At 38.8% G+C, this 135898-nt stretch overlaps 3 protein-coding genes across 3 annotated transcripts; all 3 read right to left on the reverse strand.

Annotated features, from left to right (window-relative positions):
• Positions 1–1099: 1099 nt before the first annotated feature.
• Positions 1100–20834, reverse strand: LOC118800342 (the record flags this gene model as incomplete). Its single annotated transcript, XM_036560542.1, has 6 exons — positions 20284–20834; positions 5485–5563; positions 3838–4137; positions 3638–3682; positions 1511–1804; positions 1100–1390 (listed from the first exon to the last, which is right to left on the reverse strand). Coding segments are annotated over exons 2-6 (988 nt in total), but the record flags the coding sequence as incomplete, so codon positions are not given.
• Positions 20835–28270: 7436 nt separating this feature from the next.
• On the reverse strand, positions 28271–57860 carry LOC118800343. Its single transcript, XM_036560544.1, has 16 exons — positions 57742–57860; positions 52921–53005; positions 51797–52093; positions 51606–51656; positions 47887–48034; positions 46907–46981; positions 43844–43918; positions 43245–43319; positions 41271–41345; positions 39220–39294; positions 37241–37315; positions 32419–32493; positions 31084–31155; positions 30393–30467; positions 28920–28991; positions 28271–28340 (listed from the first exon to the last, which is right to left on the reverse strand). The coding sequence occupies exons 2-16, from the start codon at positions 52979–52981 to the stop codon at positions 28310–28312; spliced, it is 1332 nt and encodes a 443-aa protein (XP_036416437.1). The 5' UTR covers positions 52982–53005; positions 57742–57860; the 3' UTR covers positions 28271–28309.
• Positions 57861–78695: 20835 nt separating this feature from the next.
• On the reverse strand, positions 78696–135585 carry LOC118800341 (putative GPI-anchored protein pfl2; the record flags this gene model as incomplete). The annotated part of the gene is made up of 30 exons (XM_036560541.1): positions 78696–81070; positions 82266–82337; positions 85433–85504; positions 91249–91369; positions 95945–96001; positions 97904–97960; positions 99315–99371; positions 100826–100882; positions 102182–102238; positions 103655–103711; positions 105321–105377; positions 106719–106775; positions 108073–108129; positions 109665–109721; positions 111037–111093; positions 112234–112290; positions 113916–113972; positions 115267–115323; positions 116729–116785; positions 118455–118511; positions 119853–119909; positions 121206–121262; positions 123704–123760; positions 125114–125170; positions 127187–127243; positions 129683–129739; positions 131093–131149; positions 132822–132878; positions 134220–134276; positions 135529–135585. Coding segments are annotated over 30 exons (1769 nt in total), but the record flags the coding sequence as incomplete, so codon positions are not given.
• Positions 135586–135898: the final 313 nt, after the last annotated feature.

A 135898-nucleotide genomic window follows, 5' to 3' on the forward strand; every position in this document is an offset into this window, starting at 1 on the left:
CAAATACAGCAAGTCTGGCGATCGTTGATTTCAACAGCTGTGTTTGCTCACCTCGACAGAGCCAGCCCCATATAAAGAGCCGTCAGAGGATCAGTCGGGTGAGTGGCTCCCATTCCGATGCCTGTGGCTGAACTAACGCCTCTTTTGTTTCTTTCTTCTCTCTCTCTCTCTCTCTCTCTCTCTCTTTCTCTCTCTCTCTCTACTTTTACAGGAAACTAAGCCTGCCTTATTCCCTGGGCCAACTTGCCTCTAAGCTGAACCGCCACTCCCATCAACAGTCAAGAGAGAGACAACGCTTCTTAAATGCTTTTAAAGAGACTATGTGTCCTCTTTTGAGAAATTATTTATTTCTTTTGTTGACTGTTTACGTCGTTAGACTTAATAAAAGTCCTGAACTGAACTTTCTTCTGCTCGTGCTGTCCCGCTCAGCAAATGCCCCACAGTACAAATAAGTATACAAGTATGAACCTGGGTATAACATACAACACTAAAGACTCACAAACACAAAAAACAGCTGAATAGCATCAATAGGAATAACAGTACAATCAAAACAAAGGAATTTCAATTCTCGCGTTTTGCGTGACGTCACACAGTATAGTTGCCACCATTTTGAGGACCGAATCAGAGAGTGACTGTGCGATGCCTTTAATTTAGTTTTGTGAATGATTCACCTGCAAGACGCGACAGATGCAATAGCGAGAGACTACACAGACCTTTAATTGAGTGTTTTCAAAGTCCAGGCTTGGAGCCCCTGCTCTGTATAGTTTAGTGTTTTTCTCTGCTGTTCGCACCTCGTTCGGCTCAAGAAGGGATTAATTAGCTAATAATCTCAGGTATTTTAACCAGGAAAACCACAATTATGCAGTGCAGAGGTTGCAGGACTGGACCTGAACTCTCTATTATCTACACTAGCAAACTTACAGAATTACATCTGTCGAAACAGGATGGAGTTTTCCAATCCATGACGTTCAAAATATGCAACTTTATTAACTTCATTTATTTCACTTGTGAAAGATAACAGTCACTACTTAAACAACCCTGAACCCAAATTCATAAGGAATACACTTCCAGAAATACAGAAATCACAGAAAATTCATACCTTGGACGATCACTGTGTAGATATGAATGTCCTCTTTATTCTTGGCATCTCGGATGGTGTAAAATCCACTATCAGACGGCTTCATTTCTCTCAGCACCAGATCAGATGTTAGTGACACTCTGTGCTTATATTCTGTTTTACACCGTAGTGAGCGTCCATTCACTGTACAGAACTGACCACCGAGTCCTCCAGATGTTCTTTTGCTGTTATAAATCACTTCCACTGGATCTGATATGTCCAAATTCAGCACTAGAGATTCTCCTGCTTTTATCTGAACTAGAGTATTCACAGCTGAGGAGAAAAACAATCAAGAACTTCATCAATTGACTACAATTCTGATACTAAACCTAGAATAATAATCACTGGAGTTCAGGCAGTAATGCTCAGCGAAGGAAACAGATGATCACTTACCCTCAATCTTTAGGGCCACATCACAGAGATCTTTACCATCACAGTCACACGTGTACGAAGTCCTCTTACTGTAATCAGCGTCAGTAATGGTGAGAGAGAGATTCCCCTTCAGGTACTGATCATGGATCATCTGATATTCCTCCTTTGATCTGCATGAAGTCTGATCACACTCAGCCAGAACATCACTGGGTGTACTGAACACAGTCCATCTGACCAAACCAGAGCATCTCTCATAGCAGCGCAGAGTAGCGGAGTCATGAAGCTTCACCTTCACTGAAGAATGTGAATCAGGCACTGAAAGACAGAATACGAAAAGGTAAGTTAAGAGTCAGTTTAGTAACAAAATAAGTTAAAATGCTGGTTAAATTGTTACTATTTGTTGAAAAAAATAAATATATACTGGTTTGATTACATTTAGTTGAGTATTAACATCTTAAATGGTAATACATTTCTACTATGTACATTCTACTTATTTATTTCTTCATTAAATCAAATAAACAGCAGAAAACCGAAACTTTAAACAGAATAAATATTGTGAAATATAAATATTAATTATAAATATTGTAGAACTGGAACCATGATGGTGCTTTGTGTTCAAATTCTCCAGTTCAGCCTGGCTAACACAAACAGGCCAGCAATTCCATCACTCTTTCTGGCCAATGTTTGCTCACTGGCTAACAAAATGGATCTGGATTGAGTGAGACTGAGCGTTCATTAGGAGATGAGGCACTGTTGTGTTTTTTGCACAAACTGTTAATGAGCCCCCCAAATGCTAATGATCTGCTCAGGGAATTTTATGATAACATCTGCTCAGTTCAAAACAAGCAGTCGGAGGCACTCTCCCTGATTGTGGGAGACTTCAATCTTGCCATTCTGATAGACATTTTACCAAAGTTTCATCGCTAAAGACTATCATTTTGTGGTCCAGTGACACTGCAACACACACTGCAGAGGTGGACCTGGAGGAGTTTGCATAATCTGTCTTTGATTACATAGGCAAATGTACCACCACCAAAAATAATTACCATTCACCCAGAATCCCCGGCTATATGCAGAGGTCTGTTCTCTGCTTAAAACCCTGGACTCCACATTAAGGTCTGGTGATGCATCAGCCTTCAGAGCAGGCGTTAGGGTTAGCAGCACTGCTGCAGTTTGCACTCTTGCCCACTTTGTTTACATTTAGATTCTCATAGTTTAATTTCTATTCATACCACTTACTTTACAATTATACATATATTTTTATGTTCATTTACCTATTTAATTTAAATGTTGTTTTGTGCATTTTCCTCTTAATTTATTATTGCTGCTACATAGCTGGGACCTAAGTACCTCATTTAATTTCCTTCTTGTTTTAGAACGACAAATTAATCTGAATCTGAACATTAGATTCCCTACCTAATGTTGATCCTAAGTGAGCTTTTCGAAACAACTAAACATACTAGAATTAGCTAGAAACTGTCACGCCTTCCTCTGCTCAGGCTGAGCCTACAGCCAACCCTGCCCCTCAGGACTATGTTTCCCAGAACCCCTCGCTGCATCACATGACAAGGACTCTAATAATTATACACACCTGTTCCTCATTTCATGTGTTTGTTAGTTTAGTACATAGGCCTGGGCTTTAGTCCAGTTTCTTTGCAAAGTATCGTCACATGAATGTGCATACCGAGCATTTCTATTGTTTTTTTCTGCTACTCTGTGTACGACACGTTTTCTCTTTATGACTGTGATTCTAGTGTTGACCTTTTGTCCTGTTCTGATTCTCTTGTTTTAAACCTTCTGCTTGTGTGTACCGACTTTGAGTTTGGATTGCTAGAAAAGGCTAGAAGTGGCCCTATTAGGCTACGTTTACACAGCAGGTAAAAGTGGCCCGATTTTTTTCCTCAAATGTGACACAGATGTGTGTCAGCGTGTCAGTGTGAACAGCAAAAAACACATTGAATCTGACATTTTCAATTCCGATTTGAGACGCTTTCATATGTGGTACAGAAATCCGATACATATCCGATCTGCGGCAATGCGACTCGGTCTGAACAACCAGATCGGAATTCATGCAATCAGATTCGGGCCACTTTTACCTGCTGTGTAAATGTAGCCTTAGTGAGTCGCACTTTACTGAACAGATCTTACCATGGGATGTTTCATCAGTATCTCTGCTGTTATTTGTCCCTTCCACTGGATCCAAAATGTCCAAATTCAGGAACAGTAAGGATGAGAAAAATAAATAAACAAACAAGAACTTTATTGAGCACAGATTTGAAATAAAGCACTGCATCTAAATCACTGGAGTTCTGTTAATAACAGTCAGTGAAGAAAACAGAAACACCTACCTTCAACCTGAAGGTGCACATCACAGATCTCTGAATTACCACACTCACATGTGTATGTGTTGGTCTTACTGAGATCAGCTTCAGTGATAATGAGGGAGAAATTTCCCTTCAGGTACTGATCATGGATCATCTGATATCCCTCCCTCACTGATCTGCATGAAGTCTGATCACACTCAGCCAGAACATCACTGGGTTTATGGGATACAGTCCATCTGACCAAACCAGAGCATCTCTCAGAGCAGGACAGAGTAGCCGTCTCATTGAGCTTCACCTTCACTAGAGGAACAGCTGATACAGACACTGAAAAAGAGAATAAGAAAAGGAGAGTTAAGGATTGGTTTATTAACAGTTTAAGAAATGGTTAAGTTAAATTATTGGATAATTATTGTTACCATTTGTAGAAGAAACAGATTTATAATATATAAATTTAATAGTATAACAGTGTGGACCAGATGCTTGTGGCAAAAACCAGAGTTAGAGACTTTAATGAACAAAGTGGAATAAAATCACTGATCGGTGAGTCTGAATGGACAGGTAGTCTGTGATTGGTTGATGATGTGTTGTCAGAGTCACGCGTTCCCCAGAGGGAATCTGGGAGTTGAAGTCTTGGTTGTGATTGGTAAGTGGAGAGTTGTGGACTACAGGTGTGACAATTCACTTTTCACTCCCTTGACATACATGTATTTGTTTAACATGGGTCTCATAATCCAGAGAATATATCAGAATATCATCGATGTAAGAGACAATGAATTCATCAGTCATGGCTCGCAAAGTGTCATTAATGAAAGCCTGGAAGATGGAGGGGCCATTAGAGAGCTTGAATGGCATGACTAAATACTCATAGTGCCCCCTAGTGGTGACGAAGGCAGTCTTCCATTTGTCATACTCGCTTAAACCTAGCCAGGTTGCAGGAGCTTCTGAGGTAAAGTTTTGTGAAAAACTTGGCTCCTCTGAGTTGTTCCAATGCGATGGGAATGAGAGGTAAAAGGTATTTTCTATAATCTATGTACTTTTGACAAAGAAGAAGCCAGCTGCAGCAGGACAGATAAAACTTTGGTTAAGGGCTTCTTGGATATACTCCTCCATAGCCCTCTCCTCGAGTGAAAGGATTGACTTGTGATTTTGAAAAAGCAACACTCTCAGTGAGGTCAATAGTGCCGGAATAGGGGTGATGAGGAGGAAACGATGCGTTTTTGAGTTAAGGTCTTGGTATTTGGGGGTAAAATGAATAGGGGTATCAGAGTTTCTATGGTAGTGTAACGTAGGAATGTAGGATAGTAGAAAGTAAGATAATGCAAATAACTATCCTGACAACATGCTGACCAAATGCTGACAAAAACTCTTGGTCAGACCAAAAAAATGAGGGGATTGTTTCTCTAACCATGGTAACCCAAAAATCATTGAAAACTCTGAAGAGTCCAACATGAGAAATTATAATGCATTAGTAGGTTGTATGATATGGGTTATGGATCCTCATCTGACTGGCTCTCCAGAAGAACTTCTATAAAATAATATTTGAGCTGCAGCCTATTTGTATAGATACTGGAGAAAAGACTGACCACAGGAGTACATCAAATTCTGAACCTGTCATTGATCCAAAGTGACCTTTCAGAACAACTAAACAAACAGGAATCAGCCAGAACTTACCAGTAGTGAGTGTGATCAGTAAGATCAGGACACAGTGTGCAGAGCTACAGGACTGCATCACTCAACTACAACAGGAATCCTAAAAAGACACATAAAGATCAATAAATAAGAAATCACCTACATCTAAACAACAGATGTTCTGACAATAAAATAAAAGTTCAACATCTGCACTACTGTCAGCATTATTCAGTAAACCCTCTCATTGCTAATGTTTTTGTTGTTTTTTGTATTGTAAGAGGTTCTCACTTTCGGAAAATGAGTCAATACTAGTAGTTGTTCTTGTTTTAGTTTTCTAAAGTTCTCCCTCTAAACCTCCCACTGTTGTTCATGCAACATAAAGAAATGTGTATAAAAAAAGAGATTGTGAACAAGTTATGATTACACCCGGAACGAATGGTAAAAAAGTCAAAGTAAAATGTTTCCTTTTTTGTATTTGTATTCTTGTTTTTCTGCATGACACACCCACACTGTACAGAACACACAACCAAACTGTGATTTATCCTTGTGCATTTGCAGTGGTTGAATATAGTAACTGGCTAACTGGAGTTACTCACACTTGAACATAAATAGTAGAGCTTTCACGTTTGAGCCAGATCCTTTGAACTTGTGATTTTGATGTTTGAAAATGGAAGTCATGGAGTTGAAGCATGTAAAAGTTCTAAATGCAGTTTAAGTCAGTGGGCTCACACACACTGAGGCAGACAACAAAGTCTTTGAAGCAATTTGTATTGTTTTAAGCAATTTGGATCTGTAGAGAGATTGATTGAAGTACCTACCTCTAACAAAGAAGAAAAGGTCATTGCTGAATTTCAGTATGATGCTACAGTTAGAGAACTCGAGATTAAGTACTTATCTTACTCCAGATCTTGCAATGCAGACCCAGAAATCATTTCTCAAATCCACCGACTTGTAAGTGTTTATATAAGTGACATTGGCACCTCTGCCACTACCACTTACTTAACAGAACTCAAAGACTTGGCAAAAAGAAGTGGCAGACCATTTGAAAAAGTTTTGACAGAGAAGTTAGCCTGGCTTAAGGATTCATTTGAACATGGGGCACAAGCTGAAGACCAAGAAAGCCATCTAGACTGCAAAATACTTCCCTTAAAAACTGAACATCAACCTATGCCATTCACTGCAACCCAACCCTGTGTTCAGATGGTGTAGAGTCTCAACTAAAATGTCCCAAAATCTCCCTTTGTTAACCTGGAGAAAATCCTTACCTGCAAGCCAAATCAGACCTCCAGAGGTTCAGCGTGTTAACGTGGAGTACATTTTTAAATGTGGTGAGGTCATGAATTAAACCAGTTCCATTGAAAAGTTGAAGCCTTTCTCTGGAAGTGTTTCTCGTTCTGTATTTGAAGTTGACTGTGATGCATGGTACAGCCGTGTGGAATTTTGCCTGAATGATCCCTCACAATCTGAGTCAGGGCTGTTAACAGGCAGGAGACTGCGTGCCTGGAGGCTGCCTCTATTGTCACTGGGCACTTTAACAAAGCAAACTTTAGGGAAGTCGCTCCAAAGTACTTCCAACACATCTCATGCAGCACACGAAAATCATGCACGCTGGATCACTGGAGAGGTCCGCTGCTGGTCAGACCAATCAGATTCTGCACTCCAGGATCGTTTTGATGACGTAAACTGGGAGATGTTCTGCAAGGCGTCAAACAATAAGATTGACGAATATGCAGACTGTGTTATGTTGTGCCCACAAAAACAGTTTGTGTTTACCCCAATGAGAAACCATGGCTCAACTGTGAGGTCAGGGCAGCCCTGAACCTGCGTACCGCTGCTTTAAATCAGGAACCACGGATGAGCATAAAAAAGCCAGCTATGCTCTCCGTAAAAAAACATAAGAGCAGCCAAACGCAAGTACAGGGCTAAAGTGGAGTCACAGTTCAACACCACCAACACAAGAAGCCTGTGGGAGGGGCTAAATACAATAACAGACCTGACTGCATTCCTGCATGTGCTCTCAAAGCCTGTGCACATCAGCTGGCAGGAGTGTTTATAGGCATTTTAACCTCTCACTCTCAGCTGTTCCCGCGTGCTTCAAACTGGCCACCACTGTGCCAGTTCCAAAGTCAGTCAGGGTTAATACTCTACATGACTGGCGCCTGGTTGCTCTGACCTCCATCATAAGCAAGTGCTTTGAGACGCTGGTCAGAAACTTTGTCTGCTTCTCACTACCGGCCACTCTGGACCCACTACAGTTACAACAGACAGAACAGATCCACTGACTGATAGCCCTGACTCTACACACTGCCCTCTCCCATCTGGACAAAAAGAACCCATATGTGAGAATGCTGTTTGTGGACCACAGCTCAGCATTCAACACCATCGTGCCCTCACGGCTCGACATTAAGCTTCAGGATCTGGGTCTGAACAGTTCTCTGTGCTGCTGGGTCCTGAACTTCCTGACGGGCCGACGCCAGGTGGTAAGGATGGGCAACATCACCTCCTCCTCACTGACCCTTAACACCAGAGCTCCTCAGGGCTGTGTGCTCAGCCCTCTCTTGTACTCTCTGTACACCCTCTGTACTCTCTGTTCAGCCAGACACAGCTCCAATGTCATCATCACACTTGTAGATGACACCACGATTGCGGGTCTGATCTCCAGTGACAATGAGGAGGGCTACAGAGAGGAGGTCAGCTTCCTGACACTCTGTTGCCAGGAGAACAACCTCTCTCTCATTATCGACAAGACCAAGAAGCCCATAGTGGACTTCAGGAAGCAAGAGAGAGTGCACACCCCCATCACCATTAATGGAGCCACTGTAGAGGGTCAGTGTATATATATATATATATACACATTATAATTTATTCTGTCTATATTAAGTTTTAAAAAATTGCTATACAACCAGTTAACAATGCTGGACAGACATGTTACGAGTTTGTCTAGTGTAGTGACATCATCTGGAGTTACAGATATATATAGTTGTGTATCATCGGCATAATTATGAATATTGATGCCATGTTTCTTAATCATCTGACCCAGTGGCAGTATATACAAAGAAAATAGAAGTGGATCAAGTACAGAGCCTTGTGGTACACCACAGAGCATATCATGCTTATTTCAAACATGTTCACCTATACTTACAAATACTATCTTCCAGTTAAATATGTACAGAACCAGTTTAACACACTTCCAGAAAAAAACAACTAAATCCTCAAGCTAATATAGGGGTATGCTCCGGTCTATAGTAGTAAATGCAGCAGTTAAATCCAGAAGCGCAAGTACAGAGTCATGACCTGCATCATCATTTATTCTCAGATCACTCACTAATTTCACTAACGCTGTTTCAGTGCTGTGATTTACTCTGAAGCCAGACCGGAATTTTTCATGGATATTGTGCTCATTTAAGAAATCATGAAGCTGTGAGAAGACTATGTTTTCAGTTATTTTACTCAAAAATGGAAGGTTAAAGAATGGCCAAACAAGGGTATGTTTCTTCAATAACGGCCTTTCAACTGCTATTTGTGTGTCTGGAAAAGTACAATTTACAATGTTCAACACATTTAGACAAAGTCTGTCAAATACTTCTTTAAAATGCTGTTGGAATAATATCTAAAACACAGGTGAAGAAATGTAGCTACGTGACAACTTTCCAAGTTCTCTCTCATTAATCCTTTAAAAACTAAAGTGTTCCACTGTTGAATAAAACTAGAGTCTATTATTGGTACTTTTGGAGTTGTAAAACGTGACTTAATATTAATTACTAAATATGAATGCCAAATCATTACATTTGGTTAACATTGGTTAATTTAGAATTTAAAGGGCGATCAGTTATTAAAAATAAATCTCTTGGTTTGAGTCTGTTGTCATTAATATGTTAATAGTGTGTCATCACTCTGTTTGTACTGTGTTGTTAATGCGGTTTTTAAGTATTTCATAGTGAATAGTTAGTTTACTTTTCCCGCATTTCCTTTCTGCTTTCAACAATCCCTTTTCAGTTCGTTCATCTGTTCATTTTTCCACGGCACTTTTGTGGTCAAGGACTTCTCTTTAGGTTTTTTTTTTGGTGCAACACTATCTAGATCTTAGCTAACAGTGAAAATTGCTGACCATATCGAGGCCTGTCGAGTTAACATGTAGATGAGGTTTGTACTGTTTCTTCTTTTTGTTAATATGTATTTCATGTCAACAGAAGCAGACAAACTAAAAAACACAAAGTAATAATCTGAGATAGTGATGTCCAAAATTTCATTTATGTTAATAAACAATGACAACAACAACAACAATAATAATAATAACAAATATAGCTGCAAGCGGTGACTTGCGGGGGTCCAAGCTTGCTTTGCAAGTTTTCCCAACATTGCTATTTTGGCCACGACCCTCCACGGGTACATGTAAGTAAATATTAGTATATGTAAATAAACTTTAACCAGGAATGTAAATAAAAATAGAATGCAATCATATATACAAATCATGTTAACCATATTTTTTAAAGGAAAATACTACAAAGACAACATATCAAATGTTGAAACTGAGAAATTTTATTGTTTTTTGAAAAATGTATGCCCATTTTGAATTTAATGCCAACAACACGTTCCACAAAAAGTTGGAACGGGGGCCTGTTTACCACTGTGTTTCATCACCTCTTCTTTTAACAGCATTCTGTAAGTGGTTCTGAACTGAGGAGACACTGCTGTAGTTTTGAAAGTGAATTTTTTTCCCATTCTTGTTTAATGTAAGATTTCAGCTGCTCATCAGTTCAGGGGCTCCTTTATCATATTGTTTTATTTCATAATGCACCAATGTTATCAGTGGTGACAAGTCTGGATTGCAGGCAGGTCAATTTAGTACCCAGACTCTTTTAATACAGAGATATGCTGCTGTATTACATGCAGAATGTGGTTTGACATTGTCTTGCTGAAATAATCAAGGCCTTCCCTAAAAAAGACGTCGTCTGGATGGCAGCATATGTTGCCAAAACATGTATATATCATTCAGCATTAATGGTGCCTTCACAGATGTGCACGTCACCCATGCCATGTGCGCTAATGCCCCCCTATACCATCATGAATACTGGCTTTTGAACTGTGCACTGATAACAAGCTGAGTGTTTTTTAGCCTGGAGGACACAGTGTCCCTGATTTCCAAAAATAATATCAAATGTTGATTCGTTGGACCACAGGACACTTTTCCCTTCGGTCCCTTTTAAATGAGCTCGGCCCAGAGAAGGTGGCAGCATTTCTGGATCCTGTTCATATACGGTTTTCTTCTTTGCATTTTAGAGTTTTAACTTGCATTTGTGGATGCAGCGACGAACTGTTTTCACAGACAGTGTTTTTCAGAGTGTTTCTGAGCTCATGTAGTGATTTCCACTACAGAATCATGGCTGTTTTTCATGCAGTGCTGCCTGAGGGCCCAAAGATCACGGCCAGCAAATACTGGTTTTTGGCCTTGTCCCTTGCATACAGAGATATTTCCAGATTCTGTGAATCTTTTAATGTTATTATGTACTGTTTTTTACACCCAATCATGTTACTGACCTGTTAGTAATTCACCACCAGGTGATTTTTTTAGCTTTACTCAACTTTACCAGCCTTTTGTTGCCCTCGTCCCAACTTTTTTGTAACATGTTGTTGTCATCAAATTCAAAATGGGCATATATTTGAAAAAAAAAAGTTTCAACATTCAATATGTTGTTTTTGTACTATTTTCAATGAAATATAGGGTTTAAATAAATAAAGGTTGCTGTTTTCATGGTCTACTTATCAGTAATGCTCATTTAATAAATAGTTCAAATTAACTTATGAGTCAGTTAGACGGGCTGCAAATATACCAACTTAATGAACCGATTTGGCAACTTTGGCCGTAAATGACTTTTACATGCTACAGTAGAATGATGACTTCTTCGATTAGTGCATAATATGACAGACACTGAAGTAATATCTGTTGTGTTTTTTGGAATACATACATGAAATTATTGTTTTATAATGTCATAAAATTGCATATATGTTGCAACATATGATATGATTGTTTTAGTGCCCCCTATTATCATATGCCCACTAAACTTTGCAACATGTTGCAATGTTAGGCATTGAGCAGGTGTACCAAGTTCCATGTCAATCAGACAATGCCTTATTGTCATAGCGCTGCTGTCATATATATAAATCACAATCTTCGATTACCGGTACAATTTAGTCAAACACGTCTAAGGGCAAAGTGGTTGAGTCTGAAGACTTGAGTATTTTATCAACATCTGCTTTTCTTTAATGTAAACTGAGTGAGAGACATGCTCATTTTACATCTTTTATATACTATTACATATTGTAGCCCCCCTGGAGGTCAGTTTGGACTACAATTGGTGTGCTTCCTCAGAATATGATTTTGTGTGTCTGTACCAATTTTGGTCTCATTCAGACGATGTATGTTTGAATTATAGATAATGGAGTCATAAACACTCCGCCCAGATGGATTCATTGACCTTTTGCAGACACAGTTTGTGGAAATGTCAAGATTTATTTGATAATTATTAACTTTCAGGCTCCTGAAAGTTTCTGACCAGACTTGAGATAAGTTGTAAATTGTAGGACTAGTTCAATATAGATCATATTCAAACAATGTGCATTTGTAGAAAAATGATAAGAATTAGTAAATTACTTGCAAAGTTATCATGCTCACTTCAGAGCATTCTTTGATGCCAAATTTATCTTTATAATATGAAGGAAATAAGACCTTTTTATAAGAGTTTTATAAGAGAGACCTTTTTAATAAGAGTTTTATAACATGAGTTGCGCTCCCTAGTGGTAGATACCTGTCATACTTCACCTGGTAGTAGAGAGTCCATACCTGGAGATATGTACCAAGTTTCATGGTGATTGGCCAATTCTAAGGCTTTTAAATACTTGCTGAGCGGGAGGGACTACTACCTACTGACAACTGTTAAGTTTCATGTCTGTATAACTTATGGTTTGGTCTGCACAATTTGTTTTAGCGAAGAAGAAGAAGAAGAAGAAGAAGAAGAAGAAGAAAAAGAAGAAGAAAAGTCCTAACAATTACAATAGGGTTCCAGCACTTCCTGAACCCCTAACAAAAACAGTGAGGTATTAGAGTGTAAGTAGAGCCCAGCTAACATTTTTTTGGTTCCCAGATTGTTTTACAGAAATAGAACTTTTCCATTTGGTTGTGCGTTATGGTTCCAAAACTATTTCCATGATGTAACCATAAAATTATTGTAACCTTTACGGAACCTTGCAGTAATATTGCATGATAGTTTCGTATACATTCCTTAACCTTTTAAATCTTCTTTTAAAATCCCAGCCACACCATTCTGACAACATTCCGACAAGCTGTTGTTTTGGAATATTTTCGTAACACTTCACATGAAAGTGGATGTCCTAATCCCATTATGTTAAGTCCAGGTGTCAAGGAGGCATGACACAGGAAGATATTTAAAACAAGCTTTAATGTGGTGGTAATACAGAATTTAAAACAGAATCATTCATTGTATGGTCTGTATTTGCTGATATCACTTCAGAAGAACACCTAGAAAAAAACCACACAATAATAATGCAAATAACAAATGAATGTCTGTTAATCCTCTGCCTGTTGACCCACAGCAATGAAGTCTCAGGTATCTAATTTAATTCATTAGCTGATTATCAAGCCCTTCATGAGTTAAATAGGTGTGGTGTGGCAGGTAATAGCTGAAGCTCTGCAGTGCTGTTGGTCACCAGTACAGGATTATACTGATATAATCAGTTCTAGTTATCGGTTTTTAATAATTAAATAAACCTCTATGAGGAAAAAAATCTATCACCAGCAGTCACTAATAACTAAGAGTCTTCTATATTTAAAGTAAACAAAATACACCACAATAATTTTCACAAAGTTGTTCAATCTATCAGTACAACATGTAAAAACTGGTCAGTAATTTTGAAGTACTTTACCACCTACATTACTACCTACAATCTGGGCATTTGGAATGTCTTCAACCAAAAATGTTTAAAAAAATTAACAGTCTGAAAATGAAAGCATAGAAACAAAATGTAAATAAAACGTACCTTTGAAAAGTGAGGCATAGTTCCGTGGTGCAAGTATTTAGAGATATTTAATATAAAACAACAAACTTGATATTAAAACTCAAAACAAAAGCAGCTGCATAAATTAAAACAATGCTGTGTGTTGTCTGAAATGAACCTCTCTTGCCTCAGTACTGCAGTTTCCCTTGTTTGACACAGTCATTCACCAGTTAATGAATTACTTGAATTAGGTATATGATAAAAACTGAAACATTAGGACCCTGCTTTACTTTTCATCACCGGCTAAAAGCAATATTAATGCACAATGTGTCAAAAAGCGTTACTGCAGTTTTGTACTTTTTCTCATGTACTTATCCAACTCAACTAATAATTCAACACAATAAAGTTTGATCCAGCAGAGAAAAAAAAAAAACACAATTCTGTGGTGCTGTGAATCTCTAGTTTACCCCCCTTGAATTTATGGATATGCCTCAAATGTCCCAGACTAATACCCACATTGCCACAAAGCATCCTGAAAACAGCTTCTACAAGAGTATTTGGATAATGTGGTAAAATTGCCCTTTTTGGGAAAAGTTCCTGGGTTGTGATCTTTTAAAAACATGATGTAGGACCAAACCTTCTTTGAAAAGATTAGACTTTATTCAGATCTGCTTCACTTCCTTTAATGTGAATGTAGCCATAGAGCATTAAAGAGAACAATGACTCCTTTAGATCTGCTGTACAGTAAGGGTTTTGAATCCCAGTCCTTGAGTGCCCACACTATGCACATTTTATTCCTTCACTCATCTAGCACAACTGATTCAACAACTCATTAACTAATTAACTGTCACGTATCCTCCGAGTACCTCGTTGGATTCAGACTCAATCGCCCAGAATCCTCTGGGAGATCACATGACCTCCACACAGCCAACCAATGCCGACACTAACCTGGACTCAACATCCCAGAATTCTACGGGAGATCACCTGACTCCTCACATGACTTCTATCAGCGTTCTCGTTAACCTGAATTCTAAAGGGTGTCACCTGTGTTCTTGATCATATGAAACTCTAGTTTAGTTTATAGCCCGGGCTTTAGCATAGGGACATTGCGAGGTATTGTATCCACTGCGTGATCTACTAAGCGTTCTTTCCATTGTATGTTTTCCCGTGTATGACCTTTGCCTTTTGTTTCTCGACTTTGCCCTTTTAGCTCTGCCCTTTGGATTATTTGTGTACAATCTCTGATTTTTGACCTTTTGCCTGTATTCCTGACAACATTTTTGCCTCTCCCTTTTTGGACATTCCACCTGGTGTTATGATTGAGTGTTTGCTTCTTTTGTGCTTCCTGGAATTGACCCATGATTGTTTTGTGACGACGACTTTGGATTGTGATTCTATCAGTAAAGCCTCCTTGGAGTTTTACATCTGCGAGCATTTGAATCTGCTTGGCGCATTACATTAACAGTTTTCTCACACACTGGGTGAGCATTTGAGTGCCCAGGACTGACTTTGGAAACCTACTGTACAGACAATATACAGAGGAAAATTACATTTAATAAAATAGAAAATTCTGGTTCTAAAATCTGATTGGCTGAGCCACATTGGAAGCCATGGTAAAATTCTTAAAAAAATGGACGTCTGTAAAAGCATCATAACAACTGGATTCACTGTATCACTTTGCCACATTATGAAAAATCCTTGTGTTGTTAATGAATTATCTTTGACTCTAATGCTGCTCACATGGAGCACCGAGTGAACTAATGAAGTAGGAACCCGGTCCTGTTTAAATTGAGGGGCTGACCGCTTATTTTCTTATGTAGAACTAGACTGGTCAGCTAGCTAACAAGCTACAAGATAGCAAACATGCTAAACAACTCCATCATTAATATAACGGGCTTTAATTAAAGTAGTTATGAGATATCATTCACTGTAAAACTGCAATATAAAAGATTTTAAAATATCATTTGAATGTCTTACATACTTCAAATGTCAGAGTTTCGGTTAGAAGTCACTTCAAACCCAGACTGCATCCCAAACGACTCTGTACTCTCTAAATAGTGCACTAGGAAACCTTTCTCGCCTCTACAGCCAAATGGTGCACTTGAGAAGAGGAGCGACATTAGACTGGTGCTAAATAAGACTTGCGGTGGTGCTTTGGTGACCAAAAAGAACTTATAAAGCAAAGGTTTCTGCATTGAACAGTGCTGTGTTATCATATGTTCATTACTATATGACAAAAAGTTGAAAAGATCATGAAATGACCACGATATACAGCGATGGATCTGCCCTTCATTCAGCAGTTCATGTTTGTTTGGCAATGATACCATACTCTAAAGGAACTACATTTCTTGGAGAAATACTGGTTTATGTTGATGATTAGTAAAAATTACTTAAATTATTTACTGAAAGTTTTTATATTTTATCGTATTTTATGTTGGCCACCAGCAGTAAGCCACTTGTGATTATATCATGGAAATGGGGATTTTGAGTGCCTAAGAAAGTCCTTCCCCATGACAAAATTGCAGTTACGCCCAGCCTCGAGTGGCTTATAGCTTAATTTTACATGTGTATTTAAACTTTATCCTTTAATACAAGTAGGTTTCTGTAGTAATAGAGTATAAAAAAAAGTCTGTGCATTCTTTGTCTTGTCTGCATATTTACATCGTTAATAACATTAAATTCTAGAGTCAATTCTAGAGGCTACCTTACACTTCTTTTTCACAGATCAGGAAAAATGCTTTGAATTATGAACAAAAGCTTAACAGATGGACTGACGGATGAACAACATTGCTACCCTAACAGTGATCAATGGCAGTGTACCTTACATCAGTGGTTCTCTCCCCCAGGTCCAGGAGGCTCCTTGTGCTGCATGTTTTATTATTATATCTGCTCCATCACATCCAGTTCAACTAACCATGGTATTAAGAAGCCCTTCCTGAGCAGCAAAACACTAAAAAACTTTTGGACAAAGCTTGAGAGCCGATGCCTTATATAATCATGTATACTATTTAACGGTGTATCGTAAAAGGTTTTCCAGAACCAGTTTTCCAGAACCAGCTTCTTATATTATGAAACAAATATTAGACATTATTTAACCAACAGAAGAACTCTGATATCTCTAATAACTCAACATTAGTTTTATGTATGAATGTATGAAAGTAATGAATGAAAGTAATGTATGACTACAATACTTACTGAATGACCCTACCTTAGACTGACCCAGTGACTTGCTGTTGCTTCAGAAATCTCTGGCTGCCTACAAAAGAAGTCACAGCATTGAGTTTCTGAGCAGGCCTATGAAATGATGTTTTAAGGGGAGGGGCCAACTGAATGTAAAATGAGTGACATCATTGTTTATTTATTTATTTATTTATTTTTTTACTGTATAGTGCATCACACATTGCAGCCACTCACTAGGTGTGTAACAATCACCTTGACTTATTATAAGTTTAGGGGTTACATTTATAGTCCGAGGATACACAGCTTATGATTAAGAGCTAATGTAGTAAAAACCAACAAAGTCAAGCCCACAAAAAACCCAAAATAGACCCTGTTTAACCTGGCACCCAGAAATGCTTTATACATTTAAAGGTATCTGCCAAAACATACACAATTTATAATGCACAAACAGAACCCTCACACCATCAAATTTTAACAACATTCCATGCCCCTCTCCCAGTTTCTCCACAGTCCAACAAGTCCAAAATGCAAAAAATCAAAAAATGCTTAATCAAAAATTCAAGTCCTTAGCAATGCATTGCAAAAAACGAACAAAAAACGTAAACCAGCTGGATCTCACCGGCAGTGGCAGGCCTATCCCCAAGCTTCTTTCAGATCCCTGAGGATTAATCCACTTTTTAATCCTTTTTTGAACATGCTTGGTCCACCGGTCTGCCAGTCCATAAGTAGAGGAATAAGAGGAAATGTTGGTGGCTTTTGTTTGTTAATCCCTTCAGTACTCACAAAACACACCAAACTTTCCTCTTTCTTACACCGCCATCTTGTCTCTCTCCTTCCTCCTCTCTCTCTTTTTAACCAGGAAATGCTCCTCCTGTTTTTTTTTTCTCCCAGGAGCTCCACCCCTAGCATTTCCAGGAAGGTTCTTAAAGGAACAGTGCTATGATGGTTCAGCAAACAATTTTATTCTGGTCCCCTTTTTACCTGCCGTCGAATAGCAAAACTCAACAAATTTTAAATGTTAGCACACAGGAAGTTTATCCTTGCAAGACATTTAAGTTTTAAACACTTTCTTTGAAGTAATGTGCTACATATATATTTCCTATAAAAGACCTTTCATGTGGCAGTGTCACAGGTGCATACAAACAAAGCATGAAGTAGTTTTATTAAATGCAAATTTAGTACAGTAATTTACCGCCTGACAAGAGAAGACACCAGCAAAACTAGTTTGAGCGCTGTCCTTGGTGCTGAAGATGCCCCCAAGTCTGTTATGACTAGTGTGAAGATGCCCCCCTAGTCTGTTATGACTAGTTTCAAGATGTCCCCCTAGTCTGTTATGACTAGTTTGAAGATGTCCCCTACACTGTTATGACTAGTTTGAAGATGTCTCCCTAGTTTGTATGATGTATTTGAAGATGTCCCCCTAGTCTGTTATTACTAGTTTGAAGATGTCCCTCTACTCGTGTTATGACTACTTTGAAGATGCCCCCTACTCTAGATGTCCCCTACTCTGTTATGACTAGTTTGAAGATGTCCACCTACTCTGTTATGACAAGTTTGAAGATGTCCCCCAAGTTTGTTATGACCAGTTTGAAGATGGCCCCCTAGTCTGTTATGACTAGTTTGAAGATGACCCCCTAGTCTGTTATGACTAGTGTGAAGATGTCCCCTAGTTTGTTATGACTAGTTTGAAGATGACCCCCTAGTCTGTTATGACTAGTGTGAAGATGTCCCCTAGTTTGTTATGACTAGTTTGAAAATGACCCCCTACTCTGTTATGACTAGTGTGAAGATGTCCCCTAGTTTGTTATGACTAGTTTGAAAATGACCCCCTACTCTGTTATGATGAGTTTCAAGATGTTCCCCTAGTCTGTTATGACCAGTGTGAAGATGTCCCCCTACTCTGTTATGACTATTTTGAAGATGTCCCCCTACTCTGTTATGTCTAGTTTCAAGATGTCCCCCTAGTTTGTTATGACTAGTTTGAAGATGTCCCCCTACTCTGTAATGACTAGTTTGAAGATGCCCCCCTCGTCTGTTTTGACTAGTTTGAAGATATTCCCTACACTATATATTCCCTATGACTAATCTAAGTGCTGTCCTTGGTGCTGAAGATGTCCCCCAAGATGAAACTGAAAAAGATAATTAACCACAAATATTTATAATAAAACTCTAATTTGTTTGTAATATGCTCCACAACCTATTTTTTTAATCTGGGTTGTGGGGTGGAAGGTGCGACAGAGAAAGTGAGAGGTGAAAAACAGTACATTAACACACTCGAGAACACCAACTGATGATTGTCCAACTAAAAACACAAACCCATTCCCCATTACTCTAAGCCATTTGTGACTTTGTTAGTTAATCAACTAGACTAAGCTAGCTAGGTTTAACTTAAAAGGGAGGCGGCAGTGAATCATGATTAAAAGATAAGCTTTAAAAACCATGATACACTTGATACACATTATGCAGCACTGCTTAAAAAGCAAGTATGTACTTATTATAAATGAAAACACAAGTAATACTCAGCAGAAATGGCTGAACACCACCAAAAGCAGAGTGCCAGACGGTTAAAACGACTAAAGAATTTCAATTAAAATTTTAAACGCGGCAGCTCATCTTCACAGCACCCCGTGCTCAGACAAATTAAGGTACCTTGTGGAAATGTCCTACTGTAGTGTGTATTAATAGATACCCCAACATAAAACAATAGATATTTTGATAATGTAATTATCCTTATCAGAAAACACTACCGGCATTAAAACTATAGGAGGATATTCTGATGATGTAAATCTGTGTATCTGAAAACACTACCGGCGTTAAAACTACAGGAAGGATATTTTGATGATGTAAATCAATGTATCAGAATCTGTTACCAGCATTAAAAGATTAATTATATTTTCATAGCCTAAATCACTTTATCAGGGAGTAAATAGTGATATTGAGTTGAATCTGTACTAAATTTACACAATTACACAGTAAAACACATTAAAACGTCTGAAACACTGAATCACTGTGCTGTAATGATCTGCGCATGCTCTGTAGGACCGCTGGTGGGAGGGTAAATTGTTAGAGCTCACCAGGCTGAGGTTGGCTTCTTATCGGAATTTTCCATTCCACCTTAAATGGTGCAGGTGTTGCATCCTGGCGCCTGTACAAGCACCACGATGTTGCTGCTCCATTTAAGGTGGAACGGAAAATTCAGGTAAGAAAATCAGCTCAAACTCAGATTTTACTGAACTGACGGACTAAACGGACAATCTGGGAGTGGAAAGGTGGAAAAACTCTCTCTCTCTCTCTCTCTCTCTCTCTCTCTCTCTCACACACACACACACACACACACACACACTCACTCTCCCGCTTTCTCTCTCTCTCTCTCTCTCTCTCTCTACACACTCCTATTATATGGGATCGTATAGAAAACCTTAGAAAACCTTTTTAGTTCACACATCTGAAAAATAATCCCTTTTATCTGAAGTTCCCTGTCAGTCCTCATAAAGCCATAAGAGAACATTCTGTGGGTCTTCGCTGCGCGCGCCGTTACAGCCGCGTCATCATAGCGGACATACCGGTTCATCACGAGCTGAGGTAAACAAAGCGCTCTGCTTTAAAATCAGCGCTAGTGCTGAGTATCAGTGCCTGCAGGTCACTCACCCTGTAGGAGACTGAAGACTGAGATTCACTGAGAGTTTATCCTCTGTCTCTCTCCGTCACAGCGCAGCTCCTAAAAGAGTTACTTTCGGTTTCACTTCAGTGACGCACAGAGTGACGCACAGCTGGGCGGATCCTTCACAGATTAAACCCTCATATTTAAAAGCTTTTGTTTAAAAGAATTTGTTCTTGTTCTGGTATCCGGTGTCGACCAGAGCAGGATGGGTTCCCCTACTGAGTCTTGGTTCCTCTAAAGGTTTCCTCCTCTTGCTCTTAGGGAGTTTGTCTTGCCACTGTCGCCATTGGTGATCACGAATAAACACAAGATGCAGCTTTTGATCATTTCATTTATTGAAGATAAAGATTTATTCAAAACATATTTCACCCATGTGAAAAAGTAATTGCCCCTATCCTAATAAATGGTTCTGCCGCCCTCAGCAGTAACAACTGCAATCAAATGTTTGCCAATACCTTGCAATGAGTCTTTTACATCACTGAGGAGGAATTCTGGCCCCACTCTTCTTTACAGAAACCCGACATGCTCTTCTGCTGTTGTAGCCCATCCACCTCAAGGTTCGACGTGTTGTGTATTCTAAGATGCTTTTCTCACCACAATAGTACAGAGTGGTTATCTGAGATACTGTAGCCTTTCTGTTAGCTCCAACCAGTCCAGCCATTCTCCGCTGACCTCTCTCATCAATGAGGCATTTCTGTCTGCAAAACCGCCGCTCACTGGATGTTTTTTCTTTATTGCTCCATTCTGAGTAAAATATAGAGACTGTTGGGCGTGAAAATCTCAGGAGATCAGTAACTATAGAAATACCCAAACCAGCCCATCTGCCACCAACAATCATACCACAGTCAAATCACTGAGATCAGATTTTGTTCCCTACTCTGATGGCTGATGTGCTGCCTCAATTCTGTCTCTGTTTAGTTGACTTGCACAAAAAGAGCATGGGGTCCACAGGACTGACTTTGGGACCCCCTGATGTAAAGTGTCTGGTGTTGTTTTTGTTGTTCTTTCTAATTTATTGTATGGCTTCTCAAATTTGTCACAGGAGCATAATGTGACTGTATATTTAGGAACTGCAGTGTCGGGATAACAAGGATGTGTTTCAGTCCCAGACTTCTAACCATGAAGGAGGATGGAAAGGTAGAAGCACTACAGCTGTCACAGAGGAGGAGAGGATCGCCATTTTTAAAATAGAGTAAAATTGCACACAATCTGTAAACTGAAAGTGTGTCTATAGTGCTTTATTGGTGATTATAACTTTGTATGACTTTATTAACAATTTTATTTCATGGTGAATTTACTTTCCTTACATCATCTTGTACCACAAAACTCTCTAAAACTATCTATACTCAGTTACAGAAGCTTTCAATTAGCCCGTTTAATCACACAATAACTGTAGTGCATCGTTCACCCAGGTGCTCTGCTTAGGCTAATTTAACATTGTTAACATTGTGTTTCTGTGTTGACAGTTTAGTTCAGTTATACCACAGAAGTCTCACAAACTTGAGTCTAAAATATGACACTAATTATTTTACTGCTGCTGTTTGTTTGCTTAATTGAACAGACACTGGCTCTGCTCAGATGTCCAGTTGCAGTTGATGAACATCCTTATTTTTATTTAATAACTATCTATCACTGAAACAATACACACAAACTACATGAGCATCACTTACAGCTGCTAGCTAGCGTGAGGGCATATATGAACTATCTGGTATATAATTTCACTCAATCATAATCACACAACACACTATTGACTGAAAACTCAGATCACAAATCAGAAGCATTCAAGTTCTGCACATGCGTGTCATCAGATGTAAATGTCAAATGCGCAAGTGGTGTTCTGGTATGGCCACGCCCCAAATCTGTTTCATTGACCAATGACGGTTTGAGGCTAGAGAGTGCATTTCTGGAGCTTAGTGATTCATTACCACACACATAGACTGCTGTGGAGACCTACTGCAACCAGACCCTTTCTAATCTAAACCCTGACATAAATAAAATAAATATACTAACTAACTCCCTCTCTCTCTCTCTCTCTCTCTCTCTCTCTCTCTCTATATATATATATATATATATATATATATATATATATATAGTTAGTTAGTTAATATATTTATTTTATATATCTCATGTAAACAGCTAATAGACAAAGGAACAGGGTAATATTCCCCAAACTTCACCCCTGAAACAGAGCAGACGAGTCTCACAATGTCTGCCTACCTTCACCACGTGCTACATACAGTGATGGGCTTTATAGAAACTGTGATTTGAAACATGTTGAAGCTTTTGCACCCTCTCGGTCAGTGATATCAGATGTAGAGGAGACCACCTAGAGTGGTCCCACCTGTCCCACCAATACATGTTATAAACACATAAATAAATATATTAAAGCCTCTAAAAGCCTCGAGCTGTACAAACCCTCAGCAACATTCAATTCAATACACAGTTTACCTGCGTAAACTTTGATTTCATGCAGAACATAAATATTAATGACTTATACTGACAAAAAAATTTATTCTGTACGCAAAATGTGAGATTAACATTATTCAAATATATAAACCCATCATTAATACTTTTAACAGTAAAAGTATTAATGATGAAAATTCATGGTGATAAATTCAGGTTTTTTGATGGTTGTACATTAATCTGACCAGCAGGTGGAGCCAGCGGGCTGTGATTCGAATATGGGTAGTGGTGTCCACCTTAAATAGTGCAGAAGTTCCATTCAGGCGCTGAGGCTGGCCGCCAGCATCAGAACGGAACTGCTGCACTATTTAAGGTGAACCGTGAAATTCAGAGAAGAAGCTAATTTCAGCTTCGTGTAGAAAGATTTAAAGGGGGCTGAACTGCATATATTAGACACCAGACAGCTAAATAACTCTCTACAGGTTATAATTATCAGTACAGTTTATTAGTGAGGTAAAAATACAGTTAACAGACGTTATTTTCTTTACTGTTAAGTAGTACTGTTCCTTGTCCACCAGCTTCATCCTGGGCCTGGCTCTCAGCCTAGAGAGCTCAGAGCTCTTCATAGCAGACAGATTTATAAATACATTGTCTGTTATAATAATAATAATAATAATAATAATAATAATAATTGATAGAGTCAGTAGATCAGTGTTAGAGCTCTTAATAGCAGTCATGTCTATATAATAACGGTCCAGATCAGGATCTGTACAGTAAACAAAGCGCTGTGTAGATAAACAGAGTTTACCTGCTTTAAACTCAGCGCTAGTGCTGAGTATCAGTGCTGACTGTAGATCACTCACCCTGTTGAAGTGTGAAGTCTGGGATCTGCTGTTCTCCTTTATGCTGTTGTTGCCCTCTGCTAATGTGCCCCGCCTAGGAGTTACTTTCACTTTCACTCACAGAAAGGTCTGCGGTAGAGGCTCCACAGTACATGTGTGATGTAATTGCATCACCAAGCCCTGCAAATGCACTCTCAAGCCCTTCACTGTAGCAATGACAACAGTACACAACCTACACAGTTAGGGGTTTGGTAACTTCTTTCTAGACACACACACACACATCTTCTAAGCCGCTTGTCCTTCTGGGTCGCGGGGGGTGCTGTAGCTCTTTCTAGACACGTCAAAGTTGATTAATATACCGCTTATTACAGCCGTTGTTGCAAAGCAGCTTTACAGAAGAATCTGGATCCAAGCCCCCATGAGCGTCACCAATGGCAACAGTGGCAGGGAAAAAAAAAACTCCCTAAGAGCGAAAGGGAGAAACTTTGAGAGGAACCAAGACTCAAAAGGGGAACCCATTGACCTGCAGATACTGATGCACATTTTACATGTTCATACTGATCTCTTACAGTGAGAAACAAAACCTGATGGACACTCTGATTTGTCAGTGTCTTTAATGCTTCTTTAAAGCCTTTGAATTTATCTTTTCCCAGAAAAATTTTGTTGAGAAATATTCCACTTACCTTGATTGATTAGGTGCATTTGTGTTGTTCAGCCATTTTACTCAACCAAGCATCAAAATATTCATTATATAAGTAATTGAGGAATAGAAGATTAGAAAATGAGTTTAACCTTATTCAAATATATAAACACACAGGATTTTTGTATATGAAGGTCACAGCATGTAGACTAATTCAATATAATAACAGTAAAAGTATTAATGATGAAGATTTATGGTGATAAATTCAGGTTTTGTGATGCATGTACATTAATCTGACCAGCAGGTGGCGCCAGCGGGCTGTGATTCGAATATGGGTGCTGTTGTCTCTACAGTAAATCTACTGATGACACAAAATTTGAAGATTTTAGTTTAGTTTATATGGCTTTAATGAAAAAGACGAATATATTTCATGGACCGAAATGCATTTTAATGATTTAGATTATTTGATCAAAGCCAACACAGTTTTATGTCCTGTCGACTTGTTTTCAGTTGGCATGTCAACCAGTCACGGCTCGCGCTGCGTGTCCTAAACTCGACAGGACAGATTACAACAAAAGAGACATCAAAGGCTTCATCAGTAAAGGCTTCTTTACTGACCGTTTGTTGAAGTTTAAGATGAGTAATTTAACTTTAGTTCATCTCATTTCTTCAGAAATAACGCTAGAAAAGTTACTATTTAGCGTTAAACTGGGAACTAAACAAAACTCAAACTGGTAAAACTGGTGCTGGGTCAAACTCGCACTGTGTGAAAGTCCAGCTTATAAGAGTTTATAAAGAAGCTTATTAATAAATCACTATTTTATTAAAGTATGAAAAAATGATATAAATATATTAGAGCTGCTGTTGACCGTTAAATCTGTTGGTTCAGATTAGCTGAATATGTCAGGCGGGAAATAATGGACTGGACTAACCGGGACCCCCTGAATGGGGGGCCTCCAAAAGCCTCAAAAATACATTGAATTTGGTTTCTAGTTTTTAAACTTTGTATTATTATGCAAATAAATAACACAAGACTATATTTCCATGATAATCTTTCACGTTCTGTTTATACTGCTGTTTCTATTCTCCCCCCCTCAGAAGTAAAAGTGGTTTGATCCACATCTATCGTCTCCTGTCGTTGTTGACTGTTTAGGGCAGTTAGCGCTGTTGACCAGTTCTGACCTGCTGAAAATGAAGCCCAGACCAGGATTTCTCAGATGAGAGGAGCAGAGAGAGTCAGAGAGAAGGCAAAAAGAGGGCAGGAACAATTCTGACCCCTTTACTCCTGAAAACAGGTGAGCCTGAAGGGCCAAACGGTAAATATGTCGTAGTAGCCTGAGCTAAAGTTAGCTAGGTTAGCTAGCTAGCGATTAGGTTCAATTGCAGTCCTTTTTAACGAGCCCGAGCTGATAAAGAAGCTCAGGATTTGATTTAATGCAGCAAATAAAACATTTTAAAACGTCTAAAGGAGCAGACAGTGTTTCTGAAGTTAGCATTAGCCCTGCAGCTAACCTGTAAAACCCACACTGTTAGTTCTAGAAGCAGCTGCAGTCGCTGAGGAGAGAGAGCAGCACCTCCTCCTTCACTGATCCAGCTGAACACATGGAGCAAGGTGAGCTCACCAAGGTAGGGAGATAGAAGACAACTTACAAACAGACATTTGCTGAGCAGTTTCAGTGAAAATGAAAGTATATTTTCATATTTATTATTTATGTTAAGCTTTTCTTTTTTGATTTTCCTTCTAATTACATTCAAGTGTAATTAATCAATCAATCAACCTTTATTTAATCTCAGAGAATATTGAGGGTGACCCTCATTTACAATGTTGCCGAGTTGATACAGAACAAGGGATTGATAATGTTCAGAACGTATCAAATAATAAAAGTACATTTAATAAATAAAGACTCAAATCAGGTAAGTATAAAAGATCTAATAATAAAAATACATAAAAACACAATTAAAAATATAAAACAAAATTTAGCTAAATTGTAAAAGTTAATAAAATGAAAAGCAGTAATAAAGATCTTAAACAGTTTCGTCCTTTAAACAGCCTTTATTGTTAACACACACAAGAGTATAACAACCTTGCATTCGTAACAGGTACTTTTAGCAAATTAGGAATCTACAAGGTGTTAACATGCAGAATCAGTGATTACAGTTCTCTTTACATTCACAACAATAAACCTTCAAACATGCTACACAAATACAATACAAAAACACATCAGTGATCAGTGCTATGAATCAGTGATCAATACTGTAAACCAGTGATCAATACTGTGAACCAGTGATCAATACTACGATTCAGTGATCAATACTGTGAACCGGTGATCAATACTGTGAACCAGTGATCAATACTGTAAACCAATGATCAATACTGTGAACCAGTGATCATCACTTCATAATTCTGTGTGAGTGAAGACGAGCAGGTGTTTCTTCTGTTTCCCTCCTGAGTTCCTGAAAAGAACCTCAGCCAGACTGAACTAAAGCTGCTACTTTTAAATAAACATAATTTAACACTCATTAATATTCATATTACCAACTGTCTCATTGGCCTGTTCACACATTTTGAGTGACATTTGTGATGTTCACACTAAGACAGGAAATATTTGACATATATTGATTTAACTCTTATTTGTAGTAATAGAGAAGGTGTGCAGGCAATAGAAGGTACAATACTACTATGACCAATACGATCACTGCTACTACTAATAACAATAATAACAATAATGTTAATAAAAGTCACACATGCTGTGAGAGGTTGTAGTTATTAAGAGCTTTTTGTTAGTTAGCTGCAGTAATATGGGTTCTATACACACAGAAAGTAATAACAGTATCAGTAAGTGTGTAACACTTTAAAAGGACTCAGACTGATTAGACATTTAGGCCTCAGTATGGTGTACATGTCCAATACTATTAACAGGGATGCAAACAGGTAAAGGGTAAAAAAAGGTGAGAACATTGTGTGAAAACCTGCCACTACTAGCGGGGCCTGGGGGCAGCGCCCTCCCCCCGGAAAAAAGATTTCAAAGATATTAGCTTTATGTGCTCATTTATTTTCATTCCAACTAATTCTAACAGCCATTATATATAACTGATCACACTGAGTGAGATTTTTGGAGGGTGAACATTATTCTATTTGTTGGTGTGGAGCTGCACCTCCAGAAGCAGCTCAGACTGAGTTCTGGAGATCTGATCTTTCAGCTCCTGAATGAGGTGGTGAAGCTCTCCGCTCTCCTTTAGCTTTTACAGAGTGGAGAGTGAGGAGCGCAGGATATTCTACACAGACCTTCTGACCGTTTGTTCATTTTACAGTTTAGATGTGAAAAAACTGTGTCTGAATGTTTCATGTTTGTGTTTATTTTTATATCTGGATCGGTGTGTAAAGGCATTTAGATCTACAGCTCAGTGATCCATCTACAGCCAACTCAGAGTTCTATCACACAATCAATAACTGATCACTTTTAAACAGTCAGAGCTGCTGCTGGCTGATCATCATTGGTTCACTCCTACAAGTCCACTTCTGTACGAACTCTGCACTGAGTGTGTGTTAGTGAGCTGTGAGCTCTGTGAGAAACTCATCCACACTTCTATCAGGAGCTGAAGGGTGAACATGCTGCCTTATAGCTGCTGCAGACTCTCTGAAATCAGATGAAGATGAAATCAGACACAGCTGAGCTGCTGCTAGTCGGGGTGTCAGTGTGTCGGGGTCTTTACGGTGTTTCTACACTGACTGTGTGTGTGTTGTGTGTGAGAGACTGAGATCTACCAGACAGTCTCTGTTCTTTACAGTGGAACACCATGAAAAGGGGATTCACTAAAGGAAACATTTACAGATATAATCAATATCATCAATATCAATATCACACAGTCAGAAACCTGTTAGCTGATGCTGACACAATACTTCAACAATACTTCAGATTTTAGTCCTGACTGGACTACAAAATGATGCAATCCTAAATCCGGGATCTGTATTTATAGAAACAAGAAGAAGAGACAACTTGTTACAATATTGACAGATAACCAAACACAGTTTTACATATGAGAAACATTTTTGTGATAATGTTCAGAATTCCATGTGCAAGTTTCCTCTGTTCAGCCCGACATCCAGCTCTCTGTAGTTATTAAACATCATCTACGAGTTGTAAAAGGTTGGGGACCCCTGTAACAGACCATAAAGGGAATTATCTAAACATTTCCAGATCAAACAACATTATAAACTCAGAAAACCTGTTATCTGATGCTGATCACACACTGCAGATCATTCATCCAGATATTAGTCCTGATTTTAGTCCTGTGCTAATGTTTAAGCTCATGTTGAGCTCTGTCTGTATGTGTATTACAGAATTTGGGGTGGTGATGATTTGATTGTAGTTGTGGTGATGAAGCTCCTCATACAAGTTCTAGAACGTTATGTCAAAGATAGAAGACGTTCTGTAAAATGGGTTCCTTCAGGCTCTCAGCTCTGCAGAGATCAGTGTTCTCCATCTTCTAGCTCTCTGAATTCAGCTGATGAAGATCTTGTTAATGAGCTGATCAGGTGAATCAGGTGTGTTTAATAAGGAGGAACACTAAACTCTGCAGAGCTGTGGTCTGGAAGGAACCCAGTTTGATTCCTCTGTTCTGAACCACTGAACCTTTATGAGTCATGTAGCCTGAACTCAGTTCAGCTCAGATCAGGATTCACTCTGAATGTTCAGTACAGCATTGAAGAGGCTGTTCATGTGTTCAGTTTACTCACCCAAGTTTCTGCACAGAATCAAGTTGTGTTTTAGTCGTCTCTATGCCCTTAGTCTGCCCACTAATCTGGCCACTGTAATGATAGAAAGAAGAGAACTTCAGTTTTGAGAATTTAACTTCAGTTTCGGTCTCCTTGTAGAGTGTGGGGGGTGTCAGTAAAATATCTCTGAGACTGGACGCTGTATCTCGGCTCCAAAGTGTCCAACATAGCGCGAAAGCCTTGGTTCTCAACGACTGAGTACGGATGCAAATCCTTGGCAATAAAAGTTGTGATTGAGTTTGTAGTTCACTTCGTCCTTTCAGAGTTGGGTGAAAGCTTTGACATCGCTTGATCGATGGTCCTCTGGTTGGCAGCAACTACAACCGGGCGGAAAATGGTGGAAACATGTAATAGGCTCCACAGAAGCCAAAGCGCTTCCATACGCTAGCTCAGGGGTCAGCAACCTGTGGCTCTTTCACTGGCCTGGTGTGGCTCCACATCAGAGTTAGATTTCTAGGTAGAATAAAATAATCCTCATTTGCAGTAAAATAAAGCTCTGCTGATCGTTCAAACACAGTTTAACAATGAATGATCTTAAACGCCTGAATTAATGTAGCATATAACTGCTAGTTCACCTAGCTAGTAGCTAACGAAAAGGCAAAGAGAAAGATTTAAAATGAACATCCATAATTTGGAGATGAATGGACTTATTTGCATTTATAATCCCTCCAGCTGGTTTCCTGATACGTTTAATCTGCAAAGAGAAACTGTCAAACAGTAAAAAACATGTAACTGAAGTCAGTTTCTCGTTCTCCAGCTTCTCGTTCGAATTGTCCCGTTCCACCTTAAATGGTGCAGCAGTTACACTCTGGCGCCTCAGGCACCATTTAAGGTGGAACGGAAAAATTTGAACGAGAAGCTGAAGAACGAGAAACTGACTTCAGCCTCGCAAAAAGTAGAACATTGAGAGACATTTTACAAGAAACTGTTCTCCTTTCCAAGGTCAACATATCTTTGCCTTGTTTAAATTGGGTGTTCTCCTATCTTTCACATGGTGACGAATGAAGGGAATTTGACCTCTGTGTGACCTCATATACCCCAGTGACACAGGAAGTTGAAGATGACTGTGTGGAAGTTCCTAGACACTCTGATTATCTTTAAAATGTAAAATACAAAGGGAAGAAGTGTTTCATTTACATTTTGTTCATAAGAATTTTCACGGGTGCCAGTAATCGTGTCACATGTGGTTTTGTTAAAATAATTTTCTTGATGGATTTTTTTCTCAGAATAAATTTACTTCAGTTAAAGATTTTCATTTTTGTCAGTATGAGATTAAGCTAATTCAGCAAAAGGAAGGATCCCAGTTTGATTCCTCTGTTCTGAACCATTGAATCTTTGTGAATCATCTAGCCTGAAATCACTGAAGCTCAACTCAGGATTCACTCTGAACGTTCAAAGCAGTAATAAAGACGCTGTGTGTGTTGGTGTACTCACACAGTCCTCTCCAAAGAATCCAGTCTCTCTTTGAGGGTCTCTTCTGTGCTCTTAATCTGGTCACTATTCTTCTCACTGTAATTAAAGGAACGAGAGAAAGAGGTTAGGAAATGAATTTCACATTTTCAAACACTTGATATTTCTTAGTATAAAGTGTAAAATTTGAATTTACTAAAGAATCAACAGTTAAACTTAATCAACATCACACAGTCAGAACCCTGTTATCTGATGCTGATCACACACTGCAGAACATTCATCCAGATTTCAGTCCTGATTTTAGTCCTGTGCTAATGTTTAAGCTCATGTTGAGCTCAGTCTTTATCTGTACTACAGAATTTGGGGTGTTGAGGATTTGATTGTAGTTGTGATGAAGAAACTCTTTATACTAGAATGTTACATCAAAGAGAGAAGATGTTCTGTAAACTAGGTTCCTTCAGGCTTCTACCTCTCTGAATTCAGCTGATGAAGATCTTGTTAATGAGCTGATCAGGTGAATCAGGTGTGTTTAATAAGGAGGAACACTAAACTCTGCAGAGCTGTGGTCTGGAAGGAACCCAGTTTGATTCCTCTGTTCTGAACCACTGAACCTTTATGAGTCATGTAGCCTGAACTCAGTTCAGCTCAGATCAGGATTCACTCTGAATGTTCAGTACAGCATTGAAGAGGCTGTTCATGTGTTCAGTTTACTCACCCAAGTTTCTGCACAGAATCAAGTTGTGTGTTAGTTGTCTCTATGCCCTTAGTCTGCCCACTAATCTGGCCACTGTAATGACAGAAAGAAGAGAAAGAGATTGAGAATTTCTTTCATTTGTTTTCTAGGATTTGTTTGTGGTTGCAGTGATAAAACTTCTCATACACTCCTCTCCACAACTACTGGCAGTCTGGGAAAAAATGATCACAAAGGGCTATAAGAAGTTCACCTTTTGATGTTTACGCTTGACCTCACACTGAAAAAAATGAGAAAAATCCAAACTTTAACTGAAGTGAGTTTATTCTGAGAAAAAATCCATCAAGAAACATTTTTAACAAACTACATGTGCCACAATTATTGGCAGCCCTGCATTCAATGCTTTGCTAATGAAACAGCACTTATTCTTCTCCTACATCATCTTCTAAGGTGGGAGAACACAGAGCAGGGAATGTGAGACCAGTCCTCATTACAGAATCTCTCCAGATCTTCCAGGGTCCTAGCTCCTCTCTCTCTTTAGCTCAGCCCACAGGTTTTCTATGGGGTTTAGATCAGGGGACTGAGATGTTCAGAGCAGAAGCTTGATTTTGAGTTCAGAAAACCTTTTTTGTGTTGGACATATGTTTTTGATCATTGTCCTGCTGGAGGATCCAATGATGACCTATTTATTAGGTTCTTGATCCAGGCAGATAGAGTGTGATTTAGAATCTGCTGGTATTTAATGGAGTCCATGATGCCATGTTCCCTAACAGGGTTCCCAAGGGCTCTTGAGGAAAAACAGCCCCTCAAGATCACAGACCCTCCACCATACTTAACAGTGGGCATCAAGTTTTTTCGGTGTAGTCAACATTTCTTTGCCTTGTTTAAATTGTGTGTTCTCCTATCTTTCACATGGTGACGAATGAAGGGAATTTGACCTCTGTGTGACCTCATATACCCCAGTGACACAGGAAGTTGAAGATGACTGTGTGGAAGTTCCTAGACACTCTGATTATCTTTAAAATGTAAAATACAAAGGGAAGAAGTGTTTCATTTACATTTTGTTCATAAGAATTTTCACGGGTGCCAGTAATCGTGTCACATGTGGTTTTGTTAAAAATAATTTTCTTGATGAGGATTTTTTTCTCAGAATAAATTTACTTCAGTTAAAGATTTTCATTTTTGTCAGTATGAGATTAAGCTAATTCAGCAAAAGGAAGGATCCCAGTTTGATTCCTCTGTTCTGAACCATTGAATCTTTGTGAATCGTCTAGCCTGAAATCACTGAAGCTCAACTCAGGATTCACTCTGAACGTTCAAAGCAGTAATAAAGACGCTGTGTGTGCTCAGTGTACTCACACAGTCCTCTCCAAAGAATCTAGTCTCTTTCTGAAGGTCTCTTCTATGCTCTTAATCTGGTCACTATTCTTCTCACTGTAATTAAAGGAACGAGAGAAAGAGGTTAGGAAATGAATTTCACGTTTTCAAACACTTGATATTTCTTAGTATAAAGTGTAAAATTTGAATTTACTAAAGAATCAACAGTTAAACTTAATCAACATCACACAGTCAGAACCCTGTTATCAGATGCTGATCACACACTGCAGAACATTCATCCAGATTTCAGTCCTGATTTTAGTCCTGTGCTGATGTTTAAGCTCATGTTGAGCTCAGTCTTTATCTGTACTACAGAATTTGGGGTGTTGAGGATTTGATTGTAGTTGTGGTGATGAAGCTCCTCATACGAGTTCTAGTACATTCAGTACAGCATTGAAGAGGCTGTTCATGTGTTCAGTTTACTCACCCAAGTTTCTGCAAAGAACCAAGTTGTGTGTTGGTCTTCTCTATGCCCTTAGTCTGCCCACTAATCTGGCCACTGTAATGACAGAAAGAAGAGAAAGAGATTGAGAATTTCTTTCATTTGTTTTCTAGGATTTGTTTGTGGTTGTAGTGATAAAACTCTTCATACACTCCTCTCCACAACTACTGGCAGACTGGGAAAAAATGATGACTATGGGTTCTAACTAGGGGTGGGAATCTATAGGCGCCTCATGATTTGATTCGATTATGATTCAGAGGCTGAGATGCGATTCTAAAACTATTATCGCTGCATCTTGATGCATCTTTTTTCCTATACAGGATTTCTTTTTTCTCACTGTGTGAGGACTTGGAACTTTTAAAGCAAAGTATTTGTGATGATCCATAATGAGTTTACTTCCAATATCTTTTATTAATAAAACAAATGGAAGCCATGTCAACTGGAAGGCTCTCATTCACTGCTCTTGTTTGGAGCCCATGAGACGCTGCTGCCACTCATCTGTGATAAAATGCACTGTTATGGTGAAATAAGATCCTGTGGTAATGAGTGTCCACTCAGCAGATTACAGCTATTCTACCTGTTTATTCAGTGATTTAACTTCAGTTTTGGTCTCCTTGTAGAGTGTGGGGGGTGTCAGTAAAATATCTCTGAGACTGGACGCTGTATCTCAGCTCCAAAGTGTGCAACATAGCACGAAAGCCTTGGTTCTCAACGACTGAGGACAGATGCAAATCATTGGCAATAAAAGTTGTGATAGAGTTTGTAGTTCACTTCGTCCTTTCAGAGTTGGGTGAAAGCTTTGACATCGCTTGATCGATGGTCCTCTGGTTGGCAGCAACTACAACCGGGCGGAAAATGGTGGAAACATGTAATATGCTCCACAGAAGCCAAAGCGCTTCCATACGCTAGCTCAGGGGTCAGCAACCTGTGGCTCTTTCACTGGCCTGGTGTGGCTCCACATCAGAGTTAGATTTCTAGGTAGAATAAAATAATCCTCATTTGCAGTAAAATAAAGCTCTGCTGATCGTTCAAACACAGTTTAACAATGAATGATCTTAAACGCCTGAATTAATGTAGCATATAACTGCTAGTTCACCTAGCTAGTAGCTAACGAACAGGCAAAGAGAAGGATTTAAAATGAACATCCATAATTTGGAGATGAATGGACTTATTTGCATTTATAGTCACTCCAGCTGGTTTCCTGATACGTTTAATCTGCAACTGTCAAACAGTAAAAGACATGTCAAACTGAAGTCAGTTTCTCGTTCTCCAGCTTCTCATTCAAATTGTCCCGTTCCACCTTAAATGGTGCAGCAGTTACACTCTGGCGCCTCAGGCACCATTTAAGGTGGAACGGAAAAATTTGAACGAGAAGCTGAAGAACGAGAAACTGACTTCAGCCTCGTAAAAAGTAGAACACTGAGAGACATTTTACAAGAAACTGTTCTCCTTTCCAAGGTCAACATATCTTTGCCTTGTTTAAATTGTGTGTTCTCCTATCTTTCACATGGTGACGAATGAAGGGAATTTGACCTCTGTGTGACCTCATATACCCCAGTGACACAGGAAGTTGAAGATGACTGTGTGGAAGTTCCTAGACACTCTGACTATCTTTAAAATGTAAAATACAAAGGGAAGAAGTGTTTCATTTACATTTTGTTTATAAGAATTTTGACGGGTGCCAGTAATCGTGTCACATGTGGTTTTGTTAAAATAATTTTCTTGATGAGGATTTTTTTCTCAGAATAAATTTACTTCAGTTAAAGATTTTCATTTTTGTCAGTATGAGATTAAGCTAATTCAGCAAAAGGAAGGATCCCAGTTTGATTCCTCTGTTCTGAACCATTGAATCTTTGTGAATCGTCTAGCCTGAAATCACTGAAGCTCAACTCAGGATTCACTCTGAACGTTTAAAGCAGTAATAAAGACGCTGTGTGTGTCGGTGTACTCACACAGTCCTCTCCAAAGAACCCAATCTCTCTTTGAGGGTCTCTTCTGTGCGCTTAATCTGCTCACTATTCTGCTTACTGTAATTAAAGGAACGAGAGAAAGAGGTTAGGAAATGAATTTCACATTTTCAAACACTTGATATTTCTTAGTATGAAGTGTAAAATTTGAATTTACTGAAGAATCAACAGTTAAACTTAATCAACATCACACAGTCAGAACCCTGTTATCAGATGCTGATCACACACTGCAGAACATTCATCCAGATTTCAGTCCTGATTTTAGTCCTGTGCTAATGTTTAAGCTCATGTTGAGCTCTGTCTTTATCTGTACTACAGAATTTGGGGTGTTGAGGATTTGATTGTAGTCGTGGTGATGAAGCTCCTCATACTAGTTCTAGAACGTTACGTCAAAGAGAGAAGATGTTCTATAAACTATAAGGAGGAGAACTAAACTCTGCAGAGTTGTGGTCTGGAAGGAACCCAGTTTGATTCCTCTGTTCTGAACCATTGAACCTTTATGAGTCGTGTAGCCTGAACTCAGTTCAGCTCAGATCAGGATTCACTCTGAGCAGGGTCCTAGCTCCTCTCTCTCTTTAGCTCAGCCCACAGGTTTTCTATGGGGTTTAGATCAGGGTACTGAGATGTTCAGAGCAGAAGCTTGATTTTGAGTTCAGTAAACCTTTTTTATATTTGACATATGTTTTTGATCATTGTTCTGCTGGAGGATCAAATGACGACCTATTTGTTAGGTTCTTGATCCAGGCAGATAGAGTGTAATTCAGAATCTGCTGGTATTTCGTGGAGTCCATGATGCCATGTACCCTAACAGGGTTCCCAAGGGCTCTGGAGGAAAAACAGCCCGATAACATCACAGACCCTCCACCATACTTTACAGTGGGCATCAGGTTCTGTCAGTGTAGTCATCCTTCTTATTATGCCAAACCCACCTTGAGTGTTTGTTGCCTAAAAGCTCAATTTTCCTTTCATCTGACCGTAGAACACGGTTCCAATCACAGACGTAGTAGCGTTTATCAAACTCCAGGGTCTTATGTTTGTGATTAGATGACAGAAAAGGCTTTTTCCTGGCTTGCCTTCCAGATAATCTGTTGGCATGGAGGTGGTGTCTGATGGTAGTTTTGGAGACTTAGTGACCCCAAGATGCTCCTGTTTTTCTGTAACTCTCCTTGGGGCTTCTTTGGCCTCTCTTACCATCCACCTCACTGTGTGTGGGGACAGAATACACTTGGGTTCTCATTCAGTCAAGTCTGCAGCTATTTTTCTACATCCATTCTCTGATTTATGAAGGTCAACATATCTTTGCCTTGTTTAAATTGTGTGTTCTCCTATCTTTCACATGGTGACGAATGAAGGGAATTTGACCTCTGTGTGACCTCATATACCCCAGTGACACAGGAAGTTGAAGATGACTGTGTGGAAGTTCCTAGACACTCTGATTATCTTTAAAATGTAAAATACAAAGGGAAGAAGTGTTTCATTTACATTTTGATTATAAGAATTTTGACGGGTGCCAGTAATCGTGTCACATGTGGTTTTGTTAAAATAATTTTCTTGATGAGGATTTTTTTCTCAGAATAAATTTACTTCAGTTAAAGATTTTCATTTTTGTCAGTATGAGATTAAGCTAATTCAGCAAAAGGAAGGATCCCAGTTTGATTCCTCTGTTCTGAACCATTGAATCTTTGTGAATCGTCTAGCCTGAAATCACTGAAGCTCAACTCAGGATTCACTCTGAACGTTTAAAGCAGTAATAAAGACGCTGTGTGTGTCGGTGTACTCACACAGTCCTCTCCAAAGAACCCAATCTCTCTTTGAGGGTCTCTTCTGTGCGCTTAATCTGCTCACTATTCTGCTTACTGTAATTAAAGGAACGAGAGAAAGAGGTTAGGAAATGAATTTCACATTTTCAAACACTTGATATTTCTTAGTATGAAGTGTAAAATTTGAATTTACTGAAGAATCAACAGTTAAACTTAATCAACATCACACAGTCAGAACCCTGTTATCTGATGCTGATCACACACTGCAGAACATTCATCCAGATTTCAGTCCTGATTTTAGTCCTGTGCTAATGTTTAAGCTCATGTTGAGCTCTGTCTTTATCTGTACTACAGAATTTGGGGTGTTGAGGATTTGATTGTAGTCGTGGTGATGAAGCTCCTCATACTAGTTCTAGAACGTTACGTCAAAGAGAGAAGATGTTCTATAAACTATAAGGAGGAGAACTAAACTCTGCAGAGTTGTGGTCTGGAAGGAACCCAGTTTGATTCCTCTGTTCTGAACCATTGAACCTTTATGAGTCGTGTAGCCTGAACTCAGTTCAGCTCAGATCAGGATTCACTCTGAATGTTCAGTACAGCATTGAAGAGGCTGTTCATGTGTTCAGTTTACTCACCCAAGTTTCTGCACAGAATCAAGTGTTTGTGTGAGGGTCTTCCCTGTGTCCTTAGTCTGCCCACTAATCTGGCCACTGTAATGATAGAAAGAAGAGAAAGAGATTGAGAATTTCTTTCATTTGTTTTCTAGGATTTGTTTGTGGTTGTAGTGATAAAACTCTTCATACACTCCTCTCCACAACTACTGGCAGACTGGGAAAAAATGATGACTATGGGTTTTAACTAGGGGTGGGAATCTTTAGGCGCCTCACGATTCGATTCGATTACGATTCAGAGGCTGAGATGCGATTCTAAAACTATTATCGCTGCATCTTGATGCATCTTTTTTCCTATACAGGATTTCTTTTTTCTCACTGTGTGAGGACTTGGAACTTTTAAAGCAAAGTATTTGTGATGGTCCATAATGAATTTACTTCCAATATCTTTTATTAATAAAACAAATGGAAGCCATGTCAACTGGAAGGCTCTCATTCACTGCTCTTGTTTGGAGCCCATGAGACGCTGCTGCCACTCATCTGTGATAAAATGCACTGTTATGGTGAAATAAGATCCTGTGGTAATGAGTGTCCACTCAGCAGATTACAGCTACTCTACCTGTTTATTCAGTGATTTAACTTCAGTTTCGGTCTCCTTGTAGAGTGTGGGGGGTGTCAGTAAAATATCTCTGAGACTGGACGCTGTATCTCGGCTCCAAAGTGTGCAACATAGCGCGAAAGCCTTGGTTCTCAACGACTGAGGACAGATGCAAATCCTTGGCAATAAAAGTTGTGATAGAGTTTGTAGTTCACTTCGTCCTTTCAGAGTTGGGTGAAAGCTTTGACATCGCTTGATCGATGGTCTTCTGGTTGGCAGCAACTACAACCGGGCGGAAAATGGTGGAAACATGTAATATGCTCCACAGAAGCCAAAGCGCTTCCATACGCTAGCTCAGGGGTCGGCAACCTGTGGCTCTTTCACTGGCCTGGTGTGGCTCCACATCAGAGTTAGATTTCTAGGTAGAATAAAATAATCCTCATTTGCAGTAAAATAAAGCTCTGCTGATCGTTCAAACACAGTTTAACAATGAATGATCTTAAACGCCTGAATTAATGTAGCATATAACTGCTAGTTCACCTAGCTAGTAGCTAACGAACAGGCAAAAAGAAGGATTTAAAATGAACATCCATAATTTGGAGATGAATGGACTTATTTGCATTTATAGTCACTCCAGCTGGTTTCCTGATACGTTTAATCTGCAAAGAGAAACTGTCAAACAGTAAAAAAACATGTGAAACTGAAGTCAGTTTCTCGTTCTCCAACTTCTTGTTTGAATTGTCCCGTTCCACCTTAAATGGTGCAGCAGTTACACTCTGGCGCGTCAGGCACCATTTAAGGTGGAATGGAAAAATTTGATCGAGAAGCTGGAGAACGAGAAACTGACTTCAGCCTCGTAAAAAGTAGAACACTGAGAGACATTTTACAAGAAACTGTTCTCCTTTCCAAGGTCAACATATCTTTGCCTTGTTTAAATTGTGTGTTCTCCTATCTTTCACATGGTGACGAATGAAGGGAATTTGACCTCTGTGTGACCTCATATACCCCAGTGACACAGGAAGTTGAAGATGACTGTGTGGAAGTTCCTAGACACTCTGATTATCTTTAAAATGTAAAATACAAAGGGAAGAAGTGTTTCATTTACATTTTGATTATAAGAATTTTCACGGGTGCCAGTAATCGTGTCACATGTGGTTTTGTTAAAAATAATTTTCTTGATGAGGATTTTTTTCTCAGAATAAATTTACTTTAGTTAAAGATTTTCATTTTTGTCAGTATGAGATTAAGCTAATTCAGCAAAAGGAAGGATCCCAGTTTGATTCCTCTGTTCTGAACCATTGAATCTTTGTGAATCGTCTAGCCTGAAATCACTGAAGCTCAACTCAGGATTCACTCTGAACGTTCAAAGCAATATTAAAGACGCTGTGTGTGTTGGTGTACTCACACAGTCCTCTCCAAAGAATCAAATCTCTTTTTGAAGGTCTCTTCTATGCGCCCAGTCTGGTCACTGTTCTGGATACTGTAATTAAAGGAACGAGAGAAAGAGGTTAGGAAATGTCTTTCACATTTTCAAACACTTGATATTTCTTAGTATAAAGTGTAAAATTTGAGTTTACTAAAGAATCAACAGTTAAACTTAATCAACATCACACAGTCAGAACCCTGTTATCTGATGCTGATCACACACTGCAGAACATTCATCCAGATTTCAGTCCTGATTTTAGTCCTGTGCTAATGTTTAAGCTCATGTTGAGCTCTGTCTTTATCTGTATTACAGAATTTGGGGTGTTGAGGATTTGATTGTAGTTGTGGTGATGAAGCTCCTCATACAAGTTCTACAACGTTACGTCAAAGAGAGAAGACGTTCTGTAAACGACGTGTTGCATGGCATGTGCTGCCCCGGGCTCAAGGAAGACGCTGAAGGCAGGATTAATTTCTCTGCATACTTTGTTAGCCCCCTTTTACCCTGTTATTCAGTGGTCAGGACCCCCATGGACCCTCACAGAGCAGGTACTATTTGGGTGGTGGATCATTCTCAGCACTGCAGTAACACTGACGTGGTGGTGGTGTGTTAGTGTGTGTTGTGCTGGTCTGAGTGGATCAGACACAGCAGTGCTGTTGGAGTTTTTAAACACCTCAGTGTCACTGCTGGACTGAGAATAGTCCACCAGCCAAAAATATCCAGCCAACAGCGTCCTGTGGGCAGCGTCCTGTGACCACTGATGAAGGACTAGAGGATGACCAACACAAACTGTGCAGCAGCAGATGAGCTATCGTCTCTTTACATCTACAAGGTGGACCAACAAGGTAGGAGTGTCTAATAAAGTGGACAGTGAGTGGACACAGTGTTAAAAACTCCAGCAGCACTGCTGTGTCTGATCCACTCAGACCAGCACAGCACACACTAACACACCACCACCACGTCAGTGTTACTGCAGTGCTGAGAATGATCCACCACCCAAATAGTACCTGCTCTGTGGGGGTCCATGGGGGTCCTGACCACTGAAGAACAGGGTAAAAGGGGGCTAACAAAGTATGCAGAGAAACAGATGGACTACAGTCTGTAACTGTAGAACTACAAAGTGCACCTATATAGTAAGTGGAGCTGATAAAATGGACAATGAGCGTAGAAACAAGGAGGTGCTCATAATGTTACGCCTGATCGACGTCCCTTAAAATGAACTACTATTAACTGTCCACAAGTGTAGACCCCACACATGAAAGGGCTTTATGAGTTTATTTGTTAAGTATTAATAATTTTTTGTCTTTGTAAAAATGTCTGTAAACTGCCTGGTTTTTAGTTTCAGTGCACAGTGTGGCACAATGTAGCTAGCAGAGCTGCTGTAGCACAGTTTGTTAATGGTTGAATCTCAAACGGTCCCCTTCTTCCTATGTAGTGCACTATGTAGGTTCTGTCTTCAGCAGCACAATAGTGCTCTAGATGAGTAGATAGAGCTGTGTTTAGCGGCTGTGTTTCACGTGCGGTGTGAGCACCTATGTTGCGTCATGTCAGTCAGACCGAGCGTTTTCGTAGTGTGAGCAGATAAATCACAGGCTTTTTCTGTACATGATGGGGGATTCAAACACACAGTGTGTGGAGTCAGCAAAGAACAAGATTACTGAAATCACACAGTGTACGCCTGGCTTTATACGGGTTCCAGAGAGTTCTGACATAGAGAGAAGACGTTCTATAAAGTGGGTTCCTTCAGGCTCTCAGCTCTGCAGAGATCAGTGTTCTCCATCTTCTAGCTCTCTGAATTCAGCTGATGAAGATCTTGTTAATGAGCTGATCAGGTGAATCAGGTGTGTTTAATAAGGAGGAACACTAAACTCTGCAGAGTTGTGGTCTGGAAGGAACCCAGTTTGATTCCTCTGTTCTGAACCATTGAACCTTTATGAGTCGTGTAGCCTGAACTCAGTTCAGCTCAGATCAGGATTCACTCTGAATGTTCAGTACAGCATTAAAGAGGCTGTTCATGTGTTCAGTTTACTCACCCAAGTTTCTGCACAGAATCAAGTGTTTGTGTGAGGGTCTTCCCTGTGTCCTTAGTCTGCCCACTAATCTGGCCACTGTAATGATAGAAAGAAGAGAAAGAGATTGAGAATTTCTTTCATTTGTTTTCTAGGATTTGTTTGTGGTTGTAGTGATAAAACTCTTCATACACTCCTCTCCACAACTACTGGCAGACTGGGAAAAATTTTTACAAAGGGTTTTAACTAGGGGTGGGAATCTTTAGGCGCCTCACGATTCGATTCGATTACGATTCAGAGGCTGAGATGCGATTCTAAAACTATTATCGCTGCATCTTGATGCATCTTTTTTCCTATACAGGATTTCTTTTTTCTCACTGTGTGAGGACTTGGAACTTTTAAAGCAAAGTATTTGTGATGATCCATAATGAATTTACTTCCAATATCTTTTATTAATAAATCAAATGGAAGCCATGTCAACTGGAAGGCTCTCATTCACTGCTCTTGTTTGGAGCCCATGAGACGCTGCTGCCACTCATCTGTGATAAAATGCACTGTTATGGTGAAATAAGATCCTGTGGTAATGAGTGTCCACTCAGCAGTTTACAGCTACTCTACCTGTTTATTCAGTGATTTAACTTCAGTTTTGGTCTCCTTGTAGAGTGTGGGGGGTGTCAGTAAAATATCTCTGAGACTGGACGCTGTATCTCAGCTCCAAAGTGTGCAACATAGCACGAAAGCCTTGGTTCTCAACGACTGAGGACAGATGCAAATCATTGGCAATAAAAGTTGTGATAGAGTTTGTAGTTCACTTCGTCCTTTCAGAGTTGGGTGAAAGCTTTGACATCGCTTGATCGATGGTCCTCTGGTTGGCAGCAACTACAACCGGGCGGAAAATGGTGGAAACATGTAATATGCTCCACAGAAGCCAAAGTGCTTCCATACGCTAGCTCAGGGGTCGGCAACCTGTGGCTCTTTCACTGGCCTGGTGTGGCTCCACATCAGAGTTAGATTTCTAGGTAGAATAAAATAATCCTCATTTGCAGTAAAATAAAGCTCTGCTGATCGTTCAAACACAGTTTAACAATGAATGATCTTAAACGCCTGAATTAATGTAGCATATAACTGCTAGTTCACCTAGCTAGTAGCTAACGAACAGGCAAAGAGAAGGATTTAAAATGAACATCCATAATTTGGAGATGAATGGACTTATTTGCATTTATAATCCCTCCAGCTGGTTTCCTGATACGTTTAATCTGCAAAGAGAAACTGTCAAACAGTAAAAAACATGTAACTGAAGTCAGTTTCTCGTTCTCCAGCTTCTCGTTCGAATTGTCCCATTCCACCTTAAATGGTGCCTGAGGCGCCAGAGTGTAACTGCTGCAGCATTTAAGGTGGAACGGAAAAATTTGAACGAGAAGCTGAAGAACGAGAAACTGACTTCAGCCTCGTAAAAAGTAGAACACTGAGAGACATTTTACAAGAAACTGTTCTCCTTTCCAAGGTCAACATATCTTTGCCTTGTTTAAATTGTGTGTTCTCCTATCTTTCACATGGTGACGAATGAAGGGAATTTGACCTCTGTGTGACCTCATATACCCCAGTGACACAGGAAGTTGAAGATGACTGTGTGGAAGTTCCTAGACACTCTGATTATCTTTAAAATGTAAAATACAAAGGGAAGAAGTGTTTCATTTACATTTTGATTATAAGAATTTTCACGGGTGCCAGTAATCGTGGCACATGTGGTTTTGTTAAAATAATTTTCTTGATGAGGATTTTTTTCTCAGAATAAATTTACTTCAGTTAAAGATTTTCATTTTTGTCAGTATGAGATTAAGCTAATTCAGCAAAAGGAAGGATCCCAGTTTGATTCCTCTGTTCTGAACCATTGAATCTTTGTGAATCGTCTAGCCTGAAATCACTGAAGCTCAACTCAGGATTCACTCTGAACGTTTAAAGCAGCAATAAAGACGCTGTGTGTGTTGGTGTACTCACACAGTCCTCTCCAAAGAATCCAGTCTCTCTTTGAGGGTCTTCTCTATGCACTTAATCTGCTCACTATTCTTCTCACTGTAATTAAAGGAACGAGAGAAAGAGGTTAGGAAATGAATTTCACGTTTTCAAACACTTGATATTTCTTAGTATAAAGTGTAAAATTTGAATTTACTAAAGAATCAACAGTTAAACTTAATCAACATCACACAGTCAGAACCCTGTTATCTGATGCTGATCACACACTGCAGAACATTCATCCAGATTTCAGTCCTGATTTTAGTCCTGTGCTAATGTTTAAGCTCATGTTGAGCTCAGTCTTTATCTGTACTACAGAATTTGGGGTGTTGAGGATTTGATTGTAGTTGTGATGAAGAAACTCTTTCATACTAGTTACTCAAAAGAGAGTTCTGTAAACTATAAGGAGGAACACTAAACTCTGCAGAGCTGTGGTCTGGAAGGAACCCAGTTTGATTCCTCTGTTCTGAACCATTGAACCTTTATGAGTCGTGTAGCCTGAACTCAGTTCAGCTCAGATCAGGATTCACTCTGAATGTTCAGTACAGCATTGAAGAGGCTGTTCATGTGTTCAGTTTACTCACCCAAGTTTCTGCACAGAATCAAGTGTTTGTGTGAGGGTCTTCTCTATGCCCTTAGTCTGCCCACTAATCTGGCCACTGTAATGATAGAAAGAAGAGAAAGAGATTGAGAATTTCTTTCATTTGTTTTCTAGGATTTGTTTGTGGTTGCAGTGATAAAACTCTTCATACACTCCTCTCCACAACTACTGGCAGACTGGGAAAAAATGTTTTACATGGGTTTTAACTAGGGGTGGGAATCTTTAGGCGCCTCACGATTCGATTCGATTACGATTCAGAGGCTGAGATGCGATTCTAAAACTATTATCGCTGCATCTTGATGCATCTTTTTTCCTATACAGGATTTCTTTTTTCTCACTGTGTGAGGACTTGGAACTTTTAAAGCAAAGTATTTGTGATGATCCATAATGAATTTACTTCCAATATCTTTTATTAATAAATCAAATGGAAGCCATGTCAACTGGAAGGCTCTCATTCACTGCTCTTGTTTGGAGCCCATGAGACGCTGCTGCCACTCATCTGTGATAAAATGCGCTGTTACAGAGAAATAAGATCCTGTGGTAATGAGTGTCCACTCAGCAGATTACAGCTACTCTACCTGTTTATTCAGTGATTTAACTTCAGTTTTGGTCTCCTTGTAGAGTGTGGGGGGTGTCAGTAAAATATCTCTGAGACTGGACGCTGTATCTCGGCTCCAAAGTGTGCAACATAGCGCGAAAGCCTTGGTTCTCAACGACTGAGGACAGATGCAAATCCTTGGCAATAAAAGTTGTGATAGAGTTTGTAGTTCACTTCGTCCTTTCAGAGTTGGGTGAAAGCTTTGACATCGCTTGATCGATGGTCTTCTGGTTGGCAGCAACTACAACCGGGCGGAAAATGGTGGAAACATGTAATATGCTCCACAGAAGCCAAAGCGCTTCCATACGCTAGCTCAGGGGTCGGCAACCTGTGGCTCTTTCACTGGCCTGGTGTGGCTCCACATCAGAGTTAGATTTCTAGGTAGAATAAAATAATCCTCATTTGCAGTAAAATAAAGCTCTGCTGATCGTTCAAACACAGTTTAACAATGAATGATCTTAAACGCCTGAATTAATGTAGCATATAACTGCTAGTTCACCTAGCTAGTAGCTAAAGAAAAGGCAAAGAGAAGGATTTAAAATGAACATCCATAATTTGGAGATGAATGGACTTATTTGCATTTATAGTCACTCCAGCTGGTTTCCTGATACGTTTAATCTGCAACTGTCAAACAGTAAAAGACATGTCAAACTGAAGTCAGTTTCTCGTTCTCCAGCTTCTCATTCAAATTGTCCCGTTCCACCTTAAATGGTGCAGCAGTTACACTCTGGCGCGTCAGGCACCATTTAAGGTGGAATGGAAAAATTTGATCGAGAAGCTGGAGAACGAGAAACTGACTTCAGCCTCGTAAAAAGTAGAACACTGAGAGACATTTTACAAGAAACTGTTCTACTTTTGTGAAAAGTTTCCAGGTGGTGATGAAAGAAAAGCAGCTACAGCTGAGCTAAAGCTTAAAGCAGAGCAAAGTGAGTCTGTGTTTTTGTTTGTATTATATTTTTTATCCTACAGTAGGACTTTAGCACGTACTGAGACACACGTACAGCCAAGATAGTGAAATGAACTCAAGATGTTGTGGTTCACAAGGTGGTTTGATTTTTGCTGAAAGGACAAAATGACCCTTATTAACGTTTGGGATGCGACCCCTGCACTAGCTTTTAATTTAGTGTGCCGCCACAGACTGTCCGGGCGCCGCACTTCCACACTTTGCAAAGTTCCACCTTTTGTGTTCCGTCAACATCACGTTATAAAATAAGATTTGGAAAATCGATTTTTGACATTTATGAATCGATTCAGAATCGTCCACGTCCGCATCGCAATACATCTAATAATCGATTTCCCGACCCCTAGATATAAGCAATTCACCTTTTGATGATTAAGCTTCACCTCACACTGAACAAAAATGAGAAAAATCCAAACTTTAACTGAAGCAGGTAAATCCATCAAGAAACAGTTTTCCAAACAAACTACATGTGTCACAATTATTGGCAGCCCTGCATTCAATGCTTTGCTAATGAAACAGCACTTATTCTTCTCCTACATCATCTTCTAAGGTGGGAGAACACAGAGCAGGGAATGTGAGACCAGTCCTCATTACAGAATCTCTCCAGATCTTCCAGGGTCCTAGCTCCTCTCTCTCTTTAGCTCAGCCCACAGGTTTTCTATGGGGTTTAGATCAGGGGACTGAGATGTTCAGAGCAGAAGCTTGATTTTGAGTTCAGTAAACCTTTTTTTGTGTTGGACATATGTTTTTGATCATTGTTCTGCTGGAGGATCAAATGATGACCTATTTGTTAGGTTCTTGATCCAGGCAGACAGAGTTTGATTCAGAATCTGCTGGTATTTCATCGTATTTTCCTTTTTCTGTAACTCTCCTTGGGGCTTCTTTGTCCTCTCTTACCATCCACCTCACTGTGTGTGGGGACAGAATACACTTGGGTTCTCATTCAGTCAAGTCTGCAGCTATTTTTCTACATCCATTCTCTGATTTATGAAGGTCAACATATCTTTGCCTTGTTTAAATTGTGTGTTCTCCTATCTTTCACATGGTGACGAATGAAGGGAATTTGACCTCTGTGTGACCTCATATACCCCAGTGACACAGGAAGTTGAAGATGACTGTGTGGAAGTTCCTAGACACTCTGATTATCTTTAAAATGTAAAATACAAAGGGAAGAAGTGTTTCATTTACATTTTGTTCATAAGAATTTTGACGGGTGCCAGTAATCGTGTCACATGTGGTTTTGTTAAAATAATTTTCTTGATGAGGATTTTTTTCTCAGAATAAATTTTCTTCAGTTAAAGATTTTCATTTTTGTCAGTATGAGATTAAGCTAATTCAGCAAAAGGAAGGATCCCAGTTTGATTCCTCTGTTCTGAACCATTGAATCTTTGTGAATCGTCTAGCCTGAAATCACTGAAGCTCAACTCAGGATTCACTCTGAACGTTTAAAGCAGCAATAAAGACGCTGTGTGTGTTGGTGTACTCACACAGTCCTCTCCAAAACATCAAATCTCTCTTTGAGGGTCTCTTCTATGCGCCCAGTCTGGTCACTGTTCTGGATACTGTAATTAAAGGAACGAGAGAAAGAGGTTAGGAAATGAATTTCACATTTTCAAACACTTGATATTTCTTAGTATGAAGTGTAAAATTTGAATTTACTGAAGAATCAACAGTTAAACTTAATCAACATCACACAGTCAGAACCCTGTTATCTGATGCTGATCACACACTGCAGAACATTCATCCAGATTTCAGTCCTGATTTTAGTCCTGTGCTAATGTTTAAGCTCATGTTGAGCTCTGTCTTTATCTGTACTACAGAATTTGGGGTGTTGAGGATTTGATTGTAGTCGTGGTGATGAAGCTCCTCATACTAGTTCTAGAACGTTATGTCAAAGAGAGAAGATGTTCTATAAACTATAAGGAGGAGAACTAAACTCTGCAGAGCTGTGGTCTGGAAGGAACCCAGTTTGATTCCTCTGTTCTGAACCATTGAACCTTTATGAGTCGTGTAGCCTGAACTCAGTTCAGTTCAGCTCAGGATTCACTCTGAATGTTCAGTACAGCATTAAAGACACTGTGAACACGCTCAGTGTGAACACACAGAATTCTGCAACAAATCAAGTTTCTCTTGGAGGCTATTCTCAATCCACCCAGTCTTTTCAGTAATCATGTCACTGTAACTATAGGAACAACTTTTACATTTTTACATACATCTTTTACATTTTCAAATACTTGCTATTTTTTAGTGTACAGTGTGGAAACTGAATTCACTAAACAATCCCATTAGACTTAATCAACATCACACAGTCAGAAACCCGTTATCTGATGCTGATCACACACTGCAGAACATTCATCCAGATTTTAGGAGAGAGAAAGAGAGAGAGAGACATGCGTAGAGAGGGAAAGAGAATAATGGATGTTTATCTCTCAGCGATTAATGGTGGATTTCAACCATCTGCACAAACCTCTTGTGGAGTTGTTCTTGCATTGTCCTTTCGAATCCCTGATTGTGCCTCCTCAATATAAGCAACACCAACACCAACACCAACACCACCAACACTGTGAGAAGTAGCATTGCAGTCGCCCACCCTGGCACAGACGCCTGTTCTCCATCTGAAAAACACACACAGACATTTTAAACCATGTGGTGTTGATCTGTACAGTGTAGATCCAGAGAATCACTTAATCACCTCATTATTATTTACTGTGTATTACAGTACAGAACTGCTCCACACTAATGACATTAAACCTGATTAATCATCATTTATTACACACAGTCTGCTGTGGAGCTCCTACACAACACACCACAAAGAGCTTTAATCACCTCATTATTATTTACAGTGTATTACAGTACAGAACACGCTACAAAGTGAGTATTTAATGTAGAGAGAAAAACACACAGTCATGTTTAATCCTGCATTTTCATTTCATATCATTAGAATCAGAAAAGTGGCTGAAAATGTGTTTAGCTGAGACAATGACATCCAATATTTGACATACTCTGTTCACAAATAGATTTTCTCCTGAAATAATATAGCTAGTGGACATCAGGCCACTTTATTAGTGTTATTATTTTGCTAAGCCAGCTGTTTATTTTTAATAAACACAAAGTAAGAATCAAAATATTGAACATTTATTTCACTTAGCCATGCTTTGCTGCAGACAGCGTAGAGTAAATGGTCTCACATCTCACATAATGGTATAAACATACACCTATATATAAAAAGATGCACTAGGATATGTTAACCTGATAATTATGAATAAAGATGCACCCTATAAGCTTACTCTATTTACTAGAATAGTTAAATATGAAAATGCAGCATATTTAACAAATAATTATTAATAAAGCAGTATATTTCACAAATATGTAGCCTATAAATAAAAGCTCACAAATTAATACTGAATGCTTAGATTTTTTTCCATGAAAGAAAAGTGGATGTCGTAACTGAAATTGCAGTCACTTACTAATTTAATCATCATGAAAATTCCTAGATGATGAGCTAAATTAGCTTCAGATTTCCATGAAGGAAAAGGAAGGATGCCAGTGATGGAAGAGGTCTTTAATATGCTGCGTCTGTCCTCGAGGATCCCCCCAAACCCGTAAGACTCATAGTGATGATGCGTTAAATGCCAGTTTGCAGAGTCCATGATGGACAAGTTTATTAAGTGATGGAAACTCAAACATGTGACTTTTCCACCACTGAAAAACATGATGTGGTCCTGATGTCTCATATATGTCCAGTTTTACTCTTAAATAGTCTTTTATCTTTGAATCCAAAGTTGTTACGTCACTTCACATGGAACTCCCATTCTTCAAAATCACTTATATGTGCTTTCTTAGTGGGCGGTTCAGGTTTGGCATCAAACTGCAAGTCCACGATCAGCTTTTTCACAGCATTCACTGTATCTTGTTGTGCATAATCATATTGATTATTCTCCAGCAGTATTTCTGAAATTTGTTCATTTTGTTGTGGGACAGAGTCTAGCATATCAAAAACTGAATTACCCTATGCCTCCACTGCCTGTTTCAGAGGTTACATCAGCTTACCTTGTTGTATGGAATGTTTGAAACAGGTGACCAACTTTCAGAAGCTGAGAGATCTCACACATTTTCCATCACTGTAGTTGCAAAAGCACTTGATAAAATCACGTTGAGTAGGTGTGCACTGCAGTTGATCCTGGTGAAGCCATTGCAGGCTAGCATCCATATTTACTCATCTGTCAGTTCCAAAGAGGATCTTATTTGCCATCCTTGTGCATGTGCAGTCAATTCCAAAAAACACAGCTGAACCAAGATCAAATGTTGTCATCTGTATTTCTGGTTCTTGGCTCAAACTGACTTGCAAAAAAGAACCCTTGACACAAGATTGTAGCTTTCGTCTATGTAATGGTTAATGGCTAAAATGAAAGACGTCTTCCTATAGTTTTCAGTCCAAATATCTGTAGTGACAGCACACCCGTATTTGCTGATGGTCTCTGTCATGCTGTCTACTAGAGATCTTTTCAGTTTTAGTGCTTCTTTGTCAGTGTGCTGTGAAATGGCTGTGGGATGGGGCAACATCTCTCTGACAGCAAATTCACCAATCATGGCTGCAGAATTAACCAAGTACTGCGCTAGATTGAAAAAGCCCTGACCAGAGACTGTGTTAAATGGTCGTATGTTCATCCAGACAAATTCATCACATTTCTCTGTCGTTTATTTCTTTAACCCTTAAAATCCCAGGCTTATTACGTAATAAATCTTATTTTTAATCTTATTATTATGTAGTAACTATAGGGACTTCTGTGTAAACTAGTTGAGTTATTCTTTGAATATAGAGGTATATAATAAAACTTGGCCACTTAAGGGGTTAAATCATTCATTACTTTAGTAATCTTGGGGGTGAATGACAGTTTGGTTTGCTCCTTTTGAACTGTGTACACATAACATATTAAACCAGAAGTACCCGATGTGTAACTACTGTACACTAACACTTCCTGACATTTATCACAGCAAGCAAATGGTAGCTGATTTCTATCTGTGTCAGTCACGACTGAAAATAACTGCCATATGTCAGACTTGAATTTAGTTATCTTAATTGTGGTGTATTCACCTTTCTTTAGAGCGATTTCCACAGCTGAGGCCGACTCTCTAAATGCTCCACCATTTCTGTAGCACAGTAATGCAGTTCATGTGTTGGCTGGATATTTTTGGTTGCTGGTCTATTCTCAGTGCAGTAGTGACATTGAGGTGTTTAAAACCTCCAGCAGTGCTGCAGTGAAACAGAACGAGACTCATACTGGGCTCCCAGTGGGACAAACATCTAGTGCTGTTTTCCTGGACATGGATTAAACCTAAACATGGGCTAAGTTTCAGGGTCAACGGAGAATCACCACTGGAAATTCTTTTCAATCTAGACTTGGGATTAATCTGGGTCTGGGAACCTGGTCTATAAGGTCTGTAAATCCTGATGCATTACTGGTAATATTTTAACCAATAGTGATTAAATTGTGGGTCGACAATGTTGGCTCATCTTATCAATGAGCCCGTATTGCACTCTAATTTTGATACATTATTACATATAAAACAGTCATGTCCGACAACACCACCTGATTGGTTGAGAAGTGTTCTATCACAATACCTGTATCACTTCGCTGAGCACCAGTTGCTACAAGTTGCTGTCTTTACGCTGCAGCTAACTATTAACTAAGTTTCTACTTTAGCACAATCAAAAACATAAAATATAACTTCTATGAGATAGTATTTGAAATGCAGCCCATTTGGTGAGATTCTGAAGAAGAGAGTGACCACAGAACCACACCAGATTCCCAACCTGCTGTATTGATCCTGAGCAAGTGGACAACTAAATGATTAGAATACAGTTCAGCAAACAAGATGGGCTGTGAAACTCTTTACAGACTGAGAATTACTGGATCAAAAAGGTTTAGAAGGTTAGCTGTAATTTAAATGGTAACATATCAGAACCAAAACTAGCATCCAATAATCAGAAATACATAATTAGCAAGTTACAAATGTACATAATTTACACAGCTGGTGGTAATCATTGTTATTAGTTAGCCCCATTGTTATTAATTTTACAGTACATCAGCTAACAAGAAGGAACCCCTCCAAAAAATCCTGCCTAGGTCCCCCAAAAATGCTAGAACTGGCCCTGCTAGTATTTCTTTATTGAACAGATCTTACCATGGGGTGTTCCTTTAGTATGACTGCTGCCAGAAATATTCATCCCTGGATCTGATATGCCCAAATTCAGGAACAGTGAGGATGAAGAAAAAAAAGAACTTCATTAAGTGCAGATCTGATATAAATCACTGCATCTAAATCACTGGAGCTCTGTTATTAACAGTCAGTGAAGAAAACAGATGAAGACCTACCTTCAACCTGAAGCCGCACATCACAGAGTTCTGAATTACCGCACTCACACGTGTACAAGCCCCTCATACTGTAATCAGCATTAGTGATGATGAGAGAGAGATCTCCCTTCAGGTACCGATTATGGATCATCTGATATCCCTTCTTTGATCTACATGAAGTCTGATCACACTCAGCCAGAACATCAGTGGGATTACTGAACACAGTCCATCTGACCACACCAGAGCATCTCTCAGAGCAGGGCAGAGTAGCAGAGTCATGAAGATTCACCTTCACTGTAGGATCAGCTGATTCAGACACTGAAAGAAAGAATAAGAAAAGGAAAGTTAAAACGTGGTTTAGTAACAGTTAAAGAAATTGTTAAGTTAAAATATTAGTTAATTATTGCTACTATTTGTAGAAAAAACATTCATAATATATAGAATGGATAATCTAAAATTAATAATTTGATTAAACTTACAATCTAAAATACACAGTACTGTATTTTCCATTCACTCTGCAGTTGCCAGTTTATATACTAATATTTGTTTTTTACTTCCACCTCTTTTTAAGTGTTCAGACTCTCCAGTTCAGCCTGGATTGTTGTTAAACAGGGAGAGCCTCATGCTGGGCTCCCAGTGGGACAAACATCTAGTGCTGGTTCCTGGATATAGATTAACCTGAAATGTGGGCTAGTTGTAGTGTTAATGGAGAATCACCACTGGAAATTCTTTTCAGTCTAGTTTTACGATTAATCTGGGTTTGGAAAACTAATCAATATTATCTCTCCCCAAACTTGGCAGATCCCAAGTTTGAATCCCAGCAGTGCTGGAAAAAAAGCCATTGATGCATCATCAGCAGTATTTCACCTATAGCCAATACATTGTGGGTCCATTGACAGAATCTGATTGGTTGAGAAGTGTTCTGTCACAAATGCCAACACTTCTGTACAATAATTCTGCTGAGCACAAAAACAGAGAACGGACACTTTAGATAACTTCTGTAAGATATTAGTTGAGCTGCAGCCCGTTTGGCCAGATCCTGAAGAAGAGAGTGACCGCAGGACTACATCAGATTCTGAACATGATGTTGATCATAATTGAGCTTTTCAGAACAACTTAACCAACTGGAATCATCCAGTTCTTACCAGCAGTGAATGTGATGATCAGTAAGGTCAGGACACAGTAAGCAGAGCTGCAGGACTGCATCGCTCAACTACATCAACAGGAACCCTAAAAAAGACACATAATGATCAATAAATAAGAAATCACATACATCTAAACAGCAACTGTTCTGAACTGCTGCAAAAATAAAAATTCAACATCTGCTCTACAATCAGCATCATTCAGCAATCTCTTTCCCTGCTAATGCACCTTTTTGTTTTTAGTTGTTGCTTTTGCACAGTAAAAAGTTCTCGCTTTTAGGAAATGTGTCAGTGTTAATGGTTCTCCTTTATTTAGTTTTTTAAAGCCCTTTTAGATCAATAGCAGCTGCTGTTCACGCACACTTATTTATGAATTATAAACATAAGTGTTTGCCATTGATTTAAAATGAATAGAACTGCATTAAGGCTCATCAGAAGGTTCAGTGGAGTCTTACATTAATGTTACTTTTGTACAGAGTCTGAGAGCCTGAAAGGAAATGTGTATAAAAGTATAGATAGTGGACAAGTTATGAAAGTTACATCTGGAGCAAAAGGTCACTCACGTAAAATGTTTCTTTTTTTGGATATTCTTGTTTTTCTGTGAGTGTATGACACACCCATGACATTATGTGTACAGAACACACAATTCTCAAGCCTGTCTCTAGAAATGTGAAAAACCAATTTAATGTATGAATGTAATAAAAGTAAAGAAATTCCAGAGGCCTACAAAGACACGCAGCAGTTTGAAAGAGTCTATAAACCTAAGACAGTCTGGATTATAAATCTGAGGGGTATAACAGTAAGTTAGTTTACTAAGAGCTCAACCAGGGGTAGGCTCCAGCACCCCCACCACCCAGGGGGATAAGTGGCTTAGAAGATGAGTGAGTGTGTCTAATAATAATAATATTAATAATAATTTGTTTTTAGACGGTATCTTACATGTTCCTTTTGCCTTGTAGTGCACAACATTCAGCACACGGATCCACTCACAAACTCCATCTCCCAGAATGTGACACTTACCCCACAGTCATCTGCCAATCATGAACCGTTCTCAAGATGATCATCACCTAAATGCTGAATTGTCACACCTGAATCCTATTACACATTCCCCATATGGACTGTTTGTTTTCACTCTTTCTTTGCAAAGTATTGCCCCTATTTCACCAGAGTCTGCTGTTTGTTTTATCCTGTTTTGTATTTTCCCGTGTTTGTAGCACAATTTATATTTTTGATTTTGTTTTTGGCTTTTCCTTCCTATTGATTTTGTTTGCTGTGCTCTTTGGTTTATGATTTTAGCTTTAGCCTTTACTACTCTCTTGATGCCTCTTTTTTGGATCAGTTGGATCAACACTAGCAAATTTCTGAAAGCTTTATTCAGTCTCTGAGAACTGTGATTCAGCAGCAGGACAAACAGCAGAAGCAACTGTCCTAGCTTGTCACTAAAGGATCTCACTACCCAAATACAGTTGATTGGATTAGCTACTCCAGTCACTACTCCCCCTAGTTCACCTGCACCTCTTGTAGTTAATACCACTTTTCCAGTTAAGAAGCTGGACAAATTTGATGGATCCCCTCTTAAATCCTGCAGATTTCTATGGCAATGTTCAGTGTACTTCAGTAACTCCCCATCAAAGCTCTGATCACATCAAGATCTTGTTTATGGTATCTTGCCTTACTGATAAGGTTTTGAGGTTGGCCCCTGCTGTTTGGTCTAATATTCACACCCTCTCATATGATCGGTTTGTAACAGACTTTGAAGCAATGTTTGATCACCCTCATGAGGGCAGAGTTTGCAGCAAATTGTTGTTGAAGCTCCGTCAGGCCAATTCTTCAGTTGCTGAATATGCTCTGGAATATCATGTGTTAACTCCTGGTAACAGTTGGAATGAATTGGCACTTTCAGTCATTTTCAGAAATGGACTTAATGATGATGTAGTCACCGAACTGGCTTGTAAAGATTTTTTGTTGATCAACTTTCTAACTGACAGTTCATTTAGGCCAACTCTTGAACAATCATAAGCCCAGGAGGACCAGCATGATACATCACTGCCAAGCTTCCAATGATCATAAGCAACGTCTGTTTCCAAGCCCTAGCACCAGGAAGCCCCATGATGCTTGTGATGACAAACAAACTAAGCCAATTCAGTGTGATTCATCTTGCCTATCACCACAGGAGAGGCTTTGTTGGTTAAAAGAAGTCTGTGCAACAGCACGAGGTGGTGCTGTTCGTGTTTTGCATGACTGTCAGACTTGTCTGCACAGATCTCAGGTGCCAACACCTGTACAGTGAAGTGGTGAGTATTTCCACAAAGGGTATCAATGTTTTTTCATTTACCTGTCACCTTGTACTGCCATTAAACTTTCTCTTCAAATTCTGGTTAAACCTCTAAAAATTCCCCTGAAAGTACCAGCTTTACATGGGGAACTAGTTAGAGTGGGTTCCATTTTTCATCATCATTCCTGTTAAGCTAGCTGCCAGCACCCTACATATGGATCATAACACATTTTTGTACTAGAACTATGAATGTTGCCTTAAACTTTCCATGGCTAGAGAAACATGACCCCCTTAATTCTTGGTCAGACCAAGAGCTGTTGTCATGGTCATCATTCTGTCATGAGATTTGTTTCCAGTTACCATTCCTGGCTGTTAGATTCACCTCCATAGAAAGCCCTGATACTGCTGTTAAATTTCACATATTTCCTGTTTAAATTCAGGAGGTGTTTAGCAAAGGGAATGCTCCCAAGCTTCACTGTACTAACTATTGTATTATCGATCTTGTTAAAGGAGCCACACTTCCCAAGTCACACATTTATCCCCTTACACTGGAGGAGGAAAGAACCATGGAGGAATACATCCCGTTTATTCAATTATGTGGATCAAGGATTTGTAAAAATTAGACCTCAGGAGTGCTTAAATTATGTTCATGTTAGGGATGGGTGACAAATGGAAGACAGTTTTCATTACCACTAGTGGCACTATGAGTATATGGTCATGCCGTTTGGGATCTGCAATGCACCCTCTGTCTTCCAGGTATTTCTTAACAATGTATTGAGGGACATGATTAGTCAGTTCATAATGGCATACAATGACGACATCCTAGTCTTTTCCCCTGATCCCACCACACATGTTAAACGTCACTAGGTTCTCAGTGGACTCTTAGCAAATCATTTGTACATTACGGGCAAGAAAGGTGAGTTCAACCTTCAGTCTACCTCTTTTCTGGGTTATATTATCACTGCTAATGGGACGGTCATGGATGACCACAAGGTCGAGGCTGTAGTGAACTGGTTGGTACCAACTTCCAACAAAGAGTTGCAAAAGTTCTTAGAATTTGCAAATTTCTATCATCATTTCATAAGAAATTGCTGCATCTTAGCAGCACCTCTTACTGCTCTCCTGAAAAGAGCAACTAAGAGATTGGTTTATTCCCTTCAAGCTGATGCTGCATTTTACATGCTTAAGGAGTTATTTCTCCTTAAACATCCAGTTCTGGCTGAACCATTTGTGATCGAGGTGGACGCCTCTGAGACAGGCATTGGTTTATAGGAGGTTGTGATCTCCTGGCTGTTAAGTTAGCCTTATAAGAATGGACACATTGGTTAGAAGGTGCTAATCACCTCTTTTTAGTTCTCACTGATCATAAAATGTGTATTTGTAAACTGCAAAATGATTAACCCCTGTTTAGTTCTGTTTAGTTAGTTTTGTCTGTTCTGGGTCTCATAACATGAAAGCAGATGCTTTGTCTTGTGTCTTCCATGAGGCAGAAAGAAGAGTCCTAGTCAGGAACCAAAAAACATCATTCCTTCCAGTGTTAAATTCACTTTTATTCATTGGGAGATAGATGAGGAGATTTAGAGGACCTTCGACCAGATTACTGTGCCCAATCAGTGTCTCCAGGTAAAGCCTTATGTCACTGAACAGTCTTGTGATAACCTTGTTATGTGGTCTCACTCTTCACTCAATTCAGGTCACCCAGGGAAAGTGTATACGCAACAATTCCTAACTTTTATTGTTGGGACTCATGGAGTAGCGATGCACATACATTTGTTTCTTCTTGCTCCCAGTGTAAGACCCCTAAAATGATATCCACAGGCAAACTCACACCCTTACCTGTGCTTGTCTGTCTCTGGTCCCACATTGTTATTAATTTACTGACTGATCTTCCTTCTTCCCAGGTTTATACGACCATCTTCTCTGTAGTTGACAGATTTTCATGTAGTGTACACTTTATACATTTTGTCTTTACATATTACCTTTCAGACCACAGAGACTGTATTTAAACAGATTTTTAGAAATTTTGGGATTACCGAGGACATATTGGCTGTTCAGGGACTTTCTCAAGTGTGGGCAGCTGGACTTCAGAGTATGACCCCCAATCCAATGGACAATGTGAAAGGATAAATCAAGAACTTGGGATTTTTTTTTTAACACAAGTTTTGTCACAACAACCCTTCGGACTGGTCACATTTCCCTCTGTGGGTGGAAACTGCTCAAACCTCCTTGGTCAGTTCGCCATGGAGCTAATTCTATTCCAGTGTGCTCTAGGTCATCAGTGCCCAGTAGCCCCATGGACTCCAATGATGTTGGATGTTTCAGCTATTGATGAATGGATGTGGCACAGTTAGGATGTCTGGGAGGAGGGTGTATTACAGTGGAACAAAGCTCTGGCTGATCACCCTTAGGGGAGACACCTTTCTACCAGCCTGGGGACCGAGTGTGGTTGTCAACAATGGACTTCAGGTTTGCAGAAGCTTGATCCTAAATACATTGTCCCATTTGAAATCCTGAAAGAGTTAAACATGTTACTTACCAATTAGACTTACCTTCTCATTACTGTGTCTCTTGCTCATTCCATGTGTCCCTTCTCAAGCCTGTGGTTTGAGGTTCGCTGTACAATGTCATGCTCGTTGAAATGCCACCCCCTCTGGAAGTTGCAGAGGTGTGCTCCAGTGTCTCATGGACTGGGAGGGATCTCGCCCAGAGAAACAAAGCTGGGTTCTTGCCTGTGATGTCCTGGATCAGGCATTGGTGGCCTGTTTCTACAATTGGTACTCAGATGAACATGCTCCTTGTTCTACAGGATGTCCTAAAAGGCAGAACTCCAGTCCACGCCCTGGTCGTGTTAGTCGTCCCTATGGTCATCCTAAAATGTCCAGCACTCCTGCAGCTCTGGATTCTGTTGTGTGAGTAGCAGTTGTTGCAGTCGTCCTCATTCCTCTGCAGTCCCAGACTCCTTGGGGCGGTACTGTCATGCCTCCTTTTGGCCCTGTAGTTCACAACACTTAGCACACTGATCCACTCATAATTCCAACTCTCAGAATCCACATCTGCCAATCATTGACTGTTCTGAAGATCATTGTCACCCGAATACCGAATTGTCACACCAATTTGTTTTTTTTTGTTTTTTTTACCTGAATCATTCACTATATAGACTGCTTGTTCTCGCTTTTTCTTCACAAAGTATTGCACCTGTTTCACCAAAGCGTACTGAACATTTTTTTCCTGCTTTTTCCCATGTTTTATGACACAGTTTGTATTTTTGCCTTTTGTCTTTTCCTTTTTTTGGCTTTTTTGCTATGCTTTATGCTCTTTGGTTTATGATCTTAACTTTGGCCTTGTCTACTCTTTTCATGTCCATGTTGTTAGGTTATCATCTTGTTCTGGTATTGTTCTAGCCTTTTTTTTACTTGCATTTGGGTCACCCTTTTCCTATTAAAGCCTCAAACTTTTTTGATCTGCAAGCCTTCAACTCATTCTGTCTTGTGGTGCAATAGTACTTTATTCTGTACTTAGAGGTCAGAGCTCTTCATTCTGTAATAATGATAATAATAATAATAATAATAATAATAATAATAATAAATATAGCCACAAGCAACAATTTGCGGGGTCCAAGCTTGCTTTGCATGTTTGCCTAACATTGCTATTTTTGCCACAACCCTCCTTGGGTTCATGTCAGTAAAGATTCATGCATATATATGAACTTTTATCATCATTGAAAAATTTTTAGGCTTTCAAAGGCAACCTTTTATGTCACTTTGTGCTTGGATCCCTAATAATAATGGTAACACTTTCTTTGAAGGGTGTCTACATAACACATTCATATCACCTTACATAAACACTTCATAACATGTTCATGAATGCTTAAATCAACATTCATAAACTATACATGTTTTACATGATATTAATATGGACTACTATGTCATTTTACCAAAAGATGTTTTTCAAAATAAAAGTCCTCATTTTATTTATTATTTTCAGTGAAACTCCTCATTTCTGGACTGTCAGCATAAAATGACCTGGCTTTATCCCTTTGAACAGAAAGTGTTTTGACACTTTTTGCCTAGAATTTCAACTTTTTTTATTTTTTTTCCTCAAGCATTTGTATTTTGCAATATGCTATTCTTTCTGCTTTTTGCACTAATTATTCATATATAAATTATACTGTTCATTTAACACTCTATACATTATAGTGGAAAATGTTACTTAAACTAAGTTTAACTTTCTTGGGGTAAATGCTAACACTGTTATCCCAATTACTTTGGAGGTTTTATTTTTAGTGATGTTCTTCCTCACTTACGGTTTTGGAGAAGGCACAAGTATAACTGTGCATTAGTTATCCTATGTAACTGAGGTTAAATGTGACAAGCACTGTTATCACAAGGAATGATTTCTTTTTTGGCATTACGTCAAAGTACAATCGAGTGGTGCCTCTTTGACTTTTCTCACTCAGGGTGCTGATAAATTTGTAAGAAATGTCCTTTATAAATTTGCCTTGCTTTGCCTTCATAAAAGTGATGGAAGTCACTTTATCCTCACTAAAGTGCATGTTACATGAATGGATGGATCTTGAACGGAATGGATAAGTATTATGGACCTGTCCCACCACCACACAACGTTTGAGACTTTAAGATGATTGACTGTTCATAGCATATTTATGAGTAATTTGCTGTCCATATAGTAAAGCGACATGCAAGACAACATTCATAAGTGATTCATAGCATTTTAAGGAGCTGTTAATATACCATATAGTAAAGTGACATGCAAAGCATTATTCATAAGTGATTCATAGCATTTTTAAGAGATGTTTACAGACCATGTGTATAAATAATATAAAAAATAGTGATTCACAATTAAATATCTACAAAACAAAACAAAAAAGCGAAGGGAAAGATTTAAGACAAACATCGGTAATTTGGATACGAATGGAATTCATTATCACTCCAGTTGGTTTCCCGATATATTTAATCTGTAATGAGAAACTATCAAATACTGAAAAGTCGCGAGGCTGAAATCAGCTTCTCGTTTGCCAGCTTGTTTTTCGAATTTAACCGTTCCACCTTAAATGCTGCAGCAGTTACATTCTGCCACCTCAGGCGCCATTTAAGGTGGAACGGGTAAATTCGAATGAGAAGCGACTTCAGCCTCGTAAAAAACGAACTTTGAGAGACATTTTACAAGAATTATTTTACTTTTTTACAAGATTATTTTACTTTTCGGCAAAGTTTCGTGGTGGAGATGCGAGACGCGGCTATAGCTGAGCTAAAGCTTAAAACGGAGCAAAGTAAGTATTTTGTTTATATACTTTTAGCCCATACTACCACATTAGCACATACTGAGACCCATTACAGCCAGGATGGTAAAATGATGTTTGTTGACACTTTGCCGACCCCTGGGATAGACCACGTCACTAGCCAAACGTTGCGAGTGTTTTAAGTGCACCTTGCATTTGGGACTAGCTTGTTTAACGTATCACTCTGTATCGCACTGCTGTGCGTCATCAGTAATGCTCATTTAGGCCCACTAACTACTTCAGCTCGACTGGCTTAGCATTTACCTCAAGAAAGGTAAACTTAGTTTAAGTAATATTTTCTACTATAATGTATAGTGTTGAATGAACAGTATAATTTATATATGAATAATTAGTGTAAAAAGCAGAAAGAATAGCATATTGCAAAATACAAATGCTTGAGGAAAAAAATAGAAGTTGAAATTCTAGGCAAAAAGTGCCAAAACACTCTCTGTCCAAAGGGATAAAGCCAGGTCATTTTATGCTGACAGTCCAGAAATGAGGAGTTTCACTGAAAATAATAAATAAAATGAGGACTTTTATTTTGAAAAACATCTTTCGGTAAAATGACATAGTAGTCCATATTAATATCATGTAAAACATGTATAGTTTATGAATGTTGATTTAAGCATTCATGAACATGTTATGAAGTGTTTATGTAAGGTGATATGAATGTGTTACGTAGACACCCTTCAAAGAAAGTGTTACCATAATAATATTGTAGTATTAGAGTGTGAATAGAACAGTGTTAGAACTCTTTACAGTGTACATGTTTATAAATAAATTTTCATAGCAATAATAATAATAATAGTGGTGTAACTGAGAGCTCAGAGCTCATCATAGCCGACATGTTTATAATAAAGGTTCAGAGGTGCTAAAGAATACAAAGTGCTTTACCACATAAACAGTGTTTAACTGCTTTAAAATTAACAATAGTGTTGTGTAGTACTGCTGTCTGCAGATCACTCCCCCTGTAGATGTCTGTTTTATGTGTTCTATTGTCTCTCTGTGAGGGCACCTCACTAAAGCGTAACTTTTGATTTCACTTCAGGAACTGACAGAGTGACGCACAGCTAGGTGGATCCTTCACAACATTAATTAATATTAATATGTGGTTTAATAGTAAAATCAGAGTCTGGAATTACACCAAGACTTCATACCTCATAGCTTCAGTTTTTATTGATAGATGTTTTATTTGTACAAGTTTTTCATACACCTTTTTCCTCTTTGCTTCACTACCGATTATAATTATTTCTGTCTTGTCTTCATTAAGTTTTAAAAAAATGCTATTCATCCATCTAAAAATGCTGGACAGTAATGATGTCATCTGGTGCAAAGTACAGGGTGTCCAAAAAAAATTTGACATCATTTCATAGTCTAATAACATAGCCAGTTCTCCCTCAAATGATCTCAAATTTAAACAAAATTTGTAAAAACTAACTAAGTTTAATTTATATAATAAATAATATCGAATAAATTTAATAAATACATTTAATAAATAAATCTTGAATTGTTCAACATGAAGCCTATTTAAATTTGTTTTCCAGGACATGTAGTTACTCAGATATTCACATCTCAAATGATGTCAATTTTTTGGGACACCCTGTGCTGGTTAACCTCTTGGACTTCTTGAATGTCTCAAAATAAAAATTCTGGGGTCCCTGAAAATAAACAAATTATGACATAATGCTGTCTGTAGGGAAAAACAGACAATAAAATACAAATTGAGAGGAAGGTCGTTGTTTAGCTGATTCAACCACAATCAGTGAACTTGTATCTTTGGTATTCTTAACTAGAGCTGCAGCATTGCTCTGCCTCAGGGTGGTGCTGCAACAGACTGGCTCACCCAGTTGGTCCTTCATAGCCTGGCAACTGTAACAATGCACTTGAATATCTCTGAAAACTTTACAATATGCTGTAACATATTTGTAAATCTGAAAACTTGCCCAATTTCCCAAGAGTTTGGTGGAAAGAGTGAATCGTACATATTTCACAAACCAAAGACAGAAGAGATGTGTAAGATCTCAGTTACTGTGAGTAAGAGCGCATTACCAAACCAGAAAATAGCTTTTCCAGATGAAGAACTGTTAAACCAAATAATTTTTTGCCATTGAAGCATCAATACAAGTATGGTGAGTGAGCAGCCAGTAAACACTGGATTGGTGAGCTAACGTGACCTCACAAGTATCAGGGTATCAGTATCTCACACTGGCTAAGGATATATCCAGTTGAGTATAATTGGCATACTTATGAATATTGATTCCATGCTTTCTAATAATCTGACCAAATGGCAACATATCCAAAGAAAATAGAAGTGGACCAAGTACAGAGACACCACAGAGAATACCATGCATTTAACCCAGTTCCAGAAAGACCAACCAAGTTCTCAAGCTGATTTAAAGGTATTCTGTGGTCTTTAGGATTAAATAAAGTGGTTAAATCCAGAAGCATAAGTACCAAAACATCACCGAAACATCAGCATTTATACTCAGATCATTCACTAGTTTCACTAATGCTGTTTCAGTGCTGTGATTTGCTCTGAAGCCAAACTGGAATTTTTCATGGATATTGTGCTTTACGAAATCATTAAGCTATGAGAAGACTATGTTTTCATTATTTCACTCAAAAATGGAAGGTTAAAGATTGGCCTGTAATTGCTAAAAACTGAGCAATCAAGGTTATGTTTCTTAAATAATGGTCTTACAACTGCTGTTTTAAGTGTGTCTGGAAAAGATCAGCGCAGGGACCTGATCGGCGCTCGAAGCCTTCATAAAGGCTCATATAGAGAGAGACTCCGTGTATCGGGGGGGAAACTACTTTGTCAGCCAGGAAGTAAGAAAGTCAGGATGTTGGTTCACCAGTTAGATCAGGGGTTTTCAAATCTTATTCACAAAGGCTGTAGCTGCAGGTTTTCATCAGAAGCATGCAGCAGCTCCCCTGATTCCTCTTAATCAGGAAAACAATTAATCATGAAAACCTGCAGCCACACTCTGCAGATACGACCAGACACCAATGAGTTAGTCATGCATTCTCAGTTATGGTACAAAATATAACATCAGCTCATCATAACTTAAAACTAAGTAGAAGTAATTTGCTTGTGTGGTTGAGCACCTTCCTAATCTGGTCAGAATTTAAGTTGAATAATGTTGGATATTTTAATCTCTTTACCTATTCTGTAAAAAAAGGAAAAAAAAAACAAATTTGATTTTGTTTGCTTGTTAATAGGACTATCCTTTGGAATTGGGGCTACAGGAAAAAGTGGAACAACCTACAAAAGAAATACAAGGTAAGTTCCAAGACGGAGGTGAAGATTCACAGTAGATTAGTTCTGTAATTAAAAACTCAAGAATTTCTCTTTTAAACCTTAGAGTGCATTTTAAACATAATTTAAATATTTTATTTTATTAAATGCTTGAGTATAATTCAGTATAATTCAGTGAGGCAAAAGAAAGCAAACTGAGGTTAGATTACAGGTTTGCAGGTATTTTAGGAACTGAAGTCTCCACCATCCAGGAGTGGGACTGACAAACATCATCAAGGAACATACCCAAATAACACCTGCTCTGTGGGGGTCCATGGGGGTCCTGACCATTGAAGAACAGGGTAACAGAGTATGTAGAGAAACAGATGGACTACAGCCTGTAACTGTAGAACTACAGAGTGAAACTAACTGTACGGTCAGTGGAGCTGATAAAATGGACAAAGAATGAAGATACAAGGAGGTGGACTTAATGAAGTGGCTGGTCTATGTGTATGTATATGAATATGTAATTTCAGTTGTAAGTTAATTATTTAAATAATTACTGTAGTATTGTATATAGCTGTATAGTTTTATTGCTAGTGAATGACTAACTATATTTAGTTATTAAATTGTGTAGTTGTGTATATCAGGTTAATGCAAGTTATCTGCAGTTGTGTGTGGTTTGTGTAGATTTTAATTTGATGTATATATTAATGTGTATGTCTTATTAAGATATTCAAAACAAATAAAACTGTATCTGTTTTTAAAAATCATTGTTTCTCAAACTGGCAGTTAGGAGATTACTGAACCTTGTATGATGTGGAGAAAGCCTCCCCTCCCCTCAGAGAGCTTAGAGGAAAGTTTACATTTGTAAATTTTAACTGTTTAAAAGCAGCAAGTAGTGCTCGAATTCTTTCATTTCCGCATTTGACCACAACTTCTGTCTATTTTGCTGTTTCATTCAGAGCAAATACAATTAAAATCGCTGTATAAACCACCAGAGCAGATCCATGTTGGCTAACTCTGATGGCTGAGGTAAGTAAACACCGGTCTCGTGCAGTGGGCGGGCACAGCCGATTGACATCATTGCTGTCTAACTAGAGCGTCTCATTTATCTGTCCTATAAAGACAGATGACATTTGGAACGCTGCCTACTTAGACAGCTGCCTGTTTAGACAGTGGCTACTTAGAGAGCTCACTAGGTTTTTAGGACAGACCCTTAGAGAGCTCACTAGGTTTTGGGACACACCCAATGTTTATACATTATGTTCATTCCAAGTGTCAATGAGTTATAACACACAAAGATATCTTAAACATGCTTTAATGTGTTAGTATTACAGAATGAAATAAAAAAACAAAATCATTCATTGTGTGGTCTCTACAGCTGTCTCTGTTGGCCTCACTTCTGCAGAACACATAGAAAAAACAATGCAAATAATAAAGAGGTACAGAAATGTAAGTAATTTGTCTATAAATTAATGTTTGTTAATCCTCTGCCTGCCAACCCACAGCACTGAAGTTTCAGGTAATTAATTTAGCTCATCAGCTGATTATCAAGCTCAGGGAATAGCTGAAGCTATGCAGTGCTGTAGGTCACCAGTGCAGGATTAAGAATCTTCTGTATTTTGTATCAAACGTAATACACTACAACAATTTTCACACAGTTGTTGAATCCATCAATATACTATTTTTAAAACTGGTCAGTAATTTTGAAGTATTGTGCATCATCACCACTTATATTTACAAACTCAAAGCACATTGGTGAATGCTGTCTTTGAGTTTTGAGCACATTTGGGATTTGGGATTTGGGATGACGTGTGAATAAAATGGATGTAAAACATACCTTTGAGAGGTGAGGCACAGTTCCATGATGCAAGTAGAGATGCCTGTAAAACAACAAACTTGATATTGAAAAACTCAAAAGTGCTGCATAAAAATTTAGAGCAGTGTTTATTTGAAATTAACCTCTCTTGCCTCCATACTGCAGTTTCCCTTGTTTGACACAGCCATTCACCAGTTAAAGAATTACTTGAATCGTTTTACACTTTGTCACTAGCTAAAATCGTTATTATTGCACTACGTGTCAAAAAGCATTACTGAAGTTTTGTACTTCTTCTAATGTCCTTATTCAACTCAACTAATTATCCAACACAATCAAGTTTGATCCAGCAGATAAAAAAACACAATTCTGTGTTTTTTCACCCTTGAATTTATGGACATGATTCAAATGTCCCAGACTTCATTGCCACAAAGCATCCTGAAAACATCATTCTACAAGAGCATGTGGATTATGTTGTAAAATTGACCTATATTTGGAATGTTCCTGTGTTATAAAAAGCATGACATAGGACCAACCTTGAGGTTCAAACTGTCTTTGAAAAGATTTATTTATAAACTTGGATCTGTTTTTGTCCAGAATTAAGAAGAGGATCATGTGACTCAGGACCCTCAGGCATCAGCCTATCCCAAATCTGCTTCGCCCGATTACTCATTCTCTTTACCGTGTGTCTAGCCCTATACATATTGCTTGTTAGTCCTCACTTCTTTGTGAAGTATTGCCCCAGTTTCACTGAGCGTACTAAGCACTGTTTAATTGCCTGTCCTATTGTGTTTTTTGACCTGATTAGTTTGTTAACTCTGTTTTTGCCAAGCCCTTTTTGTATTGTTTTTGACTCCATTTTTGCCTAGCTCTTTTTATACCATTTTGTCTATTCTACATTTTGACTCTGCTTCTGTTTTTCTGACCCTTTTGGATTCATCAGAGCTCCCTGTCATTTTAGGAATGCCATGGTTAGAGACACACAATCCCTGCATTTCCTGGTCACACCAGAATATATTATCTTGGTCCAGTTTCTATTTTGAACATTGCCTTCAGTTTCCAACCCTATCTGTTAGGTCTACTACTGTTGAAAACCCAAACACAGCAGTTAATGTCAGTATTTCCCCCGAGTATTCCGACCTCCAGGAGGTTTTCAGTAAGAAAAAGGCCACTCATCTACCCCCCACCTCACCGTTTAGGGTATCCCTAAATCTAGAGTATACCCACTCATAGGAAGAAGAAAAAGCCAAGGAAGAGTATTTCTAGGAGGCCTTAGCTCAGGATCTATTCACCCCTCTACTTTCCCTGCAGCTTCAGGATTTTTCTTTGTCTCTGCGTAGATTACAAAAGACTTAATCTCCTCACAAAGAAGTCCAGGCTACATGTTAGGCAGGGCAAGTGCTCAGTGGTGGAATACACTGTTGAGTTTCATACCCTGGCTGCTGAGCCCGGTCCCAACCCTGTGTAAAGCTTTCTCTACCTGCCCTGACATGACCAAACTCTCCGCTGAGTACCACAACTTGTCAGAGGTATTAGAAAAAGACAATGCCCAGATATTGCCTCTGCACAGATCATTTGACTGTGCAATTGATCTTCACCCTGAACGACCCCTTTGTGGAAAACTTTTCCCTTTTGGGGCCTACGAAAGCAGTCATGGAGAAGTACATTAAGGAGGCATGAGCTCAGGGCTTCATTTGCCTCCCCAGCAGGAGCCAGGTTTTTCTTTGTAGGGAGGAATTACTGCGGCCTTCGAGCCTGCATAGATTACAGGGGATTTAATCAAATTACGGTCAAAGATCACTACCTACTGCCTGTCATGACTCTGGTCTTTGATGCACTACAGCAGGCATCCATCTTCACTAAGTTGGACCTGCACAGTGCCTTTAATCTAATTCCGCCAGTCTGAGTCCGCCAGGGAGACGAGTGGAAAACAGCATTTGTCACACCCTCTATCCATTATGAGTGACTTGTAATGCCATTTGGGTTGATGAATGCTCCAGCTGTTTCATAAACAAGGTCCTCCACGAGACCCTTTACCATGTGTTTGTCTATCTAGACGACATCCTCATCTACACTCGTTCTGTAGACGAGCACGTAGTTCATGTTTTCTGTGTATTCTAGGTCTTACTTGAGAACCACCTTTATGTGAAGCTGGAGAAGTCCATCTTCCATGCCAGTCAGTTAGTTTCTTTGGGTTCATGGTGTCCAGGAACCTGCTGAGCATGGACCCAGCAACAATTCAGCTTTCTGAGCTTCGCCAACTTTTTCCGTAGGTTCATACGGAATTTTTGTATGGTAGCTGCCCCACTAACCTCCTTGATTAAGGAAGGCACGGGGCCATTTTCTTTGGACCTCGGAAGCCCAGAAGACTTTTGATGAAGTCAAGTGTCTCTTGACCCTCTGCTGCAGTACTCCCTGACCCCACCATACCGCTTATGATGGAGGTCGGCACTTCTGATGTAGGCATAGGGGTGGTTTTATTCTTTTTTTATTTATTCCCCCACCCAGGGGGGGGGGGGGGGGGGCTCCAACAGGCCAGACGACTTAACCGCTGTCAGACCAGGTGTGCATTGTTTTTCAGCCGGTTTGATTTTGTTCTTTTTTACCAAGCAGGCTCGAAGAACTTCAAGCCTGACATGCTCTCCAGGAAGTGGCCAACACCATCACCATCTGCCCAAAAGGGGAAGGATGACCCCACTGGAGGACCTGGGCTCAAACTGAAGAAGGCATGTACTGTCTGCCTGAGGGACCCCCTCCAGGGTCCAGTGCAGCCTGAAGTGCATCCTGGATGGCAGTTTCCAGCCCCGAGTGGAAAAGTTCCCTGGGTGGTCATCTCAGGAGTTCCTCAGGAGTCCAGCGTCATGACGACTCCAAGGGCCCATCTATAGGAGCCTCCAGTCATTAGGGAGCGGTGGTCGTTGCAAGCAGCCTCAGTCCCGGACTCTTTTAGGGGGGTATTGTCACGCCTCCCTCCAACTCTGCTGCCACTTTTCAGACTTGTGCTCCTGAACTCTGACTCCCAAAATTCAGAGGAGCATCATATGACTCAGAGGTCTCAGGCATCAGCCTATCTTAGATCTGCTTCACCTGATTACTGATGCTCCTCATCTGTGTCCAGCCCTATACACGTTGTTTGTTTGTCCTCTGTTCTTTGCAAAATATTGCCTCAGTTTTCACTGATCATTCTGAACTTTAACTGTTTGTCCTGATGTGTTTTTTTGACCTGGTTAGATTTTTGACTCCATTTTTACACAGGTCTTTTTGTACTGTTTTGTCTTTTTTGGTGACTTTGCTGTGTTTTTTGACCATTCTCTGGACGTCCCTTTTTGCTGTTGTTTGCTCTCTCTTGGCTTTTCGACCTTCTCCTGCTTAATAACTATGAGTTTGGGTCCCCCTTTTTCATTAAATCCTCAAAACCGTTTTTTTATCTTTGAGCATCTGATTTGTTCTGGCTCATTATACGCATTAACTAAACATGCTGGGTAAGATGTGTTACAGTAGGGAAGACACAAAAAAGTTGAGAGCATTTGATGCTCCATGACTGACTTTGGAAACCTACTATACAGATAATATACACATTAAAATTACATTTTATAAAAGAGATAGCTCTGGTCCTAAAATCTGATTGGCTAAGTTATGTTGGAAGCTGTTGTAAAATATTCAATATACCTATGACCACCTCACAACAACTGAACTCACTAGAAGTCATTTTGCAATGCAATAATTTTTGACTCTAATGCTGCTTGCATGGACCACTAATTGTACTCATGACGTAAGACCCTATTTTATGTCTGAACTGAGGGGCTGACAGCTTATTTTCTTAACTAGGCTGGTCAGCTAGCTAACAGGCTGAAAGAAAGCTAACATGCTAAACAATTCCATCACTTATATCACAGGATTGAATCAAAGTCTATACAGTATGATTAACTGTAAAACTGCAGTATAAAAGAAAGCAGACATTCTAGCTTTTACAGCCTGACACTATGTCTAAGTCCCAAATGGCTATTTGTTAGCTGTACTATGGACTGATGTTGTGCAGAGCCAGTATTTAAATTCCTATGTATTGCACTATGTAGTGAGCAGGGAGCCATTTGAGATTTTGAGCGTGGGAAAAAGGGCGCTGTTAACTTGGTGCTAAACAAGATTCACAGTGGTAATTTGGTGACCAAAAAGTACCTATAAAGCAGAGGTTTTTGTATTAAACAGTGCTGTGCTATCAAATGTTCATTATTATATGACAAGAAGTTTTAAAAAATCTTGAAATTACCACAGTATACAGTGATCCTCATTCAGTAGTCCCTGGTTGCTTGTCAATGATACCTTACTCTAAAGGTATTACATTTCTTGGAGGAATACTCGTTTATGTTGATGATTATTCACTGACAAAATTTTGTTTTTTTTAGCATATTCTATGTTGGCCACCATAAAAGCAATAAGCCACTTGGTGTCTGTTAATGATTTTCTCATAGGGAAGGGGGTTTTGCTCCACTTTGTACCTAAGAACACCCTTACTAGTGATAAAATCACAGTAACGTACGGCCTCTCATGGCTTATTGCTTATTTTTACACATGTACTTGCACTTTTCCCTTTTAATAATCTTGTATGCTCTTATGGGCCTTTACTGTACAGTAACACACTGATAAATATGTTTTGGTAGTAATAGAGTGAAGAAGAAGACTAAGTATTCATTGTGATGCCTGTGTATTTTCACAGATGAGGAAAAATGCTTTGAATTATAAGCAAAATCTTAACAGATGGACTGACAGATGAACAACATTGCTACCCTAACACTGATGAATGGCAGTGTACCTTTTATCAGTGGTTCTCTGCCCCAGGTCCAGGAGGCCCCTTGTGCTGCACGTTTTATTGTTATATCAGCTCCAAAACATCCAGTTCAACTAACCATGGTATTAACAAGCCCTTCCTGAGCAGCAAAACAGTAAAATGAGCAGGGCAAGAAGATGAGGAGATGTAATTCCTTCTTTAACTGTATTGTGTTCCAGCAGTATTTAGTGATACAGCTTGACATTCAGTATCACCATCAGTCTGAAATAATAGTAGAATAAATCAGCAAACAAACATAAATCAAGCACAAACATATCAGTAACATTACAATGCCCATTCAGCAGAAACAGTAACCTAGAGTCACACACAAATGGGAACATCACTCCTCAGAGGAAAAGGTGTGCTCAAACATGCATATAAATGACAATGGCGACACCCTGGCTATTCAAGGGTACTGCAGAATGGCGCTTACATACGGTGGCCATTTCCATACATAGACGCTACCAATCCTTCACTACGATACAATGGTCTCACATTAACTGAGATATATAAAGGATTACAGCCTTCTTACTCATTACTCACATTACTTTAATGTATAAATGCATGGCCATATTATTTACTGAATGACCCTACCTTAGACTGGCCCAGTGACTTGCTATTGTTTCAGAAATCTCTGGCTTTCAACAAAAGAAGTCACAGCATTGAGGGTCTGATGTCAACCGAATCTAAAATAAGTGATGCCATTGTTTATTTTTTTTTTACTGTATAGCGCATCACACATCACAGCCACTCGCTAGGCTGGATCCCCAGCCTGGTATGGCAGTGGTTAATATAAGACTAGTTTGAGTGCTGTCCTTGGTGCTGAAGATCCCCCAGCCTATTATGAGCTGTGGTTAATATGAGACTAGTTTGAGTGCTGTCCTTGGTGCTGAAGATCCCCCAGCCTATTATGAGCTGTGGTTAATATAAGACTAGTTTGAGTGCTGTCCTTGGTGCTGAAGAGACTCCAGCCTATTATGAGCTGTGGTTAATATAAGACTGGTTTGAGTGCTGTCCTTGGTGCTGAAGATCCCCCAGCCTATTATGAGCTGTGGTTAATATAAAACTAGTTTGAGTGCTGTCCTTGGTGCTGAAGAGACTCCAGCCTGGTATAAGCAGAAAAAATCCAAAAAATTCCAACTCAATCCTGGTAGTATTTTAATCCTGAGCTGCTAAATCAGAAAGCAAACCACTGATCAAAGTTGCTTTCAGCATAGCTAATGCACTCAGTGAATCAGACTGCAGGTCTGATAACTTGTGTTCAGCAGACCTTTTTAGCTCTTTTCCAGTTGCAAAATCTGCCCTTAACCAAGAAACTGTCTTTATGGAGATGTGCTTATCCCTTCGCCACTGCTGGGTTGCAGATAAAAAACACAGTCTGTTTCTGCAACATAAAACAACCACTGCCATGTTTCATCTTTTTTGGAAACATCACCGTTACTTGAGAAAAAAGTAATGTCTTTGAATTGTGGTAGGAAACCCACGCAGACACAGGGAGACCATGCAAACTCTACACAGGAAGTACCCTGGTCACCCGGCTGGGAATCGAACCCAGGCCCTTCGTGCTGTGAGGTGACATCACTACCCACTGCATCACTGTGCCATCCATACAATACTGTTTAACACACAATTTAGGTTTTTACCTTTTTTGGCAGCCCCCCTTCCTGCACTAATGCACTTGAGTATCTCAGATCATAACAGATAAAAACTTAAGACTAAACTGAACAGATTTAGTCATCTTCACTGAAAAAAACTGCTCAAATAGGCTTTACAGGCACAAAGTGTGTGTGTGTTAAATAAAAGACCATCTATAAGTATGCCAACACAGCGTGCAGCACAACAACTCAGGTATTGTTACTCTGATTAAGTGAACATTTGCCATAAAAGTAAGTATAGTTTCTAGTATTAATTAGAAAAAAAACTCTGAATTCAATGGAAGTTTGTGGTTTGGGGGTACATTTCTTCCTTCATGATCAACCTAAAAAAAACGTAGTAAAACATAAAGTTACAGCAAAAACACAAGTAAACTGGATCATGAAACTGGTCCAGGTAGTGTTCATATGCTAGGGAAATCCAGTGTTTGTCGAATGATAAAAAGACAGCCCAGTCGGCACACTTACCTTAAATTTCAGTGAAGAGTTCAGGCTTGGATCCCGGTACAGCCTTGCTGTGATAATGGATTCCTCCGTGAAAAGAAGCCACTGGATTGCAGAGCTCAGCTCAGAGGCTTTTAGCTGGTTTAAATCAGATTAGATTATAGTGCAGCACAGATACAGTGACACAGTGTAGACACAGTGAGAGGTAAAAAATCAGTATGTTGACTCATGTGAGAACACTAACTGATGGTTACCCACCCTGTTCTCTAGCTTGTGCTGCCATGAGAGGCGTGGCCTTAAAGAGCAGTCATGTGTACTGGCTGTTGGGTGGCACTCGCAGTAGGAGAGACTTTGTGTTGCATGCGTTGCATCTACTCCACTGTGCTGTGTGATGGGTTGGTGGGAGTGGGTCAGTGTGTTACCATGGACAGTAGTTGTGTGGCTACTGATGACCTCCACCACTTCCTGGCCTTCAGTAGTGCTGAGCGGTGATTCTCCCCTGCTGCCTGTTCAATAAAAGAACATTCATCTTTAAAGCACAATGTTTCCTGTATCTCACTCTACACTGACACCACAGTGTTTTTATCACTGTATTTCTAAACATAGTTTACTGTGTAACACTATACAAATTCTGAACTGGAACACAAACACAGTACCTGTTAATCTAAACCATCTGCAAATATATTAGCTAGTTAACTAATTAACTAGGCAACCCAAGATTGCTAGCCAGCTAAGACTAGCAAGTTAACTAGCATTAACTTGGAAGCAGCAGAAATAAATTATTAAAACACTAGATTTAAGAAAGAAGATACACTAGAATGTTCAGCAGTGCTGCTTAATAAACAGAAAGCATGAACTTATTACAAACAAAAACACAAGTAATACTCACCAGAAATGGCTGAACACCACCAAAAGTAGAGCTCCAGCTGGAACGGTTAAAATGATGGAACAATTTAAAATTTTAATCTTCACAGAGATGAATCTTGTAGAAATATCCCACCATAGTGCATGTGTATACATAGCTCCCTACATAAAGACTATGAGGAGGATATTTTGATGATGTAAATGTCTGTATCAGAATCTGTTACCAGCATTAAAAGATTAATTATATTTTCATAGCCTAAATCACTTTATCAGGGAGTAAATAGTGATATTATGTCGAACCTCTACTTAATATAACAATAACACAATAAAATACATTAAAACGTCTAAAACACTGAGTCACTGTGCTGTAATGATCTGCGCATGCTCTGTAGGACCGCTCGTGGGGAGGGTAAATTGTTAGATTAGAGCTCACCAGGCTGAGGTTGGCTTCTTATCGGAATTTTCCATTCCACCTTAAATGGTGCAGCTTTTGCATCCTGGCGCCTGTACAAGTACCACGATGTTGCTGCTCCGTTTAAGGTGGAACGGAAAATTTAGGTAAGAAAATCAGCTCAAATTTACTGAACTGACGGACTAAACGGAGACAGTCTGGGAGTGGTCTGGAGTGGAAAGGTGGAACACCCCCCCCTCTCTCTCTTTCTGTCTCTCCTTCTCTCTCTGTCATTCTCTGTCACTCTCTCCTCTCTCTCTCTCTCTCTCTCTGTACACACTCCTATTATATGGGATCGTTTAGAAAACCTTAGACAACCTTTTTAGTTCACACATCTGAAAAATAAACCCTTTTATCTAAAGTTCCCTGTCAGTCCTCATAAAGCCATAGGAGACCGTTGCCAGAACCTTAATTGAAAGGTTTCCCAAAAATAACCGAAAAGAACCTAAATGTAACGTTGCCGGAACGTTGTGTTGGTGTTCGCTGCGCGCGCCGTTACAGCTGCGTCATCGTAGCGGACATACCGGTTCATCACGAGCTGAGATAAACAAAGCGCTCTGCTTTAAAATCAGCGCTAGTGCTGAGTATCAGTGCCTGCAGGTCACTCACCCTGTAGGAGACTGAAGACTGAGATTCACTGAGAGTTTATCCTCTGTCTCTCTCCGTCACAGCGCAGCTCCTGAAAGAGTTACTTTCGGTTTCACATCAGTGACGCACAGAGTGACGCACAGCTGGGCGGATCCGTCTCAGCATAAACCCTCATATTTAATAAACTTATCAACACCAAATTCTGTATTTAAACAGCTATTCTGTTGTTTTTTGCTCATGTAGGCACTGAAAAAAGTGAAAAACGCTTAAATAACTGCTGTAACTGTACTCTGGTCTTTATAAACACACTCAGGCCTTTTAAAACTGGGTCAGTCACAAGGATAAGCGTGAGGACAAGGACGGAGTAAAGAGAAAACAGTTTGCTGGGGGGAGAAGAGAAGTTACATATGTGCAGTAAATTGAGAAAACACTGTAATGTGAATAGAAATATATATATAGCCTTCTTTGTTCTTAGAGTTTCCAATGGCCATAAATAATTTGGATTCCAAATTGTAGACTGGGAAAAAAAGACCTGATGTTACTGAATTTGCATTAGTGAATATAGAATTTAGCCAAAAAAAAAAAAACACACCAAACAATACAAAAGTAAAGAGAAATCAATGAAAATTTATTGTATATTTCATTTGAGCAGCACCAGAATAGATAAAGAGTTCCAGGGCGCTCATTAGAGCAGCTGCAGCTGAGGCTGAAGGCCCTCCACACTGCAGCGTGTGTGAGGGCTGAGATAAGAGGGGGTCGTGTTACAGAAACCTCTTAACTCTGAAATCTGATCTGTTTAGTCTCCATGACAACTTCAGTCCTGACTGAATTTCAGACAGTAGCTATTGCAGAATAACAGCTCCTAACCTCATAATCTCATCATGAACTCCAGATAAGAAAACAGCATCACACAAACATCCTAACTAGACTAAACCTCCTAAATCCTGTCCTAACTTCAGGATGAACCCCAACAGGGTCCTCACTTCTGTTTAAGGTCCGTTTCTATGGTTTTTAGGCAGCTGAGTCAGCAGCATAGTTCACTACCAGCATAATGAGCTCCATTTATTCCTACTGTAAAACGCTGCTTTCACTGTGAGATGATTTTCTTTTCTAACTCTGCGTTTTAAAGATCTCAGACGCTGCAGACTCGATCTCCACCGCCCCTCTGATCACCTTCGTGTGTTAATGTTGATGATGAAATATTACAGTGATGGTGGTGAATAATGAGGAGACGGAGCTGAACGCGTGTCTGTTTATTAGGAGGAGTAACGTTAGCGCGCTCGGCTAAAGCGTCTGGGAAATGGAGACTGAAACTGGGGAGCCACGCTCTGATAAACAGTAGGGGGCGCTCTCACAGCATTCACAACTCACTGTTTATCACACTTTAGTTTTAACCTTTTTTAACATATTTTTAACATTATTTTTATTTTGTGTTTACATTTCAGCTGTGTGCAGATTGTTGCTAGGTAACAGACATCTGTTATTTGGTAACGATCGTCTTCGATCAAGTAGGTTAAGATTTCCTAACTGGAGATAAGATACTGTAAGGTAATATTGATCATTTATGATGAGTTCCTTTGTGAAAACCTTGACCTGTCAGATCTAAACTTAAAAGACAGGACGTTACTTTAATAAACCATAACTCAGCTTTGCTAGAACAGAACACAGGATGGTGAAAAGATGGTGCTCTGCCTCAGGTTGACTCACTGCTACTCCTGTTAGCGCTTTTCTTTAGCTACCTAGCCCTGTGTAGCTTGCTACCATAACAACTAATCAGTACTCACCCTGCTTTTTAGAATAAGAGTCCCTGAAGAATGTGGGTTTCTAATAAACTTTAAAAATGAATGTTAAATGAATGAATAAAGGTTTGATAAAAATGAACCTGACTGGAGTGTTCTTACCTTTTAGAAGCGCGCTCCTTATTGCGGTAGTTGAAGTGTAGAGGTGTGCAGTTTGGGACAGCGTTATTTCAGCACTGGACACGCGCTCTTTAGAGTAATAGGTGAAGTCCTGAAGAGTCGGATCAGCCAGTGAGACGCTCTGCTGTGCTGTTCATTAAACTTCTCCAAGAAGTAGTCTTTCCTGATTAAGGTGCATTTATTGAGATAAAGTAACTGTCAGCAATTCACTATCTGGCCACCAGAGGTCTCTCTCTCTCTTCAAGTACTAGCCCTCCTCCCAGAATTGAGCCACCTGCACCTCATCATCTCCCTCATCAGTCACACCTTAAATACTCGTCCAGTTCAGCCAGTCTGTGTGAAGTGTTACCAGTTCTTTCTGTCTGCCTGGTGTTTTGAATTTCTGCCTGACTTTGTGGAATCTGCTTTTGCTCTTTGTCCCTTCTGCTCTGTCTGCCTGGCCTTTTGGACTGATTCTCTGTTATGACCTTTTTGCTTTGCCTTTTTACCACGAGTTTTGGATCCCTCACAAGGTTCTGAGTCTGCTTCGTCACTGTAATGAATTTATTTAGACAGATAAATGGATTTCTCTTCAAATAAATTTGTCTTTGTTGAGGTAAACTGATGTTTTTGTATTCGCCAGCTTGTTTCTTGAAATTTTGTTCATGTGTTGCACCTGAATGTAACTGCAGCGCTATTTAAGGTGGAACAGAAAATTCTAGAAGCTGGTGAAAAGCTGCTCCAGCTTAATTGTCTTTATTAATTAAGATCTTTGGCAGTTTTGATGACTGTGTTTATTAGTTTTTAATAAAATCTCTTACACTCACATGTTCTGAACTCTGGAGATGTGCAGGTTATACTGATCCACCAATCAGCTGATCTTCTCCTTGTAGTGTTTCTGGAGACACATCTAAAGTGTCCATGTCTCTGTTCATGTGTTTGTGGTCATTCTGGTCAGTGTTGTTGGTGTTTATCCTCCTGCAGGGCTGTATCTGCAGTAACGGTGAGATGAGCTCCATCAGAGATCAGTCAGTTTTACCGCTGGCCTGCCAAAATGGGGCGGGGCTTTCTTAATGACATCATCCAATTTCAATACAATGAATCCACCTTATTTTGTCTGTCAATTGAACATCACTGTTTCAGACTCACTTTAATGGGTTTACACTTTATATTCTCTTTATAAAGTCCATAAAATCTCAGCAGGCTGGACAGATAGCAGAAAGCTAGCTTGCTAACAGGCTAATGCTCCAATAATAAAAGACAGTCTTCAAGTTCACCTTAAATAAAGTGCCTCTTAAAAACTGAGATATACCAAGTAAAGAATGGTACTTACAGGCCTGTTATGAACTACAATTGTCCAGTTTAAACTACAGCAGACATCAAAATCCAATATAGCACCGAGCTAAAGCCATTAGCTTGATGCTAACATAGCTAACTACCATGGTGAACATAGAAGGAGCATTATTGAAATGCTGGTTTAAAAACAGATATTTTTACATTAGACATTGCTGAGTAAAGGCTCTGCTCTATGGTTCTCTGTCTGTATCTGACTCTCAGTGTTAAAATAACTAAACAGTTTAAATTAAATGACTTCATTAGCATGAATAATCAGTGTAGCTGTAAATATGATCCACTCACTAAAGAGTTTCTCTCACAGATTCAGGTTTATATTGACAGATCGATTGTGAACATCAGCACACAAGTATTCAAGCATCCCAGCAATAAAGATTCTGGATGGTTTTTATTTATTCCCACATTTTATTATGGATGGTGCAGGATGTTACGGGCATTCAAAATATGTCACTCAAAGCATCATGGGATGCAGGAATGAGGTGGTACACTAGTTAGCATGGCGGCTAACTGTTCACCTCAGATCAGAGAAAGCCAACCGCTAAGGCGTTTACACCGAGACAAATATTCATTGTGGAAAGTAAATAGTGCTGTATGTTCTTGTGGTTTTGTACATGTGCAATAACATTGTTTTAAATGGCTATTGTTTACAGATGTGATTTTTTGCTGTTTAACTGCTCTGCTAAAGCAGTAGTTTTTGTGTTTTTAATTTTCTCACACTGGTTGGTGAAGAGAGAACCACACAATATGCAGAAGTGGCTGAAATTACAGCAGACCAAAACACTGTTTTGGGAGGAGTTACAATAATGTTAGCCTTTGAGTGCTAAATGCAGTGCCATGAGTTGTGAGGAAGAGTAATGCAAACAGTTAGCATCAGCTAATGTTGACCATAACTATGAACAGTTAGCCATCTGCTAAATGATAATGTTAAGAAGAAAAAGCCGTTTTTGTTTTTTTTTACTTAAAAATCGAGATCTTTTTTTCATGATTTGGGCCCTTTAAGTGTTTTACTTTGCCAACCATTTATTCCTTTGAAGATCTGAAAGTAAGAAACAGTAATGAACATCATAAACAACAGTTTAGTCCTTTAAACAGCCTTTATTGTTAACACACACAAGGTGTTAACAGGCAGAATCAGTGATTACAGTTCTGTTCACATTCACAACAATAAACCTTCAAACACGCTACACAAATACAATACAAAACAAACCAACAATCAATTGGTTTAAAATGGGTAACAGTAAAACTCCGTCTTTCCAGCTTTAACTAGAGCATGGCTTACCTAAATACCTAAAAGAGAAATGTTTTGATTTGTCTTATTTTCCACATGACCACAATGATCTTGACATCATCACAGCGTGACAATGGTGACCTACAAGTAGATGGATTTTGTTTTTTTAAGTTATTTTATAGTAAATAAAACATTCTCTGTGGTTTATATTTCATATCTCAATAATTCTGGGCATTATTCAATTATTCTAAAGCATTATTATAAAGTGTTAACAGTCAGAGTTCTCATTAAAAACAGTAACAGTTTATACATTTTAAAGTCTGCCTTTACACACCAACTGTGACACGTTTACACGATCAATAAATTAATCTAAACACATGTATAACTAGTCATACTGAGTGTGATTCATCCAGACCATCAATAAATTAAGATCTGGAGATCTGATCTGAGTTTCAGCTCCTGAATGAGGTGGTGAAGCTCTCCGCTCTCCTTTAGCTTTTACAGAGTGGAGAGTGAGGAGCGCAGGATATTCTACACAGACCTTCTGACCGTTTTTTCATTTTCTTTCGCAGCAGAACCGCACACACCCTCCTAATAAAAGTTTAGTTGTTAAAAAAAATTTGACTGAATGTTTCACATTTGTGTTTTTTCGTTTCTCGTTTGGGGTGTAAAGGCCTGTAGATCCACAGCACAGTGATCCATCTACAGCCAACTCAGAGTTCTATCACACAATCAATAACTGATCACTTTTAAACAGTCAGAGCTGCTGCTGGCTGATCATCATTGGTTCACTCCTACAAGTCCACTTCTGTATGAACTCAGCACTGAGTGTGTGTTAGTGAGCTGTGAGCTCTGTGAGAAACTCATCCACACTTCTATCAGGAGCTGAAGGGTGAACATGCTGCCTTATAGCTGCTACAGACTCTCTGAAATCAGATGAAGATGAAATCAGACACAGCTGAGCTGCTGCTAGTCGGGGTGTCAGTGTGTCGGGGTCTTTACGGTGTTTCTACACTGACTGTGTGTGTGTTGTGTGTGAGAAAGACTGAGATCTACCAGACAGTCTCTGTGCTTTACAGTGGAACTAAACATTTACAGAAACAGTCAATCAGAGGTGGGAACAAGTCTCTAAGTTGCAAGTAACAAGTAAGTCTCAATTCTTGACACTTGAGCCCCAAGTACCGAGTTAAATCCAAGTTCTAAACGTCGAGTCCAAAACAGGTCAGTGTGCATTCTTTAGGAAGTGCAATGCTACTTTAACAACAATATAATAGAAATAGTGATATAGCTAATTTTATGACAGTATGTTAGTAAGATATGGTAGTATACTAAGTGTGTTTTTGTTTGTTGGTTATTTTTGGATTTCACAGGGGAGTATGGGATCAGAGGCACCAAAATGTAACTGCTGCACCAAGGAATGCAAAATTAGAATATGAAGCGAGCAAATGAAAAGGCAACTTCATCCATGTGGTGAAAGATATAACTGCAGAAATCTTTAAAATCATTAAAAGAGAGAGCTCTGTGATATCATCTGCAATGTACCCTACTCTGACTGCCCCCCACCCCGATTATTGCCAAATGATAATACTATCTTTTTGGGAGGTTTAACAAGCACAACAACAGGTGGAAAAAATATCTACCTAGATTACATTCTACAGCCAGACATTGTATTATAGCAGATTTAGGACAAAGACTAACATTAAAAGGAAACAGATCAAAAGAGAGATATATGTACTTTTTGTATCTTAAAGCCAGACATTGAGTGCTTTCGGACAATAATCCAACTTAATTGACCATCAGGATAGATGGATGCTATCAGCGAATGGAGATAATATTGCCAGTCGGCCTTAAGCCTAGCTCTGTTTCTATCGTTTAACTGCCATTAAAAAAATGGTAGGTAAACTAAAACTGGAGTTTAAGTGCTGAATGAGGGCTTATTCACTCTATTGATGCTGTTGATGCTTTGCTTGTTTCTTCCCCTTCAGTTGTAAGTCCAAGTCTGAGTCATTGGTGTTCAAGTCAAGTTCAAGTCTTTTTTGATGTTGAGTCAAATCTCAAGTCATCAAATTTGTGACTTGAGTCTGAGTCCAGGTCATATGACTTCAGTCCACAACTCTGCAATCAATCTCAACAAGTCAGAAACCTGTTAGCTGATGCTGAGCACACACTGCAGAACATTCATCCAGAGTTTAGTCCTGAATCAAAACGATGCAGTCTTAAACCTTAGAACCAAGAAAGAGACAAAGAAAATCTGTTATAATATAGACAGATAGCCAAACATCATTTCATATATAACAAATATTACTGTGATAGTTTTTTGCAAAAACAAAACATGTAAATTTAAGCTCACTGATTGTTCTGGCAAAATATTGTCTAGTTAGGTTTCTATTTCAATTAAACATTTCAATTTTTGATTGTATGTAATTCATCCATAAAGAATAGAAGATTAAAATCATCTTTCAAAAGGAAAAAATCCAAACCTCATCCATCTACAAGTGAAGTGGACACTCAGTGTATCTCAGACTGAGTAAATCCAGCATGAACCCAAATGAGGAACATACTGCAGTATCTGGTGCTGAGCTTCAGATGTGTGTGAACTGGAACCGAGCAGCTCTGTGCTGTACACTCAGAGATCTGGTTAAATTTACATCTTTACACTAAATTTCACTTGGAGACTGAACAAAGCAAATCTGAATCTAAAACTATCAAAATGAACCAGAACTCTATAGGTAAGTTTTCTCTTTTTGGCCTGACATCCAGCTCTCAGTAGCTGTCAATCATCTTCTACTGTCTCATTAGGTGAGGCAGAAAAAGCTGTCAAGGCTCAGTGATTATTAATTTTAGACAGAGCATCACTCTAAACACTCTCTCTACCAGTAAAGATGATCTAAGTTGGGCTCAGATCAGTTAAATCTTGTGGACTGCAGCTTTTGTATGCTGATCACACACTGGAGATCATTCATCCAGAGTTCAGTCCTGATTTTAATCCTGATTTTAGTCCTGTGCTAATGTTTAAGCTCATGTTGAGCTCTGTCCTTATCTGTATTACAGAATTTGGGGTGTTGAGGATTTGTTTATGGTTGTCTTGATGAATCTCCTTATAAGTGTTCTAGAGTGTTCTATAGAGAAGATGTTCTATAAAGTGGGTTCCTTCAGGCTCTCAGCTCTGCAGAGATCAGTGTTCTCCATCTTCTAGCTCTCTGAATTCAGCTGATGAAGAACTCGTTAATGAGCTGATCAGGTGAATCAGGTGTGTTTAATAAGGAGGAACACTAAACTCTGCAGAGCTGTGGTCTGGAAGGAACCCAGTTTGATTCCTCTGTTCTGAACCATTGAACCGTTATGAGTTGTGTAGCCTGAACTCAGTTCAGCTCAGCTCAGCATTAAGGATGCTGTGTATGCGCTCGGTGCACTTACTTAGAAATCTGCTTATGATCAGGCCTGGGACTGTCCCAAGGTAAAGTGTTATATGCTTCCTCCTCCTTCTTACTGCATTTGTAGGAAGAAGAGAAGGAGATTAGGAACCAGAGGTGGCGGGACAAAAATATTGTTACAAAAATAAAAAATTCTATTTCTTAAGTTCTATTACCTTTCGTGTTATCACCACTTATGACCATTTTGCCTGTTTTTTCGACGCTGCCTTTTTGCCTCACCCTTTGGAATGTTTGTCTTTTTGTACAGGCTGTCTTTCCTAGAATTGACCCACGCTTGTTTTGTGACCACAAGCCTGGATTTTTTGATTCTATCAGTAAAGCCTTCTTTGATTTTCTTTAACCGTGAGCATCTGTCTCTTTTTGGCACGTTACAGAGTTTAATTTTATTATGTTTTGATGGTGGCAATATTGGTACTGCGTTGTAACTGGTTACATCTTTTGAGTGTCTGTATTTTAGACCAAAAACAATCCCAAAAAGACAAGAACAGAGTCGCACAATCTTCAGTTCCTATGCTGATAAATAGTGGATGTAGTAGAGGTTTCACTGCAGTACTCAGTACTTAAATTTGACCTGATTCTTTTGTATTTCTACTGAAGTTGTTTTGGGGAAGGTACTTCTGTAATCATTTTATGGTAGTATCAATACTTTCACTTGAGTATTGATTTAGACTAATCTATCCATCTCTGGTGCAGTATTTGTTAGCTAACATCTCTGAAGAACATCAGGCTGTTTTCATATCCAGTTCATTTTCTAAAAACCCACCACAGTTTGTTTTTTGTGATATTGTATTTCTTTCCTTTGGTTTGGATGGTGGACTGTAAGTGGACTAAATTACACATGTGCATGTTTGTTTATTGGGAAGTTTTGCAGGGATACAAGTGCTCTGTTATTCTCACATTCACCACCATGAAAACAGAGAAACAGAAAATACAGACGCTTATCATCTATGTGTAAACCAGTTTAAATGTAACCGATCAGGTCGGCCAAAAATATGCTCCATGGTCCATGTGCCAAAATCAAACACATATCATTATTTTATTGCTTGTCTCTCGTTATTTCCAGCAGCTCACAGTGCTGGAACGATATGATCATTTGTAAAGAGTGAAATGTTAAAGCAGCAGACAGTACAGTGAAAATGTGCTCTGGAAAAAACATGTTGAATTCCCTCGTGAATTAGTGTGGTTCAGCTGTTTGTGCTGCCTGAATTTGGGTGGAGTTGCATGTCAAAACTGACCTAAAGAAAAAGTTTGACGGGTCCACGTCATCCAAGGCAGGTCTGAAAGCTCCTCTCAGCTAAAACGGAGATTCTGATTGGCTCTGCTGAGGTTTACTCTGTCTGTCTGTGCTGGTCAGCACTTCATGCAGTTTTGGGAAAGTGGAGGTATTTCATGTGCGTGCCCTGAACTCAAAAAGTCATGGGGCATCTCCACAGTATTTAAAAAAAAGGGGTGGATTAAATGCCCACTCACTGGCAGCCCTGTTAAAACTGTATCTCATATTTTCAGATATTCACTGCTCTTAAGGTAAGTGTGTAAAAATGTGGTTTTACAACATTTTGATTGCGTATTTTGTGGAATGAACCTGTGAACAGACATTTCAGGGGGGCTCAAAGAGGGGAAAAAGGCATCATGAAGGTGAAATGTACAGTATAATAATAGGAATAATAAGACAAAATGCTATTTAGATTATGCTTTTCTTAAACCAAAAGCACTTTAAACTAATGTTTAAAACAATACAAAACAAATATGAAACAAAATATCAGTTGTTCATGTAAGATAATCTAAACATCTAAAAAACAAATATAGTGCAAAAACAGACTAATCCAAACATGGTGTTAAACAATTTTCCCAAAAAAAGGGGGAAGAGTTTCTAACACAGTGTGAAAGTCTAGATTTAGAACTAAACAGTGATGTGAACTCAGGATAATCTCTCATTGCCGGAATCACTAAAATATAACTCTGTTTCAATGTAACACTGTTATTATGCTGGAATAAACCCCTGCTCTCTAAAAAAAAAATATTATAAGAGATACTGAACCAGAGAAAGAGCTGAGAACAAGAGTCAGGAGCTCCAGCTACCATGAGGTCTATCAGTGCATCCGCCTGCTCTGTACTTTCTGACACAGGATTCATTATTTACGAGCTCTGTTACTGATCTGATGCATCGCTGTAATGGATTTTGAGGAACAGCAGAGGCAGTTTAAACTACAGTCATTATACACACTGAGCAGGAGGGCACTTATGTTGTCTGAGGGCAAGGAGCCGGGATTTAGTGCTGTGATGATTTTAGTCCTGTGCTAATGTTAAGCTCATGTTCTGTATTACAGAATTGAGGATTTCTTTGTGGTTGTGGTGATGAAACTCCTTATATGTGTTCCAGAGCGTTCTAGAGAGGTGTTCTGGACCACTCTGTCGTAAAAAAAATGATTTTCAATCAAATCTTCATTTTAACCTCAGCTCAGAATTCACCTTGTACGTCCACATTTCAGTAAAGCTGTGCACATGGTGCAATGGAGCTTCTACCAAATCTGGAGACAGTTGGTACAGTATGGAAAATGGAAATCCAAAAGAAAGCAGTGTTTCCTAAAATTTACCTTGACTTGTATTTCATTACAGACAAAATAAATGCAAGATATTTCATGCTTTGTCTGGTCAACTTAATTTCATTTGTAAATATACATCCATTCCTTTATTCAGGCCTGTAGCACATTCTAAATAAAGTTGGGACAGGGACAATTTAGGCGAACGATGAGGTAAATTAAATAATTTATGTGATTCAAAACAGGCAATGTCAACAGATGATTATATTCATGATTTGGTACAAAAGCAGCAATGGTCTAGTGCGTTACGACAAAGAGGGAAGACGTTCTGTAAACTGGGTTCCTTCAGACTCTCAGCTCTGCAGAGATCAGTGTTCTCCATCTTCTAGCTCTCTGAATTCAGCTGATGAAGAACTTGTTAATGAGCTGATCAGGTGAATCAGGTGTGTTTAATAAGGAGGAACACTAAACTCTGCAGAGCTGTGGTCTGGAAGGAACCCAGTTTGATTCCTCTGTTCTGAACCATTGAACCTTTATGAGTCGTGTAGCCTGAACTCAGTTCAGCTCAGCTCAGCATTAGGAATGCTGTGTATGCGCTCGGTGTACTTACTCAGAAATCTGCTTATGACCAAGCCTGGGACTGTCCAAAGGTAAGGTGTAATATGCTTCCTCCTCCTTGTCACTGCATTTGGAGGAAGAAGAGAAGGAGATTAGGAACTGTCTTTTTTATTTTCAGATGTTTAGATCTCTTTGGTAAATGTGTATATTAAAAAAAAATAAAAATCAAAACATTTTGATTGCATATTTTGTGGAGTGGGCCTGTGCAAAGACAAAAAGGCAACATGAAGGTGAAACTTATAGCATATTAATAATAAGAAGAAAAGGAAAAAGAAGAAGAAATTCTATTCATAATGTGTGTCAAGCCTCTTCCCAGCTCCACTGAAACCACTGTTCCTCACTCTGTTGCGAACTCCAACTCCCAGAATCCTCTGGGCTGTCACCTGACTCCAGACTCAGTACCGTCCAACTATTCAAGCTCTGCCTACCCTGATTACTATCTCACCCCATATAATCTGTGTTCACACTCACATGGCGAAGTATTGTGTTAGCCTGCTGTACTGAGACATTTGTTTTTCTTGGTTTTACTGGTTTGTGACTTTGCTTAGCTTTCTTGTTTATGACTTCTGCCTGATTCTTTTGACTCTGTTTTTGTCTCGACTGTACATGCCTGTTATCCAGTCTTTGACTTTTGCCTGTTTTTGGATTCTGTTCCTGGTTTACCCCTTTATTAAGCTTTTAAACCAATAGCCTACTCTGCTCATGCCTAAACCAGCCTTCCAGACACCTCACAATGTGCTTTTCTTAAACCCAAAGAGCTTTAAACCAATGTTTAAATCAATACAGAACAAAATATCAGCTGTCCATGAAAGATGATCTAAAAATTTAAAAAGCAAAATATTGCAAAGACTCTGATAATGAGGAATAGTCTACTAATTTCAGAAAAAACAACAAACACAGTGTTTTTCTAACAAAGTGTGAAATTCTATCTTTAGTACTAAACAGTGATGTGAATTGCAGGAATCACTGAGTTATAACTCTGTAACTCAGCTCTGTCAGTAGCAGTATTACAGAATTTGCGGTGCTTTTTTATGGTTGTGGTGATGAAACTCCTTATACATGTTCTGGAGTGTTCTATATGGAAGACGTACTATACTACTCTGTCATTACCACTAAAGTTCTTGCAGTTTCAGAAATCTGAATCAAACCTTCATTTTTACCTCAGCTTAGACTTCAGCCTGTACGTCCACATTTCAGTAAAGCTGTGCCCACTGTGCACTGGAGCTTCTCTCAGTTACGTTTATAGTTTTTACAACCCCAGAAAGAGCTGGGATAGAATGAAAAATGTAAATAAAAAAGAAAGCAATGATTCTTAAAATTTGCTTTGCCTTGTATTTCATTACAGATGTTATGAACACAAGATATTTCAGGTTTTGTCTGGTCAATTTAATTTAATTTGTACATCCATTTATAGCATTCAGGCCAGCAACATATTCAAAAAAAGTTGGGATGGGGTCATTTAGGGCCAGTAATGAGGTAAAATAATTAAGTGATGATGTGATTTGAAACAAGCGATTGTCATCATGATTTGGTACAAAAGCAGCATCCAGAAAAGGCTTCATCCTTTAGGAGCAAAGTCGGACCAAGAATCGCTACTTTGCCAACAAATGCGTGAGAAACTTATCATCATCATCATCATCATCATCAACTGCTTTGGGAGAGCAGAGAATCCCAGACGATCCTGTTCCCCCGCAACTTCCTTCAGCTCATTCCGGGGGACCCCAAGCCGCTCCCACGCCAATTTATAATCCCTCCTGTGGGTCCTAGGATGACCCAAGGGTCTCGCCCCAGGAGGCCATGCCTGCTAAACCCCCACTGGGAGGTGTCCAGGGAGCATTCCACTCAGATGCCCGAACTACCTCAGCTGCCTCCTATCAATGCAGAGGAGTAGCTGCTGTACTTCAAGCTCCACCTGGATGACCAAGCTCCTCACCCCGGATGACTCAAGTAGAGTGTATCCCGCCACCCTATGAAGAAAGCTCATTTCCGCCGCATGTATTTGCGATCTCATTCTTTTGGTCATAACCCACAGCTCATGACCACAGGTGAGGGTTGGGATTTAGACTAACTTACCAACTACCTCAGTGAACTCCATCAGGGAAATGGAGCCTGACATGCCAGAAGCCTCTGGCCCTGACTCCTGTGAGGGAGTCAAGTCTCTTGGATTAAGGATTTCCTCAAAGTGCTCCTTCCACTAATCGACAATATCCTCATTTGAAGTTAGAGTTTCTCCGCCCCTGCTGAATATAGCTTAAGTGAAGCCACCTCAACTGCTCCTGAGTCACCGGATAGTTGTCCAGAACCTCCTTGAAGCCGACCAAAAGTCTTTTTCCATGGTCCTGCTGAACTCCTCTCATGCCCCGGCTTTTGCTTCCGCAACCGTTACCGCTGCCGCCTTTTTTGCCTGTCGGCACCATTCTGCTGAGTCGGGAGTCCTCCGGGCCATCCATTCCATAAAGGCCTCTTTCTTCAGCTTGACGGCCACCCTTACCACAGGTGTCCACAAGGGGATTCTTGGGTTACTGCCCTGACAAGCACCAACAAGCTTTTGGTCACAGTTATGCTTGGCAGCTTCCACAATGGAGGTTTTGAACAGGATCCATTCAGACTCCATGTTCCCTGCCTCCGGAACATGAGAAAAGCTCTCCCGGAGGTGGAAGTTAAAATCTCTCTGGACTCTTCCCACCAATGAGGTTACATTCCATGTACCAAGAGCCATTTTCCACTGCAAGGGTTCGATGCTGCCAAGGCCTGGCTTCAGGGGTAGGTCCCGGTTACCCTTTCCTCGGCAGGGTACACGATTTCTTGCATCCCTTAGTCATGGAAGATATTTGGATTGAGTTAGTCTGGGTCTTCACTCCAGACCAAGTGTTGTTTAAAGGAATGGCAATGTTACAAAGTGGCAATGCTTTACTGTTTAAACTTTTTTTGAAATATGTTGCAAGAATGAATTGAAACATGTTTATTATGACAAAACAATAAAATCCATGAGGTAAAACCTCAAATAATGTGCTGCTTTACTACTTCCAATCTAATACAGACCAGAATTAATGTACAAATCACTGTTTTCGGTTTTACTTTTAATTTAGCATACCATCCCAACATGTTTTGAGTTGGAGTTATATTATTTAATATATGTGTTCTTCTTTTAAAGGAAAGTGACTGAGCTGGTTAGACACAGAGTCTCCATTATACTGATAAACCTGAGAATGTGTGTGAGAGAGAGAGAGAGAGAGAGAGAGAGAGAAAGAGAGAGAGAGAGAGAGAGAGAAAGACAGAACATACAGAGAGAAGAGAGTTACGAGGCCTATCAGAGTAACAAATAGAAATACATCTGTTAAAATCAGAAAACCAGTGACTACTGTTAGAAGTCTGTAACGAAGATCTGTTAGTATAAATAAAAGAACAGCTCAGCGCATTGTGAGGCATATTTAGTCAATGATTAAATAGTTTGAGTCTGTTCAGCACCAGTATCATAAGGAAGATGAGTGGCATGCAGGTAAAGCTTTCTGCACAGCCTTGGACAGCAGGTAGCTCTATCGTGGTCAAACTGGTCCAGAAGGTGGGTGAGCATCATCAGGAGGGTAAGTGGCATGCAGGTGAGGTTTTCTACACAGTGCTGGACAGCAGGAAGCTCCGTGGTGGTTAAACTACTCCAGAAGGTGGGTGAACAGGGTCATCCAATTCAAGGCAGATGAAGAACAGCATCAGACCACACAGGATGGGCAGTAGTTCAGTTTGGCAGAGAAACATACAGACAGAAAGAGAGAACAGAGTGAGAATTGAGAGAGAGTAAGAACAGAGAGACAGAGAGAGAGAACAGAGAAACTGTTACATGAACTTTATTTAATCATATACCAATGCTTTTTATAAATCCCACCCCCCCTCCATTTAACACACAACCTGCGTCCATCAATGCAAATAAAGAATATACCAGCTCATATGCTTTACACACAGTCAGCTTATCATCAACCACTGAAGGTATTGACCAATACAGCATGACCAATACCTTCAGCACATCAGTTATCAGTCTGTCATAGGCAAACATCACCCTGAGGCGTGATTTGACCAGTAGCACACAGTCAATCACACCTTAACCCTGTAATCTGTTACACCTTTTGAGCCATATTCATAGTTTGGCTTGTCCAAACAGAACGTTCAACAGATGGGACCTATGACACTGAGAAAAGGAGAAAGATGAACCCAAGATAAATATTGCAAATTTAAATGTTACCCCCACCTTTTCATACAGGCCCCTCAAAAGTTGATCCAGGTGTTCCAGGTGCATACATCCAACAAACACATGCTCCTCCGCCTCAGGCCTGCCACAAAAGGGGCAACCATCATCAACAAGAGGGTCAGGGTGAGCAATGTGTTTGTTAGTGGCCAGGACTTCATGAATTACCCTCCACTGTGAATCTCCAGTTCTTTTAGGCACAGGTAATACCCTAAAATTAACCAGGCTGACCTAACTCACCTCACACCCCTTGCCACCAGTGCTCTCTTACCTCTTGTAAAGAATCCATGTTCCTTCCTGCTAATTGTTGAGAACTCACTCAGAGAAGAGGAGGTTAGAAAAGTACCCCTGCCCTCCTCCCAGTCCCTAACAGCTGAAGACACTTGCACCGATGGAAAAGCAGGATGCACATGATCTGGCAGATGGAACATGCTGTACCCCACTTATGAACTTTTTCATCAGTCTCAAAGAATTTATCCCCATTTGCTGTGACAACCATGCTGTCTTCCATGTCTCTCCACCTGGAGCCAGCAGATGACCCAGTTTACTAATTCCACCTACGGTTAACTGGTTCCATAATTAAAATCCATCAATATTTTACTGAAATACATGCACTTGAGTAAATGGAACTAGATACTACCCACCTCTGAATAGGTTTATAAAGACGCCATTAGCATGACATGAAAGGCAATTTTAGTCTTTTTTTTTTCTTTGAAACAACCCCGTAGGCATAGTCATCGCATAAACATTCCCCAGCTGGCTAGACAGACTTTCAGACATCACAAAACAATTTCAGCATGAACCTTCGTCTTCTTCATACAACTCGAGTTCACCTCCTACCATGTCCTCTGCTTCTCTCTGACTATGAGCCACTGAAACATCTCTCACTTTAGACCCGACTGCTCTAATACCTTAGGGTCCTGCCTCCTTCTGAGACCCTACACAACCTCTCTCAGTACTCTGCTCATTCTGTTCAGCAGTACCTGTAAACACCTCACCAGAGAAGTACATTTAATACAACAACTCCGCTGGAAGGCGCTGTCAATAACATTACCCACCAAATTCTTCTTCTTCAGAAAACAACCAGTTTTATTAATACGCAAAGCAGAGTAAATATTCTCACAGCCCACCTGTTCATCCACTGCAAGCTGCACGTCCTTGACAGTAACAATGCCATCAGAAACACACCTGAACCTGTGATGGAGAGACTGTGCCTCTCCCCCAAACTGAGTGGCAAAGCCAAAGGCTCAAACTAACCAAACACCTAAAAGTCCCAAACTAACCCACTCTACAAATGAACAATATAAACCACTAATGCACTTTTAAAAAACGCTACTATAAAAAAGGAGTAAAAGTGAAAAAAACTGGCAGATAGTCCAAAAAACATCAAAGAATTCCCTTTCCACCATTCACACAGAGAGAAAGACAGCGACAGAGAAAAGAGAGAAAGAGAACAGAGGAAAAGAATGGAGAGAGAGAAAGAGAATAGAGAGAAAGAGAGAGAACAGTGAGAGAGAGAAATTTTGCATTTATTTTGTGTTTATTTGTAGATTTAAACTAGCTGCACAAACCTCTTCTCGATCCTTCCTCTGAACAAATACCCCCCAACCCCCGCCACCAAAGCTGCCCCCACAGCTATCAGCACAGTCATCCACACAGGCACACAGGCCACATCTGAGGCCTGTTTTCCATCTGAAAAACACAGACAGAAGAGACGATTTAAACCATGTGGTGTTGATCTGTACAGTGTAGATCCAGAGAATCATTTAATCACCTCATTATTATTTACAGTGTATTACAGTACAGAACTGCTCCACACTAATGACATTAAACCTGATTAATCATCATTTATTACACACAGTCTGCTGTGGAGCTCCTACACAACACACCACAAAGAGCTTTAATCACCTCATTATTATTTACAGTGTATTACAGTACAGAACTGCTCCACACTAATGACATTAAACCTGATTAATCATCATTTATTACACACAGTCTGCTGTGGAGCTCCTACACAACACACCACAAAGTGAGTATTTAATGTAGAAAGAAAAACTCACAGTCATGTTTAATCCTGGATTTTATAGACATTCATTAGAATCAGACCATCTGCGCCCTTTGCACATTCATTTCCGGTTGAAGTGATACATATTTTTACAATAGGATGAGTAAGACACAACGTTTTATTCCATTGTTGTTAGTTTGTTATTTGAGATTATGATTAGTTTGTGAAATTATAAAACAATGCTATTTCTTTATTTTCCCACTGTAAATGACACAAACAAAAATTACAAGTGAGAAAGTGAAGAAAATAGAAGAAGTTTTCAAAACTGTTGTTCTAATGAAAATAGAATGGCCCGAAAATACACCAAACTGAAAAAGGTCCTTTTATTAAAAATTGTTTCACTGACATACCAGACTATTACAATCATGGTATTATTATTATTATTATTATTATTATTAGTAGTAGTAGTAGTAGTAGTACTAGTAGTGGTATTTTAGGTTTTACAGGGTCATGTCCAGCTGTAATAACAGCGACAGAACACATGCAGTTATTAGACTACTGATGGTATAAAGTAGTCTTCTGAGGAGAGCCAACCCGTCATAAACCTGCAGCCACAGATTGTGTGGGCAAGTGTGTATTTGAGTGTCTGAATAGGAGCAGTTGATTAAGATTTTGAAACAGAGAGAATGAGAACTTGGTAACTTAAATGTTTAATAAGTAAGAATTTTGAATATTTATAATTATTAATTAACACTTTGTAAAAGAATTAAATCATATAGCTGAATATTTGAAATAATACAATTTCTACAAACATGTTTTTGCACGATGTCTGTTGCTGTCATAGCTAGTATGCAGTTTGGTTAGTGTTAAAGCTTTTACACTCAACAGGTCTTTTACCCCCCAGTCTTTAAGTCTGTTAGAGGTACAGAGACGTCTAGAATTACTGTCACTGTTAGTAAAACTGTAAAGTAGTAAACACTAGGACACCTCACTGGGATGGAAATGCAGATTGTAATTAAAGTCTGTAGATAAAGCAAACATAGACAGACACAAAGAGTCTCAGGACTGACAGAGTGTAAATGTCTCAGAGAGGACACAGTGAAGGGTCACTACTGTAGTCTGAGTCAGGTCCAGATTAGGAGCTTCATGTCTGAACTGGATTTATTCATCAAAAAATTAATCGCTGTCACATCATCCCCTGAATATCACCAGCTCCTCTGAATTAAGAGGTTAACAAGTTAAATTACAACTGTTGCTGTGTGCGCTAACACTGCTGCACTCTGAACTGACCTCATAAGACTGACCTCACCTGAATAGCCCACGTAGTCCAGCAGGCTCTGTCCAGTGAGGTAGTTCAGAGAGTACTTCAGAGTCTGTCACTTTCAGGCTGCAGTTTGATAGGCTGGTGTTGGTCTATAACAGTGTTGGAGTTTAATAGTAGACTCACTATTATGTGACATCATTTCAGTGGTCAGCAGTGTGAGCTAGACTGCAGCATGTATGTAGCATTATTCATATGTCCACTGTTAAATGACCCACAGATTGTTTAGTAACTTAAGCCTCGTAAAACAGCTGAAAGCTGAGAGGCATTTTACAAGAAACTGTTCAACTTTTGAGGAAAAGTTTTCTGGCACAGAAATACAATGAGGTTCCTCCGAGATTTGGACTCGGATCTCTAGATTCAAAGTCCAGAGTGCTAGCCATTACACCATGGAACCACAATGTGAAGCCAGTCAGAGTTTTACTCTGAAAAAACTATTAGTATTATTCAAAGTTAGGTTCATACATTCACAACATAAATACTTGTTTAAGGAAAACGAAACATTTCAACTGAGAATCATATTTAATACAAAATTTTAACATTTCAAGCATTTCAGCTCTGGTCCTCTAAACCAACTAGTAGACTAATCATCGAGTCCAACAAAAATTATATCAGACTCTTGCATTTCACATAATGCTGATATTTAGGGGTGCGGGAAAAAAATGATTCTTAGATGCATCGTGATGCAGACGTGGACGATCAAAAATCGATTTTCTAGATTTTAATTTATACTGTAATGTTGATGGAACGCAAAGGGAGGAACTTGGAAGTGGGTAAGTGCAGCACCCGGACAGAGAGTGATCATAGTGATGATTAGATTGTTCAGTGTGATGATTAGAGAGTGAACAGAGTGATGATCAGAGTGTTCAGTGTGATGATTAGACAGTGATAAGTGTAATGATTAGATCAGGATCAGTGTGAGGATTTGAGTAAACAGTTGGATGATTATAGTGTTCAGTGTGATGATTAGAGTGCTCAGAGTGATGAGTAGAGTGTTCAGTGTGATGATTAGAGTGTTCAGTGTGATGACTAGAGAGTGCTCAGTGTGATGATTAGAGAGTGTTCAGTTGGATGATGTTTGATGTAATGATTAGAGTGATGTGTGTGACGTTTAGAGAGTGTTGAGAGTGATGATTTGAGTGTTCAGTATGATGACACAAGAGTGTTCAATTTGATGAGTGGAGAGTAGTGAGTGTGATGAATAGTGAGTGTTTAGTGTGACAATTGGAGTATTCAGAGTGATGAGTAGAGTGTTCAGTATGATGATTAGATAGTGTTCAGTGTGATGATTGGAGTGTTCAGAGTGGTGATTAGAGAGTGTTCAGTCTGATGATTGGAGTGTTCAGGGTGATGATTAGAGAGTGCTCAGTGTGATGATTGGAGTGTTCAGAGTGACGATTAGAGAGTGTTGAGTGTGCTGAAATATGATGATTAGAGTTTGTTCATTATGATGATTAGAGAGTGTTCAGTGTGATGTTTGGAGTGTTCAGAGTGGTGATTAGAGATTGTTCAGTGTGATGATTGGAGTGTTCCGTGTGATGACTCGATAGTGTTCAGTGGGATGATCAGAGATTGTTCAGTGTGATTATCAGAGAGTGTTCAGTGTGATGATTGGAGTGTTCAGTGGGATGATCGGAGATTATTCAGTGTGATTATCAGTGAGTGTTCAATGTGATGATTAGAGATTATTCAGTGTGATAATTGGAGTGTTCAGTGTGATGGTTGGAGTGTTCAGTGGGATGATCGGAGTGTTCAGTGGGATGATCAGAGATTATTCAGTGTGATTATCAGTGAGTGTTCAATGTGATGATTAGAGATTATTCAGTGTGATAATTGGAGTGTTCAGTGTGATGATTGGAGTGTTCAGAGTAATGACTAGATTGTTTAATATGATGATTAGAGTTTGTTCATTATGATGATTAGAGAGTGTTCAGTGTGATGTTTGGAGTGTTCAGAGTGGTGATTAGAGAGTGTTCAGTGTGATGATTGGAGTGTTCAGTGTGATGATTAGAGAGTGTTCAGTGTGATGATTAGAGAGTGTTCAGTGTGATGATTAGAGATTGTTCAGTGTGATGATTAGAGAGTGTTCAGTGTGATGATCAGAGAGTGTTCAGTGTGATGATTGGAGTGTTCAGTGTGATGATCGGAGTGTTCAGTGGGATGATTGGTGTGTTCAGAGTGATGATTAGAGATTGTTCAGTGTGATTATCAGAGAGTGTTCAGTGTGATGATTGGAGTGTTCAGTGGGATGATCGGAGTGTTCAGTGGGATGATCAGAGATTATTCAGTGTGATTATCAGTGAGTGTTCAATGTGATGATTAGAGATTATTCAGTGTGATAATTGGAGTGTTCAGTGTGATGATTGGAGTGTTCAGAGTAATGACTAGATTGTTTAATATGATGATTAGAGTTTGTTCATTATGATGATTAGAGAGTGTTCAGTGTGATGTTTGGAGTGTTCAGAGTGGTGATTAGAGAGTGTTCAGTGTGATGATTAGAGAGTGTTCAGTGTGATGATTAGAGATTGTTCAGTGTGATGATTAGAGAGTGTTCAGTGTGATGATCAGAGAGTGAACATTGTGATAATTAGAGTGTTCAGTATGATGATCAGACAGACAGCGTCGTTACCAAACGTCTCCTACTGTGTTTTATGGTCTACACAGAAATCAACCCAGCACAGAACAAGAAGAGCATCAATGAGACAAAGTCTTACAGGAGTTCACTCTTCATTGAGGAGCCTCCACTTTAAAGACTTCTAATAAGACTGGTCTGGATTCTGTTCAGACCACAAGGTCAATGGAGACACTGTCAGACTTTCAGCTGTGTGTCAGTAAGTGTGTGTGTGTGTGTGTGTGTGTGTGTGTGTGTGTGTGTTTATGTGGGTGTCTGAACAGTGAAATATATTGGATACTAAAAACTGATCTTTGACTGCTCACTTACTGGTATAAGTTGCATTGGTGGAAGTTGAAGTATTACCCGCTGCAGTTGATGTAGAGTCTGAAAGAGAGAATAAGAACGTGGTAACTTACATGTTCGACAAATAAGAATATTTGATGATTTATTATAACTATTTATTAAAGAGGTAGATTTAGTATATTAAGTATCATTTGATTTGAACATTTGAAATAATACAATTTCTACAAACAAACAATAAACTACTTTTTACACATTGCCTACAGCTGTCATAGTTATTGTCTAGTTTAGGTTAGTGTTAAAGCTTTTACACTCAACAGGTCTTTTACCCCCCAGACTTTAAGTCTGTTAGAGGTACAGAGACGTCTAGAATTACTGTCACTGTTAGTAAAACTGTAAAGTATTAAACACTAGGACGCCTCACTGGGATGATTAGAGAGTGTTCAATGTGATGATCAGAGATTGTTCAGTCTGATGATTGGAGTGTTCAGGGTGATGATTAGAGAGTGTTCAGTGTGATGATTGGTGTGTTCAGTGGGATGATCAGAGATTGTTTAGTGTGATTATCAGAGAGTGTTCAGTGTGATGATTGGAGTGTTCAGTGTGATGATCGGAGTGTTCAGTGGGATGATCAGAGATTATTCAGTGTAATTATCAGTGAGTGTTCAATGTGATGATTAGAGATTATTCAGTGTGATAATTGGAGTGTTCAGTGTGATGACTGGAGGGTTCAGAGTAATGACTAGATTGTTTAATATGATGATTAGAGTTTGTTCATTATGACGATTAGAGAGTGTTCAGTGTGATGTTTGGAGTGTTCAGAATGGTGATTAGAGAGTGTTCAGTGTGATGATTGGAGTGTTCAGTGTGATGATTCGATAGTGTTCATTGTGAGTATCAGAGAGTGTTCAGTGTGATGATTTGAGATTGTTCAGGGTGATGATTAGAGAGTGTTCAGAGTGGTGATTAGAGAGTGTTCAGTGTGACAATTAGAGTGTTCAGTGTGCTGATTGGAGTGTTCAGTGGGATGATCACAGATTGTTCAGTGTGATTATCAGTGAGTGTTCAATGTGATAATTAGAGATTGTTCAGTGTGACGATTAGAGATTATTCAGTGTGATAATTGGAGTGTTCAGTGTGATGATTGGAGTGTTCAGAGTAATGACTAGATTGTTTAATATGATGATTAGAGTTTGTTCATTATGATAATTAGAGAGTGTTCAGTGTGATGTTTGGAGTGTTCAGAGTGGTGATTAGAGAGTGTTCAGTGTGATGATTGGAGTGTTCAATGTGATGATTAGATAGTGTTCAGTGTGATGATTGGTGTGTTCAGTGGGATGATCAGAGATTGTTCAGTGTGATTATCAGAGAGTGTTCAGTGTGATGATTAGAGATTGTTTAGGGTGATGATTAGAGAGTGTTCAGAGCGGTGATTAGAGAGTGTTCAGTGTGATAATTAGAGTGTTAAGTGTGCTGATTGGAGTGTTCAGTGGGATGATCAGAGATTGTTCAGTGTGATTATCAGAGAGTGTTCAATGTGATGATTAGAGATTGTTCATTATGGTGATTAGACATTGTTCAGTGTGATGTTTGGAGTGTTCAGAGTGGTGATTAGAGAGTGTTCAGTGTGATAATTAGAGTGTTCAGTGTGATGATCAGACAGACAGCGTCGTTACCAAATGTCTCCTACTGTGTTTTATGGTCTACACAGAAATCAACCCAGCACAGAACAAGAAGAGCATCAATGAGACAAAGTCTTACAGGAGTTCACTCTTCATTGAGGAGCCTCCACTTTAAAGACTTCTAATAAGACTGGTCTGGATTCTGTTCAGACCACAAGGTCGATGGAGACACTGTCAGACTTTCAGCTGTGTGTCAGTAAGTGTGTGTGTGTGTGTGTGTGTGTGTGTGTGTGTGTGTTTATGTGGGTGTCTGAACAGTGAAATATATTGGATACTAAAAACTGATCTTTGACTGCTCACTTACTGGTATAAGTTGCATTGGTGGAAGTTGAAGTATTACCCGCTGCAGTTGATGTAGAGTCTGAAAGAGAGAATAAGAACGTGGTAACTTACATGTTCGACAAATAAGAATATTTTGATGATTTATTATAACTATTTATTAAAGAGGTAGATTTAGTATATTAAGTATCATTTGATTTGAACATTTGAAATAATACAATTTCTAAAAAACAAACAATAAACTACTTTTTACACATTGCCTACAGCTGTCATAGTTATTGTCTAGTTTAGGTTAGTGTTAAAGCTTTTACACTCAACAGGTCTTTTACCCCCCAGACTTTAAGACTGTTAGAGGTACAGAGACGTCTAGAATTACTGTCACTGTTAGTAAAACTGTAAAGTATTAAACACTAGGACACCTCACTGGGATGATTAGAGAGTGTTCAATGTGATGATCAGAGATTGTTCAGTCTGATGATTGGAGTGTTCAGGGTGATGATTAGAGAGTGTTCAGTGTGATGATTGGTGTGTTCAGAGTGATGATTAGAGAGTGTTGAGTGTGCTGAATATGATGATTAGAGTTTGTTCATTATGATGATTAGAGAGTGTTCAATGTGATATTTGGAGTGTTCAGAGTGGTGATTAGAGATTGTTCAGTGTGATGATTGGAGTGTTCAGGGTGATGATTAGAGAGTGTTCAGTGTGATGATTGGTGTGTTCAGAATGATTATCAGAGAGTGTTCAGTGTGATGATTGGAGTGTTCAGTGGGATGATCGGAGTGTTCAGTGGGATGATTGGAGTGTTCAGAGTAATGACTAGATTGTTCAATATGATGATTAGAGTTTGTTCATTATGATGATTAGAGAGTGTTCAGTGTGATGTTTGGAGTGTTCAGAGTGGTGATTAGAGAGTGTTCAGTGTGATGATTGGAGTGTTCAGTGTGATGATTCGATAGTGTTCAGTGTGATTATCAAAGAGTGTTCAGTGTGATGATTAGAGATTGTTCAGTGTGATGATTAGAGATTGTTCAGTGTGATGATTAGTGAGTGTTCAGTGTGATGATCAGTGAGTGAACATTGTGATAATTAGAGTGTTCAGTGTGATGATCAGACAGACAGCGTCGTTACCAAACGTCTCCTACTGTGTTTTATGGTCTACACAGAAATCAACCCAGCACAGAACAAGAAGAGCATCAATGAGACAAAGTCTTACAGGAGTTCACTCTTCATTGAGGAGCCTCCACTTTAAAGACTTCTAATAAGACTGGTCTGGATTCTGTTCAGACCACAAGGTCGATGGAGACACTGTCAGACATTCAGCTGTGTGTCAGTAAGTGTGTGTGCGTGTGTGTGTGTGTGTGTGTGTGTGTTTATGTGGGTGTCTGAACAGTGAAATATATTGGATACTAAAAACTGATCTTTGACTGCTCACTTACTGGTATAAGTTGCATTGGTGGAAGTTGAAGTATTACCCGCTGCAGTTGATGTAGATTCTGAAAGAGAGAATAAGAAGGTGGTAACTAAAATGTTCGATAAATAAGAATATTTGATGATTTATTATAACTATTTATTAAAGACATAGATTTAGTATATTAAGTATCATTTGATTTGAACATTTGAAATAATAAAATTTCTACAAACAAACAATAAACTACTTTTTACACATTGCCTACAGCTGTCATAGTTATTGTCTAGTTTAGGTTAGTGTTAAAGCTTTTACACTCAACAGGTCTTTTACCCCCCAGACTTTAAGTCTGTTAGAGGTACAGAGACGTCTAGAATTACTGTCACTGTTAGTAAAACTGTAAAGTATTAAACACTAGGACACCTCACTGGGATGATTAGAGAGTGTTCAATGTGATGATCAGAGATTGTTCAGTCTGATGATTGGAGTGTTCAGGGTGATGATTAAAGAGTGTTCAGTGTGATGATTGGTGTGTTCAGAGTGACGATTAGAGAGTGTTGAGTGTGCTGAATATGATGATTAGAGTTTGTTCATTATGATGATTAGAGAGTGTTCAGTGTGATATTTGGAGTGTTCAGAGTGGTGATTAGAGATTGTTCAGTCTGATGATTGGAGTGTTCAGGGTGATGATTAGAGAGTTTTCAGTGTGATGATTGGTGTGTTCAGAGTGATTATCAGAGAGTGTTCAGTGTGATGATTGGAGTGTTCAGTGGGATGATCGGAGTGTTCAGTGGGATGATCACAGATTGTTCAGTGTGATTATCAGTGAGTGTTCAATGTGATGATTAGAGATTGTTCAGTGTGATGATTAGAGAGTGTTCAGTGTGATGATTGGAGTGTTCAGAGTAATGACTACATTGTTTAATATGATGATTAGAGTTTGTTTATTATGATAATTAGATAGTGTTCAGTGTGATGTTTGGAGTGTTCAGAGTGGTGATTAGAGAGTGTTCAGTGTGATGATTGGAGTGTTCAGTGTGATGATTGGAGTGTTCAGTGTGATTGTCAGAGAGTTTTCAGTGTGATGATTAGAGATTGTTCAGTGTGATGATTAGAGATTGTTCAGTGTGATGATTAGTGAGTGTTCAGTGTGATGATCAGAGAGTGAACATTGTGATAATTAGAGTGTTCAGTGTGATGATCAGACAGACAGAGTCGTTACCAAACGTCTCCTACTGTGTTTTATGGTCTACACAGAAATCAACCCAGCACAGAACAAGAAGAGCATCAATGAGACAAAGTCTTACAGGAGTTCACTCTTCATTGAGGAGCCTCCACTTTAAAGACTTCTAATAAGACTGGTCTGGATTCTGTTCAGACCACAAGGTCGATGGAGACACTGTCAGACTTTCAGCTGTGAGTCAGTAAGTGTGTGTGTGTGTGTGTGTGTGTGTGTGTGTGTGTGTGTGTGTGTGTTTATGTGGGTGTCTGAACAGTGAAATATATTGGATACTAAAAACTGATCTTTGACTGCTCACTTACTGGTATAAGTTGCATTGGTGGAAGTTGAAGTATTACCCGCTGCAGTTGATGTAGAGTCTGAAAGAGAGAATAAGAAGGTGGTAACTAAAATGTTCGATAAATAAGAATATTTGATGATTTATTATAACTATTTATTAAAGAGGTAGATTTAGTATATTAAGTATCATTTGATTTGAACATTTGAAATAATAAAATTTCTACAAACAAACAATAAACTACTTTTTACACATTGCCTACAGCTGTCATAGTTATTGTCTAGTTTAGGTTAGTGTTAAAGCTTTTACACTCAACAGGTCTTTTACCCCCCAGACTTTAAGACTGTTAGAGGTACAGAGACGTCTAGAATTACTGTCACTGTTAGTAAAACTGTAAAGTATTAAACACTAGGACACCTCACTGGGATGATTAGAGAGTGTTCAATGTGATGATCAGAGATTGTTCAGTCTGATGATTGGAGTGTTCAGGGTGATGATTAGAGAGTGTTCAGTGTGATGATTGGTGTGTTCAAAGTGATGATTAGAGAGTGTTGAGTGTGCTGATTGGAGAGTTCAGTGGGATGATCACAGATTGTTCAGTGTGATTATCAGTGAGTGTTCAATGAGATGATTAGAGATCGTTCAGTGTGACGATTAGAGATTATTCAGTGTGATAATTGGAGTGTTCAGTGTGATGATTGGAGTGTTCAGAGTAATGACTAGATTGTTTAATATGATGATTAGAGTTTGTTCATTATGATAATTAGAGAGTGTTCAGTGTGATGTTTGGAGTGTTCAGAGTGGTGATTAGAGAGTGTTCAGTGTGATGTTTGGAGTGTTCAGAGTGGTGATTAGAGAGTGTTCAGTGTGATGATTGGAGTGTTCAGTGTGATGATTCGATAGTGTTCAGTGTGATTATCAAAGAGTGTTCAGTGTGATGATTAGAGATTGTTCAGTGTGATGATTAGTGAATGTTCAGTGTGATAATTAGAGTGTTCAGTGTGATGATCAGAGAGTGAACATTGTGATAATTAGAGTGTTCAGTGTGATGATCAGACAGACAGAGTCGTTACCAAACGTCTCCCACTGTGTTTTATGGTCTACACAGAAATCAACCCAGCACAGAACAAGAAGAGCATCAATGAGACAAAGTCTTACAGGAGTTCACTCTTCGTTGAGGAGCCTCCACTTTAAAGACTTCTAATAAGACTGGTCTGGATTCTGTTCAGACCACAAGGTCAATGGAGACACTGTCAGACATTCAGCTGTGTGTCAGTAAGTGTGTGTGTGTGTGTGTGTGTGTGTGTGTGTGTGTTTATGTGGGTGTCTGAACAGTGAAATATATTGGATACTAAAAACTGATCTTTGACTGCTCACTTACTGGTATAAGTTGCATTGGTGGAAGTTGAAGTATTACCCGCTGCAGTTGATGTAGAGTCTGAAAGAGAGAATAAGAACGTGGTAACTTACATGTTCGACAAATAAGAATATTTGATGATTTATTATAACTATTTATTAAAGAGGTAGATTTAGTATATTAAGTATCATTTGATTTGAACATTTGAAATAATACAATTTCTAAAAAACAAACAATAAACTACTTTTTACACATTGCCTACAGCTGTCATAGTTATTGTCTAGTTTAGGTTAGTGTTAAAGCTTTTACACTCAACAGGTCTTTTACCCCCCAGACTTTAAGACTGTTAGAGGTACAGAGACGTCTAGAATTACTGTCACTGTTAGTAAAACTGTAAAGTATTAAACACTAGGACACCTCACTGGGATGATTAGAGAGTGTTCAATGTGATGATTGGTGTGTTCAGAGTGATGATCAGAGATTGTTCAGTCTGATGATTGGAGTGTTCAGGGTGATGATTAGAGAGTGTTCAGTGTGATGATTGGTGTGTTCAGAGTGATGATTAGAGTTTGTTCAGTGTGATTATCAGAGAGTGTTCAGTGTGATGATTGGATTGTTCAGTGGGATGATCGGAGTGTTCAGTGGGATGATCAGAGATTATTCAGTGTGATTATCAGTGAGTGTTCAATGTGATGATTAGAGATTGTTCAGTGTGATAATTGGAGTGTTCAGTGTGATGATTGGAGTGTTCAGAGTAATGACTAGATTGTTTAATATGATGATTAGAGTTTGTTCATTATGATGATTAGAGAGTGTTCAGTGTGATGTTTGGAGTGTTCAGAGTGGTGATTAGAGAGTGTTCAGTGTGATGATTGGAGTGTTCAGTGTGATGATTCGATAGTGTTCAGTGTGATGATTGGAGTGTTCAGAGTAATGACTAGATTGTTTAATATGATGATTAGAGTTTGGTCATTATGGTGATTAGAGAGTGTTCAGTGTGATGTTTGGAGTGTTCAGAGTGGTGATTAGAGAGTGTTCAGTGTGATCATTGGAGTGTTCAGTGTGATGACTCGATAGTGTTCAGTGTGATTATCAGAGAGTGTTCAGTGTGATAATTAGAGTGTTCAGTGTGATGATCAGAGAGTGAACATTGTGATAATTAGAGTGTTCAGTGTGATGATCAGACAGACAGCGTCGTTACCAAACGTCTCCTACTGTGTTTTATGGTCTACACAGAAATCAACCCAGCACAGAACAAGAAGAGCATCAATGAGACAAAGTCTTACAGGAGTTCACTCTTCATTGAGGAGCCTCCACTTTAAAGACTTCTAATAAGACTGGTCTGGATTCTGTTCAGACCACAAGGTCGATGGAGACACTGTCAGACTTTCAGCTGTGAGTCAGTAAGTGTGTGTGTGTGTGTGTGTGTGTTTATGTGGGTGTCTGAACAGTGAAATATATTGGATACTAAAAACTGATCTTTGACTGCTCACTTACTGGTATAAGTTGCATTGGTGGAAGTTGAAGTATTACCCGCTGCAGTTGATGTAGATTCTGAAAGAGAGAATAAGAAGGTGGTAACTTACATGTTCGACAAATAAGAATTTTTGATGATTTATTATAACTATTTATTAAAGAGGTAGATTTAGTATATTAAGTATCATTTGATTTGAACATTTGAAATAATACAATTTCTAAAAAACAAACAATAAACTACTTTTTACACATTGCCTACAGCTGTCATAGTTATTGTCTAGTTTAGGTTAGTGTTAAAGCTTTTACACTCAACAGGTCTTTTACCCCCCAGACTTTAAGACTGTTAGAGGTACAGAGACGTCTAGAATTACTGTCACTGTTAGTAAAACTGTAAAGTATTAAACACTAGGACACCTCACTGGGATGATTAGAGAGTGTTCAATGTGATGATCAGAGATTGTTCAGTCTGATGATTGGAGTGTTCAGGGTGATGATTAGAGAGTGTTCAGTGTGATGATTGGTGCGTTCAGAGTGACGATTAGAGAGTGTTGAGTGTGCTGAATATGATGATTAGAGTTTGTTCATTATGATGATTAGAGAGTGTTCAGTGTGATATTTGGAGTGTTCAGAGTGGTGATTAGAGAGTGTTCAGTCTGATGATTGGAGTGTTCAGTGTGATGACTCGATAGTGTTCAGTAGGATGATCAGAGATTGTTCAGTGTGATTATCAGAGAGTGTTCAGTGTGATGATTGGAGTGTTCAGTGGGATGATCGGAGTGTTCAGTGGGATGATCACAGATTGTTCAGTGTGATTATCAGTGAGTGTTCAATGTGATGATTAGAGATTGTTCAGTGTGATGATTAGAGATTATTCAGTGTGATAATTGGAGTGTTCAGTGTGATGATTGGAGTGTTCAGTGGGATGATCGGAGTGTTCAGTGGGATGATCACAGATTGTTCAGTGTGATTATCAGTGAGTGTTCAATGTGATGATTAGAGATTGTTCAGTGTGATGATTAGAGATTATTCAGTGTGATAATTGGAGTGTTCAGTGTGATGATTGGAGTGTTCAGAGTAATGACTACATTGTTTAATATGATGATTAGAGTTTGTTCATTATGATAATTAGATAGTGTTCAGTGTGATGTTTGGAGTGTTCAGAGTGGTGATTAGAGAGTGTTCAGTGTGATGATTGGAGTGTTCAGTGTGATGACTCGATAGTGTTCAGTGTGATTGTCAGAGAGTTTTCAGTGTGATGATTAGAGATTGTTCAGTGTGATGATTAGAGAGTGTTCAGTGTGATGATCAGAGAGTGAACCTTGTGATAATTAGAGTGTTCAGTGTGATAATTAGAGTGTTCAGTGTGATGATCAGACAGACAGCGTCGTTACCAAACTTCTCCTACTGTGTTTTATGGTCTACACAGAAATCAACCCAGCACAGAACAAGAAGAGCATCAATGAGACAAAGTCTTACAGGAGTTCACTCTTCATTGAGGAGCCTCCACTTTAAAGACTTCTAATAAGACTGGTCTGGATTCTGTTCAGACCACAAGGTCGATGGAGACACTGTCAGACTTTCAGCTGTGAGTCAGTAAGTGTGTGTGTGTGTGTGTGTGTGTTTATGTGGGTGTCTGAACAGTGAAATATATTGGATACTAAAAACTGATCTTTGACTGCTCACTTACTGGTATAAGTTGCATTGGTGGAAGTTGAAGTATTACCCGCTGCAGTTGATGTAGATTCTGAAAGAGAGAATAAGAAGGTGGTAACTTACATGTTCGACAAATAAGAATTTTTGATGATTTATTATAACTATTTATTAAAGAGGTAGATTTAGTATATTAAGTATCATTTGATTTGAACATTTGAAATAATACAATTTCTACAAACAAACAATAAACTGCTTTTTACACATTGCCTACAGCTGTCATAGTTATTGTCTAGTTTAGGTTAGTGTTAAAGCTTTTACACTCAACAGGTCTTTTACCCCCCAGACTTTAAGACTGTTAGAGGTACAGAGACGTCTAGAATTACTGTCACTGTTAGTAAAACTGTAAAGTATTAAACACTAGGACACCTCACTGGGATGATTAGAGAGTGTTCAATGTGATGATCAGAGATTGTTCAGTCTGATGATTGGAGTGTTCAGGGTGATGATTAGAGAGTGTTCAGTGTGATGATTGGTGTGTTCAGAGTGATGATTAGAGATTGTTCAGTGTGATTATCAGAGAGTGTTCAGTGTGATGATTGGAGTGTTCAGTGAGATGATCGGAGTGTTCAGTGGGATGATCAGAGATTATTCAGTGTGATTATCAGTGAGTGTTCAATGTGATGATTAGAGATTGTTCAGTGTGATAATTGGAGTGTTCAGTGTGATGATCACAGATTGTTCAGTGTGATTATCAGTGAGTGTTCAATGTGATGATTAGAGATTGTTCAGTGTGATAATTGGAGTGTTCAGTGTGATGATTGGAGTGTTCAGAGTAATGACTACATTGTTTAATATGATGATTAGAGTTTGTTTATTATGATAATTAGATAGTGTTCAGTGTGATGTTTGGAGTGTTCAGAGTGGTGATTAGAGAGTGTTCAGTGTAATGATTGGAGTGTTCAGTGTGATGACTCGATAGTGTTCAGTGTGATTGTCAGAGAGTTTTCAGTGTGAAGATTAGAGATTGTTCAGTGTGATGATCAGTGAGTGTTCAGTGTGATGATCAGAGAGTGAACATTGTGATAATTAGAGTGTTCAGTGTGATGATCAGACAGACAGCGTCGTTACCAAATGTCTCCTACTGTGTTTTATGGTCTACACAGAAATCAACCCAGCACAGAACAAGAAGAGCATCAATGAGCCAAAGTCTTACAGGAGTTCACTCTTCATTGAGGAGCCTCCACTTTAAAGACTTCTAATAAGACTGGTCTGGATTCTGTTCAGACCACAAGGTCGATGGAGATACTGTCAGACATTCAGCTGTGTGTCAGTAAGTGTGTGTGTGTGTTTGTGTGTGTGTGTGTGTTTATGTGGGTGTCTGAACAGTGAAATATATTGGATACTAAAAACTGATCTTTGACTGCTCACTTACTGGTATAAGTTGCATTGGTGGAAGTTGAAGTATTACCCGCTGCAGTTGATGTAGAGTCTGAAAGAGAGAATAAGAATGTGGTAACTTACATGTTCGACAAATAAGAATATTTGATGATTTATTATAACTATTTATTAAAGACGTAGATTTAGTATATTAAGTATCATTTGATTTGAACATTTGAAATAATACAATTTCTACAAACAAACAATAAACTGCTTTTTACACATTGCCTACAGCTGTCATAGTTATTGTCTAGTTTAGGTTAGTGTTAAAGCTTTTACACTCAACACGTCTTTTACACCCCAGACTTTAAGACTGTTAGAGGTACAGAGACGTCTAGAATTACTGTCACTGTTAGTAAAACTGTAAAGTATTAAACACTAGGACACCTCACTGGGATGATTAGAGAGTGTTCAATGTGATGATCAGAGATTGTTCAGTCTGATGATTGGAGTGTTCAGGGTGATGATTAGAGAGTGTTCAGTGTGATGATTGGTGTGTTCAGAGTGATGATTAGAGAGTGTTGAGTGTGCTGATTGGAGTGTTCAGTGGGATGATCACAGATTGTTCAGTGTGATTATCAGAGAGTGTTCAGTGTGATGATTGGAGTGTTCAGTGGGATGATCGGAGTGTTCAGTGGGATGATCAGAGATTATTCAGTGTGATTATCAGTGAGTGTTCAATGTGATGATTAGAGATTATTCAGTGTGATATTTGGAGCGTTCAGAGTGTGATGATTGGAATGTTCAGAGTAATGACTAGATTGTTTAATATGATGATTAGAGTTTGTTCATTATGATGATTAGAGAGTGTTCAGTGTGATGTTTGGAGTGTTCAGAGTGGTGATTAGAGAGTGTTCAGTGTGATGATTGGAGTGTTCAGGGTGATGATTCGATAGTGTTCACTGTGATTATCAAAGAGTGTTCAATGTGATGATTAGAGATTGTTCAGTGTGATGATTAGTGAGTGTTCAGTGTGATGATCAGAGAGTGAACATTGTGATAATTAGAGTGTTCAGTGTGATGATCAGACAGACAGCGTCGTTACCAAATGTCTCCTACTGTGTTTTATGGTCTACACAGAAATCAACCCAGCACAGAACAAGAAGAGCATCAATGAGCCAAAGTCTTACAGGAGTTCACTCTTCATTGAGGAGCCTCCACTTTAAAGACTTCTAATAAGACTGGTCTGGATTCTGTTCAGACCACAAGGTCGATGGAGATACTGTCAGACATTCAGCTGTGTGTCAGTAAGTGTGTGTGTGTGTTTGTGTGTGTGTGTGTGTTTATGTGGGTGTCTGAACAGTGAAATATATTGGATACTAAAAACTGATCTTTGACTGCTCACTTACTGGTATAAGTTGCATTGGTGGAAGTTGAAGTATTACCCGCTGCAGTTGATGTAGATTCTGAAAGAGAGAATAAGAACGTGGTAACTTACATGTTCGACAAATAAGAATTTTTGATGATTTATTATAACTATTTATTAAAGAGGTAGATTTAGTATATTAAGTATCATTTGATTTGAACATTTGAAATAATACAATTTCTAAAAAACAAACAATAAACTACTTTTTACACATTGTCTACAGCTGTCATAGTTATTGTCTAGTTTAGGTTAGTGTTAAAGCTTTTACACTCAACAGGTCTTTTACCCCCCAGACTTTAAGTCTGTTAGAGGTACAGAGACGTCTAGAATTACTGTCACTGTTAGTAAAACTGTAAAGTATTAAACACTAGGACGCCTCACTGGGATGATTAGAGAGTGTTCAATGTGATGATCAGAGATTGTTCAGTCTGATGATTGGAGTGTTCAGGGTGATGATTAGAGAGTGTTCAGTGTGATGATTGGTGTGTTCAGTGGGATGATCAGAGATTGTTTAGTGTGATTATCAGAGAGTGTTCAGTGTGATGATTGGAGTGTTCAGGGTGATGATTAGAGAGTGTTCAGTGTGATGATTGGTGTGTTCAGAGTGATGATTAGAGAGTGTTCAGTGTGATGATTGGATTGTTCATTGGGATGATCGGAGTGTTCAGTGGGATGATCAGAGATTATTCAGTGTGATTATCAGTGAGTGTTCAATGTGATGATTAGAGATTGCTCAGTGTGATAATTGGAGTGTTCAGTGTGATGATTGGAGTGTTCAGAGTAATGACTAGATTGTTTAATATGATGATTAGAGTTTGTTCATTATGATGATTAGAGAGTGTTCAGTGTGATGTTTGGAGTGTTCAGAGTGGTGATTAGAGAGTGTTCAGTGTGAAGTTTGGAGTGTTCAGAGTGGTGATTAGAGAGTGTTCAGTGTGATGATTGGAGTGTTCAGTGTGATGATTCGATAGTGTTCAGTGTGATTATCAAAGAGTGTTCAGTGTGATGATTAGAGATTGTTCAGTGTGATGATTAGAGATTGTTCAGTGTGATTATCAGAGAGTGTTCAGTGTGATGATTAGAGATCGTTCAGTGTGATGATTAGAGAGTGTTCAATGTGATGATTAGAGATTGTTCATTATGGTGATTAGACATTGTTCAGTGTGATGTTTGGAGTGTTCAGAGTGGTGATTAGAGAGTGTTCAGTGTGATAATTAGAGTGTTCAGTGTGAGGATCAGACAGACAGCGTCGTTACCAAATGTCTCCTACTGTGTTTTATGGTCTACACAGAAATCAACCCAGCACAGAACAAGAAGAGCATCAATGAGACAAAGTCTTACAGGAGTTCACTCTTCATTGAGGAGCCTCCACTTTAAAGACTTCTAATAAGACTGGTCTGGATTCTGTTCAGACCACAAGGTCGATGGAGACACTGTCAGACTTTCAGCTGTGAGTCAGTAAGTGTGTGTGGTGTGTGTGTGTGTGTGTGTGTGTGTGTGTGTGTGTGTTTATGTGGGTGTCTGAACAGTGAAATATATTGGATACTAAAAACTGATCTTTGACTGCTCACTTACTGGTATAAGTTGCATTGGTGGAAGTTGAAGTATTACCCGCTGCAGTTGATGTAGATTCTGAAAGAGAGAATAAGAAGGTGGTAACTTACATGTTCGACAAATAAGAATTTTTGATGATTTATTATAACTATTTATTAAAGAGGTAGATTTAGTATATTGAGTATCATTTGAGTTGAACATTTGAAATAATACAATTTCTAAAAACAAACAATAAACTACTTTTTACACATTGCCTACAGCTGTCATAGTTATTGTCTAGTTTAGGTTAGTGTTAAAGCTTTTACACTCAACAGGTCTTTTACCCCCCAGACTTTAAGTCTGTTAGAGGTACAGAGACGTCTAGAATTACTGTCACTGTTAGTAAAACTGTAAAGTATTAAACACTAGGACACCTCACTGGGATGATTAGAGAGTGTTCAATGTGATGATCAGAGATTGTTCAGTCTGATGATTGGAGTGTTCAGGGTGATGATTAGAGAGTGTTCAGTGTGATGATTGGTGTGTTCAGAGTGACGATTAGAGAGTGTTGAGTGTGCTGAATATGATGATTAGAGTTTGTTCATTATGATGATTAGAGAGTGTTCAGTGTGATATTTGGAGTGTTCAGAGTGGTGATTAGAGAGTGTTCAGTCTGATGATCGGAGTGTTCAGTGGGATGATCACAGATTGTTCAGTGTGATTATCAGTGAGTGTTCAATGTGATGATTCGAGATTATTCAGTGTGATAAGATTAGGTGATGTGTTCAGTGTGATGATTGGAGTGTTCAGAGTAATGACTGATTTCATTGATGTTAGAGTGCATGATGATTGAGAGTGTTCAGTGTTTATTATGATAATTAGATAGTGTTCAGTGTGATGTGTTGAGTGATTGAGAGTGTTCAGTGTGATGATGCATACGATAGTGTTCAGTGTGATTGATCAAAGAGTGTTCAGTGTGATGATTAGAGAGTGTTCAGTGTGATGATTAGAGATTGTTCAGTGTGATGATCAGAGAGTGAACATTGTGATAATTAGAGTGTTCAGTGTGATAATTAGAGTGTTCAGTGTGATGATCAGACAGACAGAGTCGTTACCAAACGTCTCCTACTGTGTTTTATGGTCTACACAGAAATCAACCCAGCACAGAACAAGAAGAGCATCAATGAGACAAAGTCTTACAGGAGTTCACTCTTCATTGAGGAGCCTCCACTTTAAAGACTTCTAATAAGACTGGTCTGGATTCTGTTCAGACCACAAGGTCGATGGAGACACTGTCAGACTTTCAGCTGTGAGTCAGTAAGTGTGTGGTGTGTGTGTGTGTGTGTGTTTATGTGGGTGTCTGAACAGTGAAATATATTGGATACTAAAAACTGATCTTTGACTGCTCACTTACTGGTATAAGTTGCATTGGTGGAAGTTGAAGTATTACCCGCTGCAGTTGATGTAGAGTCTGAAAGAGAGAATAAGAACGTGGTAACTTACATGTTCGACAAATAAGAATATTTGATGATTTATTATAACTATTTATTAAAGAGGTAGATTTAGTATATTAAGTATCATTTGATTTGAACATTTGAAATAATACAATTTCTAAAAAACAAACAATAAACTACTTTTTACACATTGCCTACAGCTGTCATAGTTATTGTCTAGTTTAGGTTAGTGTTAAAGCTTTTACACTCAACAGGTCTTTTACCCCCCAGACTTTAAGTCTGTTAGAGGTACAGAGACGTCTAGAATTACTGTCACTGTTAGTAAAACTGTAAAGTATTAAACACTAGGACACCTCACTGGGATGATTAGAGAGTGTTCAATGTGATGATCGAGATTGTTCAGTTGATGATTGGAGTGTTCAGGGTGATGATTAGAGAGTGTTCAGTGTGATGATTGGTGTGTTCAGAGTGATGATTAGAGAGTGTTGAGTGTGCTGATTGGAGTGTTCAGTGGGATGATCACAGATTGTTCAGTGTGATTATCAGAGAGTGTTCAGTGTGATGATTGGATTGTTCAGTGGGATGATCGGAGTGTTCAGTGGGATGATCAGAGATTATTCAGTGTGATTATCAGTGAGTGTTCAATGTGATGATTAGAGATTATTCAGTGTGATATTTGGAGTGTTCAGAGTGTGATGATTCGATAGTGTTCACTGTGATTATCAAAGAGTGTTCAATGTGATGATTAGAGATTGTTCAGTGTGATGATTAGTGAGTGTTCAGTGTGATGATCAGAGAGTGAACATTGTGATAATTAGAGTGTTCATTGTGATGATCAGACAGACAGCGTCGTTACCAAATGTCTCCTACTGTGTTTTATGGTCTACACAGAAATCAACCCAGCACAGAACAAGAAGAGCATCAATGAGACAAAGTCTTACAGGAGTTCACTCTTCATTGAGGAGCCTCCACTTTAAAGACTTCTAATAAGACTGGTCTGGATTCTGTTCAGACCACAAGGTCGATGGAGACACTGTCAGACTTTCAGCTGTGAGTCAGTAAGTGTGTGTGTGTGTGTGTGTGTGTGGTGTTTATGTGGGTGTCTGAACAGTGAAATATATTGGATACTAAAAACTGATCTTTGACTGCTCACTTACTGGTATAAGTTGCATTGGTGGAAGTTGAAGTATTACCCGCTGCAGTTGATGTAGATTCTTAAAGAGAGAATAAGAACGTGGTAACTTACATGTTCGACAAATAAGAATTTTTGATGATTTATTATAACTATTTATTAAAGAGGTAGATTTAGTATATTAAGTATCATTTGATTTGAACATTTGAAATAATACAATTTCTAAAAAACAAACAATAAACTACTTTTTACACATTGCCTACAGCTGTCATAGTTATTGTCTAGTTTAGGTTAGTGTTAAAGCTTTTACACTCAACAGGTCTTTTACCCCCCAGACTTTAAGACTGTTAGAGGTACAGAGACGTCTAGAATTACTGTCACTGTTAGTAAAACTGTAAAGTATTAAACACTAGGACACCTCACTGGGATGATTAGAGAGTGTTCAATGTGATGATCAGAGATTGTTCAGTCTGATGATTGGAGTGTTCAGGGTGATGATTAGAGAGTGTTCAGTGTGATGATTGGTGTGTTCAGAGTGACGATTAGAGAGTGTTGAGTGTGCTGAATATGATGATTAGAGTTTGTTCATTATGATGATTAGAGAGTGTTCAGTGTGATATTTGGAGTGTTCAGAGTGGTGATTAGAGATTGTTCAGTCTGATGATTGGAGTGTTCAGTGTGATGACTCGATAGTGTTCAGTAGGATGATCAGAGATTGTTCAGTGTGATTATCAGAGAGTGTTCAGTGTGATGATTGGAGTGTTCAGTGGGATGATCGGAGTGTTCAGTGTGTGATGATCACAGATGTGTTCAGTGTGATTATCAGTGAGTGTTCAATGTGATGATTAGAGATTGTTCAGTGTGATGATTAGAGATTATTCAGTGTGATAATTGGAGTGTTCAGTGTGATGATTGGAGTGTTCAGTGGGATGATCGAGTGTTCAGTGGGATGATCACAGATTGTTCAGTGTGATTATCAGTGAGTGTTCAATGTGATGATTAGAGATTGTTCAGTGTGATGATTAGAGATTATTCAGTGTGATAATTGGAGTGTTCAGTGTGATCATTGGAGTGTTCAGAGTAATGACTACATTGTTTAATATGATGATTAGAGTTTGTTCATTATGATAATTAGATAGTGTTCAGTGTGATGTTTGGAGTGTTCAGAGTGGTGATTAGAGAGTGTTCAGTGTGATGATTGGAGTGTTCAGTGTGATGACTCGATAGTGTTCAGTGTGATTGTCAGAGAGTTGTTCAGTGTGATGATTAGAGATTGTTCAGTGTGATGATTAGAGAGTGTTCAGTGTGATGATCAGAGAGTGAACCTTGTGATAATTAGAGTGTTCAGTGTGATAATTAGAGTGTTCAGTGTGAGGATCAGACAGACAGCGTCGTTACCAAACGTCTCCTACTGTGTTTTATGGTCTACACAGAAATCAACCCAGCACAGAACAAGAAGAGCATCAATGAGACAAAGTCTTACAGGAGTTCACTCTTCATTGAGGAGCCTCCACTTTAAAGACTTCTAATAAGACTGGTCTGGATTCTGTTCAGACCACAAGGTCGATGGAGACACTGTCAGACTTTCAGCTGTGAGTCAGTAAGTGTGTGTGTGTGTGTGTGTGTGTGTGTGTGTGTGTGTTATGTGTGTGTCTGAACAGTGAAATATATTGGATACTAAAAACTGATCTTTGACTGCTCACTTACTGGTATAAGTTGCATTGGTGGAAGTTGAAGTATTACCCGCTGCAGTTGATGTAGATTCTGAAAGAGAGAATAAGAAGGTGGTAACTAAAATGTTCGACAAATAAGAATATTTGATGAATTATTATAACTATTTATTAAAGAGGTAGATTTAGTATATTAAGTATCATTTGATTTGAACATTTGAAATAATACAATTTCTAAAAAACAAACAATAAACTACTTTTTACACATTGCCTACAGCTGTCATAGTTATTGTCTAGTTTAGGTTAGTGTTAAAGCTTTTACACTCAACAGGTCTTTTACCCCCCAGACTTTAAGACTGTTAGAGGTACAGAGACGTCTAGAATTACTGTCACTGTTAGTAAAACTGTAAAGTATTAAACACTAGGACACCTCACTGGGATGATTAGAGAGTGTTCAATGTGATGATCAGAGATTGTTCAGTCTGATGATTGGAGTGTTCAGGGTGATGATTAGAGAGTGTTCAGTGTGATGATTGGTGTGTTCAGAGTGATGATTAGAGAGTGTTGAGTGTGCTGATGGAGTGTTCAGTGGGATGATCACAGATTGTTCAGTGTGATTATCAGAGAGTGTTCAGTGTGATGATTGGAGTGTTCAGTGGGATGATCGGAGTGTTCAGTGGGATGATCAGAGATTATTCAGTGTGATTATCAGTGAGTGTTCAATGTGATGATTAGAGATTGCTCAGTGTGATAATTGGAGTGTTCAGTGTGATGATTGGAATGTTCAGAGTAATGACTAGATTGTTTAATATGATGATTAGAGTTTGTTCATTATGATGATTAGAGAGTGTTCAGTGTGATGTTTGGAGTGTTCAGAGTGGTGATTAGAGAGTGTTCAGTGTGATGATTGGAGTGTTCAGGGTGATGATTCGATAGTGTTCACTGTGATTATCAAAGAGTGTTCAATGTGATGATTAGAGATTGTTCAGTGTGATGATTAGTGAGTGTTCAGTGTGATGATCAGAGAGTGAACATTGTGATAATTAGAGTGTTCAGTGTGATGATCAGACAGACAGCGTCGTTACCAAATGTCTCCTACTGTGTTTTATGGTCTACACAGAAATCAACCCAGCACAGAACAAGAAGAGCATCAATGAGCCAAAGTCTTACAGGAGTTCACTCTTCATTGAGGAGCCTCCACTTTAAAGACTTCTAATAAGACTGGTCTGGATTCTGTTCAGACCACAAGGTCGATGGAGACACTGTCAGACTTTCAGCTGTGTGTCAGTAAGTGTGTGTGTGTGTTTGTGTGTGTGTGTGTGTTTATGTGGGTGTCTGAACAGTGAAATATATGGATACTAAAAACTGATCTTTGACTGCTCACTTACTGGTATAAGTTGCATTGGTGGAAGTTGAAGTATTACCCGCTGCAGTTGATGTAGAGTCTGAAAGAGAGAATAAGAACGTGGTAACTTACATGTTCGACAAATAAGAATTTTGATGATTTATTATAACTATTTATTAAGAGGTAGATTTAGTATATTAAGTATCGTTTGATTTGAACATTTGAAATAATACAATTTCTAAAAAACAAACATAAACTACTTTTTACACATTGCCTACAGCTGTCATAGTTATTGTCTAGTTTAGGTTAGTGTTAAAGCTTTTACACTCAACAGGTCTTTTACCCCCCCAGACTTTAAGTCTGTTAGAGGTACAGAGACGTCTAGAATTACTGTCACTGTTAGTAAAACTGTAAAGTATTAAACACTAGGACACCTCACTGGGATGATTAGAGAGTGTTCATGTGATGATCAGAGATTGTTCAGTCTGATGATTGGAGTGTTCAGGGTGATGATTAGAGAGTGTTCAGTGTGATGATTGGTGTGTTCAGAGTGATGATTAGAGAGTGTTCAGTGTGATGATTGGATTGTTCATTGGGATGATCGGAGTGTTCAGTGGGATGATCAGAGATTATTCAGTGTGATTATCAGTGAGTGTTCAATGTGATGATTAGAGATTGCTCAGTGTGATAATTGGAGTGTTCAGTGTGATGATTGGAGTGTTCAGAGTAATGACTAGATTGTTTAATATGATGATTAGAGTTTGTTCATTATGATGATTAGAGAGTGTTCAGTGTGATGTTTGGAGTGTTCAGAGTGGTGATTAGAGAGTGTTCAGTGTGAAGTTTGGAGTGTTCAGAGTGGTGATTAGAGAGTGTTCAGTGTGATGATTGGAGTGTTCAGTGTGATGATTCGATAGTGTTCAGTGTGATTATCAAAGAGTGTTCAGTGTGATGATTAGAGATTGTTCAGTGTGATGATTAGAGATTGTTCAGTGTGATTATCAGAGAGTGTTCAGTGTGATGATTAGAGATCGTTCAGTGTGATGATTAGAGAGTGTTCAGTGTGATGATCAGAGAGTGTTCAGTGTGATGATTAGAGATTGTTCAGTGTGATGATTAGAGAGTGTTCAGTGTGATGATCAGAGAGTGAACATTGTGATAATTAGAGTGTTCAGTGTGATGATCAGACAGACAGCGTCGTTACCAAACGTGTCCTACTGTGTTTTTATGGTCTACACAGAAATCAACCCAGCACAGAACAAGAAGAGCATCAATGAGACAAAGTCTTACAGGAGTTCACTCTTCATTGAGGAGCCTCCACTTTAAAGACTTCTAATAAGACTGGTCTGGATTCTGTTCAGACCACAAGGTCGATGGAGACACTGTCAGACTTTCAGCTGTGAGTCAGTAAGTGTGTGTGTGTGTGTGTGTGTGTGTGTTTATGTGGGTGTCTGAACAGTGAAATATATTGGATACTAAAAACTGATCTTTGACTGCTCACTTACTGGTATAAGTTGCATTGGTGGAAGTTGAAGTATTACCCGCTGCAGTTGATGTAGATTCTGAAAGAGAGAATAAGAAGGTGGTAACTTACATGTTCGACAAATAAGAATTTTTGATGATTTATTATAACTATTTATTAAAGAGGTAGATTTAGTATATTGAGTATCATTTGAGTTGAACATTTGAAATAATACAATTTCTAAAAAACAAACAATAAACTACTTTTTACACATTGCCTACAGCTGTCATAGTTATTGTCTAGTTTAGGTTAGTGTTAAAGCTTTTACACTCAACAGGTCTTTTACCCCCCAGACTTTAAGTCTGTTAGAGGTACAGAGACGTCTAGAATTACTGTCACTGTTAGTAAAACTGTAAAGTATTAAACATTAGGACACCTCACTGGGATGATTAGAGAGTGTTCAATGTGATGATCAGAGATTGTTCAGTCTGATGATTGGAGTGTTCAGGGTGATGATTAGAGAGTGTTCAGTGTGATGATTGGTGTGTTCAGAGTGATGATTAGAGAGTGTTCAGTGTGATGATTGGTGTGTTCAGAGTGACGATTAGAGAGTGTTGAGTGTGCTGAATATGATGATTAGAGTTTGTTCATTATGATGATTAGAGAGTGTTCAGTGTGATATTTGGAGTGTTCAGAGTGGTGATTAGAGAGTGTTCAGTCTGATGATTGGAGTGTTCAGTGTGATGACTCGATAGTGTTCAGTAGGATGATCAGAGATTGTTCAGTGTGATTATCAGAGAGTGTTCAGTGTGATGATTGGAGTGTTCAGTGGGATGATCGGAGTGTTCAGTGGGATGATCACAGATTGTTCAGTGTGATTATCAGTGAGTGTTCAATGTGATGATTAGAGATTGTTCAGTGTGATGATTAGAGATTATTCAGTGTGATAATTGGAGTGTTCAGTGTGATGATTGGAGTGTTCAGTGGGATGATCGGAGTGTTCAGTGGGATGATCACAGATTGTTCAGTGTGATTATCAGTGAGTGTTCAATGTGATGATTAGAGATTGTTCAGTGTGATGATTAGAGATTATTCAGTGTGATAATTGGAGTGTTCAGTGTGATGATTGGAGTGTTCAGAGTAATGACTACATTGTTTAATATGATGATTAGAGTTTGTTCATTATGATAATTAGATAGTGTTCAGTGTGATGTTTGGAGTGTTCAGAGTGGTGATTAGAGAGTGTTCAGTGTGATGATTGGAGTGTTCAGTGTGATGACTCGATAGTGTTCAGTGTGATTGTCAGAGAGTTTTCAGTGTGATGATTAGAGATTGTTCAGTGTGATGATTAGAGAGTGTTCAGTGTGATGATCAGAGAGTGAACCTTGTGATAATTAGAGTGTTCAGTGTGATAATTAGAGTGTTCAGTGTGATGAACAGACAGACAGAGTCGTTACCAAACGTCTCCTACTGTGTTTTATGGTCTACACAGAAATCAACCCAGCACAGAACAAGAAGAGCATCAATGAGACAAAGTCTTACAGGAGTTCACTCTTCATTGAGGAGCCTCCACTTTAAAGACTTCTAATAAGACTGGTCTGGATTCTGTTCAGACCACAAGGTCGATGGAGACACTGTCAGACTTTCAGCTGTGAGTCAGTAAGTGTGTGTGTGTGTGTGTGTGTGTGTGTGTGTGTGTGTGTTTATGTGTGTGTCTGAACAGTGAAATATATTGGATACTAAAAACTGATCTTTGACTGCTCACTTACTGGTATAAGTTGCATTGGTGGAAGTTGAAGTATTACCCGCTGCAGTTGATGTAGAGTCTGAAAGAGAGAATAAGAACGTGGTAACTAAAATGTTCGACAAATAAGAATATTTGATGAATTATTATAACTATTTATTAAAGAGGTAGATTTAGTATATTAAGTATCATTTGATTTGAACATTTGAAATAATACAATTTCTAAAAAACAAACAATAAACTACTTTTTACACATTGCCTACAGCTGTCATAGTTATTGTCTAGTTTAGGTTAGTGTTAAAGCTTTTACACTCAACAGGTCTTTTACCCCCCAGACTTTAAGACTGTTAGAGGTACAGAGACGTCTAGAATTACTGTCACTGTTAGTAAAACTGTAAAGTATTAAACACTAGGACACCTCACTGGGATGATTAGAGAGTGTTCAATGTGATGATCAGAGATTGTTCAGTCTGATGATTGGAGTGTTCAGGGTGATGATTAGAGAGTGTTCAGTGTGATGATTGGTGTGTTCAGAGTGATGATTAGAGATTGTTCAGTGTGATTATCAGAGAGTGTTCAGTGTGATGATTGGAGTGTTCAGTGAGATGATCGGAGTGTTCAGTGGGATGATCAGAGATTATTCAGTGTGATTATCAGTGAGTGTTCAATGTGATGATTAGAGATTGTTCAGTGTGATAATTGGAGTGTTCAGTGTGATGATCACAGATTGTTCAGTGTGATTATCAGTGAGTGTTCAATGTGATGATTAGAGATTGTTCAGTGTGATAATTGGAGTGTTCAGTGTGATGATTGGAGTGTTCAGAGTAATGACTACATTGTTTAATATGATGATTAGAGTTTGTTTATTATGATAATTAGATAGTGTTCAGTGTGATGTTTGGAGTGTTCAGAGTGGTGATTAGAGAGTGTTCAGTGTGATGATTGGAGTGTTCAGTGTGATGACTCGATAGTGTTCAGTGTGATTGTCAGAGAGTTTTCAGTGTGAAGATTAGAGATTGGTCAGTGTGATGATCAGTGAGTGTTCAGTGTGATGATCAGAGAGTGAACATTGTGATAATTAGAGTGTTCAGTGTGATGATCAGACAGACAGCGTCGTTACCAAACTTCTCCTACTGTGTTTTTATGGTCTACACAGAAATCAACCCAGCACAGAACAAGAAGAGCATCAATGAGACAAAGTCTTACAGGAGTTCACTCTTCATTGAGGAGCCTCCACTTTAAAGACTTCTAATAAGACTGGTCTGGATTCTGTTCAGACCACAAGGTCGATGGAGACACTGTCAGACTTTCAGCTGTGAGTCAGTAAGTGTGTGTGTGTGTGTGTGTGTGTGTGTGTTTATGTGGGTGTCTGAACAGTGAAATATATTGGATACTAAAAACTGATCTTTGACTGCTCACTTACTGGTATAAGTTGCATTGGTGGAAGTTGAAGTATTACCCGCTGCAGTTGATGTAGAGTCTGAAAGAGAGAATAAGAACGTGGTAACTTACATGTTCGACAAATAAGAATTTTTGATGATTTATTATAACTATTTATTAAAGAGGTAGATTTAGTATATTAAGTATCGTTTGATTTGAACATTTGAAATAATACAATTTCTAAAAAACAAACAATAAACTACTTTTTACACATTGCCTACAGCTGTCATAGTTATTGTCTAGTTTAGGTTAGTGTTAAAGCTTTTACACTCAACAGGTCTTTTACCCCCCAGACTTTAAGTCTGTTAGAGGTACAGAGACGTCTAGAATTACTGTCACTGTTAGTAAAACTGTAAAGTATTAAACACTAGGACGCCTCACTGGGATGATTAGAGAGTGTTCAATGTGATGATCAGAGATTGTTCAGTCTGATGATTGGAGTGTTCAGGGTGATGATTAGAGAGTGTTCAGTGTGATGATTGGTGTGTTCAGAGTGATGATTAGAGAGTGTTGAGTGTGCTGATTGGAGTGTTCAGTGGGATGATCACAGATTGTTCAGTGTGATTATCAGAGAGTGTTCAGTGTGATGATTGGAGTGTTCAGTGGGATGATCGGAGTGTTCAGTGGGATGATCAGAGATTATTCAGTGTGATTATCAGTGAGTGTTCAATGTGATGATTAGAGATTGCTCAGTGTGATAATTGGAGTGTTCAGTGTGATGATTGGAATGTTCAGAGTAATGACTAGATTGTTTAATATGATGATTAGAGTTTGTTCATTATGATGATTAGAGAGTGTTCAGTGTGATGTTTGGAGTGTTCAGAGTGGTGATTAGAGAGTGTTCAGTGTGATGATTGGAGTGTTCAGGGTGATGATTCGATAGTGTTCACTGTGATTATCAAAGAGTGTTCAATGTGATGATTAGAGATTGTTCAGTGTGATGATTAGTGAGTGTTCAGTGTGATGATCAGAGAGTGAACATTGTGATAATTAGAGTGTTCAGTGTGATGATCAGACAGACAGCGTCGTTACCAAATGTCTCCTACTGTGTTTTATGGTCTACACAGAAATCAACCCAGCACAGAACAAGAAGAGCATCAATGAGCCAAAGTCTTACAGGAGTTCACTCTTCATTGAGGAGCCTCCACTTTAAAGACTTCTAATAAGACTGGTCTGGATTCTGTTCAGACCACAAGGTCGATGGAGACACTGTCAGACTTTCAGCTGTGTGTCAGTAAGTGTGTGTGTGTGTTTGTGTGTGTGTGTGTGTTTATGTGGGTGTCTGAACAGTGAAATATATTGGATACTAAAAACTGATCTTTGACTGCTCACTTACTGGTATAAGTTGCATTGGTGGAAGTTGAAGTATTACCCGCTGCAGTTGATGTAGAGTCTGAAAGAGAGAATAAGAACGTGGTAACTTACATGTTCGACAAATAAGAATTTTTGATGATTTATTATAACTATTTATTAAAGAGGTAGATTTAGTATATTAAGTATCGTTTGATTTGAACATTTGAAATAATACAATTTCTAAAAAACAAACAATAAACTACTTTTTACACATTGCCTACAGCTGTCATAGTTATTGTCTAGTTTAGGTTAGTGTTAAAGCTTTTACACTCAACAGGTCTTTTACCCCCCAGACTTTAAGTCTGTTAGAGGTACAGAGACGTCTAGAATTACTGTCACTGTTAGTAAAACTGTAAAGTATTAAACACTAGGACACCTCACTGGGATGATTAGAGAGTGTTCAATGTGATGATCAGAGATTGTTCAGTCTGATGATTGGAGTGTTCAGGGTGATGATTAGAGAGTGTTCAGTGTGATGATTGGTGTGTTCAGAGTGATGATTAGAGATTGTTCAGTGTGATTATCAGAGAGTGTTCAGTGTGATGATTGGAGTGTTCAGTGAGATGATCGGAGTGTTCAGTGGGATGATCAGAGATTATTCAGTGTGATTATCAGTGAGTGTTCAATGTGATGATTAGAGATTGCTCAGTGTGATAATTGGAGTGTTCAGTGTGATGATTGGAGTGTTCAGAGTAATGACTAGATTGTTTAATATGATGATTAGAGTTTGTTCATTATGATGATTAGAGAGTGTTCAGTGTGATGTTTGGAGTGTTCAGAGTGGTGATTAGAGAGTGTTCAGTGTGATGATTGGAGTGTTCAGTGTGATGTTTCGATAGTGTTCAGTGTGATTATCAAAGAGTGTTCAGTGTTATGATTAGAGATTGTTCAGTGTGATGATTAGAGATTGTTCAGTGTGATTATCAGAGAGTGTTCAGTGTGATGATTAGAGATTGTTCAGTGTGATGATTAGAGAGTGTTCAGTGTGATGATCAGAGAGTGAACATTGTGATAATTGGAGTGTTCAGTGTGATGATTGGAGTGTTCAGTGTGATGATTCGATAGTGTTCAGTGTGATTATCAAAGAGTGTTCAGTGTGATGATTAGAGAGTGTTCAGTGTGATAATTAGAGATTGTTCAGTGTGATTATCAAAGAGTGTTCAGTGTGATGATTAGAGATTGTTCAGTGTGATGATCAGAGATTATTCAGTGTGATTATCAGTGAGTGTTCAATGTGATGATTAGAGATTGTTCAGTGTGATGATTAGAGATTATTCAGTGTGATAATTGGAGTGTTCAGTGTGATGATTGGAGTGTTCAGAGTAATGACTAGAGTGTTTAATATGATGATTAGTGTTTGTTCATTATGATGATTAGAGAGTGTTCAGTGTGATGTTTGGAGTGTTCAGAGTGGTGATTAGAGAGTGTTCAGTGTGATGATTGGAGTGTTCAGTGTGATGATTCGATAGTGTTCAGTGTGATTATCAAAGAGTGTTCAGTGTGATGATTAGAGAGTGTTCAGTGTGATGATCAGAGAGTGAACATTGTGATAATTGGAGTGTTCAGTGTGATGATTGGAGTGTTCAGTGTGATGATTAGAGATTGTTCAGTGTGATGATTAGAGATTGTTCAGTTTGATTATCAGAGAGTGTTCAGTGTGATGATTAGAGATTGTTCAGTGTGATGATTAGAGATTGTTCAGTTTGATTATCAGAGAGTGTTCAGTGTGATGATTAGAGATTGTTCAGTGTGATGATTAGAGATTGTTCAGTTTGATTATCAGAGAGTGTTCAGTGTGATGATTAGAGATTGTTCACTGTGATGATTAGAGATTGTTCAGTGTGATGATCAGAGATTATTCAGTGTGATTATCAGTGAGTGTTCAATGTGATGATTAGAGATTGTTCAGTGTGATGATTAGAGATTATTCAGTGTGATAATTGGAGTGTTCAGTGTGATGATTGGAGTGTTCAGAGTAATGACTAGATTGTTTAATATGATGATTAGAGTTTGTTCATTATGATGATTAGAGAGTGTTCAGTGTGATGTTTGGAGTGTTCAGAGTGGTGATTAGAGAGTGTTCAGTGTGATAATTAGAGTGTTCAGTGTGATGATCAGAGAGTGAACATTGTGATAATTAGAGTGTTCAGTGTGATGATCAGACAGACAGCGTCGTTACCAAACGTCTCCTACTGTGTTTTATGGTCTACACAGAAATCAACCCAGCACAGAACAAGAAGAGCATCAATGAGACAAAGTCTTACAGGAGTTCACTCTTCATTGAGGAGCCTCCACTTTAAAGACTTCTAATAAGACTGGTCTGGATTCTGTTCAGACCACAAGGTCGATGGAGACACTGTCAGACTTTCAGCTGTGAGTCAGTAAGTGTGTGTGTGTGTGTGTGTGTGTGTGTGTTTATGTGGTTGTCTGAACAGTGAAATATATTGGATACTAAAAACTGATCTTTGACTGCTCACTTACTGGTATAAGTTGCATTGGTGGAAGTTGAAGTATTACCCGCTGCAGTTGATGTAGAGTCTGAAAGAGAGAATAAGAACGTGGTAACTTACATGTTCGACAAATAAGAATATTTGATGATTTATTATAACTATTTATTAAAGACATAGATTTAGTACATTAAGTATCATTTGATTTGAACATTTGAAATAATACAATTTCTAAAAAACAAACAATAAACTACTTTTTACACATTGCCTACAGCTGTCATAGTTATTGTCTAGTTTAGGTTAGTGTTAAAGCTTTTACACTCAACAGGTCTTTTACCCCCCAGACTTTAAGTCTGTTAGAGGTACAGAGACGTCTAGAATTACTGTCACTGTTAGTAAAACTGTAAAGTATTAAACACTAGGACACCTCACTGGGATGATTAGAGAGTGTTCAATGTGATGATCAGAGATTGTTCAGTCTGATGATTGGAGTGTTCAGGGTGATGATTAGAGAGTGTTCAGTGTGATGATTGGTGTGTTCAGAGTGATGATTAGAGAGTGTTGAGTGTGCTGATTGGAGTGTTCAGTGGGATGATCACAGATTGTTCAGTGTGATTATCAGTGAGTGTTCAATGTGATGATTAGAGATCGTTCAGTGTGACGATTAGAGATTATTCAGTGTGATAATTGGAGTGTTCAGTGTGATGATTGGAGTGTTCAGAGTAATGACTAGATCGTTTAATATGATGATTAGAGTTTGTTCATTATGATAATTAGAGAGTGTTCAGTGTGATGTTTGGAGTGTTCAGAGTGGTGATTAGAGAGTGTTCAGTCTGATGATTGGAGTGTTCAGCGTGATGATTAGATAGTGTTCAGTGTGATTATCAAAGAGTGTTCAATGTGACGATCAGAGATTGTTCAGTCTGATGATTGGAGTGTTCAGGGTGATGATTAGAGAGTGTTCAGTGTGATGATTGGTGTGTTCAGGGTGATAATTAGAGAGTGTTCAGTGTGATGATCGGAGTGTTCAGTGGGATGATCAGAGATTATTCAGTGTGATTATCAGTGAGTGTTCAATGTGGTGATTAGAGAGTGTTCAGTGTGATAATTAGTGAATGTTCAGTGTGATGATCAGACAGACAGCGTCGTTACCAAACGTCTCCTACTGTGTTTTATGGTCTACACAGAAATCAACCCAGCACAGAACAAGAAGAGCATCAATGAGACAAAGTCTTACAGGAGTTCACTCTTCATTGAGGAGCCTCCACTTTAAAGACTTCTAATAAGACTGGTCTGGATTCTGTTCAGACCACAAGGTCGATGGAGACACTGTCAGACTTTCAGCTGTGAGTCAGTAAGTGTGTGTGTGTGTGTGTGTTTATGTGTGTGTCTGAACAGTGAAATATATTGGATACTAAAAACTGATCTTTGACTGCTCACTTACTGGTATAAGTTGCATTGGTGGAAGTTGAAGTATTACCCGCTGCAGTTGATGTAGATTCTGAAAGAGAGAATAAGAAGGTGGTAACTAAAATGTTCGACAAATAAGAATTTTTGATGATTTATTATAACTATTTATTAAAGAGGTAGATTTAGTATATTAAGTATCATTTGATTTGAACATTTGAAATAATACAATTTCTACAAACAAACAATAAACTACTTTTTACACATTGCCTACAGCTGTCATAGTTATTGTCTAGTTTAGGTTAGTGTTAAAGCTTTTACACTCAACAGGTCTTTTACCCCCCAGACTTTAAGTCTGTTAGAGGTACAGAGACGTCTAGAATTACTGTCACTGTTAGTAAAACTGTAAAGTATTAAACATTAGGACACCTCACTGGGATGATTAGAGAGTGTTCAATGTGATGATCAGAGATTGTTCAGTCTGATGATTGGAGTGTTCAGGGTGATGATTAGAGAGTGTTCAGTGTGATGATTGGTGTGTTCAGAGTGATGATTAGAGAGTGTTCAGTGTGATGATTGGTGTGTTCAGAGTGACGATTAGAGAGTGTTGAGTGTGCTGAATATGATGATTAGAGTTTGTTCATTATGATGATTAGAGAGTGTTCAGTGTGATATTTGGAGTGTTCAGAGTGGTGATTAGAGAGTGTTCAGTCTGATGATTGGAGTGTTCAGTGTGATGACTCGATAGTGTTCAGTAGGATGATCAGAGATTGTTCAGTGTGATTATCAGAGAGTGTTCAGTGTGATGATTGGAGTGTTCAGTGGGATGATCGGAGTGTTCAGTGGGATGATCACAGATTGTTCAGTGTGATTATCAGTGAGTGTTCAATGTGATGATTAGAGATTGTTCAGTGTGATGATTAGAGATTATTCAGTGTGATAATTGGAGTGTTCAGTGTGATGATTGGAGTGTTCAGTGGGATGATCGGAGTGTTCAGTGGGATGATCACAGATTGTTCAGTGTGATTATCAGTGAGTGTTCAATGTGATGATTAGAGATTGTTCAGTGTGATGATTAGAGATTATTCAGTGTGATAATTGGAGTGTTCAGTGTGATGATTGGAGTGTTCAGAGTAATGACTACATTGTTTAATATGATGATTAGAGTTTGTTCATTATGATAATTAGATAGTGTTCAGTGTGATGTTTGGAGTGTTCAGAGTGGTGATTAGAGAGTGTTCAGTGTGATGATTGGAGTGTTCAGTGTGATGACTCGATAGTGTTCAGTGTGATTGTCAGAGAGTTTTCAGTGTGATGATTAGAGATTGTTCAGTGTGATTATCAGAGAGTGTTCAGTGTGATGATTGGAGTGTTCAGTGGGATGATCGGAGTGTTCAGTGGGATGATCAGAGATTATTCAGTGTGATTATCAGTGAGTGTTCAATGTGATGATTAGAGATTGCTCAGTGTGATAATTGGAGTGTTCAGTGTGATGATTGGAATGTTCAGAGTAATGACTAGATTGTTTAATATGATGATTAGAGTTTGTTCATTATGATGATTAGAGAGTGTTCAGTGTGATGTTTGGAGTGTTCAGAGTGGTGATTAGAGAGTGTTCAGTGTGATGATTGGAGTGTTCAGGGTGATGATTCGATAGTGTTCACTGTGATTATCAAAGAGTGTTCAATGTGATGATTAGAGATTGTTCAGTGTGATGATTAGTGAGTGTTCAGTGTGATGATCAGAGAGTGAACATTGTGATAATTAGAGTGTTCAGTGTGATGATCAGACAGACAGCGTCGTTACCAAATGTCTCCTACTGTGTTTTATGGTCTACACAGAAATCAACCCAGCACAGAACAAGAAGAGCATCAATGAGCCAAAGTCTTACAGGAGTTCACTCTTCATTGAGGAGCCTCCACTTTAAAGACTTCTAATAAGACTGGTCTGGATTCTGTTCAGACCACAAGGTCGATGGAGACACTGTCAGACTTTCAGCTGTGTGTCAGTAAGTGTGTGTGTGTGTTTGTGTGTGTGTGTGTGTTTATGTGGGTGTCTGAACAGTGAAATATATTGGATACTAAAAACTGATCTTTGACTGCTCACTTACTGGTATAAGTTGCATTGGTGGAAGTTGAAGTATTACCCGCTGCAGTTGATGTAGAGTCTGAAAGAGAGAATAAGAACGTGGTAACTTACATGTTCGACAAATAAGAATTTTTGATGATTTATTATAACTATTTATTAAAGAGGTAGATTTAGTATATTAAGTATCGTTTGATTTGAACATTTGAAATAATACAATTTCTAAAAAACAAACAATAAACTACTTTTTACACATTGCCTACAGCTGTCATAGTTATTGTCTAGTTTAGGTTAGTGTTAAAGCTTTTACACTCAACAGGTCTTTTACCCCCCAGACTTTAAGTCTGTTAGAGGTACAGAGACGTCTAGAATTACTGTCACTGTTAGTAAAACTGTAAAGTATTAAACACTAGGACACCTCACTGGGATGATTAGAGAGTGTTCAATGTGATGATCAGAGATTGTTCAGTCTGATGATTGGAGTGTTCAGGGTGATGATTAGAGAGTGTTCAGTGTGATGATTGGTGTGTTCAGAGTGATGATTAGAGATTGTTCAGTGTGATTATCAGAGAGTGTTCAGTGTGATGATTGGAGTGTTCAGTGAGATGATCGGAGTGTTCAGTGGGATGATCAGAGATTATTCAGTGTGATTATCAGTGAGTGTTCAATGTGATGATTAGAGATTGCTCAGTGTGATAATTGGAGTGTTCAGTGTGATGATTGGAGTGTTCAGAGTAATGACTAGATTGTTTAATATGATGATTAGAGTTTGTTCATTATGATGATTAGAGAGTGTTCAGTGTGATGTTTGGAGTGTTCAGAGTGGTGATTAGAGAGTGTTCAGTGTGATGATTGGAGTGTTCAGTGTGATGTTTCGATAGTGTTCAGTGTGATTATCAAAGAGTGTTCAGTGTTATGATTAGAGATTGTTCAGTGTGATGATTAGAGATTGTTCAGTGTGATTATCAGAGAGTGTTCAGTGTGATGATTAGAGATTGTTCAGTGTGATGATTAGAGAGTGTTCAGTGTGATGATCAGAGAGTGAACATTGTGATAATTGGAGTGTTCAGTGTGATGATTGGAGTGTTCAGTGTGATGATTCGATAGTGTTCAGTGTGATTATCAAAGAGTGTTCAGTGTGATGATTAGAGAGTGTTCAGTGTGATAATTAGAGATTGTTCAGTGTGATTATCAAAGAGTGTTCAGTGTGATGATTAGAGATTGTTCAGTGTGATGATCAGAGATTATTCAGTGTGATTATCAGTGAGTGTTCAATGTGATGATTAGAGATTGTTCAGTGTGATGATTAGAGATTATTCAGTGTGATAATTGGAGTGTTCAGTGTGATGATTGGAGTGTTCAGAGTAATGACTAGAGTGTTTAATATGATGATTAGTGTTTGTTCATTATGATGATTAGAGAGTGTTCAGTGTGATGTTTGGAGTGTTCAGAGTGGTGATTAGAGAGTGTTCAGTGTGATGATTGGAGTGTTCAGTGTGATGATTCGATAGTGTTCAGTGTGATTATCAAAGAGTGTTCAGTGTGATGATTAGAGAGTGTTCAGTGTGATGATCAGAGAGTGAACATTGTGATAATTGGAGTGTTCAGTGTGATGATTGGAGTGTTCAGTGTGATGATTAGAGATTGTTCAGTGTGATGATTAGAGATTGTTCAGTTTGATTATCAGAGAGTGTTCAGTGTGATGATTAGAGATTGTTCAGTGTGATGATTAGAGATTGTTCAGTTTGATTATCAGAGAGTGTTCAGTGTGATGATTAGAGATTGTTCAGTGTGATGATTAGAGATTGTTCAGTTTGATTATCAGAGAGTGTTCAGTGTGATGATTAGAGATTGTTCACTGTGATGATTAGAGATTGTTCAGTGTGATGATCAGAGATTATTCAGTGTGATTATCAGTGAGTGTTCAATGTGATGATTAGAGATTGTTCAGTGTGATGATTAGAGATTATTCAGTGTGATAATTGGAGTGTTCAGTGTGATGATTGGAGTGTTCAGAGTAATGACTAGATTGTTTAATATGATGATTAGAGTTTGTTCATTATGATGATTAGAGAGTGTTCAGTGTGATGTTTGGAGTGTTCAGAGTGGTGATTAGAGAGTGTTCAGTGTGATAATTAGAGTGTTCAGTGTGATGATCAGAGAGTGAACATTGTGATAATTAGAGTGTTCAGTGTGATGATCAGACAGACAGCGTCGTTACCAAACGTCTCCTACTGTGTTTTATGGTCTACACAGAAATCAACCCAGCACAGAACAAGAAGAGCATCAATGAGACAAAGTCTTACAGGAGTTCACTCTTCATTGAGGAGCCTCCACTTTAAAGACTTCTAATAAGACTGGTCTGGATTCTGTTCAGACCACAAGGTCGATGGAGACACTGTCAGACTTTCAGCTGTGAGTCAGTAAGTGTGTGTGTGTGTGTGTGTGTGTGTGTTTATGTGGTTGTCTGAACAGTGAAATATATTGGATACTAAAAACTGATCTTTGACTGCTCACTTACTGGTATAAGTTGCATTGGTGGAAGTTGAAGTATTACCCGCTGCAGTTGATGTAGAGTCTGAAAGAGAGAATAAGAACGTGGTAACTTACATGTTCGACAAATAAGAATATTTGATGATTTATTATAACTATTTATTAAAGACATAGATTTAGTACATTAAGTATCATTTGATTTGAACATTTGAAATAATACAATTTCTAAAAAACAAACAATAAACTACTTTTTACACATTGCCTACAGCTGTCATAGTTATTGTCTAGTTTAGGTTAGTGTTAAAGCTTTTACACTCAACAGGTCTTTTACCCCCCAGACTTTAAGTCTGTTAGAGGTACAGAGACGTCTAGAATTACTGTCACTGTTAGTAAAACTGTAAAGTATTAAACACTAGGACACCTCACTGGGATGATTAGAGAGTGTTCAATGTGATGATCAGAGATTGTTCAGTCTGATGATTGGAGTGTTCAGGGTGATGATTAGAGAGTGTTCAGTGTGATGATTGGTGTGTTCAGAGTGATGATTAGAGAGTGTTGAGTGTGCTGATTGGAGTGTTCAGTGGGATGATCACAGATTGTTCAGTGTGATTATCAGTGAGTGTTCAATGTGATGATTAGAGATCGTTCAGTGTGACGATTAGAGATTATTCAGTGTGATAATTGGAGTGTTCAGTGTGATGATTGGAGTGTTCAGAGTAATGACTAGATCGTTTAATATGATGATTAGAGTTTGTTCATTATGATAATTAGAGAGTGTTCAGTGTGATGTTTGGAGTGTTCAGAGTGGTGATTAGAGAGTGTTCAGTCTGATGATTGGAGTGTTCAGCGTGATGATTAGATAGTGTTCAGTGTGATTATCAAAGAGTGTTCAATGTGACGATCAGAGATTGTTCAGTCTGATGATTGGAGTGTTCAGGGTGATGATTAGAGAGTGTTCAGTGTGATGATTGGTGTGTTCAGGGTGATAATTAGAGAGTGTTCAGTGTGATGATCGGAGTGTTCAGTGGGATGATCAGAGATTATTCAGTGTGATTATCAGTGAGTGTTCAATGTGGTGATTAGAGAGTGTTCAGTGTGATAATTAGTGAATGTTCAGTGTGATGATCAGACAGACAGCGTCGTTACCAAACGTCTCCTACTGTGTTTTATGGTCTACACAGAAATCAACCCAGCACAGAACAAGAAGAGCATCAATGAGACAAAGTCTTACAGGAGTTCACTCTTCATTGAGGAGCCTCCACTTTAAAGACTTCTAATAAGACTGGTCTGGATTCTGTTCAGACCACAAGGTCGATGGAGACACTGTCAGACTTTCAGCTGTGAGTCAGTAAGTGTGTGTGTGTGTGTGTGTTTATGTGTGTGTCTGAACAGTGAAATATATTGGATACTAAAAACTGATCTTTGACTGCTCACTTACTGGTATAAGTTGCATTGGTGGAAGTTGAAGTATTACCCGCTGCAGTTGATGTAGAGTCTGAAAGAGAGAATAAGAACGTGGTAACTTACATGTTCGACAAATAAGAATTTTTGATGATTTATTATAACTATTTATTAAAGAGGTAGATTTAGTATATTAAGTATCATTTGATTTGAACATTTGAAATAATACAATTTCTAAAAAACAAACAATAAACTACTTTTTACACATTGCCTACAGCTGTCATAGTTATTGTCTAGTTTAGGTTAGTGTTAAAGCTTTTACACTCAACAGGTCTTTTACCCCCCAGACTTTAAGTCTGTTAGAGGTACAGAGACGTCTAGAATTACTGTCACTGTTAGTAAAACTGTAAAGTATTAAACACTAGGACACCTCACTGGGATGATTAGAGAGTGTTCAATGTGATGATCAGAGATTGTTCAGTCTGATGATTGGAGTGTTCAGGGTGATGATTAGAGAGTGTTCAGTGTGATGATTGGTGTGTTCAGAGTGATGATTAGAGAGTGTTCAGTGTGATGATTGGTGTGTTCAGAGTGACGATTAGAGAGTGTTGAGTGTGGCTGATATGATGATTAGAGTTTGTTCATTATGATGATTAGAGAGTGTTCAGTGTGATATTTGGAGTGTTCAGAGTGGTGATTAGAGAGTGTTCAGTCTGATGATTGGAGTGTTCAGTGTGATGACTCGATAGTGTTCAGTAGGATGATCAGAGATTGTTCAGTGTGATTATCAGAGAGTGTTCAGTGTGATGATTGGAGTGTTTCAGTGGGATGATCGGAGTGTTCAGTGGGATGATCACAGATTGTTCAGTGTGATTATCAGTGAGTGTTCAATGTGATGATTAGAGATTGTTCAGTGTGATGATTAGAGATTATTCAGTGTGATAATTGGAGTGTTCAGTGTGATGATTGGAGTGTTCAGTGGGATGATCGGAGTGTTCAGTGGGATGATCACAGATTGTTCAGTGTGATTATCAGTGAGTGTTCAATGTGATGATTAGAGATTGTTCAGTGTGATGATTAGAGATTATTCAGTGTGATAATTGGAGTGTTCAGTGTGATGATTGGAGTGTTCAGAGTAATGACTACATTGTTTAATATGATGATTAGAGTTTGTTCATTATGATAATTAGATAGTGTTCAGTGTGATGTTTGGAGTGTTCAGAGTGGTGATTAGAGAGTGTTCAGTGTGATGATTGGAGTGTTCAGTGTGATGACTCGATAGTGTTCAGTGTGATTGTCAGAGAGTTTTCAGTGTGATGATTAGAGATTGTTCAGTGTGATGATTAGAGAGTGTTCAGTGTGATGATCAGAGAGTGAACCTTGTGATAATTAGAGTGTTCAGTGTGATAATTAGAGTGTTCAGTGTGATGAACAGACAGACAGAGTCGTTACCAAACGTCTCCTACTGTGTTTTATGGTCTACACAGAAATCAACCCAGCACAGAACAAGAAGAGCATCAATGAGACAAAGTCTTACAGGAGTTCACTCTTCATTGAGGAGCCTCCACTTTAAAGACTTCTAATAAGACTGGTCTGGATTCTGTTCAGACCACAAGGTCGATGGAGACACTGTCAGACTTTCAGCTGTGAGTCAGTAAGTGTGTGTGTGTGTGTGTGTGTGTGTGTGTGTGTGTGTGTGTTTATGTGTGTGTCTGAACAGTGAAATATATTGGATACTAAAAACTGATCTTTGACTGCTCACTTACTGGTATAAGTTGCATTGGTGGAAGTTGAAGTATTACCCGCTGCAGTTGATGTAGAGTCTGAAAGAGAGAATAAGAACGTGGTAACTAAAATGTTCGACAAATAAGAATATTTGATGAATTATTATAACTATTTATTAAAGAGGTAGATTTAGTATATTAAGTATCATTTGATTTGAACATTTGAAATAATACAATTTCTAAAAAACAAACAATAAACTACTTTTTACACATTGCCTACAGCTGTCATAGTTATTGTCTAGTTTAGGTTAGTGTTAAAGCTTTTACACTCAACAGGTCTTTTACCCCCCAGACTTTAAGACTGTTAGAGGTACAGAGACGTCTAGAATTACTGTCACTGTTAGTAAAACTGTAAAGTATTAAACACTAGGACGCCTCACTGGGATGATTAGAGAGTGTTCAATGTGATGATCAGAGATTGTTCAGTCTGATGATTGGAGTGTTCAGGGTGATGATTAGAGAGTGTTCAGTGTGATGATTGGTGTGTTCAGAGTGATGATTAGAGATTGTTCAGTGTGATTATCAGAGAGTGTTCAGTGTGATGATTGGAGTGTTCAGTGGGATGATCGGAGTGTTCATGGGATGATCAGAGATTATTCAGTGTGATTATCAGTGAGTGTTCAATGTGATGATTAGAGATTGTTCAGTGTGATAATTGGAGTGTTCAGTGTGATGATCACAGATTGTTCAGTGTGATTATCAGTGAGTGTTCAATGTGATGATTAGAGATTGTTCAGTGTGATAATTGGAGTGTTCAGTGTGATGATTGGAGTGTTCAGAGTAATGACTACATTGTTTAATATGATGATTAGAGTTTGTTTATTATGATAATTAGATAGTGTTCAGTGTGATGTTTGGAGTGTTCAGAGTGGTGATTAGAGAGTGTTCAGTGTGATGATTGGAGTGTTCAGTGTGATGACTCGATAGTGTTCAGTGTGATTGTCAGAGAGTTTTTCAGTGTGAAGATTAGAGATTGGTCAGTGTGATGATCAGTGAGTGTTCAGTGTGATGATCAGAGAGTGAACATTGTGATAATTAGAGTGTTCAGTGTGATGATCAGACAGACAGCGTCGTTACCAAACGTCTCCTACTGTGTTTTATGGTCTACACAGAAATCAACCCAGCACAGAACAAGAAGAGCATCAATGAGACAAAGTCTTACAGGAGTTCACTCTTCATTGAGGAGCCTCCACTTTAAAGACTTCTAATAAGACTGGTCTGGATTCTGTTCAGACCACAAGGTCGATGGAGACACTGTCAGACTTTCAGCTGTGAGTCAGTAAGTGTGTGTGTGTGTGTTGTGTGTGTGTGTGTTTATGTGTGTGTCTGAACAGTGAAATATATTGGATACTAAAAACTGATCTTTGACTGCTCACTTACTGGTATAAGTTGCATTGGTGGAAGTTGAAGTATTACCCGCTGCAGTTGATGTAGAGTCTGAAAGAGAGAATAAGAACGTGGTAACTTACATGTTCGACAAATAAGAATTTTTGATGATTTATTATAACTATTTATTAAAGAGGTAGATTTAGTATATTAAGTATCGTTTGATTTGAACATTTGAAATAATACAATTTCTAAAAAACAAACAATAAACTACTTTTTACACATTGCCTACAGCTGTCATAGTTATTGTCTAGTTTAGGTTAGTGTTAAAGCTTTTACACTCAACAGGTCTTTTACCCCCCAGACTTTAAGACTGTTAGAGGTACAGAGACGTCTAGAATTACTGTCACTGTTAGTAAAACTGTAAAGTATTAAACACTAGGACGCCTCACTGGGATGATTAGAGAGTGTTCAATGTGATGATCAGAGATTGTTCAGTCTGATGATTGGAGTGTTCAGGGTGATGATTAGAGAGTGTTCAGTGTGATGATTGGTGTGTTCAGAGTGATGATTAGAGATTGTTCAGTGTGATTATCAGAGAGTGTTCAGTGTGATGATTGGAGTGTTCAGTGGGATGATCGGAGTGTTCAGTGGGATGATCAGAGATTATTCAGTGTGATTATCAGTGAGTGTTCAATGTGATGATTAGAGATTGCTCAGTGTGATAATTGGAGTGTTCAGTGTGATGATTGGAATGTTCAGAGTAATGACTAGATTGTTTAATATGATGATTAGAGTTTGTTCATTATGATGATTAGAGAGTGTTCAGTGTGATGTTTGGAGTGTTCAGAGTGGTGATTAGAGAGTGTTCAGTGTGATGATTGGAGTGTTCAGGGTGATGATTCGATAGTGTTCACTGTGATTATCAAAGAGTGTTCAATGTGATGATTAGAGATTGTTCAGTGTGATGATTAGTGAGTGTTCAGTGTGATGATCAGAGAGTGAACATTGTGATAATTAGAGTGTTCAGTGTGATGATCAGACAGACAGCGTCGTTACCAAATGTCTCCTACTGTGTTTTATGGTCTACACAGAAATCAACCCAGCACAGAACAAGAAGAGCATCAATGAGCCAAAGTCTTACAGGAGTTCACTCTTCATTGAGGAGCCTCCACTTTAAAGACTTCTAATAAGACTGGTCTGGATTCTGTTCAGACCACAAGGTCGATGGAGACACTGTCAGACTTTCAGCTGTGTGTCAGTAAGTGTGTGTGTGTGTTTGTGTGTGTGTGTGTGTTTATGTGGGTGTCTGAACAGTGAAATATATTGGATACTAAAAACTGATCTTTGACTGCTCACTTACTGGTATAAGTTGCATTGGTGGAAGTTGAAGTATTACCCGCTGCAGTTGATGTAGAGTCTGAAAGAGAGAATAAGAACGTGGTAACTTACATGTTCGACAAATAAGAATTTTTGATGATTTATTATAACTATTTATTAAAGAGGTAGATTTAGTATATTAAGTATCGTTTGATTTGAACATTTGAAATAATACAATTTCTAAAAAACAAACAATAAACTACTTTTTACACATTGCCTACAGCTGTCATAGTTATTGTCTAGTTTAGGTTAGTGTTAAAGCTTTTACACTCAACAGGTCTTTTACCCCCCAGACTTTAAGTCTGTTAGAGGTACAGAGACGTCTAGAATTACTGTCACTGTTAGTAAAACTG

This window comes from Colossoma macropomum, unplaced genomic scaffold (assembly GCF_904425465.1).
Source record: "Colossoma macropomum unplaced genomic scaffold, Colossoma_macropomum, whole genome shotgun sequence".
Lineage (NCBI taxonomy): Eukaryota > Metazoa > Chordata > Actinopteri > Characiformes > Serrasalmidae > Colossoma > Colossoma macropomum.

What these genes read in the sequence shown, in the direction of transcription:
- LOC118800343 (XM_036560544.1), bottom strand. Translation starts at nt 52,981, where the DNA reads ATGCAGTCCTGCAGCTCTGCTTACTGTGTCCTGACCTTACTGATCATC. An exon ending in GATGTTTTGGAGAGGACTGT is followed by an intron (nt 43,919 to 46,906) that starts GTGAGTACACCA and finishes CTATCATTACAG; the next exon opens with TGGCCAGATTAGTGGGCAGA. An exon ending in GATTCTTTGGAGAGGACTGT is followed by an intron (nt 41,346 to 43,244) that starts GTGAGTACACCA and finishes CTATCATTACAG; the next exon opens with TGGCCAGATTAGTGGGCAGA.